General features: G+C 47.1%; 1 protein-coding gene across 6 annotated transcripts; it reads right to left on the reverse strand.

Moving 5' to 3' along the window:
• Nucleotides 1-2,655: 2,655 nt before the first annotated feature.
• LOC129696109 (DNA topoisomerase 1-like) lies at nt 2,656-72,435 on the reverse strand. Of its 6 annotated transcripts, none has more exons than XM_055633567.1 (24): nt 72,330-72,435; nt 63,183-63,315; nt 61,298-61,397; nt 60,576-60,625; nt 55,580-55,688; nt 53,071-53,123; nt 51,626-51,739; nt 49,274-49,384; nt 46,377-46,463; nt 39,064-39,127; nt 36,903-37,057; nt 29,604-29,719; nt 27,266-27,387; nt 24,460-24,582; nt 21,407-21,594; nt 17,871-18,015; nt 16,918-17,061; nt 12,487-12,672; nt 9,668-9,736; nt 9,354-9,468; nt 7,544-7,671; nt 6,445-6,539; nt 4,479-4,628; nt 2,656-2,974 (listed from the first exon to the last, which is right to left on the reverse strand). In XM_055633567.1, the coding sequence occupies exons 1-24, from the start codon at nt 72,418-72,420 to the stop codon at nt 2,872-2,874; spliced, it is 2,751 nt and encodes a 916-aa protein (XP_055489542.1). In that variant the 5' UTR covers nt 72,421-72,435; the 3' UTR covers nt 2,656-2,871. The 6 variants fall into 6 exon arrangements, with proteins under 6 accessions (XP_055489542.1, XP_055489541.1, XP_055489544.1 ...); XM_055633566.1 differs by having other exon boundaries at nt 51,626-51,742; XM_055633569.1 differs by lacking the exon at nt 72,330-72,435 and adding an exon at nt 72,017-72,047 and having other exon boundaries at nt 51,626-51,742.
• Between the last annotated feature and the right edge of the window lie 71,744 nt (nt 72,436-144,179).

Here is a 144,179-nt window from a genome sequence, read left to right on the forward strand (position 1 = left end):
GTTGCAGAGGGATGCGCAGAGGCCCAGTTCTGCGAGTTTGGTAACCAGTTTGGAGGGGATGATTGTGTTAAATGCCGAGCTGTAATCAATGAATAACAGCCTGACATATGAGTTTTTGTTGTCCAAGTGGTCCAGTACGGAGTGGAGGGCCAGCGAGATCGCATCCACCGTTGATCTGTTGTGGCGGTAAGCGAACTGCAGTGGGTCCAGGTTTTTGTCGAGGTAGGAGTTGATTTGCTCCATGATCAATCTCTCAAAGCACTTCATCACCACCGGCGTTAGTGCCACTGGTCGATAGTCATTGAGGCACGTCACCTTACTCTTCTTGGGCACTGGTATAATTGATGCCCTTTTAAAGCAGGTGGGGACCTCAGACCTCAGAAGTGAGAGGTTGAAAATGTCCGTAAAAACTCCCGCCAGTTGGTCCCCACAGGTTTTTAGAACACGGCCGGGTATACCATCAGGACCAGGTGCTTTTCGGGGGTTCACCCCTCTGAAGGATTTCCTGACATCGGCCTCTGTGACTGAGACTGAAATGCCATCACAGCGAATGGGGGATCGGGAAGGCACATCAGTATTCTCCCTGTCAAAGCGTGCGTAAAACACATTGAGCTCGTCAGGGAGTGATGTTACACCGACGTTCGAGCTGCCTCCTGGTTTTGCCTTGTAGGAGGTGATTGCATTCAGTCCCTGCCACAGCTGCCGACAGGACAGGACAGGTTTGGAGGGATATGGACTAAACGCAGGCTGGTGAGAACAGTGCAGCTGGGACATGTTTGCCGGTGTGGGCAAGTTGGGCCGAAGGGCCTGTTTCCACACTGTATCACACTCTATGTCGCCAAGTTAAACTGCTCTCCTTTACCAGCAAGTTATCTGACCAAGAGGTAAATGTGGTCAAAGGAGGCGAGGCCAACTCTAGATTTAGAGATGCCGCTCAGAAACAGGCCCTTTGGCCCACCGAGACGGCACACATCAGCGATCACCCTGCACACTAACACTATCCTACACACACTGGGGACAATTTACCGAAGCCAATTAACCTAAAGCTGAACCTCCTTGGAGTGTAGCAACTGGAGAAAACCCACGCAAGTCACGGGGAGAACGTGCAAACTCCTGACAGACAGCAACTCTACCGCTGCGGCACCCTGGGGTTTTCTATCCAAAAAATCAACTTTATGCAGAAAATATATGTACAATAAACTTACATTCCCAGTGTCTGTACGTACGTTCAATAGTTCATTAGAGTTTGCATCCATTTTTAAACAAAACACCCCTGCCTCCCCCGTGATCTCCCTTCCTCTGTTTGAGGGGTGTCCCCACCAGACTCTTCCCCCGCAAATGTCCAGCAGCGGAAGGACCCTAGTCGGTGGTCCTCCCCCACAGAGCCTTGGCGTTGGCTGCACCGAGCTTCAGAGCGTCCCTCAGCATGTACTCCTGCAGTCTGCAGCGGGACAGTCAGCAACATTCCCCGATGGACATCTCACTCTGCCGGTAGGTTGACAAAGTTCGGGCGGACCAAAGTGCGCATTTCATGGAATTAGCGTAGTTATGGTTAGTGTTACCTTAAGAATAAGGGGCAAGCCATTTAGGACTGAGATGAGGAATAACTTTCTCACCCAGAGAGTTGTGGAGGCCAATTCGCTGGATATTTTCATGAGTTAGATATAGCTCGGAAGGCTAACGGAATCAAGGGATATGGGGAGCAAGCAGGAACGGGGTACTAATTCTGGATGATCATCCTTGATCATATATTAATGGCTGACTCGATGGGCTGAATGGCCTACTCCTGCAATTAATTGTTTTCTATGCATGGATAAGGTGGGTTAAAAAGGCCACTTTCAGTTGCTGTGCAGTCACAAGTCGATTTATGCCGTTGAGCAAACGTATGTGTCCCTTATGAATGATTGTGTAGTGTGTATGGGATGAAATAAGGTTGGTCATCTTCAGCCCAATAAAAGGACTTACCTTTGAGATGAGGAGAAATTTCTTCAGTCACCTGGGGTGGTGAATCTGTGGAATTAATTGCCACAGACAGCAGTGGAGGCCAAGTCAGTGGATATTGGTTAGTACGGGTGTCAGGGGTTATGGGGAGAAGACAGGAGAATGGGTTTGGGAAGGAAAGATAGACCAGCTATGATTGAATGGCAGAGTAGACTTGATAGGCCGAATGGTCTATCACTTTGATCTTATGTAAGTCTTATGTATAGTATTGGCTGGGGATTGCTGCCTTGCAGTGTGCCTTCAAGGCTGGTGCTCTGTGGACACTGCAGAGTGCAGAGATGTGCAACGTCAGTGAAGGACTCAACCACAATGATGCTGCTCTTATGTTTGGGTGTAAACCACACCTGTGCTGCTTCATGACGATCAATATCTGGATTACACCTGGACTCAAGTACAAATCCCACATTAGCACCAATTTATAGGCAGGTTTTCATTTTACACTTCTCGTTTTATTGCACTTGCCGTCATTTGATTTGGAGCAATGACATTGCCCATAGTTTGGCCTGCACCAAGTTGTCTATACAGGCAGTGGTAGTGTACGTTACAGGTAACATAAGATGCTTACAATGAAGATTCTACTTTTTTTTTAAACAAGTCATTTCCTGCATGTGCTTATGGATGTACACTGCAGATAAAAGGAAACTTTCATTAGGCTTGTATTTATCATTAACTTTAATCTTAATTCTTTCCATGAATATTTCCTACCAAATGTGCACAAAGAAAACATATCAAAATATTACATACAAATTTATAACTAATACAAAATTAACAAAAACAGATTCAGAGGAGTGATGAAGCACATATCTTTATAATGTTATATGTTTTGACTGCCTGAGGTATTCAGTAATTGCTTTGAGGTGACCATTTGTTTTAGAATTTAAAATCCCGCTTTGTCATATCGATGGCCCAGGCAAATTTGTCTCTCTGCATCTTATTGTAGATCTTCTCAATCGGAATGCCCCATTTCTTGCACCTAGAGATAAGATGGATTGGTAATCACACAATTCACTTATGCTGGGAATTCTTTAGACTGCAAGTTAATAAATCACCATGACACTAACACTTCAGATAATCACATCCCAAATGGTCAGAAGAAAAAACAAAGGTTTCATAAGCGATGGGTAGAATTGGGCCATTCTGCCCATCAAGTCTTCTCTGCCATTCAATCATGGCTGATGTATCTTTCCCTCCTAACCCCATTCTCCTGCCTTCTCCCCATAAGCCCTGACTCCCGAACTAATCAATAATCTATCAATCTCCACCTTAAAAATATCCATTGACTTGGCCTCCAGAGCCTTCTGTGGCAATGAATTCCACATTCACCACCCTTTAACTAGAGAAATTCCTCCTTCCTAAAGGAACGTCCTTTCAAAAAGACATTAGAAATACAAAATAATGAAAGCCAAATAGAAAATAATTGCTGTAAATTGTATAGTAACTGTAAATGAAATAAGCTGAAGTCTTGAATGGAGAAAACCATTTATAGACAATAGGTGCAGGAGTAGGCCATTCGGCCTGTCGAACCAGCACCACCTTAGAACAGTAACTCATTGAACATCCGAGTTTGTGGGAGCGGATGCCACATATTTACTAATTACAAGCTGCTGCAAAAACTGCTTGACATCAACTCCCATCCCAACTACTATTTTTGTGTGCATCAGATTCCCATTCCTCACTGCAATGGCTAAAGCAGTTGTGTATGTTAGACCCATATAGCACAAAAACAGGCACTTCAAGTCAACTTATCCATGCCAACCACGACATCCCATCGAAGCTGTTCCCATTTGCTCATGTTTACCCTATAAACCTTTCATATCCACGAACCTTCCAAATGTCTTATAAAATGTTCAGATAGTTCTTGCTTTCCCTCCCTCCTTCCCCTCCCCAGTTCTCCCACAAGCCCATCTCCGCCTCTTCCTTTTTTTCCCCCACCCCCCCCGACATCAGTCTCGACCCGAAACATTGCCTATTCCTTTTCTCCTTCGATGCTGCCTCATCCGCTGAGTTTCTCCAGCATTTTTCCAGCACCTGCAGTTCTTTCTTAAACATAAAAGTTATTTTATCTGCACCATCTCCCTCCTATGGCAGTTCATTCCATTCTGTGTGAGAAGAATTCCTCTCAGATTCCTATTAAATCTTTCCCCTTTCACCGTAAACTCACACCCTGTAATTTTTGATTCCCCAATCCCAGGAAAAAGACTGTGTATTTACCCTATCTCTACTCCTCGTCATTTTGTACACTCTTGTTCATATTCTTAAATGACACTCATCCTCCTGCTCTCCAGGGAATAAAGTCCTAACCTGTCCAACCCTCAGGCCAAGTCCTGGCAACATCCTCATAAATCTTCTCCGCACCCTTTACAACTTAATGATATTTTTTTCCAATAGCACAAGAGAACACAATACTCCAACTGGAGCTACACCAACGTCTTGTACTACTGCAACAATAAGTTTTATTTTCTGTAATTCTTGCTCACCAAGCCACAGTGATCCTGGGGTCAAGGTAGTTCAGTTTGGACGTGCCCAACGCAATCTGCTTGTTCTCCTCTCTGTCTGTTGCCTGAACCTCCAGTTTTTTCAGTTGTTCTTCCAGCTTTTCGATAAGTTTCTTCTTCTTTTCCACCATCCTACACAAAGAAACTTCATGTAAATTCCTTTAGGAAATCATTTTGAGAATAACTAGTTTTCAATCAGGTCCCCCTTCCCACCGCTCACCAAGACCAATAAACTTTGGTCAAGATTTCATCTTTCTTCCACCCTCACTACTCTTCCTCCATATACATGTTTTAAACAATTAACTGCTGGAAGTCTATTGCTTCCTCCCCAAACATTTGGGTTAGTTTATTGTTATTGTCATGTGTTCCGAGTGACAGTGAAAAGCTTAGTCTGCGTGCTACCCATCGAATCATACTATACACAAGTACAATCAAGCCTGTCATAAGTCATGATGCATAAGTGATAGGAGCAGAATTAGGCCATTCGGCCCATCAAGTCTACTCCGCCATTCAATCATGGCTGATCTATCTCTCCCTCCTAACCCCATTCTCCAGCCTTCACCCCATAACCTCTGACACCCGTACTAATCAGGGATCTATCTATCTCTGCCTTAAATATATCCACTGACGGCCTCCACAGCCATCTGTGGCAAAGAGTTCCACAGATTCACCACCCTCTGTCAAAAGAAATTCCTCCTCATCTCCTTCCCAAAAGAGCATCCTTTAATTCTGAGGCTACGACCTCTGGTTCTAGACTCTCCCACTAGTGGAAACATCCTCTCCACATCTACTCTATCCAAGCCTTTCACTATTCTGTACGTTTCAGTGAGGTCCCCCCTCATTGTTCTAAACACCAGCGAGTACAGGCCCAGTGCCGTCAAACGCTCATCAGATGTTAACCCACTAATTCCTGGGATCATTCTTGTAAACCTCCTCTGGACCCTCTCCAGGGCCAGCACATCCTTCCTCAGATTCTGGGGCCCTAAATTGCCCACTATAGTCCAAAATGGCCTGACCAACGCCTTATAGAGCCACAGCTCTATACATAAGTACACCAGGTAGTGCAGAAAAAAAAATACCCAAGAGCATATAGTGCTACAGCATTCTAGTGTTATAGTTAGAGGAAAAGTCCAAGGGTGTAATGTTGGCAGATCAGGACTGCGCCCTAGCTTATGGAAGGACCATTCAGTAGTCTGATTACAGAGGGAAAGAAGAGCGAATGTGCTGGTCCTACATCGTGTCGATAATTAAACATTCACTAGATATTTTCACAAGATAACATGGCCTACAAACGGAAAACACCTAGTGTGGAACTAAAGTACAGAACTTTATCATTGACACATTGATGATACCATGAAATATCTTCAGACAAAGAAAAACATAAAAATGGAACTCTTCTCTGAAAAGCTGGTACGGCCAAGATTGATATTGGTTTAGTTTAGTTTAGAGATACAACGCGGAAACAGGAAAGAGATCCTACACACACTATGGACAATTTACACATACACCAAGTCAATTAACCTACATAGCTGCACGTCTTTGGAGTGTGGGAGGAAACTGAAGATCTTGGAGAAAACCCACGCAGTGACAGGGAGAACGTGCAAACTCCGTATAGACAGCACCCGTAGTCGAGATGGAACCCGGCACTGCAAGCACTGTGAGGCAGCAGCTCTACCGTTGTCCTTTGTTAGGGTAACATTAGGTGTTATACAACCCTGGCGGATCAATGGCGTAGCCTTGAACCAATTGAATGGCAATGAACCTTTATGGGAGTTCTGCCCTGGTGCTGGACTCTCAGTGCTGGGCTCAGTTTCATAAAGCATCATTTACCCAGAGTAAACAGTAGGAAAATACTTCAACACAAGATAAAAGTGAATTTGTATCAGCTGGGTGGTAAAAACGTTTCATTCTGTGGTAAGAAATGACTTACTGAGTATTCCGTACTTACTGTTCAGATTTTTCATCTTTCTTCTCTTTGCAATCCTTCTTGGCAATTTTCAGATCTTTCTGAGCTGCAGCAATTTGTTCTATTTTTGCATCAATCTGCCAATTGAAAAAGGAACTCTTAAATCACAGCCCGTTTGTTACTGCCACACTCACCTGCTCCCAGGTCAAGTATTAAACTGGACGAGTGTTCTTCCATTTAGACGTCGGAGTTCCGAATCATCCCGGCGAGAGGGCCTGAACACCGTAGCGTCGACTGCGGAGGGCTCAAAGATCCCGACCACGGGTGAACAATGAGGAATATGACTGAACTTTATTGCCTTCCCTCACAGTGGGAACGTTGATTCCTCTGTGGTGGATGTTTATGTTAAACTATCATGTATTGTGTTATTTTTATTTGTATGGCTGTATGGTAACTCACTGTATCAATTGGTGCATGTGACAATAAATGTAACTTGAACTTGAAACCATTTAACTATCACTCTTTCTTAGTTTAAATGCTGTTATACTACCTGCCTCAACTGCCCGACCGCATTGTTCCATACACCCACCACCCAGGAAAGGCCTGGAAACCAGAGGTAGATTTAGGTCTGTAGCCCAATTTAAAACAGCTCACAATATTGCAACGCACAACTGGCCATTAAAAAGGAATAGATTTACTTGCACAAGATGATTGGTTATGCTCTTTTACAGAACATTAGGGGTGGAAACAATGGCGCAGTGGTGGAGTTGCTTCCTCACAACGCCAGAGACCAGGGTTCGATCCCAACTGTCTGTGCAGAGTTTGCACGTTCTCCCCGTGACAGAGTGGGTTTTCTCTGAGATCTTCAGTTTCCTCCCACACTCTAAAGACCACTCCACAGTGCAGGTTTGTAGGTAAATTGGCTTGGTGTAAGTGTAAATTACCCCTAGTGTGGGTAGGACAGTGTTAATGTGCGGGGATCACTGCTAGGTACGGACTCGGTGGGCTGAAGGTACTGTAGCCACGCTGCATCACTAAACTAAGCTATCACATTGTGTGCTGGCCCAAACAATAACACTACCCAACAATCGTGTTGTGCTTCTTTCAGTTAATTTCTGCTTTAGTTGTCAAGACATTTTACCTTGGCCTGAATATTTTTCATCGATTTCTCAAAGGTTTTGGGTGGTGCCCTCTGGTGGTTGCAGAGAATGGCCACTGCTCTGTTCGCTCTGTTGTAGGACAGGATTTTTTCAGCAACACTGTCGTCAGCTACAAAGACAAATACAGACAAACCACATCACTGATTAAATAATTACAGCAACATCTACAAATTGTTTCGGCTGCATAAGGATGCAGTGTCAGAGGTTATGGGGAGAAGGTAGGAGAATGGAGTTAGGATAGATCAGCCATGATTAAATGGCAGAGTAGACTTGATGGGCCGAATGGCCTAATTCTACTCCTATCACATGATCTTGTGAAAATGATTCAGCACCAACTTGTTGTTACGGTAGTACAGTGGTGCAGGGTCTGAGGTATATGCCCATCGAGTCGGCACCGACCAGCGATCCCTGCACACTGACACTATCCTACACACAAGACAATTTTTACATTTACACCAAGCCAATTAACCTCCAAACCTCCTGTATTTGTCAAGGGTCAAACGCTATAAATTAAACTCAAACAAAGCGCTGTTTTCAGTGGGTATAGTTTGGGTCCAATTATTTTGGGGGGGCAGATTCAGTGGGAGACCTGGGACGGGGGGGTAGACTGGACAGGCTCTCAGCAGCTGCACGCACACAGAACCGCGCCTCATCCGCAGCCAGGATTGAACCTGGGTCCCCCGCGCCACAAGCGCTGCCGAACCACCACTGGACAGTCCCCACCCCCCCCCCCCCCCCCTTCACTCGAGTGTCCCATCTCCGCCGGGGGGGTGGCCGGAGACATCCGGACCGACGGGACACCGCCTCCCCTGCCGGGCCAACCGACAGCCCTGACCAACAGCGCCAGCGGCCCCAGGCCCACAGCCTGCGCGGAGAACCCACAGGCCCACAACCTGCACGGAGAACCAACAGCCAGCGCCAACTCCAGCCCAACCCCGCTCAACTCCAGAGGAATCCGCTCCCCGATAGGCCACTACGGTGATGTGCCAGTTCGCCCACGGCCTGGCCGAGCTGCTCTCCCTCAGCCGCTACCCCATGCACAGGATGGAGCTGTGCCCCATCTTGCACACCACCGGCTTCTGCCCCTACGGTACCTGCTGCCATTTCATCCACAACCACGAGGAGGAGCGGGGGCCCCGGCCTCGTCTGCGCCAGAGCGCCAGCCTGGGCTCAGCCTCTTCCAGCCCAGCGCTCGTCTGGGCCGCGCTCGTCTGGCCCGGACTCTGGGCTTGGGGCTGGGTATGGGAGGGGGAGGAGGTTGCAGCTGTCACCAGCGGCACCAGCAGCTCCAGCAGATGCCCGGCCTGCCCATGGCCGGCAGGAGCCCATCCGCAGATTCTCTCTCCGACTCCGACCAGGACGACTCCAGCAGCTACGAGTCGCTCCGAGTCTTATTTAACAGCTCAAGGAAATCTTGAGTTGTTACAGCGCTTGCAGCGCCAGAGACCCGGGTTCAATCCTGGCTACGGGCGCTTGTCTGTACAGAGTTTGTGCGTACTCCCTGTGACCGCGTGGGTTTTCTCCAAGACCTTCAGTTGAATTGAATTGAATAAATTTTATTAGACAAATATGTATACATACAAGAAATTTGCCTTGGTGATTCCCTCCACACTCGAAAGACATACAGGTTTGTAGGTTAATTAACTTGGTATAAATGTAAATTGTCCCCAGTGTAGGAGTGTCAGTGTGCGGGGATCGCTGGTCAGTGTGAACTCGATGGGGTGAATGGCCTATTTCCGCGCTGCATCTCTAATCTAAACTCAAACACACGACAGGACAGTAGTCACATACGGTTTGTCAAATCTTCCAACTGTTCTTGCAGTGTAATGGAGGCATTGTACGTTCGAAACACCTTGGCTGAAAGTCCCTCCATTAACTCTTGAAGGTGCTTGTTCAGATTTGAGGTCTGTGGTTAAAAAAAGAAAATAAACTTTAGTTCTCTCACTCACTTCCAGAAAGACACATATTTTATCCATAGTGAATGAAAGTTAGCAGATTTGAATGTATTAGTCTATCCATTATTTCAAAACAGGTTTTCAGAAGGGCAAAGTCCCCAGAACATTTGCTTAATCTACATCAGTTAAGGCCATACGGGACAAACGTACGTTCAATCTGTCAAACAGGCAATCTGTAGGATCCTTATTCTCCGTGAATAACTTTAGATTCTTGAATACCTTCAGAAAGAATTATAAATAGTTTATTCAGAAGTTGTGAAAGTTGCAATCATACAATTATTTTCATTATTTCAGGGCATCTCAATGCTCTTCACCATCTAAATGTCCTACGACTGTGTCGTCACCGAACCAGTCAAATTATGCACATGGTCCCATAAATAAAAACAAGTTCAGTTGTTTTTTGTCACTAAATGAATCACTAAAATACCAAATGCTAATGGACAACATACATGACCAAATAATCTGCTTTTTATTAAAATTAACAGAGGATGAACAGGGGCTAAGACGCTGAGCAGTGCTTCTTTTCTCCTCGTCAAATGATTCTGTGTATCCATCCAAGAATACAGATTGTTTATCTGATCAGTACTTCCCGGGAGAAGTAGATGCTCAAGTAATTTCACAAAGTATGCAGATTCCTGGAACAAAAATACAATATGTGGGTGTGGCTATGTCAGACGTCTGTAACCCAGGGAGGGCGGGTAATGGAGGCTTCACAATCACAGCCAGGGCTTCAGTATTTCAACATGCTGCACACAGCACAAAGGTCCAGGCTTGCAATTGTCACTCGGCTCAGGGAAACAAATGCAAGGATTCAATAATTAGCCATGGCGTCCTTACATTTGGTGCTCATCCTATAAGGCTTGCGGATGATGAAAGTGCTACAGTTACAGTCCTGACAATGCCATAGGATACAGCATCTGTGGAGAACATGGATGGGTGACGTTTCACAGAGTGCTGGAGTAACTCAGCGGGTCAGGCAGCATCTGTGGAGAACATGGATGGGTGACGTTTCACAGATTGCTGGAGTAACTCAGTGGGTCATGCAGCATCTGTGGAGAACATGGATAGGTGACGTTTCACAGAGTGCTGGAGTAACTCAGCGGGTCAGGCAGCATCTGTGGAGAACATGAATAGGTGATGTTTCACAGAGTGCTGGAGTAACTCAGCGGGTCAGGCAGCATCTGTGGAGAACATGGATAGGTGACGTTTCACAGTGCTGGAGTAACTCAGCGGGTCAGGCAGCATCTGTGGAGAACATGGATAGGTGACTTGCTGGGTTGAACCTTGATTGTTGTAAGAGGGAAAAAGCTAGTAATAGGTAGATAGGTGAGCCGAGGGGGGGAGGGGGGGGGGGGGGGGGGGGGGGGGGGGGGGGGGTGGGGGGTGAGGTGATCCTGGCCTCTGGTGCCCTCTATGTGATGTTTGCATCTTTACCAGGTAACCACATGTATTTCCTTTGGCTTTGGCAGTTACCTCCCAATCATGTACTAGTTGGCACTAAGGTTATAGCCTCAGAATTAAAGGACATTCTTTTAGGAAGGAGAGGAGGAATTTCTTTAGTCAGAGGGTGGTGAATCTGTCGAATTCATTGCCACAGACGGCTGTGGAGGGCGTCAATGGATATTTTAAGGCATAGATAGATACTTGATTAGTAAGGGTGTTGGAGTTTGAACACCCGTACTAATGAGCTTGATGGGCTGAAAGGCCTTATTCTGCTCCTATCACATGAACTAAATTGGCATTGCTATAAATGCGTGTAAATTAGTGGTATAATCTGGAGGGTGGAGGCATTCTTAATTCTTTACCAGGCAAATGCCATCCCTGGTAAATGGAAATGGAGATCCATTACATCCAAGATTCACATTTTCAGTAACAGCCACAATTGGGAAATGACTCCAATTTATCTGCAGTAACTCAAACATCAAGGCCATGTTAGCAATCTCATTGTTGCCTCTTAAATTAGCTGACTAGATCTCTGTGGGTCAGTTTGTGTAGATCTCTACGGGTCAGCGTGTGTAGATCTCTACGGGTCAGTGTGTGTAGAACTCTACGGGTCAGTGTGTGTAGATCTCTACGGGTCAGTGTGTCTAGATCTCTATGGGTCAGTGTGACTAGATCTCAACGGGTCAGCGTGAGTAGATCTCTACGGGTCAGTGTGACTAGATCTCAACGGGTCAGCGTGAGTAGCTCTCTACGGGTCAGTGTGACTAGATCTCAACGGGTCAGCGTGAGTAGCTCTCTACGGGTCAGTGTGACTAGATCTCTACGGGTCAGTGTGTGTAGATCTCTACGGGTCAGTGTGTGACTAGATCTCTGTGGGTCAGTGTGTGTAGATCTCTACGGGTCAGTGTGTGTGTAGATCTCTACGGGTCAGTGTGTGACTAGATCTCTACGGGTCAGTGTGTGACTAGATCTCTACGGGTCAGTGTGTGTCTAGATCTCTACGGGTCAGTGTGTGACTAGATCTCTACGGTCAGTGTGTAGATCTCTACGGGTCAGTGTGTGTGACTAGATCTCTACGGGTCAGTGTGTGACTAGATCTCTACGGGTCAGTGTGTGACTAGATCTCTACGGGTCAGTGTGTGACTAGATCTCTACGGGTCAGTTTGTGTAGATCTCTACGGGTCAGTGTGTGACTAGATCTCTGTGGGTCAGTGTGTGTAGATCTCTACGGGTCAGTGTGTGACTAGATCTCTGTGGGTCAGTGAGTGTAGATCTCTACGGGTCAGTGTGTGACTAGATCTCTGTGGGTCAGTGTGTGTAGATCTCTACGGGTCTGTGCGACTTATTAATCCGTACCATGACTCTCTCTCATCACTGAATGAATTAGTGGAGATTTTTGAATAGTGGCACTTCTGGTTGTAAACAGACATAGCTGGAATAATTGAAAGAGCTGCATTGACGCAGGTGAAGATGTTGCAGATATTTTGCAATGTATATGCATTCCTTACTGAAGTTACAATCGGTACCTGTTTTTCCACTGGAATTTTATTGTAGTATCGGATACAGTCTTTTCCCAGGAAGTCAAATTCTACCACACACTGCATGCCATCGATGTGATTGTGCAGCCTTATATGTTCCACACGGAGTGAGCAACAACCAACTGTATCGGCAGTCTCTCCTTCCTCCTTCTCATTCCCAGCTCTCAGAGCTAACTGTAGAGGCACAGACAAACAAGCTCATTACAGCCCTGTTATCAAGAAACATACAGAGTGAAATCTGACTATTCAATCAAAAGCCAAGTAAAGGACAAAGTACATTTATTGTCACATTCACCAATTGGTGCAGTGAAATGTGAGATTAACTTTGTTTCCCCCTCGTGACAGCCAAGTGTGCTCTACTCTCCTCGGGCAGATGTAAAACATGCATTCCTTAGTGTAATAATTTGAGCTGCTGTGGAAGTTTCCTTAAATTGAGTAACTTGAATACGATGGAAAATATCTTAAATTTATATATTTTCACAAATAAGATAAACACAACACTAGAACATAAAACAAAAAAACATCCCCCACAGCAGGATCAACGTTTCCCCACTGTGAGGGAAGGCACCAAAGTTCAGTACTCTTCCTCCTGTTCACCCATGGCCAGGGGCCTATTGAGGCCTCCTCAGTCGCCGCTAAGGACGGCCCGATGTTTCAGGCCCTCTTGCTGGATGATGTGTGGGAAGAACACTCTCAGCGGCTTGGAGTGTCCGAATTGGCCGCTTCCTACCGGAGACCGCGGCTCCCGGTAGGAAGTGCACGGATAGCACAGGTTTGGAGGGATATGGACCAAATTCTGGCAGGTGGGACTAATGTAGATGGGACATGTTGGCTGGTGTGGACAAGTTGGGCTGAGGGGCCCGTTTCCACACTGTATCACTCTATGAGTCGGTTGATGTTGCTGGAATTAATGCCAAAGAGAAGAGAGTTACAGTAGTCCAGTCGGGAAGAGATGAAGGCATGGATGAGTCTTTCAGCAGCGGGGGGGTGTGAGAGAGAGTCTGATTTTGGCAATGTTGCGGAGGTGAAAAAATGATGTTTTGACAACATGGTGAATCTGAGGCTCAAGGGAGAGAGTTGAGTCAAAGATCACGCCAAGGTTGCGGACCTGAGGAGGATTGGGAAGCATTTAAAGGTCAGCAAAAAATAACTAAGAGATTAATTAAGACGGGGAAAATAGACTATGAAAGGAATTTAGCGAACAACATAAAAACTAATAGTAAGAGTTTTTATAGCTATATAAAAATAAAAAGGGTGGCTAAGGTGAACGTTGGTCCATTGGAGGGTGAGACTGGAGAGTTGTTGGTGGGGAACATGGAAATGGCAAAGGCATTAAACGAGTATTTTGTATCAGTCTTCACCATAGAAGACACAAAAAATATTCCAACGCTGGATAAACAGGGGGCGGTAGGAATGGAGGAGCTAAATACTATTAAGATCACCAAGGAGGTGGTATTAGGGAAATTAATGAGACTGAAGGAGGATAAATCCCCTGGGCCTGATGGATTACATCCAAGGGTCTTGAGGGAGATAGCGGTGGGGATTGTGGATGCATTGGTGATAATTTTCCAAAACTCCCTGGAGGCAGGAACGGTCCCAGTGGATTGGAAAATGGCCAATGTAACATCTATATTTAAAAAAGGAAGTAAACAGAAGGCGGGTAACTATAGACCGGTTAGTCTAACATCGGTGGTGGGTAAAATGTTAGAGACAATTATTAAGGAAACACTAACGGGGCACTTGGATAAACATGACTTCATCGGACTGAACCAGCATGGTTTTGTGAAGGGGAAGTCCTGTTTAACGAATCTGCTCGAATTCTTTGAGGAAGTAACAACCCGGGTGGATAAAGGGGAACCGGTGGATGTGGTATACTTGGACTTCCAAAAGGCTTTTGACAAGGTGCCACATAAGAGACTATTGCTAAAAATAAAAAATTATGGGATTGGGGGTAATATATTAGCATGGGTAGAGGATTGGCTAACAAATAGGAAGCAGAGAGTGGGGATAAATGGTTCATACTCGGGATGGCAACCGGTAACTAGCGGGGTTCCGCAAGGGTCGGTGCTGGGACCCCAGTTGTTCACAATTTATATAAATGATTTGGAGGAGGGAACCAAGTGTAATATATCAAAATTTGCGGACGATACAAAAATGGGAAGAAAAGTAGGGGATGAGGAGGATAGGAAGAGTCTGCAAAAGGATATAGATAAGCTAGGTGAGTGGGCAACAACTTGGCAGATGAAATTTAATACTAATAAATGTGAAGTCATTCACTTTGGGAAAAAAAATGATAGGGCAAGTTATTTTCTAAATGAGGAGGAGCTGCGTTGTAATGCAACGCAAAGGGATCTAGGGGTATTAGTACATGAATCACTGAAAGTTAGTATGCAGGTGCAGCAAGCAATCAGGAAGGCCAATGGAGTTTTGGCCTTTATTGCTAGGGGGATTGAGTATAAAAACACGGAGGTCTTGCTGCAGCTGTACACAGTATTAGTGAGACCACATTTGGAATACTGTGTACAGTTCTGGGGTCCATACTTAAGAAAGGATGTACTAGCCCTGGAGGCAGTGCAGCAAAGGTTTACAAGATTAATTCCTGCAATGAGGGGATTGACATATGAGGAAAGGTTAAGTAGGCTGGAACTCTACTCTTTGGAGTTTAGAAGAATGAGAGGCGATCTCATTGAAACATATAAGATCGTGAGGGGCCTTGATCGGGTGGATGCACCGAGGATGTTCCCAATGATCGGGGAAACTAGAACTAGGGGACATAGTTGCAGAATAAGGGGGGGCTCTTTTAAAACTGAGATGAGGAAGAACTTCTTCACCCAGAGGGTGGTTAATTTATGGAATTCACTGCCCCAGGGAGCAGTGGAAGCAGAAACTTTAAATATATTTAAGACTAAAATAGATGGTTTTTTAGCTGCCAAGGGGATAAGGGGCTACGGGGAGAGGGCAGGGATATGGACCTAGGTATGGTTAGTATAGTAAGACCTGAGTGATCTCCTGGACAAGTGTCGATCGCCTAGATTGGGGTCGGAGAGGAATTTCCCGGATTTTTTTCCCGAATTGGACCTGGGTTTTTATCCGGTTTTTTGCCTCCCCCAGGAGATCACGAGGTTCTTGGGGTGGAGAGGGGTGATAGCGGTATAAAGGGGAGGGTAGTGTCTTGTGTTCTGTGTCTTGTGTCTACTGTTTGTGGGTAAGTGTGTCTGTTTAGTGTTCAGCCATGAGCGAATGGCGGTGCGGGCTCGATGGACCTGATGGTCTGCTCTCGCACCTACTTTCTATGTTTCTATGTTTCTATGTGGAGACAGTGGTGCCGTCAATAGTGAGAGTGGGGTTGTTAATTTTGGTAAGTGTTGATTTGGAGCCAATGAGGAGAAATTCTGTTTTGTTACTGTTTAATTTAAGGAAGTTGAGTTGCATCCAAGATTTGATGGCTGACAGGCAGGGGTTGATATGGGAGAGAGGGGGGTGGTGGGGGGACTTGGTGCTGAGATAGATCTGGGTGTCATCAGCATAGCAATGGAAGTCCAGTTTGAAGTGACGGAGTATATGACCAAGGGGGAAGGATGTAGATGATGAAGAGGAGGGGACCGAGAACAGAGCCTTGGGGAATGCCTTGAGTGACAGTGGCTGTGGCAGAGGTGTGGTTATGGAGAGAGGTGAAGTGGGATCGGTTGGAAAGGTAGGAACGGAGCGAGCTGAGTGCAGAACCTTCAATGCCAAGGTCATTAAGTCTGGTAAGCAGGATGTTATGGGTGACTGTGTCGAAACACTTCTTGACCCGAAACGTCACCCATTCCTTCTCTCGAGAGATGCTGCCTGTCCTGCTGAGTTACTCCAGCAATTTGTGGCTATCTTTGGTTTAAACAAGCAACTGCAGATCCTTACTACATATCCCAATGACAAAAATACCAACTGGAAAATTCAACATTATGAAGACTTTTGATTAACAATCAGGGAGAATGTTTGCTCCCACAAGTAGGTCATAAACGCATTTAAATAGAATATGGTATTTCATCATGATCGTGGAGAACTTGACAGCAATATTGATGGAAGCAGATCCCAAAATAGATTTGCATAGAGATTAGGCACATGAAGGAACAGAGGGGTTTTTTTTAGATTAAAGGGAGAAACACAAGTGAACTTGTGTTACTAATCCAAATTCTTAGAATCAAACTCACAACAGAGAAAACATTTTAAGCTTATCTTACATGTTTAATCAATAATGTTTTATTATTAATGTTTAATGTTTTATGTGTCATTCCTAACTGTCACTGTGTGTCATGTTGTCACTTGTGGGTGGAGCACCAAGGCAAATTCCTTGTATGTGAATACATGGCCAATAAACCTAAACTTAAAAAGGGGAAATATTGTAATGCATTGGTGCACAAACACCCAAAACTGTACTTTGTCGATGAAATAAAGAGCCACTGCTCGTTGTCGTGTCTTCATTTCCCTTGACTTCCAAGCTGCACGATAATCACGTTGGATCGCATTGATCCTGCCCTTCAAGCGCCGGGCAATCTCATACTTCTGCAAATCCTTCTCACCCTGTAGGTTTCAACAGAAAACATAACGTCACTTGTGTTTCTCAGTTACTTATTGGAGATAACAATTCACTTTTCTTTTGAGTTTAGCATTCAGCTAACTGGGACACAACACCTCAATGGCTGAAGATAGACACAAGATGTTTCAGGTTCATATCACTAGTCTCCCTCTCCCCTGACTCTCAATCTGAAGATGGGTCTTGACCCAAAACATCACCCATTCCTTCTCTTCACAGATGCTGCCTGTCCCGCTGAGTTGCTCCAGCATTTTGTGGCTATAAGATCATTAGTGATCTGAGTAGAATTAGGCCATTCGGCACATCAAGTCTACTCCGCCATTCAATCATGGCTGATCTATCTCTCCCTCCTAACCCCATTCTCCTGCCTTTTCCCCATAACCCCTGACACCCGCACTAATCAAGAATCTTCTATCTCTGCCTTAACAATATCCACTGACTTGGCCTCCACGGACGTCTGTGGCGAAATAATCCAGATTCATCACACTCATGAGAAATTTCTCCTCATCTCCTTCCTAAAAGAACCTCCTTTAATTCTGAGGCTATGACTCTCCTAGATTCTCCCACTAGTGGAAACATCTGTGGTTTAAACCAGCATCTGCAGTTGCTTCCTACACACCTCAATGGCTGATGTGGAACGGAATAGTATTTTCCCAATAGTATTCTCGGTTTCAATTACACAGTGAATGTAAATGTCTCCTCTTGTGTACGCTAGCATCTGCAGTTTCTTGTTTCTACTCAGAATATAGGATAGTGTAATCAATCTTGAGAAGGAAATGGCTAGAAATATACACACCTTAAGTTTGGAGCTGGGGTTTAGCATGACGTATTTATTTTGTCCCTGGACATTCTCCACCCAGGATGCCAGCCAGGTGACTTTATTATCAAAACGCACCTCCTTCCAATGATGCCCTGCTGGTGGCACTGGGATCTTTGCATCTCTGGATCAAATACGTTCAATTTAGAAAAATACAGTTAACAAAGAGGCAATACAGTTGAACAAACTATGTTTGTGCAAATTACATCTGGATCACTCATTAACAGACTGTGAGCAGGGAAGCTTCGTGTACTTTAGGAACTTAACAAGTCTCAGAAAGGGGCATCGACAGCAAAATATAGCCGAGAATACTTAGCAACAATCGCCCACTGTGAGGAGAGGGGGAAGGACAAAGGAGGACCTGGCCTGGGGGGAAGCGCTGTGAGGGAGGGAGAACAAAGAGGACCTGGCGTGGGATAATTTGGAACTTTGTCAGTGGCCTTTAGGTAGCGACTCTTTTCATACCTTGCAGATGCAAAACAAAGAATTCCACTGTGACTTGTCACATGTGACAATAACGTATTCATTCATACATTCATTCATTCATTCAGAAAATGCCTATTCAATAATACTATGATTTTTTTCCATCTATGTTTGAACTGGTGAGTGAAATCATCATTAAACAATGGGACAAAATGTGTAGGAAAGAACTGCAGGTGCTGGTTTAAATAAAGGTAGCTCAGCGGGACAGGCAGCATCTCTGGAAAGAACGAATTGGTGATGTTTCGGGTCGAGACCCTTCCTCAGTGATGTCAGGGGAGTGGGCGGTGCAGAGATAACACGTAGTTGGAGACAGTAAGAATGGTGGGGGGGAGGGGATGGCGAGAGGGGGAAAGTAAGTTTGAGAAGACAATGTTCATAGCGTTCATAACTCCTACATCAGGCTGCTGTTCATTGATTTCAGCTCTGCCTTTAACACCGTCATCCCAGCCAGCTTGATCACCAAACTCAGTGGACTTGGCATCTCCACCTCCCTCTGCAACTGGACATTGGACTTCCTCACTAACAGACCACAGTCTGTTAGGGTCAATAACCTCACCTCCTCCACTATAACACTGAACACCGGAGTGCCACAGGGCTGTGTGCTCAGCCCTCTCCTCTACTCCCTCTTCACCCACGACTGCATCCCAAAGTACGGATCCAACGCCATTATTAAGTTTGCTGACGATACCACGGTAGTAGGACTGATCAGCGACAACGATGAGTCAGCCTACAGGGATGAGATCCAGCACCTGACCACCTGGTGTGCCGACAATAACCTCATCCTCAACTCCAAAAAGACGAAGGAGATTATTGTCGACTTCAGGCAGACCAGAGGAGGCAGTCATACCGCCATCCATATCAACAGGACTGAGGTGGAGCGCGTCTCCAGCTATAAATTCCTCGGAGTGCATATCTCGGAGGACTTGTCCTGGTCCCTCAACACCTCCAAGCTGATCAAAAAGGCACAGCAGCGCCTTTACTTCCTTAGGAGGCTCAAGAAAGCCCACCTGTCCCCCCAGATCCTGACCAACTTTTACCGCTGTACCATAGAGAGTATCCTGACCACCTGCTTCACGGTATGGTACAGCAGCTGCACTGCTGCGGACAGGAAAGCACTACAACGGGTGGTGAAAACCGCGCAGCACATCATCGGTGCCCCGCTCCCTGCCATGGATGCCCTCCACCGAAAACGGTGTCTGAGACGGGCTGGGAAGATCATCAAAGACCCCTCACACCCCAACCATGGACTGTTTGCCCTCCTCCCATCAGGGAGGCGGTACAGGAGCCTCAGGTCACGTACCAGCAGGATGAGGAAAAGCTTCTATAACAACACAATCACACTGCTGAACTCGGAGTCCTGACGATAGATTTCTCTGGTCCCTCCGTCCCCATTGTTTAATTATTCTGTATTTCCTGATTATTCTGTATCTTCTCTCTTTCTATTTTTTTTCTTGTTTTTTTTTCTCTTTATGTACAACTACTACTACGGACTGACGCAAAACTGCATTTCGTTGTACTGATACTTGTATTTGTGCGATGACATTAAAGTTGAATTGAATTGAATTGAATTGAGACAGCATCTATGGAGGGAAGGAACAGGTTGCGTTTCGGGTCGATACCCTTCTTCAGACCACTGTTCATACCGCTGGGGTGTAAGCTACCCAAGCGAAATATGAGATGCTGGTTCTCCAATTTGCGCTGGGCCTCACTCTAACAATGGAGGAGGCCCGGGACAGAAAGGTCAGATCAGGAATAGGAGGGGGAGTTTAAGTGCTGAAAACCGGGTGATCGTGTAGGTTTAGGCAGACTGAGCGGAGGTGTTCAGCGAAACGATCGTCGAGCCTGCGCTTGGTCTCGCTTTGATATAGTCCTTGCTTTCCCTCTCCCTCCATCCCCTCCCCCTCCCCAGTTCTCCCACGTCTTATTGTCTCTGACTACATTCTTTCTCTGTCCCGCCCACTCCCCTGACATCAGTCTGAAGAAGTGTCTCGACCCGAAACATTACCCAATCATCCTCTCCAGAGATGCTGCCTGTCCCGCTGAGCTAATCCAGCATTCTGTGTCCATCTTCGAATTAAACAATGGGATCTGTGTCTCCGCTTCTACTTTGTAATTTAATCTACTTCATTACTTGGAATCAAGGGATATGGGGGAGAAAGCAGGAACGGGGTACTGATTTTGGATAATCCGCCATTCAATATGATCATGGCTGATCATCAAAAATTAGTGCAAGGTGCTTGTGTTTGGTCAGAGACCAGCTCAAAGCGATCAATGCCGCTGCTTGGGCTTGGGGTGGAGAGGGCCGCTGGAGCATGGCCTAGCGGCCTGCGGCTTTATGAGGAATGAGGAAGAATGTCCTGAGGAGGTTATATAAGGTGCAAGACCTCATAACTAAATCTTGGGCAGGCTGTAATGCTCGATAAACCTGGAGTATTTACAAAGGGCATTCACAGGCTCAGTTTGCAAAGAGAAGCAAATGTCATGGTCCTGAGCTAATGGGAGTGGCTGCTCCACAAGCTTGGACCTTATTCCATGGAGCACAGGAGGCTGAGGGATGATCTTATAGAGGTGTATAAAATCATGAGGGGAATAGAGAGGGTGAATCCGCAGTCCTTTACCCAGAGGTGGGGAATCGAGAACCAGACGACATACTGCAGGTTGAAGGTGAGAGGGAAAAGATTTACCAGGAACCTGAGGGGCAAACTTTTCACACAGAAGTTGGTGGGTGTATGGAACAAGCTGCTAGATGTGGGTGTAGAGGCATTTTCTTTTCAATCACAAATTCATTTGGACAGGTGAGTGGATAGGAAAAGTATAGAGGGATGTGGGGCCATAGCAGGCAAATGGGACTAGCGTAGATGGGATAGCTTGTATGATTCTACAGAAACGTTTAGCCGCATACATACTGCCAATATTGTTAAAGGAAACCAATTTGGGTGTTGATAATGCAAGGATTCAAAGGTGGAAAGATAAAAATGATATCTAGCACAGGACAGCGTTTATTTTTTGGATTGATCATTGAATCTGCTTACTTGCTACAATTGATGATGACGTCTTCTGGCATGATCCTTTTCTTCAGCTTTCCCATCTTTGGGTGGTCACCACGGCCACGGAAAAGCCCCGGTGGCTCAATTCTGAAGTTGGCAATTCTTTCCCGGTGCCCGTCCATTATACAGTAGCCATATTTCTCAGTCACTTTGGCTTCTTTCATCTTTAATTTCTGCAAGGAATAATGCCTGTATTCTCACTCCATACTTCACTTAGTTCCACCCATTTTACAATAGACAATAGGTGCAGGAGTAGGCCATTCGGCCCTTCGAGCCAGCACCGCCATTCAATGTGATCATGGCTGATCATCCCCAATCAGTAAGTACCCGTTCCTGCCTTCTCCCCATATCCCCTGACTCCGCTATCTTTAAGAGCCCTATCTAGCTCTCTCTTGAAAGTACCCGGAGAACTGACCTCCACTGCCCTCGAGGTAGAGAATTCCACAGACTCACCACTCTCTGTGAGAAAAAGTGTTTCCTCGTCTACGATCTAAATAGCTTACTCCTTATTCTTAAACTGTGGACCCTGGCTCTGGACTCCCCCAACATCGGGAACATGTTTCCTGCCTCTAGCGTGTCCAAACCCTCAACAATCTTATATGTTTCAATAAAATACCCACTCATCCTTCTAAACTCCAGAGTATACAAGCCCAGCCGCTCCATTCTCTCAGCATATGACAGTCGCGCCATCCCGGGAATTAACCTTGTAAGCCTACGCTGCACTCCCTCAATAGCAAGAATGTCCTTCCTCAAATTAGGGGACCAAAGCTGTACATAATACTCCAGGTGTGGTCTCACTACAGCCCTGTACAACTGCAGAAGGACCTCTTTGCTGCTATACTCGAATCCTCTTGTTATGAAGGGCAACATGCCATTCGCTTTCTTCACTGCCTGCTGTACCTGCATGCTTACTTTCATAGACTGATGAACAAGGACCCCCAGATCCCGTTGTACTTCACCTTTTCCCAACTTGACGCCAATTAGATAGTAATCTGCCTTCCTGTTTTTGGTACCAAAGTGGATAACCTCACATTTATCCACAGATCAGCCATGAATGGCGGAGTGGACTTGATGGGCCAAATGGCCTAATCTGCTCCTATAACGTGAACTTGTTTCCCCATAGCCCTCAATTCCCCAACCCTTCGGACATTTATCTCTACCTTGTATTTCTAATGATCTGGCCTCTACTCCCCTGACGTAGAGAATTCTAGAGATTCACTACTCTTTGGGAATCGTCTCAAATAGTTTGTTATCTGATCTTGTAACTCTGCCTCTTATGTGACTTTTCCAAAAGCAAATACAACTCAACATCTACCCTGCGCAGGTAGGAACTGCAGATGCTGGTTTACACTGAAGATAAGACACAAAATGTTAGTAGAACTCAGCAGGTCAGACAGCATCTCTGGAGGTGTCTGAAGAAGGGCCTCAGCCCAAAACGTCACCTATTCCTTTTCTCCAGAGATGCTGCCTGTCCTGCTGAGTTACTCCGGCACTCTGTGAAATGTCACCTATCCACGTTCTCCACAGATGCTGCCTGACCCGCTGAGTTACTCCAGCACTCTGTGAAACGTCACCTATCCACGTTCTCCACAGATGCTGCCTGACCCGCTGAGTTACTCCAGAATTTTGTGTCTATCTTCAACATCTATCCTGTCAAGCCTCCTTACTATCTTGTGTTTGAATAAGACCACCCACTATTCTTCTATTCTATTCTAAAATTCAGTTGGATAAAAGCATAAATGCCCTTGAACATTAGAAAGAATCCCCCCCAATTGGCTACTAAGGAATGGATTTTGTTTAGTAGGTAAAAGGCACACTCGATTTACCAGCCTTGTGTTTTTCAACAATCATTTTCAGACCACCACAAAACGGCATCAGGGTTTCTTATTACGGTTTTCTCATCTATCTTGAGCAAACTGAACAGCATGCCTCCTTATCACCTTCCCCTCAGCCAACAAGGAATCGTTCCTGTCTGAAGAAGGGTCTCGACCAGAAATGTCACCCATTTCTTCTCTCCAGAGATGCTGCCTGTCCCGCTGAGTTACTGCAGCATTTTGTGCCTATCTTTGTGTAAACCATCATCTGCAGTTCAGTTCCTTCCTACACATTTTTTCACCTCCAACTTCATGGCACAATTTGCATATTTATAGCCAACAGATTTAATTTAATCGATAAAACCTTAAGTTTGAAAAAGCTTGAAAAAGTAGGTTCCCCCTTGTTTCCTCTGGAGAACTGCAAATACTTAGATTGTACCTCAGCATCATTCATTGCCTTACAGTGGCAGAAGGGTAGAGCTGCTGCCTTACAGCGCCACAGACCGGCTTCCATCCTGACTATTGGTGCTGTCTGTACTGAGTTTGTACGTTCTCTCCGGGACTGTGGGCTTTCTCCGGGTTCCTCCCACAGCCCAAAAACATTTCTGTAAATTGTCCCTGGTCTGTGTCGGATAGAACTAACGTTTGGGTGACCATGGTCTCGACCTGAAACGTCACATATTCCTTCGCTCCATAGATACTGCCTCACCCGCTGAGTTTCTCCAGCATTTTTTCAAATCAAATCAAATCATCTTGCAAAGCAACAGTTGTACAGTGCAAAATGAGAAGACGTTTCCCAGGGAATATCGGAGCATCGCACATGAAACTTAAAACATTTCACACATAATAACAATAAAAAACAATCCAGTCCCTGATGAAACAGTATAAATAGTTAAAAGCAGGTAAAACAGCAACATTAAAATACAGTAAACCAATCATTAAAATGTCCAGGGCAGCTGATTTGAGTGGCCAGTGCCAGAGTTATTAAAATGTCAGTGCAAAGCCGCAGAATCAGGTGACGGTGAGAACAGAGTGACTGTTTAGCAGCCTCACAGCCCGCGGCATTTTTGTCTACCTATGGGTGACCATGTTCAGCGTGGACCCGGTGGGCCGAAGGGCCTGTTTCCATGCTGTATCTCTAAACAAGTACTAAATGAGCACTTCTAAGCGAGTGCTAACTGATTGAACAAGTGAAATATTTTCTACCTGACAAATATCTCTTACCTGTTTTTCCCCTTTGGATAACATTTTCCTGGCCTCTGTCTTTTCAGTGAAGTATTGATGAAGACGGCTAAAATCACATTTATTTATGTTGGTGATTATCGACTGCTCTGAGCCGCTCATTTCCTGTCCAGGAGCAAATCCATAAACAGTAAAGGAGGTACAATTATAATCGAGATCTAACACTCAAATCGGTTCAAAGTTGCACTTTTATAGCCTGTCTTTCAGGCCTGTAATGCAACTTAGTACTCGAGCACAAATCAGTTTATACATGTCATATAAACTTACGGAGCAGTGGCGTTGATTAACACTTTGCAGACACTTACTTATGTTGGAAATGCAGTGCCTAACAAGTGATCGGGAAAGATTAAAAGTAATGAAAAAGTGAGGGAGAGAAAGTGAAGGATTGCGCCTGGCCTAAGCTGCCATGCAACCCCCACTCCACAAACAAGATAGAAACTGGATTACAATCATCAGCATTGGACAAATACGACTAGTCCAGGAGTCTGCATCGGTCACGCTGATGTTAACTGGTATTCCATCTTCTAGAAAGAGGTCACCTGCAGGAATTGGTTTGGCTTTCCTCGATGGAGGTTAGCACCACTGTTTGAGGTTTTGAAGATAGGCACATGGCTATACAGGGGATGTGGGGATATGGATCACATGCAGGCAGAGATTAGTTTAACTGAGCATCATGTTTGCCATGGACATTGTGGGCTCAAGGGCCTGTTCCTGTGCTGTACACGTCTATGTCACCTTTGAATACTCTAATTGATATGCAAAATCCCCAACCTTTCTTGAAAACCTCAATGGTAAAATATTGTGCTGCTCCAAGAACACATAGTGGCCCTGCGAAAGTGTTGCTGCTGTACAGTGCCAGAGACCCCAGTTTGATCCAGACTACAGGTGCTGTCTGTATGGAGTTTGCACATTTTCCCTGAGACCGAGTGGGTTTTCTCCAGGTGCTCTGGTTTCCTTCCACTCTCCAAAGACAGGCAGGTGTGTAGATTAATTGGCTTCTGTAAATTGTACATTGCGTGTAGGATAGTGCTCGTGTACAGGGTGACTGGTCGCCCCGGGCTCGTGGGTCAATGGGCCGGTTTTCATTCTGTATCGCTAAATTCTAACAATTTATGCAACACATTTAAAATAGAAGGCATCCAAAAACAAGCCAAGCAGTGGGACAGACCTTCCACTGCCTGGAGATGAGTGGCTACCTTCCTTGACGTACTATTCTCCGATAATAGTCCGCATCTCAGAGCATTAACATTTCTTTGACATTCAACCTTTTGAAATCACTCAAGACTCCATCAGAGCAGAGTCCACCAATATTGCTTAATAAAAGCTGACAAATCTAAATCTCCTTCCAGGATAATGTTTTCCCCTTTGTCAGTCTGTGCACCACTGTACAATATGATCAAAGGAGAATGCCTGCTCTGAACAGACATTTAACCAGCCATCTCAATGAAATTGCTGCAACCTGAATACTTGATATGAATTCTTCACAACTGGTCAAATGCCTGTCCTTCACACTATCAATGTTAACAATGAACATTCATCTCCATACTGTGCCTGTACCTACCTTCAAGAGGCTGAATAATGTCTGAGCAAAACACGTCACTAGTGTTCCTACCACCTCCTCCTGCAACACACTCCGTTTGGCAAAGCCTTTTCCGTTTACGCTATTTCTCTCAATTAATTGGTGAGGCTGCATTTGTTCAATAGACAATAGGTGCAGGAGTAGACCATTCGGCCCTTCGAGCCAGCACCGCCATTCACTGTGATCATGGCTGATCATCCACAATCAGTTCCCCGTTCCTCCCTTCTCCCCATATCCCCTGACTCTGCTCTTTCTCCTGCTCCTTACTTTCCTTCGCTCCATAGATGCTGCTGCACCCGCTGGGTTTCTCCAGCAATTTTGTGTACCTTCCCCTGACTCTGCTATCTTTTAGAGCCTTATCCAGCTCTCTCTCGAAAGTATCCAGAGAACCTGCCTCCACCGCCCTCTGATGTAGAGAATTCCACAGACTCACAACTCTCTGTGTGAAAATGTGATTCCTCATCTCTGTTCTAAATGGCTTACCCCTTATTCTTAAACTGTGGCCCCTGGTTCTGGAGTCCCCCAACATCGGGACATGTTTCCTGCCTCTAGCGTGAGTCCAAACCTTAATAATCTTATATGTTTCAATAAAAACCCCTCTCATCCTTCTAAAGTCCAGAGTATACAAGCCCAGCCGCTCCAATCTCTCAGCATGTGCCAGTCCCGCCATCCCGGGAATTAATCTTGTGGCTTCAGTTCTGGGCACCATGTTATAGGAAAGCTGGAAAGGGTACAAGGAAAATTTACAAGGATGCTGCCAGGACTAGAGGGTCTGAGCTATAGGGAGAGGTTGAGTAGGCTGGGAGTGTAGGAGGATGAGGGGAGATCTTATAGAGGTGTATAAAATCATGAGGGGAATAGATCAGGTCAATGCAGAGTCTTTTGCCCAGAGTAGGTATATCGAGGACCGGAGGACATAGGTTTAAGGTGAAGGGGAAAAGATTTAATAGGAATCTGAGGGGTATCTTATTCACACAAAGGGTGATTTGTGCATGCCGACGGAGGTAGTTGAGGCAGGGACTATCCCAAGATTTAAGAAACCGATAGACAGGTACATGGATAAGACGGGTTTGGAGGGATATCGACCAAATGAGGGCAGGTGGGATTAGTGTAGCTGGGACATGTTGGCCGGTGTGGGCAAATTGGGCCTGTTTCCACGCTGTGATTTCACTCTATGATTCTATGACTCAAAAACAAAAGTAAACGCACCATCTGCCAGTCAAGAAAGAAGTTTTGTCTGAAGATTTTCTTTGTAGTGTACTCATGATCCAACATTTTGGCATAGAAGGTGGCCATTTCTTCTGTTGCACGAGTCAACCTCATTGGATGGCCTATTCAAAGAATGATTTACAAACAAGGCACCAACATTAGTGAACAAATGATAGCAATTGCAAACTGTAGTCACACAGCACAGAAGCCTCTCTAAGCTGCTCACATTTGCTTGTTTGACCCATATCCCTCCAAACTTTCTATCCATGCAGCTATCCAAATGTCCTTTAAATGCTGTTATGGTACCTGCCTGGGGTGAGAGATTGCAACCTTCACGTGGTCCGCCCTGTTTCGACGAATGCAATTAACCTGGCGTGCACAATCAAGTAAGACTAAATAGAACCAGTTGTCGTACAACTTTAGGCTGTTCACGCCACACGCAAGTAGAAGAAGAGGAAGAAGAAGAAGATGGTACCTGCCTCAAATACCTCCTCTGGCAGCTTCATGTACCCACCACCCCGTGCCAGAAAGACGCTACGACTCTTTGGGCGACTGAGGAGATGACTCACGACCATACAGGCGGACATGTCGCAGGGTGAAGCCTGTATGGTCGCGAGTAATCGCCCAAAGAGTCGTACCTCGTTCTGTTCAGCGCTGGATTTTCACCATGTTGAACATTTTTGGAGACCTGCTGCGACCATGACGGGCACTGGTAAGTCGCCGAAAAAAATGCGTAAGTGGGACAGGCCCATGATTCTCGTACCCGAGGTAAAAGACTCCATACATTAATCCTATCTCTTCCCCTCATGATTTTAAGATCATCCTCCAGCTTCCGGCGCTCCGAGGAATAATTTCCTAACTTTCCTTATGTAGGGACTTGGAGAGCAGAGGGATCGAGGAGCATAGAAACATAGTTCCCCACAGGTGGAATCACAGGTAGACAGGGTGGTGATGAAGGCTCTTGGTATATTGGCCTTGATCAATCAGCATACCGAGTACAGAAGTTGGGACCTCTCCCTAAAACTCAGGTCCTTGAGTCCTGACAAAATCCGTATAAATCTTCTCTGCACCTTTTTCAGCTTAACGGCATCTTTCATATAGTAGGGTGACCAAAACCGACCACAATATTCCTTCGCTCCATAGATGCTGCCTCACCCGCTGAGTTTCTCCAGCAGTTTTGTCTACCTTTGATTTTTCCAGCATCTGCAGTTCCTTCTTAAACAATACTCCAAGTGCAGTCGCACCAACTTCCTGTACAACTGTACACGACATCTGAACTTCTACACTCAATTCCCCAACTGATGAAGGCCAGTGGGTCAAAAGCCTTCACCACACTAGCTACTCTCATGGAACTGTACTCCTAGATCTCCCTACTCTAAACAGTGGAGAAAACAATGCAAGTCTGTCCAACCACTCCTCATAGCTAATACTATCTAATTCATTCATTATTCTAGTAATGCTCCTCTGCATCCTTTCCACATGCTTCCTGCAATGGGGCAACCAGAACGCCACCCAATACTCCACATGCAGCCTAACCACAGTGCTATTTTGCTGACTCTTATACTCAATGTCCCGATCGATCTATGAAGGCAAGATATCATACGCCTTCTTCACTGCTCGGTCTACTTGTGTTGCAACTTTCAGGGAGTTATGGACTTGGACCCCAAGATCCCTGTGTACATCAGATGCAGACTTACCCAATAACAACTAATCCCTCCTGAGCTCCTGCTTAATAATGTTCTATTTTGCCTTACTCCAATTTAGTACCTTCTCGCAAGGTCCAGCCTTCTCCCTACTCAAAATAATCTGAACACGGATGAAGTTTTGATCACTATTTCCAGATATTTGGGAATATCAAGTAGACGCACAGAGTCTTTTGCCCAGATTAGGGGAATCGAGGACCAGAGGACATAGGTTCAAGGTGAAGGGGAAAGGGTTTAATAGGAATGGAAGGTGTATGGAACGAGCTGCCTGAGGAGGTAGTTGAGGCTGGGACTATCCCAACGTTTAAGAAACAGTTAGACAGGTACATGGATGGGACAGGTTTGGAGGGATATGGACGAAGCGCTGGCAGGTGGGACTAGTGTAGATGGGGCATGTTGGGCAGTGTGGACAAGTTAGGTATCACTCTATGACTCTATTTGGAGGGGGGGGGGGGGACAGGTTTAATTTTAGGCTCTGCATAATAAGAGGAAAGTACCTTCCTCACTCATTATTTCATCCTGCACCCGAAACATCCTTGTTATGTTTAAATATTTGGCATGATAATAATGTAAAATACTGTTCCCAGACCATTGTTGTGCTCATGAATAGTTAGCTGTTCAACACCGTGACTCACCATTGTAACAGAATTCAACACTTGCAGGTAGGGGTTCATACACGGGTGCAAATAACGGGCCGTTGTGTTGCAGATGCTTCCATTTCACACCACCCTCATAGATTTCTTCTTCCCACCTGAAGACAGAATGTGGACATTTCATCAACTCTTAGAATAGACCAATGCCAATACTTTACAATGACGCGGGTTTGAGCGAAAAAAAGTCTACCAACGAGTCAGCATCTATCACGGAATTAAAGCCATCCTCGATAAAGTGTCAAAGGGTCATATCAACTTGGAAAGGACATAAAGGACAATTCCCTACTGTTTTCAAAGCCAAGATGACACTGTATCAGGTACATTCCTTATTTGACCCTTTTAAAATGTCGGATCACGCTTCCCAAGCCATTCTGAGACTTAGTCATATGGTTATACAGCGCGGAAACAGGTCCTTCAGCCCAACTTGCACACGTCGACCAACATGCCCCATCTACACGTCCCACCTGGCTGCATTTGGCCCAAATTCCTCTAAACCTATCCTATGCACGTACCTATCTACATGTTTCTTACACATCATGATTGTACATGCCTCAACTACCTCCTCCAGCAGCTTGTTTCATGCACCCACCATCCTGTGTGTGAAAAAATGACCCCTCGGGTTCCAATTAAATCTCCCCCCCCTCAACTTAAACCTACGAGCTTCACCTTCAACCTACAAGCCTCATGTCAAACCTACGACCCTCACCTTCAACCTACGAGCCTCACGTTAAACCTATGAGCCTCACGTTTAACTACCTACTCACAAGGTTTCCATTTTCCCGTCCAAAAATCTCACCCACAAGACAATAATTTTCCAATAAGTTGAGTACATTAATATAAGTTAATTCATGAATGGACAGAGAAAGTTTTAGGAGTAAATACTTCAACAAGTGTATTTTACTAGACAACCCGTTTTTGAAAACGTTCCTTATACGATCAATTTGCACCGAGCTGCAGAATTGAAAGCCGTAACTGACTGTGATGCTGACTGGTTAGCACGCAACAAAAGATTCTCACTGTACCTCCGTACACGTGATAATAATCTACACTGAACTGAACTTACCACTTGAATGCAAAGTGTACATTCCGAACAAGAGTAGCTGTGCTTGTTAAAGAGGTCAGAGACACACAAGTATGCTTAACGTTGAAGTTAATAGCGGGCGTTTTTGTCACGGAGGCCACAGCTCGTAACATCACGAAACACTGACCTGGCGATGAGATCCCCATGCTTAGCTTCCTTCAACAGGGAGCGTCCATCAAGCCCATCTCATTCTCTTGTCAACTTTCAACCCGGAAGCACTTCCTGTGGTTCTGCTCATTTCTTTCCCCACAACACAAAAATAACACTTTGCACAAGATAACTGATCCTGCAGACCATAACTCACCTCAACTTCAGTTCCTACTCACATTTGTTGTACAAGTAAACAGACAGTGAGATAAAGAAAAGTAGACGAGAGAGGAATAACAAGCTTATTAGTTTTGTGGTGGTTTCAAATACTTTGATTCACTTTGGACTATTGTTCTTTGCAAATTCTCATGCATTCAGGATATTGAATCCTCTCGACTCCATTCAAGGAATGCAACACCTGTCCCTTCACCTCCCCCCTCGACTCCATTCAAGGACCCAAGCAGTCGTTCCAGGTGCGACAAAGGTTCACCTGTATCTCCTCCAACCTCATCTACTGCATCCGCTGCTCTAGATGTCAGCTGATTTACATCGGGGAGACCAAGCGGAGGTTGGGCGATCGTTTCGCCGAACACCTCCGCTCAGTCCGCAATAACCAACCTGAACTCCCGGTGGCTCAGCACTTCAACTCCCCCTCCCATTCACAATCCGACCTCTTTGTCCTGGGTCTCCTCCATTGCCAGAGTGAGCAACACCGGAAATTGGAGGAACAGCACCTCATATTCCGCCTGGGTTGCTTGCGTCCGAATGGCATGAACATTGAATTCTCCCAATTTTGCTAGCCCTTGCTGTCTCCTCCCCTTCCTTAACCCTCGAGCTGTCTCCTCCCATCCCCCCGCCCTCAGGCTCCTCCTCCTCCCTTTTTCCTCACTTTTTCCTTCCTTCTCCCCCCCGACCCCCCCATCAGTCTGAAGAAGGGTTGCGGCCCGAAACGTCACCTATTTCCTTCGCTCCATAGATGCTGCTGCACCCGCTGAGTTTCTCCAGCATTTTTGTGTACACCCTATTGAACTTGCTATTCTGGGCCAGTTGCTTTTTGTGAATTTATCTTCATGAAGGCCGTTCTAACCTCTGCGACAGTGACCGTGGGAAGAAGCACCCTCGAGTCTGAAGGGCCAGGTGTCACCTCCCTGTTGGCCTTCTGCTCCAAGCGAGCATAGGAAGCATCCAGTTCATTGGTGATGGAGTTGCTCCATCACCAATGATGTTGCCTGATCTTACCTTGCAGCCACTTACAGTGCCCTCCATAGTGTTTGGGATCAAGACCCATCATTTATTTATTTGCCCCTGTACTCCACAATTTGAGATTTGTAATAGAAAAAAAATCACATGTGGTTAAAGTGCACATTGTCAGATTTTATTAAAGGGTATTTTAATACATTTTGTTTTCACCATGTAGAAAGTACAGCTGTGTTTACACATAGTTCCCTCATTTCAGGGCACCATAATGTTTGGGACACATGGCTTCACAGGCGTTTGTAATTCCTCAGGTGTGTTTAAATGCCTCCTTAATGCAGTTATGAGAGAGCTCTCAGCACCTAGTCTTTCCATCACCTTTGGAAGCTTTTATTGCTGTTTATCAACATGAGGACCAAAGTTGTGCCAATTAAAGTCAAATAAGCCATTATGGGACTGAGGAACAAGAATAAAACTGTTGGAGACATCAGCCAAACTTTAGGCTTACCAAGATCAACTGTTTGGAACATCATTAAGATGAAAGAGCTTACTAATCGCAATGGGACTGGCAGGCCAAGGAAGACCACCACAGCTGATGACAGAAGAATTCTCCCTATGAACAGGGCTGCCAACATTGCGTGAGAGTGGAGAGTGAGAAATTGTGAGGCAGTGTAGTGACCGAGGGGTGGAGGGTGAAGTTCCCCCTCCCACGGGAAGGAGCTTTTGCATTTTTCAGCTTGAAATTGTGCAATCTGGCGCATACTGTAGTGAATCTTCTAACTTACACTTGAATGCAACATTTATGCTTTAAATTGGATTAGGTTTGAAGTTAGGCTAAATGACATTCCTATATCGTTGGGGTCAGCAGCTCGTTAGTTTTTTCAACTTTTTTTTTTATTTAAAGCATGTTTTAAAGTATGTTTTTGATGTTCACGGGCCCGCCATGAACTTAACATCATCCCTGGAGGGGAGCTTCGACCGCCGGCCCTGCAGTCTACGGTGCTTCTGGCTGCGGCGGAGATTTTAAATCTCGACCGCCGGCCTGCGGCCTACACCAACTTAAAGCCGCGGTCTCCGGTGAGGAAGAGCCAATCCTGGACTGACTCTGGACTCAGGTCCTGTCCACGGGGGGGAAATGGAGGAGGACTGGCCAAATGTTTGTGCCTTCCACCACAGTGATGAATGCTGTGGTGGATGTTTCTGTTACATTTTTATTGTGGCTGTGTGTTCCTTATTATTGTATCGCTGCTGACAACCCAAATTCCACCGTCCCTGGTTGTGTGGCAAATAAATTCTATCTAATTCTATCTATCTATCAAATTACAACCATAGTAGAGCCAGGCTCTGATCAACAGGTGCAGCACATGAATGACCTTAGTATATTCATGTATGGAAATCAGATTATAATTCATACTATTATGCATATATAGAGAGAAACAAAAACATAGAAACAAGGCAAGAGGAGTCGGACTTCCATCACTGTTCATAACAAATAAATGAATCAACCTTACCCTTTGACTATAGAAACAAGACAAAAATAATGCCGCAATTCAACCGAGATATGGTTCAATGAAATTAAAATATATAGATATATATATATATATATATATATAGATATATAGATATATATATAGATATAGATATATATATATATATATATATATATATATATACAGATATAGATATATATATGCCAATTAACCTATAAACCTGCACTTCTTTTGGATGTGGGAGAAACTGGAATATCCAGAGAAAACCCATGTGGTCATAGGGAGAATGTACAAATTCTGTAGACAGCACCCATTAGTCAGGATCAAATCTGGATCTGTGGTGCTGTAAGGCAGCGACTCTACCACTGCGCCACCCCATTAAATTATTTTTTCTGTAATATATTTATTATGGTGTCACGCCAATAAAGATGAACACATGATTCTGATTTCTGCCCTTAGTTGAATAACACACATGTCCAGTCGTTGTGTTTTACATCTACATGGCTGGTTTTCAACCTCTTCAGTCTGAAGGTCTCAACCCGAAACATCACCCATTCTTTCTCTCCAGAGATGCTGCCTGTCCTTCTGAGTTATTCCAGCTTTTTGTGTCTATCTTCAGTTTAAACCACCATCTGCAGTTCCTTCCTACACTCTTTGTTAAGCGAAACAGGTCCTATTCTCATAATATTATTCACCTCAACTAAGTCTTTTCTTCACTTCCGTTGCTGCAGAGAATACAATCCCAGATATCAAATCTTACCTCAAAGTGAAAAAAAAATTCCAGCCCTACAAACATCTTTACAAATCGCCCCTGGATCCTCTCCAGAGTAATTGCATCCTTTCTACAGCGTGTCATAGTCTTACAGCATGGAAACAGGCCCTTCATACCAACTTGTTCATGCAGATCAAGATGCCCCATCTAAACTAGTCCCATTTATCCACATCTGGCCCATATCCCTTCAAACCTTGTGTGTGCCAGTGTAAGGGCGTGGGTCAGTGTGTGTCACGTTGCGTGTGACAGCGTGTGTCAGTGAAGCAATGACAACACCCGGAGTGAGGGGAAATTCAGAGACTTGGCGACATCCAGGGAGCGTTTCCATTTCTCCTCTCCCCCCCCCCCCCCCACTTCCCCCCCCCCCCCCCACCCCGGGAATGCGGGCCCGCCCAAGTGCTCTGTGTCCAGCTGGGGTTGGGGAAGGTGAGGGTCAGTGTCCCGGGGGTCGGGAGATTCATCCCGCGGCTCCGGAGGCGGCACCGACGCTCCCACTCACCCAGTCCGCTCCTGGCCGGAGTTAAAACTCCATGGGGTGTGCACAGAGCGGCCGACAGACACAGAGCCACCGGAGGTGAGGGTGGGAGGTGTGAGCATGCCTCAGGGGTCCGTGCTGGGACGACCGCTGTGTCTCACCTATCGCACCATCTGCATGGGAATTGTGTAGTTAGTTTAGACTATAAACTGCTTGAAGTTTGCGATTCATGGACATCACCAGTCTTTAGTTTAGACTCCAAACTAAACTTTTTTCCCCCCCAAATCATCCCGAGGACCGGTTTGGACCCGTTCGCGGGCCGGTAGTTTGACAGACCTGCTTTAAACCAATGCCCTATAGTTCTTGAATCACATATCCCGGGAAAAAGACTATGCATTCACTTTTTTATTCCCCTCATGGTTTTTACTCACCTCTAAAACAATTCTTGCTTTATTTTAAATTTCCAGCACCTGCAGATTTTGGTTCCATGAATGTCAAATGGAACCATTAGTACTGCAGTTACATTGTCATTTTAAATAGTGTGCAATGGGCTTAAGCCAATCAAATTGCTCTTTCTTTACGGGAAACCCGCTGACAGAAAACTATTTCTGTGTCCCAAACATTATGGTGCCCTGAAATGGGGCGACTACGTATAAACACTGCTGTAATTTCTACATGGTGAAACCAAAATAAAAATACCCTTTAATAAAATCTGACAATGTACACTTTAACCACATGTGATGTTTACTATTACAAATCTCAAATTGTGGAGTACAGAGGCAAATAAATAAATAATGGGTCTTTGTCCCAAACATTATGGAGGGCACTATATCTTATTCAGATCTTGCCACATTCTCCATGTGTCTGAGTGATTATACTGGGACTCAAGTTTGTCCCGGTAGTGTCTCTTGTCATCCTTGATGGCGTTGCAGAGATTATAGCGGGTCTTCCCGGGATTGTTTGACTTGTATGCAGCGGACCGGACCTTAATCTCAAGGTTCATCCTAGGTCTCTTTAACGCAACTATTGTGTCTGCTTCCACTGCCACCCTGACTGCATTCTAAGCCCACACCACTCTCTGTATAAAAAACCTGCCCCACATATCACCATTAAGCTTTGCCCCACTCTCCTTAAAGCAATGCACTCTAGTCTTTGACATTTTCACCCTGGGAAAAAGGTTCTGACCGTCTACCCAATCACTGCCTCTCATCATTTTGCCTATTTCCTTTGCTCCATAGATGCTGCTGCACCCGCTGAGTTTCTCCAGCATTTTTGTCTACCATTGATTTTCCAGCATCTGCAGTTCCTGCTTGATCATTTTATATACTTCTATCGTCTCCCCTAAACCTCCGACATTCCAGAGAAAACAATCCAATGTCTATCGAACCTCTCCCGATAACTAAAGCCCTCTAGTCCAGGCAGGATTCTAGTAAACCTTGTCTACACCCTCTCCGCATCTTTCCTGCAATAATCAAAACTGCACACAATACTCTAAATACCGCCTAACCAACGTGGCACAGAGCTGCATCTTGACTAACTGGCTTGTATTCAATGACCCTAACAATGATGGCAAGCATACCATACGCCTTCATTACCACCCTATCTACTTGTGCTGCTATCTTCAGTGACCTATGAATTTGGACTCCAAGATACCTTTGTACAAAAATGCCGTTAAGGGTCTTGCCATTAACTGTATACATTCCCCTTGTATTCAACCTCCCAAAGTGCGACACCTCACACTAATTCTAGTTAAACTCTATCTGCCATTTCTCTGCCCATTTCTGCATCTGATCCATATCCAGCTGCATCTTCTGACAGCCTTCCTCACTGTCTGCAACTCCTTCAATGCTGGTGTTGTCAGCAAACTTATTCACCAACCCATCCATATTTACCTCAAGGTCATCAGCTCTGATCTCTCTCTCTCTTTCGATTGACCTCTCTCTTATGATCTACCTCTCTCATTACCTTGAGTTGGAAGCTGCCGTCTCACCTGTTTAACTGCACATTATTTCCAAAACGTGGGGATGAAAGAAACTCCGTACAGACAGCACCCGTAGTCAGGATGGAACCCAGGTCTCTGGCGCTGTAAGGTAGCAACTCTACCGCTGCGCCACCGTGCCGTCATTATTTACAATGATACAAGTGATATATTACACAATAATCCTAAAGCTTTTAACCGTACCATTTCCATTTCGCTTCCTCTTTCTTATTCTTTTCCTCTTCTTTTTTTAGGTGCTTGGTTTTTTTCTCCCTTTTCCCTTTTGCTTTGCCTCTATTTTTCACATCCTTTCTTTGCTTCAAAGATTTTTTTCCTTGCCTTTTGCAACCATATGACGTCTGTTATACAAAAAATAGTATGTTGAAACAATTTTTATCTAGTAGAGCAGGGTTGAAACAAGGTTAATTACAAGAGTTTGATGTACATATGATGACAGTTTCACAGTTTTGGGCCTGTACTCGCTGGAGTTTAGTAGGATGACAGGTGATCTCATTAAAACATACAGAATAGTGTAAGGCCTGGATAGAGTAGACGTGGCGAGGATGCTTCCACTAGTGGGAACATTTAGGACCAGATGCTACAGCCTCATAATAAAAGAAACGTACCTTTAGAAAGGAGATGAAGAGCAATTTTGGCCGGTAAAGAGGGAATTCATTGCCACAGACGGCTGTGGAGGCCAAGTTATTGGGTATTTTTAAAGCGGAGATTGACATGTTCTTGATTAGTGCAGGTGTCAAAGGTTACAGGGAGAAGTCGGGAGAGTGGGGTTCAGAGGGAGAAATAGATCAGCCATGATAGAATGGTGGAGTAGACTTAATGGGCCAAATGGTCTAATTGTGTTCCTATGACTAATGAATGAATGCACTCAATTCTACTGATATTAATGATTTTTTAAATATAGTGCATATTTTTTGGCTGCTAAGGAAGAAGTAGTAAAGACTGTGTCAACCTGATCTCACTTTGTGCTCCAGTTATTTATAAATTCATTTTGAAATAATATTCTGATGAGGAGGATGATGAATTAATAAGAAAGTTAGAGCAGCTTTTCCCACACAAAGGGTGGTACTCGTATGGAATGAGCTGGTATAAAACCATGGCCTGGGATAGTCCTTTTCCCAGGGGAAGGAAAATCAAGAACTGTAGCGTATAGGTTTAAGGCAAGGTGGCAAAGATTTACTAGGAAACCAAGGAGTAACTTTTTTCAAGAATTTCATTGTTCTGTCTGGGACATCTGACAATAAAAGACTCTTGACCCTTAGCCCAGGAGCTGGTGGGTGTATGGAACGAGCTGCCCGAGGAAGTAGTTGTGGTAGGTACAATAACATTTAAAAGCATTTAGACAAGTAGAGTTAGGAAAGATTTAAGAGCGATATGGGGCAACCACAGGCAAAGGAGACTAGCTAAGATGGGGCATCTTGTTCAGCATGGATGAGTTGGGCCAAAGGGCTTGTTTCTGTGCTATATAACTATGAATTAGCCGATGATAGCTTGTGCGCTGGCAGAGACATCAAGGGTGAGGCAGGCAGAAATGAATCATCTGCCGGCCTCACTGAACATGGTTTGAAATGACTGCTTCATCTTTGGCACTCTCGGGAGACATTGCTGTTAAGGGTGATATTCTTGGAACCATCTCCTTTATTAGTTGTTTAAGACTCCACCAACATATGATGAGTGTTTGACGGCACTGGGCCTGTACTCACTGGAGATAAGAAGAATTAGGGGGGGGGGGGGGGGGGGGGGGGGGGGGGGGGGGACCTCATTGAAACTTACAGAATAGTGAAAGGCTTGTATAGAATGGATGTGGAGACCATGTTTCCACTAGTGGGAGAATCTAGGACTAGAGGACAGCAGAATTAAAGGACGTTCCTTTAGGAAGGAGATAGAGGCATTTCTTTAGTCAGAGGGTGGTGAATCTGTGGAATTCTTTGCCAGAGAAGGCTGTGGCGGCCAAGTCAGTGGATATATTTAAGGCAGAGATAGATAGGTTCTTGATTAGTATGGATGTTAGGGGTTATGGGAGAAGGCAGGGGAATGGGATTAGAAGGGAGAGATAGATCAGCCATGATTGAATGGCGGAGTAGACTTGATGGGATGAATGGCCTAGTTCTGCTCGTATCGCTTATGACCTCATTATCATTCACAAATGAGAATGGCAGGACTGTGGCACTTTGAGGTGATGTTTTGTTGCACAAATAATGTAGCCGTAGAATGCAGCCTTTGTTGCTCGTGACACCCTCGTCTCATCAAAATTGTGAGGGCAGGAAAAAGGATCCATTGGAAAAATTGTTGAATTGTTGAATTATAGTAGGATGATAAGTAACAAATATAAATTATAAATATATACCTCAGGAATTTCATCTTCCTCCTCAGCTTTCTCAATTTTGATCCGCTTGGCTCCATTCTTTCGTCTAAAGATACAGGAAAAAATATTGTTAAGTTATAAAATTTAAATAATACGGAACCACATTGAAGGAACACATTGTTACTGACATTTGATAAAGATCTGAGTTCGGGCACCAACTCTCAGACATCTCCTCCTACTTACCCTTGGACCATGAACCCCACAGACGAGCACCAGGCCACTATCTCTAGCACCATCACTGGCTTCATCGCTTCCGGCTCCCTGCCCTCCCAAGCCTCCGACCTCATCGTTCCCCAGCCCTGCACGGCCCGATTTTACCTTCTCCCTAAAATCCACAAACCTGACTGTCCCGGTAGACCCATTGTTTCTGCTTGTTCGTGTCCTACCGAACTTATTTCCACATACCTCGACTCCACCCTATCCCCCTTGGTCAAATCCCTCCCTACCTGTGTCCAAGACACCTGACAAGCTTTTCGCCTCCTCCATGACTTCCGTTTTCCAAGCCCCCATCCCCTCATCTTCACCATGGATGTCCAATCATTCCACACCTCCATCCCCTATCTGGGGGTTCGTAAAGCCCCCGTTTCTTCCTCGACCACAGAACCAACCAATCCCCGTCTACTGATACTCTCCTCCACCTTGCGGAGCTGCTCCTTACCCTAAACAACATTTCCTTTGAATCCTCCCATTTTCCCCAAATCCAAGGCGGAACTATGGGCACGCGCATGGGCCCCAGCTATGCCATTCCTCTTTGTAGAACAATCCTTGTTTGAGGTGTACCGTGGCCCTATCCCGAAACTCTACCTCTGCTACATCGACGACTGCATTGGTGCTACCTCCTGCGACTCTCCGTAATCTTCTCAGGAAGTAGAGGCGCTGATGTGCTTTCTTAATAATTGCATCAGTGTTCTCAGACCAGGAAAGATCTTCAGAGATGTGCACGCCCAGGAATTTGAAGATCTTGACCCTTTCAACCATCGACCTGTTGATATAAACGGGACTGTGGGTCCCCATCCTACTCCTTCCAAAGTCCACAATCAGTTCCTTGGTTTTGTTGGTGTTGAGTGCCAGGTTATTGTGCTGGCACAATATGGACAGTTGCTTGATCTCTCTTCTATACTCCGACTCATCCCCATCAGTGATACGTCCCACAACAGTGGTGTCGTCAGTGAACTTGATGATGGAGTTCGCACTATGACCGTCTACGCAGTCATGAGTATAGAGTGAGTACAGCAGGGGGCTGAGCACGCAACCTTGAGGTGCTCCCATGCTGATTGTTATCGAGGCTGACACATTTCCACCTATACGAACAGACTGTGGTCTGTGAATGAGGAAGTGGAGGATCCAATTGCAGAGGGATGCGCAGAGACCCAGTTCTGCGAGTTTGGTAACCAGCTTGGAGGGGATGATTGTGTTGAATGTCGAGCTGTAATCAATGAATAACAGCCTGACATATGAGTTTTTGTTGTCCAAGTGGTCCAGTGCGGAGTGGAGGGCCAGCGAGATCGCATGCACCGTTGATCTGTTGTGGCGGTAAGCGAACTGCAGTGGGTCCAGGTTTTTGTCACGGTAGGAGTTGATTTGCGCCATGATCAACCTCTCAAAGCACTTCATCACCACAGACGTTAGTGCCACTGGTCGATAATCATTGAGGCACGTCACCTTACTCTTCTTGGGCACTGGTATAATTGATGCCCTTTTAAAGCAGGTGGGAACCTCAGAAGTGAGAGGTTGAAAATGTCCGTAAAAACTCCAGCCAGTTGGTCTGCACAGGTTTTTAGAACACGACTGGATATACCATCAGGTCCAGGCGCTTTTCGGGGGTTCACCCCTCTGAACGATTTCCTGACGTCGGCCTTTGTGACTGAGACTGAAATACCATCACAGCAAATGGAGGCTCGGGAAGGCACATCAATGATCTCCCTATCAAAGCGTGCGTAAAACACATTGAACTCGTCAGGGAGTGATGTTTCGCTGACATTCGAGCTGCCTCCTGATTTTGCCTTGTAGGAGGTGATTGCATTCAGGCCCCGCCACAGCTGCCGAACATCTGTCTCCAGTTTGGAGCAGAAGTCCTTTTTGGCCTTTTTGATGGCCTTACCAAAGTCGTATCTGCACATCTTGTAGACCACTGTATCATCAGACATGAATGCCCGGTGTCTGGTCTTCTGAAGAGTGCGGATCTCAAAGTTCATCCAAGGTTTCTGATTGGGAAACACTCAAGTTCAAGTGAGTTTATTGTCATGTGTCCCTGTATAGGACAATGAAATTCTTGCTTTGCTTAAGCACACAGAAAATAGTAGGCATTTACTACAAAACAGATAAATGTGTCCATATACCATGATATATATACACACATGAATAATTAAACTGATAAAGTGCAAATAACAGAAAGTGGTTATTAATGATCAGAGTTTTGTCCGAGCCAGATTTAATAGCCTGATGGCTGTGGCGAAGTAGCAATTCCTGAACTTGGTTGTTGCAGTCTTCAGGCTCAGAAGGTTTTTGTAGGGATGCAGTCCTCCACACATTTCTTTACGAAGTCTGTAACGACTGTGGCGTATTTGTTCACGTCCGTTGCCGAGTCCTTGAACATTGCCCAGTCTACAGACTCCAAACAGTCCTGGCCAGTGTACGGTCCATACGGTGGATGGAGAACCCTTCAGGCTGGACCGCTGAGTCTGGGGAGCTGGGGGTGAGCCATGTCTCTGTGAAACAGAACACAGAGCATTCCCTCAGCTCCCTTTGATAAAGCAGCCTTGCCCTTAAGTCCTCCACTTTATTTTCAAGGGACTGTACATTTGCCAGTGGGATAGTAGGGAGAAGTCCTGCCCGTCGGCCACGTTTTCGGACACAATGGAGGCCTCCCCTTTGTTTCCAGGTACTGTGTTTACTGTACCTGCTGTTTCTGTAAACCTGCGCTGGACCGGGGATTCCTTCAGACGGCAGCTCCAGCTCCATTGTTCCTGGAAGATCCAGCTCGTCGGCTCTGGAGGTCATCCCAGAGTTTCCAGGTACAGTACCTGCGTTCCTCCGTCGGGTCGGGAGTTTTACAGCCAGCATGGGAAGGTTTAAAGTCCAGGGCTCCCGCAGCTGCGGGGGATCACAAATTTGTAAGAGCGTTCAGGTGCCAGAGCAGCTTGTCCGAAACAGCACCGATTTCTGCCAATTTAAGAAGCGGAAGGTTTGCGAGTAGATTTCTAGGTGACGGGTGGGATGATAATATAACCCCTTTATGAGCTGCTGCTATCACAACACAATGATATTTAATTGGAAAGGCTTCATTTTGTGATGAAATATAAGAGTCACCTCAATTGCGAGGTAATTGCAGCCAACCACTGCTTGTTCTCCCAAGTGAAGGTTTTAAATTGACATTGTATTGAAGGTTGACAACAAAAGAGGAAACCAACATTTCTTTTACCAAGTTTCAACAGACACCCAGACTGTTGTGCATATCCTCAAAGTCTTAGAAAAGCTTTGTCATAAGTTTAACACTGTGATATAAGAGAATTGTAATATAAAATTGCTGCCTATTGGATAATTATGATCAGTACAATATTCCATAACCCTTTATTGTTTTCCCTACATAAAGCAGGCTCCACCACATTGATCTCTAGACAACTTACACCAATCCAAGATCACAAATGAAAGATAGAAATGTACAGAATAGTGAAAGGCTTGGATAAATTGGATGTGGAGAGGGTGTTTCCACTAGTGGGAGAGTCTGGGATGAGAGGTAACAGCCTCAGAATGAAAGGACGGTCCTCTGGGAAGATGAGGAGGAATTTATTTAGTCAGAGGGTGGTGAATCTGTGGAATTTTTCTCCACAAAAACGGCCTTGGAGGCCAAGTCAGTGGATATTTGTAAGGCAGAGATAGACAGATACTTGATTAGGTCTTCAGGGGAGAAGGCAGGAGAATGGGGTTAGGAGGGAGAGATAGATCAGCCATGATTGAATGGCCTAATTTAGCTCCTATCACATATGACCTTATGACAAATGAACCATTGTAAGCACTGTTGCTAACAAAGACGCACCTCAACATTTGGATAGGTCAGCTGCTGAAAGTGTAGAATCTTTAATTTAGCAGTGGCTGAAACATGGGAAGTGTCTGACTCTGTTTGGAACACTACCAACGGAAACGGAATCCACATCATCACCAGTGTGACAACATCCAACGTCACAAAGCAGCAAGGATTCAATCACAAACATTTTCAGCACTTGCCTTCTTGAACCTTTCATAAATCTGGATTAGATATTTATCCATTGATGGGATTCAGATTTACTACATGCTATAGTGACATCTCAACTCTTGATCATGGCATATTTGTCCGAGTCACTTCATTTCCCATCAACTAATCCAGCTATTATGTTATGTTCTAAAGTTTGTAGGAGGCAAGGGTTGGAAGAATATAAAGTTTTTGGTAGGTAACAAGTTGAGGATGATTACAAAGATAAATGATGGACAAAACTACACAGGGTCTTCAAAGCAAGAATAAAACATTTAAAGTTAAGCAGGGTATTGACCAGTACACACTAAGTGATGGAAGATTAGGATTGAAAGCCATCCAGATATGCACGGCTAAATATTGTAGATGATTAAACAAACTTCCAGAAGAACAGTATAATGTGCCCGAAAGATTGGGCCCAAAGAGAGTTGTGAGTCTGTGGAATTCTCTGCCTCAGAAGGCGGTGGAGGCAGGTTTTCTGGATACTTTCAAGAGAGAGTGATAGGGTTCTTAAAGATAGCGGAGTTCGGGGTATGGGTAGATGGCAGGAACGGGGTACTGATTGGGAATCAGCAGCCAGGATCACGTTGAATGGTGGTGCTGGCTCAAAGGGCCGAATGGCCTACTCCTGTATCTATTGTCTATTGATGTGAAATTGAAATTCACAAAACTGAAGTGTAACTTGTAACGTTGATCTGTAATTGTTTAGGAGACACAAAATTAAAGAGTAATGAAACTACTCATTCTTTGATTCGAGCCAGGTTTCTGCAAGGGCCTATATGAAAGTCTAAGCTTATCAAAAAAAATGTTTTTTCTGTGCTGCATGGTATTTCTATACAGGTGCACAACCTTTTATCCGAAAGCCTTGGGACCAGACACTTTTCGTAATTCAGAATTTTTCGGCTTTCGGAATGGAAGATTTTTAGCGTAGATTTTAACGGCTGGCTCAGTGGTAGAGTGCTCGGCTCGTATCCGCAAGGTCGTGAGTTTGCGCCTCGATCCCGGCAGTTACTCGATCGCGAGTTTGAGTCTTCAATGTAGTTTTTTCTTGCAGAATAGGAGAGAATAGGGAGGGTTAGGCTGGGATCATTCTCTGCGAGATAATCTAAGTGCGGGAGACAAGTGTAGGAGAGGTGTACTGACTGTGTGGGCAGAACTTTGGAAGTGATTGCCCACCATTCTCAAAAGCCGCTGTGTCTCCCTGTCCCTCCAACTCCAGAGGAATCCGCTCCCCGATGGGCCGCTACGGCAACAAGTGGCAGTTCGCCCACAGCCCGAGCTGCGCCCCCTCATCCGCAACCCGAGTTCCTCTGGAGTTGGAGCGGGACTGGGCTAGAGTTGTTGCTGGCTGTGAGTCTCTGGGATCTCCTTGCTTGCAGTGGGCCTGGGGGTCGGTGTCCTGATGAGGGGGCGCAGCTCGGGCTGTGGGCGAACTGCCACTTGTCGCTGTAGCGGCCCATCGGGGAGCGGCTTCTGGTGGTCCTGGTCTCTCAGCTCCTGTCCAGGGGGGTGGCCGGAGACGTCAGGACCAACAAGAACCCGCTCCCCGCTGCGCCGCTACACCGACAAGTGGCAGTTCGCCCACAGCCCGAGCTGCGCCCCCTCATCCGCAACCCCGGGTTCCTCTGGAGTTGGAGCGGGGCTGGGCTAAAGTTGCTGCTGGCTGTGAGTCTCTGGGATCTCCGTGCTTGCAGTCGGTGTCCCGTTGGTCCTGACGTCTCCGGTCACCCCTCTGGACTGGAGCTGAGACTGGGAACTGTACCGCCCTTGCCCCCTCCCTCTGCAACTGCAAACAACTCCACAGTTCCCAGTCTCAGCTCCTGTACAGGGGGTGGCCGGAGACGTCACAGCCCGAGCTGCGCCCCCTCATCCGCAACCTCAAGACCAAGACGCACCTTGCACACCATCAGCTTCGGTCCCTACGGGGAGCGTGTTCCTCTGGAATTGGAACGGGGCTGGGCTGCTGCTGGCTGCGGGTCTCTGGGTTCTCCGTGCTTGCAGTGGGCCTGGGGGCCGGTGTCCCGTTGGTCCTGACGTCTCCGGTGACTGGCACTAGCTCCGACGTGAAGACAGTGCAAAGCCCCCGCGCCGGTGCAATGGGCGGGGAGCTGGAGAGGGGAGGGAGGGGGTCACACACATGGCCGGGAAGCAGAGGGATGTAGGTGGGGTGAAACTTAAGGGAGCGACAATTTGCTGCTGCCTGCCCGCTGAGTTAAAAAGTTCTCATGCAAGACTCACGATACACTGTGTATCGTGAGTCTACCTTGGGAACGTTTTAACGCAGCTGGCAGGTAGCAACAGATTGTCAATTATTAACCCTCCCGCGCAATATACCCTCACCTTCTCTTTTATGAATGGGGATTTAGTTCCCCTTTCTTCGAGGACCGACCGGAGGTTCCGCTGTCACCTCTGCGGGCCGCCCTCGGTGAACGTTTTCAAGGACCTTTCTTCAAGGACTGAAAAAATGTCGCTATTCGGAGGTTTTCGTTATTTGGATCGTCGGATAAAAGGTTGTGCACCTGTACTATGTGCAAGTGTATTTTATATGTGATAAATGGGAATGACTGGGCTCAATATGATTGTGCATTAGCAGCAAAGTTGGTTTTAATTCATCATGCATCCGATGTGTACATAAAAGACTAGAACCATTTTTGTACACCCAGACCCTGCTCTGAACAGACAACACAGACATTAGAAGGCAGCCACAGCTGATAATCAGAGGCAGCAGTAGAGTTGCTGCCTTACAGCGCTGGAGACCCGGCTTCAATCCTGACTACGGGTGCTGCCTGTACGGGGTTTGTATGTGCGACCCGTCACCACGTGGGTTTTCACTGAGATCTTCGGTTTCCTCCCACATTCCAAAGGCATACAAGTTTGTAGGTAAATTGCCTTGGTATAAATTGTCCCTAGTGTGTGTAGGATAGTGTTAATGTGCAGGGATCGCTGGTAGACATGGACTCAGTGGGCCAACGGGCCTGTCTCCATGCTGCGCCTCTAAACTAAACTAATTAAATGGCGTTGTCAGACCAAATGGTTAGCCATGTAGTCACTTGACAATGGCACTTACTGGTTAGAGTTGACATCACAATGAGCCCTTTTCGTAGCACATTCAACAGGAAATCCATCTTCATCCACATCTTGGTCCTCAACCAGCCTACAAATTATATGGACAAAAATAAGATTTCTATATAGCCACAACATGATATTTTCAAATCGCTGTTAATCAGATAACGTTTCTCTGATCTCTTTATTCTTAGAAACTATTCCTTTGACAGAAGAAGTTTTGTAAAATAAAAAGTAGAAGCAAAATCAGTGCAAACCTCACCTTTCACAACTTTACTTTGCAGCATCAGTTACAACTCTCGACTTCTAACTGTAGAACTCCTTTCAATAATATTGAAGCAGTCTAGTTGTATAAAACATTGGTGAGACTGCATTTAGAATATTGTGTTCAGTTCTGGGCACCATGTTATAGGAAAGATGTTGTCAAAGGTACAGAGAAGATTTATGAGGATGTTGCCAGGACTAGAGGGTGAGTAGGGATAGGGATACTTTGAGTAGGCTGGGTCTCTATTCCTTGGATCGCAGAGGGATGAGTGGTGATCTTTTAGAGGTGAATAAAATCATGAGAGGAATAGATCTGGTATACAGCCTCTCCATATAGCTCACACCCTCTAGTCCTGGCAACATCCTCATAAATCTTCTCTGAATCATTTCTAGCTTGACAACATCTTTCCTACAACATGGTGCCCAGAACTGAACACAATACTTTAAATACCGTCTCACCAATGTCTTATAAAACTGCAACATGACCTCTCAACTTTTATACTCAATACTCTGACTGATGAAGGCCAAAGTGCCAAAAGCCTTTTTGACCAACTTATCTACATGCGACTAGACCTTCAAGGAACCATGCACCTGTACTCCTAGATCCCTCTGCTCTACTACCCAGAGGCCGACCATTCACTGTGTAGGTCCTGCCCTTGTTCGACGTCCCAAAATGCAACACCTCACGTTTCTCCGTATTAAATTCCATCAACCATTCCTCCGCCCACCTGGCCAATCGATCCAGATCCTGCTGCAATCTTTCACAACCATCTTCACTATCTGTAAAACCACCCACTTTTGCGTAATAACACCAGGATAAGCACTCAACCAAGAAAACCAAGCCCAAAGCCAAAGTACTATCTACACTGCTTTTACACGCTTATGCTATAGGACAATAACTAACTCCATATGCAATAGTAAGTTATCTAGAAACAGAGAAAAATAGGTGCAGGAGTGGGCCATTCGGCCCTTCGAGCCAGCAGCACCATTCAATATGATCATGACCGATCATCTAAAATCAGTATCCCGTTCCTGCTTTTTCCCCTATCACTTATGAAATTAACTGGAAACCTATCAAGCTGACATACATGTGTATGTCTCCAAAGGTACAAACTGGAGAGGGTGGTTGAGGTACAGATATTAATTCCAAGAATCTTGTTATAGAGTCATACAGCGTAGAAACAGGCCTTTCGTCGCACCTACACCGGACATGTCCTAGCTACCATAGTCTCTCCTGCCTGTGTTTGGCCCATATCCCTCCAAACCTATCCTATCCATGTACCTTTTTCATAAACGTTTGGGATAGTCCAAGCCTCAACTACCTCCTCTGGCAGCTTGTTCCATACACCCACCAAGGAACACCCAGTAACAGGTAGTCAGGGGTCAGCCATATGTTATCAGGTAGCGGTCCCAACCCCCGGCACACACTGATATGAGAGGTGGCTGTACAGTGGAGGATCCTTACTTCAAACATTACCTCCGCTGTAGTTTGCAAGTTATCAGTATTCAGCTAGTGAAGATATAAATGGACAAGGGATCATCAGGACAGCAGCTCCTATTGTGCTGCATGAGGATTCTTATCCCCACTCCCACAGTCTCTGTTGGCTTGACAGAAAATGACCATCAATGTCTTACAGTTGAGAAAAGTATCCTCCCAGGCAACCAAAAACAGGATTGCTAGCAAACCCAACAACATGGGTATCAATATTTTAAAGTGCCGAAAGGATGAGATTGAGGTTAATTCCCGGGAATGGCGGGACTGTCATATGCTGAGAGAATGGAGCAGCTAGGCTTGTACACTCTGGAATTTAGAAGGATGAGTGGGTATCTCATTGAAACATATAAGATTGTTAAGGATTTGGACACGCTAGAGGCAAGAAACATGTTCCCGATGTTGGGGGAGTCCAGAACCAGGGACCACAGTTTAAGAATAATTTAGAATGGAAACGAGGAAACACTTTTTCTCACAGAGAGTGGTGAGTCTGTGGAGTTCTCTGCCTCAGCGGGTGGTGGAGGCCAGTTCTCTGGATACTTTCAATAGAGAGCTAGATAGGGCTCTTAAAGATAGCGGAGTCAGGGGATATGGGGAGAAAGCAGGAACGGAGTACTGATTGGGGATGATCAGCTACGATCACATTGAATGGCGGTGCTGGCTCAAAGGACTGAATGGCCTACTCCTGCACCTATTGTCTATTGATTGGTGAAGGATTGACCTGTGAAGGAAGATTCCAAAAACAAGTACTTTTCAGCTTTGAATGAAACCAACTCATTCTAAATTTCTAGAAAACATTCTATTTAGCGACATTCTCCTCAACAAAAAGCACACGTTATATACCAGCTTCTGAAGCACGATTCTTAGCTTTTGAAGCCTGATGATCAGACACACTTTTCCAGCTATCATTCCAATTAAAAAAAATAGAGAATTAGCTATTATTGCTAATTCATTTTCCATGTAGATGTAGCTTGCTAATACATTTTCTATGTAGATTGCTAGTACATTTTCTATGTTAGTATTAATTGCTCCATCTGAAAACTGGAGTTTCAATCTGAAGAAACATGTAGTGTAATTAACAGTGACCAGGCAATCGTAACACCATCACAAATTTGATGGAAGCTGAATTTATAATTCTGACTCACTTTGTAGAAGGATCCTCAGCATGTTCATCGTTCTTCTCTACTTGCTCGCTTTCTGGATTTTCACCATCTTCCTCAGAGCTGACTGGCTCTGTTTGCATATTCACATTAGGCCTTTAACCAATAAAAGGTAAACTATTGTTATTGAAAATGTTAGTCACATGCGGCGCGGTGGCACAGCGGTAGAGTTGCTACCTCACAGCGCCAGAGACCCAGGTTCCATCCCGACTATGGGTGCTGTCTGTACGGAGTTTGTACGTTATCCCTGTTACCTGCGTGGGTTTTCACCGAGACAATAGACAATAGAGCTTCGGTTTCCTCCCACACTCCAAAGACGTACAGGTTTGAGTGTTAATTGCCTTGGGTTTGTCTACTTGGTATAACTGTAAATTGTCCCTAGTGTGTGTCGGCTTGTGTTATTGTGCGGAGATGGCTGGTCGGTGTGAACTAGGTGGGCTGTATCCCTAAACTAAACATCAAGCATCAAATCTTTGCAAAGTAATCCGTTAAAACATACTATTTAATTGCAATATAGAACAGTACTACTGTACGGACAAGGCATAGGTGATGATGGCAAGGAAGATGGTGCAAAAATAAATCCACATGTACTTTTTGACTAAAACCGCAGCAGATTCTGCACAAAAGTAGTCTCACAAAACACAAAAATACATACCATCACATAGGCAGGATGTGAAGGTATAGAAAGATAAATTACAGGAACACACTCTTTAACCAAGTATTAGAAAGATCACAGCGAAAGCCAAAGGCTGGAACGCAGTGGTAAATGTAATATTATGGTAATGGTGCTCTGGAGAGATGAAGTGTAATTAAGTGTAACTACAGAGAGGATGGTACTGAATAGTTGGCAAAAGCCAACAATCAATAATTTTGTGTAGGAAGGAACTGCAGATACTGGTTTAAACCGAAGATAGATACAAAAAGCTGGAGTAACTCAGTGGGTCAGGCAGTATCATAAGATACTAAGTGATACAAGCAGAATTAAGCCATTCGGCCCATCAAGTCTACTCTGACATTCAATCATGTCTGAACTATCTCTCCATCCTAACCCCATTCTCCTGCCTTCTACCCATAACCTTGGACACTTGTACCAATCAAGAATCTATCTCTGCTCTAAAAATATCTACTGACTTGGCCTCCACAGCCAAATGTGGCAAATAATTCCAGATTCATCACTTTCTGCCAAAATAAATTCCTCCTAAAATACTTCCTAAAAGAACGTCCTTTAATTCTGAAGCTACGACCTCTAGTCCTAGATTCTTCCACTAGTGAAAACATCCTCTCCACATCCACTCTATCCAGTGGCGCAGCAGTAGAGTTGCTGCCTAATAGTGCTTACAGCGCCAGAGACCCGGGTTCGATCCTGACGACAGGTGCTATCTGTACGGAGTTTGTACATTCTCCCTGTGTCCGCGTGGGTTTTCTCCGAGATCTTCGGTTTCCTCCCACACTCCAACAAAAGTACAAGTTTGTAAGTTAATTGGCTTGGAAAATGTAAATTGTCTCTAGTGTGTGTAGGATAGTGGTGATATGCAGGGATTGCTGGTCGGTGCGGACTCGGTGAGCCAAAGGGCCTGTTTCCACGCTGCATCTCTAAACTAAACTCTGGTTAAAAAGTTGTGTATCATGTATAATCAGTCAACCGATTGTTAATTTAATAATAAACAATGAATTTGTAAATATAATATCCCCCTCAACCCCTCTCTATATCCTGTGCCCTTCCCCACCCAGGCCCCATTTCTCCCATTATCTCGCGCCTCGCAGCGGCGGCAATGCCCCGCGGAGTCGACCCGTGGATGACGAGAACGTGGGGGGACTGCCATGAGGGAGGGGGAAGGACAATGGACAGCAGGGAGGGAGGGAGAACAAAGGACACTGGGGACCCGGCATGGGGGAACCACAGTGGGAAGAGAGCAAAAGGAGGAGCCGGCATGGGGGAACCACAGTGGGAAGAGAGCAAAAGGAGGAGCCGGCATGGGGGAACCACAGTGGGAAGAGAGCAAAAGGAGGAGCCGGCGTGCTTTGTAACTTTGTCAGCCCTTTCCTGTCCTTCTTTCCCCCACAACCCTGTCCCATACCACCTATATGGAGGTCTTAGTGAAAAGATATCTACTGCGAGCTTCTTTGGACCTGCTTATTTCTCATTTGCTGCTGAAGAAAACATCCAGAGGTGGAAAAATGTCAATTGAGGAAATCACATAGGCCCTAAAATATGTGAGATTATTAAATATATTTTACTTTCACTGATGGAAATTTAGGATTACATTGCATCACTGAACGATAATTCCCACCTGTAACAAAAGGAGACTATGAAAGATCAAACATTTCTTATCTTACTCCTCCACAAGATGATCTCCCCTCTCTGGAGTTTCTTTGCTCGTTAGTTTTCCAGTTGTTATTTTTTCAGTTGCATCTTGATCACCAATGCCTGCTTCCAGTTCATTATCTGATCTACTGTTCAAAAGAAATACAATTGTCAGATCAGCTTGCCAAAAGTCTAAATTGAAGTTTATAAACAAAGAAAATAGGTGCAGATGGCCCTTCGAGCCAGCGCCGCGATTCAATATGATCATGGCTGATCGTCCAAATTCAGTACCCCGTTCCTGCTTTCTCCCCATATCCCCCGATTCCGTTAGCCCTATCTAACACTCTCTTGAAGACATCCAGTGAATTGGCCTCCACTGCCTTCTGAGGCAGAGAATTCCATAGATTCACAACTCTCTGGGTGGAAATGTGCTTCCTAATCTCAGTCATAAATGGCTTACCCCTTATTCTTAAACTGTGACCCCTAGTTCTGGACTCCCCCAACATGGGGAACATGTTTCCTGCATCTACCCTGTCCAAACTCTTAAGAATTTTATATGTTTCTATAAGATATCCTCCCATCCTTCTAAAGTCCAGTGAATATAAGCCTAGTCGACCCATTCTTTCATTATATGTCAGTCCCGCCATCCTGGGAATAAACCCGGTGAACCTACACTGCACTCCCTCAATGACAATAATATCCTTCCTCAAATTAGGACCAAAATTGCACACAATACTCCCAAGTGCGGTCTCACCAGGGCCCTGTACAACTGCAGTAGGACCTCCTTGCTCCTAAACTCAAATCCAACATGCCATTAGCTTTTTTCACTGCCTGCTGTACCTGACTGAAGAAGTTGTCTCGACCCGAAACGTCGCTCATTCCTTCTCAGACACCAAAATTAATACCATTGATTGGTATTAGAAATTGTTGGCAGAGTTCTCACATAATGCCCATTTAATTTAATTAAGACAAGCAATATTGATTAAAAAAAAATTAAAACAGGGATTATGGGTAAAGCAACTTAGTTTTGTAAATGAAAAAGGGGCAGATGAACAAATGAAAGAGAGGATAAGGAACTTCTTGAGATTGTTATCCAGAGTTGGTGGCTGAGCTAGTGACTGTCCATATTCAAGATTACTTTGGTGGAAAAGGGGATAAGGCAACATAAGTAATGTGGCAAAAAACAAATGTGATTGTGATTATTATGTACAAGTAGAAATTGAGGAAGATGTTTTCAACAGCTGAAAATAAGGCAATATTAATTATTTTGTAACTAAGCGCTGAGCCTGAATATGCAAGTACATGTGCACATGTACACTTCGTGGGCATTGGGGAAGGCCATTGCTTCACCTACTCTGGACTGGATTGCTGGGAACAGTGCCAAAAGTAATATTCCAAAAGATTAAGTTCACAAAGACTCAAACTATTTCCAGTTCAACTAGGCAATGTAAGTCACGTCAAGTCCAAAGATACATACCTATTGAGACTACTTTCTTTCTGGTCTTGTGGTTGATTGGAAGATATATTTTCCTGCAAAAACCACGTACAATGCTGAACACTTGCACTTAACACGGAAATATCAAAACTATTCACATGCAAACAGTACATCTTATCAACAGCAATTTGTTTTGGTTACTGACTCAACTTGATTCTAACTGCAATGGCAATTCTGGTTGCCTCTTGAACACATTCAGTCTGCTCAATGAGTGAATAAAAACTTGAAATAACTCAACAAGTCAAGATGATACTATAACATTGTGAAATGCTAAAGCATAAAAGCAGATTCAATCAATCAATGTCCATATGAAGAAAAAGATGGCGGACAGCGGGGGTGATGCGCCGTTGTGTATGGCCGCTCCTCCTGCTGTCCGTCCTTTCACCCTTATTTATTTTTATTTTTAGTCCTGTTCATATCAGGTGTTTATTGGAGGTCTTCTTTTATGTGGTGGGTGGGGGAGGGGAAGGGGGAAATTATTTTTAACCCCAGTCCTACCTGGTCGGAGATGCGGTTTTTCTCCGAACCGCATCTTCGTCCTCTCTGTGCGGCCTAGTCGAACTGGAGCAGCGCTGAGCGGCGTTTCCTGCGGGGACTGCAGCTTCGACGGCGGTGTAGATGCTGGGACATCTACAAGGAGCGGGCGATGCCTTACCGGGTCGCCTTGCGGTAATCTCCGGGGCACTGTGACCGTTGACGGCACCGCGGAGCCTGGGATCCGAGATCGCCAGTGTCGGGGGTTCGGCCGGCGCGGTTAGAAATTGAACTTTGGTCGGGTTGCAGTCTTCGGGGGGGGGCAAGCGGCCGCTTCAGTCCTGGCCGCTGATGGATGTTCACCGACGCCGATGATCCAGCTTCACGGCAAGAGGGCCTGAAGACACCGGGCTGGCTGAGGAGGCCAGATATAGGCCCCGACCTCGGGTGGACTATGAGGGGGAGAACTGGATATTTTTGGTGCCTTCCCTCACAGTGAATTCTGCTGTGGGGGGACGTTTCATGTTGATTTCTATAGTGTACTGTTTCTGTGTCTTTTTTCTTTTTCTCTTTTTTTGATTTGTATGGATTTATTGCATTGATCTGTTCAATTAATTTAATCAATCTCTGTAAAGCACTTTGGTTCAAATACTGGTTTTGTTGAAAAGTGCTATATAAATAAATATTATTATTATTATTATTATTATTATTATGTTATTTTTGTAAAGCATTCCAATCTGACCTATTCCTTCCCTTTTCCCATTTGCATGCAAACTATTTAATTTGTTCAACCCTTTGTTCAATGGTCCCAAGGAACCTACAGACTAAGTTTTAAATCAAATACAGGTAGTCACATTGCTTTTACTCACATTTATGCCATCAACACTAATTCATGTCCTTAGGCCATTATTTTAAAACATTGATTCCCTGGTTCTAGGAACCATATTCTAATTCTGCCATATATTGTTGTCATCATGTAGCAAACATCTTATGAGATCATCCTTCAATCACCAGCTTTTCCAGTCAAATCCTGTGCCCACAACCCATCACCCCCAAACTATTCGAGTAAATTTCTGCTGCCTAACACCATCACAACCTTCCTAACATGTGCTCTCCAGGATTAGACCATAGAAAAAGACCAACACAGTGGAGCAGTGGTAGAGTTGCTGCCTCACAGCGCCAGAAACCATGGTTCGATCCTGGCTATCGGTGCTTGTTTGTACGTTCTCCCCGTGACTGAGTGGGTTTTCTCCGAGAACTTTGCATTCTTCCCACATTCTAAAGACGTACAGGTTTGTTGGTTAATTAGCATATTAGGTATAAATGTAAACTTTGTACCTAGTGTAGGATAGTGTTAGTGTGCGGGGATCACTAGTCGGTGTGGACTCGGTGAGCCAAAGGGCCTGTTTCCATGCTGTATCTTTAAACTAAACAAAGACTTAATTCTTAACTCTGCTAAATATTTACATTTAATTTAGATAAGGCCTGATTCTCTTCCCCAAAACACACAAAAAATCCCTCATTTTAAGAAAAGAACAAATGGTCTTCAAGGGATACGAATATATCCGTCGGACCATTTTCAACAGGTCTTCGATTTGGTATGTTAGAAATGGGCAAGCAGTCAGTGACAACGGCAGACGTCATTCACACAACTTTTTCACACAAAGGGTTGTGGGTTCACACAAAGGGTTGTGGGTGTATGGAACGAGCTGCCAGAGGAGGTAGTTGAGGCAGGGACTATCCCAACATTTAAGAAACAGTTCGGCAGGTACATGGATTGGACAGGTTTGCAGGGATATGGACCAGTTGGGACTACTGTAGCTGGGGCATGTTGGCCAGTGTGGGCAAGTTGGGCCGACGGGCCTGTTTCCACACTGTATCACTCTATGACTTGATGAACAAGGGAAGGCAGTAATAGGAATGAAGGAAACAAGTCGTCAAGAGTCATATGGTTGCTGACTGGAACAAGCTTCTTGGAAAGATGGTCCTAACTTTGTTAATTAATGTGCATTATTACCCTTTTTTTGAATTTTTTATTCTTATTTTTTTGTTTTTTGGCACAGAATTCTTTGAGCTGTTCATCCATATCCAAGAGCATATCTTCAAATGATTCCTGACACGAGGATCTGTGGAAAATAAAACATCAGAAAATAAGCGAGTCACAGAATTAATGAAATGTTTGCCGAAATGATTCCCGACTTCTGAATTTCCAGAAGTCTGAAGAAGGGTTTTGGCCTGAAACGTTGCCTATTTCCTTCGCTCCATGGATGCTGCTGCATCCGCTGAGTTTCTCCAGCACTTTTGTCTACCTCTGAATTTCCAATATTGTTCTGGCAAATAGAACTAGAAGGAAAAGGAACTAATAATAACAGTGAAAGGCCTGGATAGAGTGGATGTGGAGAGGATGTCTCCACTAGTGGGAGAGTCTAGGATTATATGTCATAGCCTCAGAATTAAAATACATCCCTTCATGAAGACGAGAAGTAATTTCTTTAGCGGGTGGTGAATCTGTGGAATTCATTGCCACAGAAGGCTGTGGAGACCAAATTAATAGTAAGATTAAATGAGAATTTACCAGTTTGAAGTTTGATCTTTATTTTATGAGGAGTTACGATGAGGGATTACGTGAAGAAGGCCCGTTCAGCCGCACGTGCGTCAATCCTCAACGGTGTGAAAACACAAATAATAACAGTGACTGAAGTATGATAGTAAGATGAAAGAAGACTAGAACTACCAGATGATCTTAATGAGGGCTGGGAGCGGAGGGCACGTAATCCCTCATCGTAACTCCTCATAAAATAAAGATTAAACTTCAAACTGGGAAGTTCTCGTTTAATCTTACTATTTTACTTCGGAGTCACGTGAGTGACTACATGAAGATTTCAAAGCTCTGTGATTTCATGCCGTGAGGAAACAAGTCTACACAACCACAACTGCCTCATTGACAAATGAGGGAAAATATTCATAATTCATACAGTCATGACATAGATTTAAACATGCTGCTGTTAAATAAGCAATAACAATAATCACATCTCTCATCCGGATGGAACCTATAACAGAACATAAAATAAATTGAGAAATACTCCTGGTCTGGCAACGGGTTATTATAACACGCTTGAAAATTTTGTTTGTTTGACCACGCTACAGCCGTTAGGATGTGGTCCAGCGGAGCATAATTAACCCTTGCTGCTGCTGTTATGACAGCCCTGGTGGAGTGAGATCCGGATCAGTATCTACTCCTGCATAACTCAACTCAGTTTTAACACCTGGCAAGATCTGAGCAGACAGGTTTTTATAACGTCTAATCGTAGTTAGCTCAGAGTCTCAAATGCTCTTGGTGACCTTGACGTATTGTTGTAAATGTGTGTCCCCACATCACAAAAAGTCCCTGTGTATGTCTTGAACTATCTTGAGATCTGACACCCCTACTGCTCTGCTTAAATTAATTATAGCATAAAATCTTATGCATATATTCGCAGATATACCATCCTCTCCTGTCACAATAATGTAACGAGTGACCTGTTGTGCTAACCAGTGCCAGGAGGATAACTACCGAATGAGGTCCGATCAAAGCTAAGAATGTAGCTAAGAACCCCCTGGTGAAATAGTGTTAACACAATGTCAATCTCCCATACTGCATTGTACTTGTCCTGGGAAACTTGTGTAACAGATATCCTTTACTTAACTCGATATCCGAAGTGAACCCAACAACTTGGACCTTGTTAGCTGTAGTAAGTCTGATGGAAAGCACCTTGGCACAGTTAATGATCCTATAACTCAATATTGTCAAATACCATTTAAATGAACTGCAATAGCTCAGGATCTGTATCATATTAAATGTAACATGAGCATTAAACAAACGCTTCCCATCTGAAACAGCAAAGTACCGCTTTTTTGGTACCATTCCAGCGCTGTGAATACATACAAAAATAGGCGTGACAACCCAAGCCATAAGCAGTCTATAATTTTATCATGCAACAGCTGATCTCTCAAGCCACATGCTGAACCAGCAAGTTACGTTTAAAATAACCATATAATGTTGCATTATTATTATTCCCGACAAATCAGGGATCAAACTGCATAGGCCAATTCCACAGCTGGAACCTAAAGCGACTCTTGATGACTATTTTAAGACCCGACTCATAAAACAAATTGGAGGAAGACATAAAAGACCATTCCTCATGCTTGAAACGAGAATGTATCTTTTGCCATTCTTATGCCACACATTTTTGCAACCTTTAATTAGCATGAAACAATATATCTATATTCGGTGTTGCATTCAATCAGAATTTCATAAATACTGCGTGGTCCAACACCCATTCTGTGTTGTCATTGATCTGTACTTAATAATACTCCAGTGGCAAATTAGATGATGTACCTTTTACAGGATCTTTCCCCTGATTGCACCCTTGTGTTTATCATATGCCACATCTTAGTGTATCAACATGAAGTTGAGCATGCACCTATGCATATTCACTCAATCACTCTTTAACCCATAAATGCACTTAGGGCCTATAGATGCACAAAAAAGCTGGAGAAACTCAGCGGGTGCAGCAGCATCTATGGAGCAAAGGAAATAGGCAGGCAACGTTTCGGGCCGAAACCCTTCTTCAGGCTGATCGGGGATGGGGGGGACAAGAAGTCTATAGATAGTTGATACCAATATTGAGGAGTTAATAACTCATTGCAAATCTCCTGCACCTCTAACTAGAGATGACATTTGCATGTTCCCACCTTAAGCCATAGCATCTTTTTTGCAATATAATGACATATTTATTGATCAACTACTGGAGCAATGCTGAATACTGTTTGTCCATCATAGTGGCTTATTAGCTTCAGCTGACAATAGCAAGTTGTATTATCCATGACCTTTATGACCCTTATTGTTTGTCATTAAGCATGCTGTCAGTTCTCCCACTTGCACAGCTGCATCACATCTATTACATTGCCAGTTAGTCTAATGAATAGGAACTCCTTTATAACCACAACTGTTCCAGGTTTCTATTAATTACAATCTGTGGCCCAGGGGGGAGTCACAGGCCAACTATCCATTTGGTAACAACCTAATTTACTGGATAGGAGAGAACAATTCCTCAATTAGCTTGAGACTGAGTGGATTTTAGCTAATACAGCATCAAAATATAATCCAGACAATACATCACAAGTTTTTTTGAACACCGAGTAGTCCTTTGAATTTTATTGTTATCATACTGTTAAATTGCCTCATCATAGCAATGCCTTCAAATATCTCTGATGATCATTGTACATGGAAAAAACCATATGAAATTAGTGTGATCACCCTTCTTTCAAAATGAACAGGCCACACCTGACATCATTTCGAGTCTGCCCTGACGGCAACTCTGACCCGGTTCCGATAATTCTCACATGTCCCAAGACAACTCTTGCCATAATTCTGACCTTGCCTTGAAAAACAATTCCCCATATCTCCGAGCCTGTCTCGAAGGCAACCTGGCTAAAATACTGGACCTGGCTCAACACTCTTCTGGCCAAATTCCAACCTTCTTGGAATACTAGTATTGTCCAGTTTACCTGGTTAAAATGCCTCTGAGTAGATGACAATGTCTCAACCATTAGTGTATTGCACAACCAATTGTAAATCTTACCAACTTGTTCGTGGTCACTTAGTTGTAGAGTAACTCTGGTCAGCTTTAATGCTGCTACCAGCTTCAGTGAACCGCTTCCTGCCGATGAAGCCATGGGGTGCGTTTTCCCCTAAACTATGAATCCTTACTCGTCGTTGGCCTAATTGGCCAACAGTTTATGCTTCGCCCTTCAGGTTTTGCTCGTGGAATATGTCTTACCTGAATAGAATATTCGGCGGGTGGCTCTAACTCCCCTGATAGCGGTGTTCACTGCATTGTGTTGTGATGGCAACCTTGCTGCCAGAAATCATACCTCTGACATGTGCCCTTCATCCCTTGAGGTATGCTCCACGCTATACCCTCAGCCTCGGCATCAGATTACACTGACCCGGCATGTTCTCCTCTTCCATAAGGGAGACATTAAGCAGCCCTACTACAAGGCGCTGCTGGTGCAGCCCCTCCAACAGGCCCACCCTTCAGGGTCAGAAAATGCCCCGGTAAGCTCACCTCCTCCATGAGGGAGACATCATTGCAGCTCTTCTACAGTTGCTGCTGCCATATATTTAAGCAGCCCTATACAAGGCGCTGCTGACACGGCCTAGAGCAATAGGCCGGCACTGCCATAGATTTGGCATCCCCATTATACAGCCCTGTTACAAGGCGCTGCTGGCAAGGGCTCTCCCATCTGCCCAACACTGCCATATCTCCTGATGTTAGGGTGTATCTATCTTGAGCCTCCTCTCAATAAGGCTCCATCCTGGCCAACTTCCACATTATTTATTTTTACCGGAAGGGAACCCTCCCGGCACCAGGACTGACCACTTGGGTCGATTTACCCCATATCTTGGGGACCTCTGCGGTCTGGGCACCGCATAGCTGGTAGATTTCCCCTCCCCCGGGAATCCCAGCACCCTTATATATTACCGGAGGGAAACCCCTACCGGCCCCAGGGCTGACCGTTCCGGTCCGTTTAACCCCTTACCTGGGGACCCCTGCGGTCTGCAAGCCGCATAATTACTGGATTCCCCTACCCGGGAACCCCAGCCTCTATATGTCTATCGGGGAAAACCTCCCGACACCCGGCATATATATTTATATCGGGGGGAAAAAAACCCTCCCGACACCTGGTCTCCTGGAGGTCCCCTCCACGGGAACCCCAGCATAAATATTTATCTTGGAGGGAAAACCCCTATCGTCGGAGGGAAAACCACTCCCGGTACCCGGTCTGCTGGCGGTCCCCTCCACAGGAAGGAGGAATATCTGTTGTATGTGACGGCTGGTAGGGTGGAAGGTGAGGACAAGGGGGACTCTGTCCTTACCTTCCACCCTACCAGCCCCCTTGTCCTCACCTTCCAACCCTACCAGCCAAGGACAGAGTCCCCCAACACATGAATACATACATATCTTTACCTCTTCAACATGTTTCCTTGAATTTTCTTTTCATTCTTGTCACAGATCTCCTGTAAAACAAAGCTATTGGTTATTGTACAAGGATAGATACATTCAATGCAGGGAAATGTCTTATCTGGATAACTGTTGAATGACAACTGTTTTTAACATGGTGTGAAAGGCAATAGGTTCCAGGTACCCACCACCCTCTTTGTAAGAAACCTGCCCCGAACATTAAGCTTTGCCCTCCTCACCTTAAAGCTATGGCCACCAGTGTTTGTTTCTTCCATCCTGGGATAAAGGATCCGACTGTCGACCTTACCCTGTCTACTTGATCTCTGCCAATGTATGTTTGTTGAACTGTCTTCTTCAGTCTGAAGAAGGGTCTCGACCCGAAACGTCACATATTCTTTCACTCCATAGATGCTGCCTTACCCACTGAGTTTCTCCAGCATCTTTTATGTTTGTTGAAGATGTTTACCATTAAATTGCAAGACAGTTTTGATCCGCGGGGTACCAAGCTGGCCGATCTTGGTCACTGAACATTTTGTAAACTACAGGTGGCATGGCACAACAATAAAAGTTTGCCTCTGAGAATATGGAATGGTTGATAACTTCTATTATTAGGGTCTCAGGTCAAGCGAGAAAACAAAGTTAGCAAAAAAATAGTAACCTCTTTGGAATGGAAAATACCAAGAAAGTTACAGGAGAAGCGGGAGCATCATTTTGTTTTTAAAACTTACATTTTTTTCAACTTTTATTTCTTTGTTTACTTGCATCTTTAAATCGTCCTCCTTGTTCATCTTGTTCAGGTTATTTTCTGCAATGTTATTTTTTGGTTTCCTGCAAATATAGTTTAATACAATACAATACAATTTTATTTGTCATTTGAACCTCGTTAAGGTCCAAATGAAATGTTGTTTCTGTAGTCATATATACAAAAAGAAAAAGACCCAAGACACAACACAATTTACACAGACATCCATCACAGCGCATCTCCTCCTCGCTGTGATGGAAGGCAAAAACGTATCTCTCCACTGCACTCCCCTCTCCCCCCCCGATGTCAGAGTCAAAGCGACCGGTGGGCGATGGTAATTGTCCCGCGGCCATTAAAGCCATGCCGGGTGATGCAAGGCCGCGCTCCGGGTCTTGGTGTTGGAGCCCCTAGCGGGCGCTAGCAAAGTCCCGCGGCCATTCCAAGCCGCGCGGGGCGGTGATGTAAGGCCCCGCGCCAGGTAATCTTCAACCCCGCCTGGAAAGCGCAATCCAAGTCTTGGTTGAATCTTCCAGAGCACATTGTTTGTTGGCGTGCACAAAGTGAATGACCCGAAGGCTGTAGTATGAAAATATAACCATGGAAGTGGAATATTAGTCAATTAGTCATAAAGTGGAAACAGGTCCTTCGCCCAACATGTCCCAGCTACACGAGTCCCACCTGCCTGCATTCGGTCCATATCCCTCCAAACCTGTCCTATTCATGTACCTGACCAACTGTATCTTAAACGTTTGGATAGTCCCAGCCTCAACTACCTCCTGACATATACCCACCACATTTTGTGTGAGGAATAGAGACCCAGCCTATTTAACCTCTCCCTATAGCTCAAATCCTCTAATCCTGGCCAATCCTCGTAAATCTTAAACGTTTGGGGGGGCATTTGATTTTTAAGGGTCCCGACTGTCTCAAATTTTCGATTTTTATTTTTTTGGACCTCCATCAGGTGACATATGAGGCATGTCATTCTCCACATTTATGTTTCAGATGTTATTTTGAGTAAATATTTTTTTTTTGGGTAAAAGAGACGCAGCCTATTTTGAACCTCTCCCGTATAGCTCAAATCCTCACTAATCCTGGCAATCACACATCCATCAGGATAATTAGGTCTTTGGGAACCACTCTCTACCCTGTCCAGCTTGACACCATCTTTCCTATAACATGGTGCCCAGAACTGAACACAACTGTATATCCGGTCCCTCAGAATACTCTCTAGAATCTTTCCGACTACAGATGTTAAGCTCACTGGTCTACAGTTCCCAGCATTTCCCCTGCAGCCCTTCTTGAAAAGTGGCACAACATTTGCCACCCTTCAGCCTTCTAGCACCTCTCCTGTGTTTAAAGATCTCATAATTTTCAACCAGGGCTCCTGCAATTTTTTCCCTAGTTTCCCACAATGTCCTCGGATATATCAGTTATCAATTGTGATTGTACCAATATAATCAGTAGTATCAACAATGCACAATTTAAAAACTCAGCTCAGAAAACCTGTTAGTGTGTGGCACGTTAGTATTATGCCAAGCAATTAGCTACACAGTACGTAAAGTCAGATGTAATTTTATTAATTTTTAGGAACATATTGGCAATTTATTGAACATTTTTCACTGCTTACTCAAAGAGTTGGAGATGTAGTGCCTGTGTAGTTCTTCCAACATTTACATTGGAACATTATGGGCAGTAAGCAGTTAACAAAATTAGCATTATGCAATTGAATACTTTTCCGACTAATTCGAGTGAGATCTGAAAGGAAACTATACATCGAGGTTACACCCATTCAACCCTATTGTGGAAAGGGGTGGTGGGGACGGAGAAGAAGAGGAAAGCAAATGCAAGAACAAATGTCATTAGATTGTTACCTGCTCCTCAATTGTCTCTCTGACTTGTGCTGAGGTGATGAAACATTCTTTAAAGTTTTACTTTCCTCATCCCTGCTATCCATCTTGAGTGTTTTGTCTTTAACCTCGTCCTTTGACATTGCACCTTTCAATTCTGGAAAAAGTATGAGCAAGAAATGTCAAAGCAAAATACTGCAGGTGCTGAAAGATTGGAAGCACCAGAAACAGTCTAAGCAACTACTTTAAAAAAAAGCTAACCAGGGTCAATTTGATTCTAATATTTCACATGCACATTATGCGAATCAAATCTATTCCAACGCAAATTCCAAAAGGTTTAACATAGAAAAAATATCCCAAAGTTCTTCAAAAATGTTAAAAAACCAAACACCAAGCAAAATGAAGCAATCAACTAAAGTTAGGGCATACCAAGGTGGATGGATAGAATGAAGCAGTGGAATTAGAGCAACATTGGACTGAGGCATGTCATTGTGTGTGTTGGAAACTGGTGCAATGCCAAGCTGCATCAATTTGGAAGTGGACAATTAAGGTATCTAAATGGTATGATGAAAATGTAAACACACAAAGCATTGGAGATCTTGGAAGAATTAACAGTTGGCCAATAGGTAGCTGGAGACAAGTTACTGGATTAAAGAAGGGGGAAAGAGGGAAAGCATGAGCTAACATCCTTCTACAGATGTTGCCTGACTTACCAAGCATTCCTCCATATGGAACACCTCTCATGCCATCCATCATTTTGACATTTTTCAAGTCCCTGGCCCCCACTGCCACATCTTCACCATGGATGCCTCGTCGTTGTACACTCTGCCCCCCCCCCCCCCCCCCCCATACAGGAAGGCCTTAAAGCCCTTTCCTTTCGGCAACAAAGAGCCAGCCAGGTCCCCTCCACCACCACTCTCATCTGCCTGGTAGAACTTGCTCGTACCTGAATAACTTAAGAGTTAAACTTGTTTCATTTCTCTTTTACTTCCTAACACTTCCCACAAAACAAAAGGTGTAGCTGTGGGCCTCAGGTACACCTGTTTTTTCATTGGCGACACTGAACAGTCTTTGTTCCAAACCTTCTATGGTACCATTCCCCAACTCTTTCTCCATTACATCAATGACTGCATTGGTGCTACTGCTTGCACCTCCTCCAGCTACCGCCGCCCTCATCTCAACAGCTTTGGACCATTTCCCACACTTTTCTCCTCCTTTTATGTAGCTCTGTCTCCATTTCAGGACATAAACTATCCACTGACATTTACAATAAACCCAATGACCCATGCTAGCTAGTTTGCGACTCTCCCTTCCTTGTCTCTTATAAAGACGTCCATCCCATTCTCCTAGTCTGACCCTCTCTGCCGCATATGCTCTCATGCTAAGACCTTCCATTCTAGTACATGTGCAATGTCTGCTTTTCCCCCCCATGAAATAAGGCTTCCCTCTGCAGTGGTTGATGAAGCCCACTCTCACATTTTCTGTTACACAGACCTTCTCTCACCCCGCCCCTCCCTTCAAACAGAATAGAGATCTTCCCTTTGTGCTCATCTGCAACCCTACCAGTCTCCACATCAACCACATAATTTTACTGGACGTTGATTCTGTTATAATTTCCTGAAAAATAATTGTCATAGAATCAGGCCATGCTGACCAAGATTCCCCATCTAAGCTGAGCCCATTTGTCTGCATTTGGCCAATATCCCTCTGGCCTTTCCTATCCATGTATCTGTCCTACTGTATTTTAAATGTTGTTATAGCACCTCCCACAACTACCTCCTCTGGCAGCTCCTTCCGTAGGCCCACCACTGCGTGGAAAAGGTTGCCCATCAGCTTCCTATTAAATCTTTCCCCCACTCACCTTAAACATATGTCCTCTGGTTCTTGATTTCTCTACCCTAGGTAAAAAACTGTGCATTCTCTCAATTCCAGTCTGCATATCAATCATATAATTTTACTGGACGTTGATTTTGTTATTATTTCCGTAAAAATAACTGTCATGGAGTCATTTCGCTCTGAAACAGGCCCACCAGTCCAACTCATCCATGCCGACCAGGATTCTCCATCTGAACTGTTTTCCCTCAATTCCCCTTATGATCTTATACACTTCTATAAAAACACGTCTCTTGCTGCTACGCTCCTAGGAGAAATGTCCTAGCCTGCCCAATCTCACCGGATAGCCCAGACCCTCGAGTCTTGACAACATCCTCGTAAATCTACTCTGTGCTCTTTCCAGCTTAATGACATCCTTCATATAGCAGGGTGACCAAAACTGAGCACAATACTCCGAACACGGCCTCTCCAAGGTCTTGTACAAATGTAACAACTTCTATATTCAATACCTCGACTGATAAAGGCCAATGTACCGATAGCCTTCTTCACCACCTTATCTAACTATCACACACATTCAGAGAAATTGTGTACCTGCACTCATAAGATTGTGGATGATTAGCCTTGATCACATTGAATGGCGGTGCTGGCACGAAGGCTGGAATGGCTTACTCCTGCACCTATTGTCTATCTCTCTGCTCCACAACACTCCCCAGGGCCCTGCCATTCACTGTGAAGTTCCTGCCCTGGTTTGACTTCTCAAATTACAACACCTCACACTTATCTGTATTAAACTCAATTGGCCATTCTTCACCCCATTTGCCCAGCTAATAAAGATCTTGCTATATACCACCTCCTTGTGTGGCATTTGCAAACGGACTAATCATGACTTGCACATTGACAAATAAATGTATCATTTTATCTCGTTCGTTGGCATAAGCCACAAACAGCAATGGGCCTGGCACTGATTCCTGAGGCCTCCAGTCCGAAAATCAAGCTTCCACGATCACCCTCTGCTTCCTTCCATGAAGCCAGGCAGCTAGCTCTCCCTTGATGCCATGCAATCTAACTTTACAGAGCAGCCTGCCATGTGGAGGGAACCTTAGCAAATATAAGGTATTCATAAAGTTAATGATGATTTACTGTTGGCTTAGCAAGGCTCCTGTATACATAAATAGCTTGATTCAGAACAATTTTACTTTGTTGCAATATTTTCACAACATGCGAGTTGTACTAAATAATATAGGACATCCTACAGAAAGTATAAAGGAGATGTGATTAAGTTGCATAGTGTTGAAAGGAAAAGGTTAATGTTTTTCTTTCACATCTGCCAATTTCCTTTATGTTTGAAGGTGATTCATGGAAACAGCATGAGCATATCCAGTGTATCATACTGTGTATCGGTTAGAAGTGCAGAATTAGGCCATTCAGCCCATCAAGTCTGCACCGCCATTCAATCATGGCTGATCTATCTTTCCCTCTCAACCCCATTCACCTACCTTCTCCCCATAACCCCTGACACGGTGGCACAGCGGTAGAGTCGATGCCTTACAGCAAATCCAGCGGTGGAGACCTGGGTTCGATCCTGACTACGGGTGCTGTCTGTACGGAGTTTGTACCTTCTCCCTGTGACCTGCGTGGGTTTTCTCAGAGGTCTTCAGTTTCCTCCCATACTCCAAAGACGTACAGGTTTGTAGGTTAATTGGCTTGGTGTAAATGTAAAAATTGTCCCTAGCAGGTGTAGGATAGTGTTAGTGTGCGGGGATCGCTGGTCGGCACGGACCCGGTGCGCCTGTTTCCGCACTGTATCTCTAAACTAAACTGACAAAACTAAACCTGCACTAGTCAAGAAACAGATGATAACTGTTGGCAGGCTTTATTCTTTCTGCTTCCACCAATCCACCAACTCTATCTATCTCCAAATCTGCAATTAATTGAACTAGAATTGATCAACGATATGCAATGCCACGGGAGATCAGCCAACTAGCGGTGGCGGTGTAAGTGGCAACCTCGCCAACAGCCTGCCTCGTCCTTTTATTCTATTGTTGTATTTAGTCTGTTTTATGTGTATTTTTTAGTGTATCTTTAGTTTTGTATTATTTGGGATGGGGGGGGGGGGTTGGGGGAAACTTTCCTCGACGGAGATGCGACATTTCGGTATCGTATCTCCGTCCGCACTGCAGCCTAGCATCATGGACCTGGCGGTCCCTTAGTTAGGGATTGACTTTGGGACTTCTAACCGCAGGAGCATCGACTGCCCCGATGGCAGGAGCCTTGATCGCCCCGTTGAAGTGGGCTTCGATCGCCCCGACTGCCGATGTTTCGATCGCTCCGACCGCGGGAGAAAAGGAGGAAGAAAGTAAAATTATTCACCTTCCATCACAGTGGGGAATGTAACCTCGCCAAAAAACAAGATGGACGTGCTGCCTGTGCTGATGGGGACTCAGAGGGATTGCCGTGACCTCGGTGTTTGCGGGGACATCGCCCCATGGGAACATCCTAGAATCTGGTGCGAGTGTGGACGCTTTCCGACTGTTCGGGTGGACAGGGACTGCAGAGAGAGTGGCAGCGGTCGGCACAACTCTGGCACACACGATGTGTGTGTCCCGGACATTGAACTGATGGGTGTGGGTCTCCACTTATGCTGTGTGCCCTAGGAATTCTCACACACAGCTGTAGTGGCTGTTTATCTTTAATCTTTATGTAGTTTTTTATCTTGTTGCTTTTTTGGTATGACTGTATGGTAAATCAAATTTCACTGTACCTCGGTACACGTGACAATAAAGGACCACTGAACTACATAGATAAATGGGTAGGAAGGAACTGCAGATGCTGAAATAGACTGAAGATAGACACAAAAAGCTGGAGTAACTCAGCGAGACAGGCAGCATATCTGGAGAGAAGGAATGTTTCGGGTCAAGGCCCTTCTTCAGCCCAAAACATCACCCATTCCTTCTCTCCAGAGATGCTGCCTGTCTCTCCAGAGATGCTGAGTTACTCCAGCTTTTTGTGTCTATCTACATAGATAAATCCCTTGTTGCTCTCTCCTGCTCATCAAGTCAAGTTTATTCGTCACATACACATACGAGATGTGCAGTGAAATGAAAAGTGGCTCTAGTCTCTCAATACCCTTAACTGCGTAGCCACAGTTCCAAGCAATCTATAAATTCGCTGATGGACAAATACGGGTAATGTTGAGTCAGAGCAGAGGAGGGAAAGTGAGAATCTGATTGTGTTCTGGCACCGTTCAATCTTGTTTTTTATGTCAGCAAGACCGAGTGATCGTTGACTTCAGGAGGGGAAAAGCTGAGGGTCCATTAACCTATCTTCATTGACGGGGCAACGGTGGAATGTTAACAGCAACTTGAATGCCCAGGAACAAATGAGATTTCAGAGTGGTGCAGGCTGCCTGGTCCATCACAGGCACTGACCTCCCCACCATCAGAGATCTACAGTAAGTGCCGTCTCAAACAGGAAGGAAATATCATAAAAAACCCACAACATCCTGGCCACACTCTCATTTCACTCCCACCATCAAGGTGGTGGTACAGGAGACTGAAAATCAAAACCACAAGGTTGAAGAATAGCATCTTCCCAGCAATCATCAGGGTCTTGAATACTACATAACACTACACAACACTATCTTCAGAATTTCTAAATAAGAATTGTTCTTGGTACACATAATAAGTAAATATTCTTCACTTGAGTCCTCTACCGCCACATGTATGCCTTACCAAATGACAAATATCCCATTTTGTTCAAACGTTGCAAGTTTCAAGGAAATTCTGGCAATTATGGCTTTGGTCCGAGACTATTAGATTTCACCTTGCACCATTTGAGGATGTTAGAAGGTGCACCTTAATAAAAATGTTCAAGACACGTTTTTTTCACAAGTAAAATGGATTTGCACACATTTAAAGGCCTTCAATCCAAATCATTAATTCTTTAACACTTTCCACAAATGCTGACCCAATGCATGTTTCCAGAGTTCCAGCATTTGCAATTTTTGATTTGCAAATATCAAAGCAGCTGACATTGCCCTATACAAGATCAGCCCGATATGCTGAAGTAGAGCTTGCAAACAACAAAGTGGATTGGTAAAGTTCTCAATTACTACCGCACATAATCGGCGTTTCAATGCCAGATAGACTTCTTGAAAAATATCATTGTGAAATCCATATTTTGCAGGAGATCAAAGATACTTGCCCAGATTTTTCTTCATAGTGTGCTATGACCAATCATTCTTAGTATAGCTCGAACCATTTCAGTAATACTGTTCAGTGAATTTATAAAGATCTACATTTCTCCTGTGCACAACTTGGATTGCAGATATTTTCTGTGGCTGTGCAATTTATCTATTAGATTTATTTACAGGAATGAACGGCAATTACACGGTACTTTTCACGACCTCAACCATCCCCAACCATCTTTAAGCAAACAAAATTAGTTTAAGTGCTGTTGCAGTTCTTTGTATAATTTGGGATTTTCTAAACTCATGTTTTCAAAGTCCAAATACAACAAAAATAAAATTATATATTCATAACGGATAAATGAACAGGTTTGTTTTATTTAACACAACCTCAAATTCCCCAATGCAAGGTCACAAATTGCATTTTGAACAAGGACCTTTTACACCCCAGTCATTCCCTCAGTTCCCTGTTTCCATCAGACAGAAGATATAAAAATCTGGAAAGCGCGTACTACCACGCTCAGGAATAGCCTCCCCTCAGCTATCAGACGACTGAAGGGGTAGTCACACAGAACAGAAGCAGGCCCTTTAGCCCAACTCATAAGATCATGTGACTGGAGCAGAATTAGGCCATTCGGCCCATCAAGTCTACTCCGCCATTCAATAACTTGTCATGTCAACCAAAATGCTACATCAACACTGGTCCCACCTGGCCCACATCCTTCAATTTTTTTCCTATCCACATATTGGTCCAAATATATTTTAATTGTTGTTAGAGTATCTGCCTCAATAACTCCTTTAGACTTTAGAGATACTGCGCGGAAACAGGCCCTTCAGCTCACCGAGTCCACGCCAACCAGCGATCATCCCGTACACTAACATGATCCTACACAATAGGGACAATTTCCAATTTCAGCAAAGCCAATTACAAACCTGTACGTCTTTGGAGCGTGGGAGGAAACTGGAGCATCCGAAAAAAACTAGGGAGAACGTAAAAACTCTCCACATCACCTGTAGTCAGGATCAAAATCAAGCCTCTGGCACTGTAAGGCAGCAGCTCCACCACACCCCTCAGCTCCTATGCTCCAAAAAATAAAGTCATAGCCTTACCAACATCTCCCTATAGCTCAGACCCTCGAGTCCTGGCAAAATCCCTGTAAATCTTCTCTCCACTTTCCAGTTTAACATCCATCCTATAATAAGGTGATCCAAACTGATCACAATACTCTAAACGCAGCTTCACCAACGTGACAACAATGCTAAGGTAGTCCTGATCTTGGAAACTACTTAATTACCGACATTGGACTTTTTTTCTGTAACTGTAACACCATAACAGTAACTCTATATTCAGCATGCCAGTATTTTCTCTTTGCATTACCTGTTCTACGTGTTTGTCTGGTCTGCTGGATAGCAGGCAAATAAATGTTTTTCACTTTCATTGAGATATCGGTGTACTGGTTTTCAATACAAAGTGTTACAACAGGTAAAAGAAATTAGGTATAACAACAGCAGAGACACTGTGCCAAGTTGACAGACACCAGATATTTCCCATCCCAAAACACAAAGTGCCGGAATAGGCTAAGGTAGCATCTGTGGAGGTAAACACAAAATGCTGGAGTAACTCAGTGGCACAGGCAGCATCTCTGGAGCGAAGAAATGGGTGATGTTTCGGGTTGAGACCCTTCTTTAGACTAGTCAGGGGAAAGGGAAACAATTCATATAGACAGTGTGTGGAGGGACATTATAAAATTAGCTAAAATTACTGACCACTGTATTTTAATTACCATGATATTCTGAACCTTATTTTAAATTGAACATAATCTTAAAATACTTGTCAAACAAATTTCCAACAGTTGGTATGTAGTAAAAGGGAACTGCAGATGCTGGTTGACTAACACAAGACACAGAGTGCTGGAGTAACTCAGCGGGTCAGGCAGTATCTGTGGAGGAAAGACATTCTTGCCATAGAGGGAGTACTGAGAAGGTTCACCAGACTGATTCCTGGGATGTCAGGACTTTCATATGAAGAAAGACTGGATAGACTCGGCTTGTACTCGGCTTAGAAGATTGAGGGGGGATTTTATAGAAACTCACAAAATTCTTAAGCGGTTGGACAGGCTAGATGCAGGAAGATTATTCCCGATGTTGGGGAAGTCCAGAACTAGGGGTCACAGTTTAAGGATAAGGGGGAAGTCTTTTAGGACCGAGATGAGAAAATCATTTTTCACACAGAGAGTGGTGAATCTGTGGAATTCTCTGCCACAGGAGGTAGTTGAGGCCACAGTTCATTGGCTATATTTAAGAGGGAGTTATATGTGGCCCTTGTGGCTAAAGGGATCAGGGGGTATGGAGAGAAGGCAGGTACAGGATACTGAGTTGGATGATCAGCCACGATCATATTGAATGGGAGTGCAGGCTCGAAGGGCCGAATGGCCTCTACTCCTGCACCTATTGTCTATGAGAACATGGTATAGATGTATAGGTAGAGATTCTATCCATGTTCTCCACAGTTGCTGTTTGACCCGCTGAGCGGCGGGGAGCGGGAGCGCGCACACTGAGCCCCCGGCCGCGCGCCTGGGCCGGTCGGTCTAGGCGGGAGCGCGCCCCGGGCGGGCGCGGAGAGGGGGTTGACGAGGCGGGAGCGCGCACAATGCGCGGGCACGAAGGAGGGCGAGGCCGGGAGCTCGGGTAGCGGCCGTGTGCCGGCGGGCGGGGCCGGGCCGAGCTCAACCAGGCGCCCCGGGATGGAGGAGGGAGGGTCCGTGTCCGTGTCGTCGACGCCCGCCCTCCCTCCCTCCCTCAGCAGCCACCGTGTGCGGGGAGTCGTCGCCACCGTTACCGCCATCGACGGCCATGTCGTGAGGTAAACTCGGCTCCTCCACCCGCCCGTCGAGCTGACGGGGAGCCGGGGAGTGACCAGGCCGCAGTAGCCGCTCTGTGACCGGGAGTGACCAGGCCGCAGTAGCCGCTCTGTGACCGTGAGTGACCAGGCCGCAGTAGCCGCTCTGCGACCGGGATCCCAGGGGGGGAGACGCCACCACCATCACGACGACGCCGCCGCCGTCCCCTCAGCGTCGACTCAACAGCGGGCGGCGCCGTTACCGCCCGAATCCTGAGGTAAACTCTCCTCCCTGTCGCCGGGTAACGGGTACCTGTGGTGGGTGGAGGTGTGGGGCTGCGCTGGGGCGGTGCCGGGGACGGTGCGGGGCCCGGGCCGGGGTTGGGGTGGGCGGCGCTGGTCATGGTGCGGTGCTGTCCTCTCCCCGCCGCCAACCGACAACAGGCCTGCGGACTGCCGCCTTCCCGCCTCCCCACCGCGCATGTGCAGCAGGGAACTGCAGCTGCAGGTTGACGACAACAACAACAACACACAGAGTGCTGGAGTAACTCAGCGGGTCAGGCAGCATCTGTGGAGAACATGGATAGGAGAACATGGATAGGTTTGGGACCTTGCCAGGGACCATTGTGTCTTTTTTTGTTTGCAAACCAGCATCTGCAGTTCCTCATGACTCCAAATATCTTACTTAGGAAAATAAGGACACTTTCAAACTTAAACACCCTTTATCTTGCAGTTCATAAGTGATAGGAGCAGAATTAGGTCATTCGGCCCATCAAGTCTACTCTGCCATTCAATTGTGGCTGATCATGTCTGAAGAAGAGTCTCGACCCAAAACGTCCAGCTCCAAAGATGCTGCCTCACCCGCTGAGTTTCGCCAGCATTTTTGTCCACCTTCGAATTTTCCAGCATCTGCAGTTCTTTCTTAACCATGGCTGATCTATCTCTGCCTCCTAACCCCATTCTCCTGCCTTCTCCCCATAACCCCTGAAACCCATACTAATTAAGAATCTATCTATCTCTGCCTTAAAAAAATATCCATTGACTTGGCCTCGACAACCTTCTGTGGCAAAGATTTCCACAGATTCACCACCTTCTGACTTAAGAAATTCCTCCTCATCTCCTTCCTAAACGAACGTCCTTTCATTCTGAGGCTGTGACCTCTGGTCCGAGACTCTCCCACTAGTGGAAACATCCTCAACACATCCATTCTATCCAAGCCTTTCACTATTCTGTATGTTTCACAGAGTGCTGGAGTGACTTGACGAGTTTGGTTTTTGCTGTGTAAGTTAGTGGAAAATTACAGCGTTGAGTGGAAAAATGTTGGGTTCTGTTGCAGCTGTGGTGACAAACTTAGTCACTCATTTTGAGGAACCTGATCATTGGTGATAATATGCGAGGCAATTGTTTGAGTCATTTAACCTGATCATTGGTGATAATACATTGATGACCACATTGGTGCTACCTCCTGCACCCATGCAGAACTCACTGACTTCATCCAATTCACCATTAACTACCAACCGGCACTCAAATTCACCTGGACCAATTCCGACATCTCCCAACCGTTTCTAGACCTCACTATCTCCATCGCAGGTGACAGACTACTGACCAACATCTACTACAAACCCACACACTTCCACAGCTATCTTGACTACACTTCTTCCCACCCTGCTTCCTGTAAGGACTCCATCCCCTACTCCCAATTCCTCCTTCTACGCTGCAACTGCTCCCAGGATGAGGTGTTTCAGACCAGGGCATCGGAGATGTCCTCATTCTTTAGGAAACATGGGTTCCCCTCTTCTATTAGATGCAGCTCTCACCAAGGTCTCTATATCCCGCAGCTCCGCTTACTCCGCATCCCCCTACTCGTAACAAGGACAAAGTCCTTCTTGTCCTCACCTTCCGCCCCATCAGTCGGCGCATACAACATATAATCCTCCGACACTTTCGCTACCTCCAGCAAGATCCTACCACTGGCCACATCTTCCCATCTCCTCCCTTTTCTGCTTTCCGTAGAGACCATTCCTTCCGTACCTCCCTGGTCAATTCGTTCCTTCCCACCCCCTCCCCTGGCACTTTACCCTGCAACTGCAGAAAATGCTACACTTGTCGCTTTACCTACTCCGTCGACTCCATCCAAGGACCCAAGCAGTCTTTCCAGGTGAGGCAGTGGTTCACCTGCACCTCCTCCAACCTCATCTGCTGGATCCGCTGTCGTAGGGGCTGAGGCGGCGGCGGTCCGACTCGGAGCTGAGGCTGTGTTCTGGTGGCGGCCCGACTTGGGGCTGAGGCATTGGTGGCCCGATCCGGAGCTGAGGCATCGGCGGCCCGACTCGGAGCTGAGGCGGCAGCGGTCCGACTCGGAGCTGAGGCGGCGGCGGTCCGACTCGGAGGCGGCGGCGGTCCGACTCGGAGCTGAGGCGGCGGCGGCCCGACTGTGAGGCGAGGCGGCGGAGGCCCGACTGTGAGGCGAGGCGGCGGCGGTCCGACTCGGGGCTGAAGTGGCGGTGGCCCGACTGGGAGGCGAGGCCGCGGCGGTCCTGACTCGGGGCTGATGTGGTGGTGGTCCGACTCGGAGGCGAGGCGGCGGCGGTCCGACTCGGGGCTGAGGCGGCGGCGGTCCGACTGGGAGCTGAGGCTGCGGCGGTCCGTCTCGGAGCTGAGGCTGCGGCGGCCCGACTGAGAGGTGAGGCGGCGGCGGCCCGACTCGGGGCTGAGGCAGCAACGGTCCGACTCGGAGCTGAGGCCGGCGGCGGCCCGACTGGGAGGCGAGGCAGCGGCGGTGCCCGACTCGGGGCTGAGGCAACGGCGGTCCGACTCGGAGGCTAGCCGGCGGCGGTCAGACTCGAAGCTGAGGCTGCGCGGCGGCCCCCGACTGGGAGGCGAGGTCGCGGCGGTCCGACTCGGGGCTGATGCGGCAGCGGTCCGACTCGGGGCTGATGCGGCAGCGGTCCGACTCGGGGCTGATATACGGCGGCGGTCCGACTCGGAGCTGAAGCCGCGGCGGCCGACTCGGGGCTGTGGCCACGGCGGCCCGACTGGGAGGCGAAGCGGCGGCGGCCTGACTCGGGGCTGAGACGGCGGACGTCCGAATCGGAGGCGAGGCGCAGGCGGTCCGACTCGGAGCTGAGGCGGCCGCTGTCCGACTCGGAGTTGAGGCGGCGGCGGCCCGACTGGGAGGCAATGCGGCGGCGGCGGTCTAACGCGGTGCTGAGGTGGCGACGGTCCGACTTGGAGCTGAGGCTGTGGTAGACCGGCTCGGAGCTGAGGGGGCGGTGGTCCGACTCGGAGGCGAGGCCGTGGTGGCCCGACTGGGAGGCGAGGCGGCAGCGGCCCGACTGGGAGGCGAGGCGGCGGCGGTCCGACTCGGGGCTGATGCGGTGGCGGTCCGACTCGGAGGCGAGGCGGCGGCGGTCCGACTCGGGGTTGAGGCGGCGGCGGCGGTCCGACTCGGAGGCGATGCGGCGGTGGTCCCGATTCGGAGCTGAGGCTGCGGCGGCCCGACTGGGAGGCGAGGCGGGCGGCGGCCCGACTGGGAGGCGATGCGGCGACAGCCCGACTGGGAGGCGAGGCGGAGGCGGCCCTACTCGGGGCTGAGGCGACGGCGGTCCGACTCGGAAGATAGCCGCTGGCGGTCCGACTCGGATTTGAGGCGGCGGCGGCCCGACTGGGATGCGAGGCGGCGGTGGCCCGACGGTGGGAGCCCGACGAGGCGGCGGCGGTCCGACTCGGAGCTGAGGCCGCGGCGGCCCGACTGGGAGGCGCAGTGGCCCGACTCGGGGCTGAGGCCACGGCGGCCCGACTGGGAGGCGATGCCGCAGCGGCCCGACTCGGGGCTGTCCGACTGTGTCACCTTCTCTACATCGGCGAGACCAAGCGTAGGCTCGGCGACCACTTCGCCCAACACCTCTGCTCAGTCCGTAATAACCAACCTGATCTCCCGGTTGCCCAGCACCAGTTCCCACTCCCATTCTGAATCTGACCTTTCTGTCCTGGGCCTCCTCCGTTTCCAGAGTGAGGACCAGTGGAAATTGGAGAAACCACACCTTATATTTTGCTTGGGTAGCTTACTCCCCAGCTGTATGAACATTGACTTCTCTAATTTTCAGGTAGTCCTTGCTTACTCCCTCATTCCCCTTCCCAGCTCTCCCACATAGCCTACTGTCTCCGCCCCTTCCTTTCATTTTCCCGCCACACCCCCCCCCCCCACCCCCGACATCAGTCTGAAGAAGGGTCTCGACCCGAAATGTCGCCTACTGCTTTTCTCCAGAGATGCTGCCTCACCCGCTGAGTTTCTCCAGCATTTTCTGTCTACTATTGGTGATAATGTGATCATGCGCTTGCGAGTCACTTGTCTTGAGGAACCTGACCTTTGCCTTTACACACATACAATGTCATGATATGATTGGAGGGCCAAGAAAGCTCGCCAAATTCCTTCTGCTTGCTACTGCTTATATCCTTGTACTATGCCTATTGTAAATCACTTGCTCTTGGGAACACTTGGAACTCCAAGAGGGTGACAGGTCGTGAACCAGAGTAAGTCCCCCGGGGTGACGAATTAACTTGTTGAAGCAAGAATGGTGTGTTGATTCAGTATATTTACTGAAGAAAGATCGAGGGGAAAATAATCCAGTTTAACAAACTCAGCGGGTCAGGCAGCATCTCTGGAGAACATGGATAGGTGACGTTTTACACAATACTGGAGTAACTCAGCGGGTCAGGCATCATCTGTGGAGAATATGGATATCGAACGAGCCACAGTATTTTCCGTCATCGACGCAAAAAGCATGTTTTGGCAGATACCGCTAGATGACGAGTCAACAAACCTGACCACATTTGCCACTCCGTTTGGCAGATTTAAATTTCTCAGAATGCCATTCGCATTAACTCAGCCAGCGAAGTCTTCCAGAGAAACATGGAAATACTGTTCCAGGGACTCCCATGTGCCATCATCATAGACAAAATCCTGGTATATGGCAAAGACACAGCGGAGCATGACAACAACCTAAAGCTTATCATGGACCGTGCACGTCAAATCAACCTGAAATTCAACCCTAACAAGTGCAAGTTCAGGGTTCCAGACGTCACATATGTTGGACATGTTTTCACTCCTGACGGTCTTAAACCTGATCTGAAGAAGACTGCTGCCATCACAAAGATGCCAGCCCCCACCAACGTGTTCAGCCTGCAGAGATTCCTGGGTATGGTGAACTATCTGGGAAAGTTCATACCGAACCTCAGTGAACTGAGTTCGCCTCTGAGACAACTCACTCGGAAGGATGCAGCCTGGTACTGGTTCCAGCAACATCAACAAGCATTTGACTCTTTAAAATCGAGGCTGACCAGCGCTCCCACCTTAACGTTCTTCGACCTGAGGCGTCCTGTCACGGTAACCTGCGATGGCTCACGATACGGGCTCGGTGCCGCCTGCCTACAAACATCTGCCGGTGGGACTTTACATCCTGTCCCCTTTGCCTCCCACACCATGACGGACCCCGAACAGCGCTACGCGCAGATTAAGAAAGAGCTGCTGGCTGTGGTCTTCCCTTCTTCTAAATTAAAGGACTTCATTTTTGGGAATGTTTTCACGGTCGAGACAGACCACCAACCTCTTGTGACCATCCTCAATAAACCTATCCACCCAGCACCTGCATGTCTGCAGCGTATGATGATGCAGCTCCAGCCATTCGACTTCAAAATCGTTTACAAAAAGGGTAAAGACATGCTCGTTGCTGACACCCTCTCTCGCGCACCACGGGCATCCAGCGAACGACACCCCTATGAACGGGACGAGTTTACAGTTCTCAGCATTGACTTCATTCCCACAGAACGATTTTGCCGTCTAGCCGAACACACAGCTGGCGCCGACACTCTCCAGCTACTCTCATCCATAATCAAGAAAGGCTGGACAGACAGGCAATCCAGCACACCGCTGGAGGTGCAGCCGTTCTTCTTAGTCCGTGATCAACTGGTAATACAGGACAGTGTCATAGTTAGCGCCGCCACCGGTTGTGGCAGCGCTGCCTTAGCAGCTGCGGCTCGCCTGCAGTCCGTCTGTTCTTTCTTTTTTTGTTGTTTTCTTGTCCTGTTTTAGTTAGTTAATTTGAGTTATTAGGTTGTGTATGTTTGGGGGGGGGGGGTGGGAGAAACTTGTTTTAGTCTCTTCCTTCGGGGGATGTGGCCTTTTTTTGTCGTATCCCCCGCCTCCAGGCTGAGGCCTAATGGCGGAGTTGGCGGCCTCCAACTGGAACCGACCTCGAGGCTCCAGAGGCAGAGCCAGCCAGGACTTACCAACGCTAGGCTGGCCGACTTCGGGGCTGAGGCGCCGGTGGCCCAACTCGGGGCTAAGGCTGCGTTCCGGTGGCGGCCCGACTTGGGGCTGAGGCTGGCGGCGGCCCGACTCGGAGCTGAGGCTGTGTTCTGGCAGCGGCCCGACTTGGGGCTGAGGCATCGGCGGCCCGACTCGAGAGCTGAGGCTGTGTTCTGGCGGCGGCGGTCCGACTTGGGGCTGAGGCATCGGCGGCCCGACTCGGAGCTGAGGCTGTGTTCCAGGGCGGGGGCGAGCGGCGCGGTCCGACTTGGGGCTGAGGCATCGGTGGCCCGACTCGGCTGAGGCTGAGGCTGGGAGTTCTGGCGGCGGCCCGACTCGGGGACTGAGGCTGCGGTGGTCCGACTCGGGGCTGAGGCGGCGGCGGTCCGACTTGGAGGCGGCGGCGGCCCGACTGGGAGGCGAGGCGGCGGCGGCCCGACTGGGAGGCGCGGCTGCGGTGGGCCGACTCGGGGCTGAGGCTGTGGCGGTCCGACTCGGGGCTGAGGTGGCGACGGTCCGACTCGGAGCTGAGGCGGCGGCGGTCGGACTCGGAGCTGAGGCGGCGGTGGTCCGACTCGGGGCTGAGGCGGCGGTGGTCCGACACGGGGCTGAGGCGGCGGCGGTCCGACTCGGAGCTGAAGCAGCGGCGGTCCGACCGAGGCGGCGGTGGTCCGACTCGCAGCTGAGGCGGCGGCAAGTGGTGACATCATCGGGAGCTCGCAGGTCACAGGTTGGTGACCTGTTTTTCCCGGAGCTCCCACAACAACAGCTTCGTCCGCTAGACTGGAGGGTGCAGCTTCAGCAGCTTCGATCACCCTGGGTCGCGGAGTTTCAACCGGCCCGTTCGCGGAGCATGGTTGAGCCGTGGCACTTGGCGGTCCGACTGGGAGGCGAGGTGGCGGCGGACCGACTGGGAGGTGAGGCGGCGGCGGTCCGACTGGGAGGTGAGGGCGGCGGCGGTCCGACTCGGTGCTGAAGCGGCGGCGGCCCGACTGGGGGCTGAGGCGGCGGCGGTCCGACTCTGGGCTGAGGCGGGCGGCGGTCCGACTCGGAGGCGAAGCGGCGGCGGCCCCCACTGGGAGGCGAGGCGGCGGCGGCGTCCCGACTGGGGGGCGACGTGGCGGCGGACTGACTCGGAGGTGAGGCGGCGGCGGACTGACTCGGAGGTGAGGCGGCGGCGGACTGACTCGGAGGCGAGGCGGCGGTGTTCCGACTCGGAGGCGAGGCGGCGGCGGTTTCGACTGGGAGGCTGAGGCCTTCTAGGCGGCGGCGGCGGCCCGACTGGGAGGCGAGGCGGCGGAGGTCCGACTCGGAGCTGAAGCGGCGGCGCCCCGACTGGGAGGTGAGGTGGCGGTGGCACGACTGGGAGGCGTGGCGGCGGCCCGACTGGGAGGCGAGGCTGCGCGGCGGTCCGACTCGGGGCTGAGGTGGCGGCACAGCCCGACTGGGAGGTGAGGTGGCGGTGGCACGACGACTGGGAGGCGTGGCGGCGGCCCGACTGGGAGGCGAGGCTGCGGCGGTCCGACTCGGGGCTGAGGCGGCGGCGGCGGTCCGACTCGGAGGCGGCGGCGGCGGCGGTCCGACTGGGAGGCGAGGCTGCGGCGGTCCGACTCGGGGCTTAGGCTGCGGCGGCGGTCCTACTCGGGGCTGAGGCGGCAGCGGTCCGACTCGGAGGCGGCGGCGGCCCGACTGGGAGGCGAGGCGTTGGTGGACCGACTGGGAGGCGAGGCGGCAGCGGCCCGACTAGGAGGCGAGGCTGCGGCGGTCCGACTCGGGGCTGAGGCTGCGGTGGTCCGACTCGGGGCTGAGGTGGCGACGGTCCGACTCGGAGCTGAGGCGGCGGCGGCGGCGACTGGGAGGCGATGCGGCGGCGGCCCGACTGGGAGGTGAGGGCGGCAGCGGTCCGCCTCGGAGCTGAGGCCGCGCGCGGTCCGACTCGGAGCTGATGCGGCGGTGGTCCGACTCGCAGCTGAGGCGGCGGCAAGTGGATGACATCGTCGAGAGCTCGCAGGTCACAGGTTGGTGACCTGTTTTTTTCCGGAGCTCCCGCAACAACAGCTTCGTCCGCTAGACTGGAGGGTGCAGCTTCAGCAGCTTCGATCACCCTGGGTCGCGGAGTTTCAACCGGCCCGTTCGCGGAGCATGGTTGAGCCGTGGCACTTGGCGGTCCGACTGGGAGGCGAGGTGCGGGCGGCGGACCGACTCGGAGGCAAGGCGGCGGCGGCGGTCCGATTCGGGGCTGAGCCGGCGGCGGTCCCGACTGGGAGGTGAGGCGGCGACGGCCCGACTGGGAGGTGAGGCGGCGGCGGGTCCGACTCGGTGCTGAAGCGGCGGCGGCCCGACTGGGGGCTGAGGCGGCGACGGTCCGACTCGGAGGCGAAGCGGCGGCGGCGGCCCGACTGGGAGGCGAGGCGGCGGCGGCGGTCCCGACTGGGGGGCGACGTGGCGGCGGACTGACTCGGAGGTGAGGCGGCGGCGGACCGACTCGGAGGCGAGGCGGCGGCGGTCGGTCGACTCGGGGCTGAGTCCGCGGCGGTCCGACTCGGAGGCGAAGCGGCGGCGGCGGCGTCCCGACTGGGGGACGACGTGGCGGCGGCCCGACTGGGAGGCGAGGCGGCGGCGGACCGACTCAGAGCTGAAGCGGCGGCGCCCCGACTGGGAGGCGAGGCGGCGGCGGCGTCCCGACTGGAGGACGATGTGGCGGTGGCCCGACTGGGAGGCGAGGCGGCGGCGGCGGACTGACTCGGAGGCGAGGCGGCGGCGGACCGACTGACTCGGAGGCGAGGCGGCGGCGGCGGACCGACTCGGGGCTGAGGCGGCGGCGGCCCGACAGGGAGGCGAGGCGGCGGCGCGACTGACTCGGAGGCGAGGCGGCGGTGTTCCGACTCGGGGCTGAGGCGGCGGCGGACCGACTGGGAGGCGAGGCGGCGGCGGCGGTCCGACAGGGAGGCGAGGCGGCGGCGGCGGCCCGACTGGGAGGCGAGGCGGCGGAGGTCCGACTCGGGGCTTAGGCTGCGGCGGTCCGACTCGGGGCTGAGGCGGCAGCGGTCCGACTCGGAGGCGGCGGCGACCCGACTGGGAGGCGAGGCGTTGGTGGACCGACTGGGAGGCGAGGCGGCAGCGGCCGGACTCGGGGCTGAGGCTGCGGTGGTCCGACTCGGGGCTGAGGTGGCGACGGTCCGACTCGGAGCTGAGGCGGCAGCGGCCCGACTGGGAGGCGATGCGGCGGCGGCCCGACTGGGAGGTGAGGCGGCAGCGGTCCGCCTCGGAGCTGATGCGGCGGTGGTCAGACTCGCGGCTGAGGCGGCGGCAAGTGGATGACATCGTCGGGAGCTCGCAGGTCACAGGTTGGTGACCTGTTTTTCCGGAGCTCCCGCAACAACAGCTTCGTCCGTTAGACTGGAGGGTGCAGCTTCGACCACCCTGGGCCGCGGAGTTTCAACCGGCCCTTTCGCGGAGCATGGTTGAGCCGTGGCACTTACCATCACCCGGTGGGGTCACAACAACAGAAGCCTGGATCGCCTCAGCGTCCATGGAACAGCCAGGAGGGAAGAGACAAAGACTAAGATTTTTGCCTTCCATCACAGTGAGGAGGTGTCTGGTGAACTCACTGTGGTGGATGTTAAATTTGTGTTTATTGCGTGTGTTGTTATTTTATTATATGTATGACTGCAAGGCAACAAAATTTTGTTGCCTTGCAGTCGTACATATACTAAATATGCCTTGCAGTCATACGTATAACCGAAAGGTCTGAATGACAATAAAGGATACTTTGACTTAAGGGCCACAAAGTCGTGATCCCTTCATCATTACGTGACGAATACTACAAAGAGGCACACAGCGGCCACCCAGGCACCGAAGCCACGCTGGCCAACGCACAGAATATGTTTTACTGGCCTGGCATGCCAAGTACATACGGGCCAAGACAGCCTCCTGCCCCATCTGCAACAGCCTGGCGCCGCACCAACAGAGACAGCCCCTGCTACAACAACCTCCACCAGCACTGCCCTGGACGTTGCTGGCATTTTCGAATGGCACGGTAAACAATATCTAGGCCTGGTCGACTCCTACTCTTAACTGGTTCGAACTTGATTTGCTGCCTTCTATCACATCTGAAATGGTCATTCAAAAGCTACAGAGACACTTCTCCACATTCGGCGCACCTGTCCGCTTGCAGACCGACAACGGAAGACAGTTTACCAGCCACGCCTTCAAATACTCCGAGTCGAGCAGCCCTGAATACCCACAAAGTAATGGGCTCGCTGAACGGGCCGTCAGAAGCGCAAAACAGCTAATGGGACGTGCCCACCTAGCCAAGTCAGATGTGTACCTCGACCTTTTAAATCTCAGAAACATCGCTAGATGCGGGGTCCTGCACTGCCCTGGACGTGGCTGGCATTTTCGAATGGCACGGTAAACAATATCTAGGCCTGGTCGACTCCTACTCTAACTGGTTCGCGGCGGCGGCGGTCCGACTCGGAGCTGAGGCGGCGGCGGCCCGACTCGGGGCTGAGGTGGCGACGGTCCGACTCGGAGCTGAGGCTGCGGTGGACCGACTGGGGCTGAGGCGATGCGGCGGGCGGCCCGACTGGGAGGCGATGCGGCGGCGGTCCGACTCGGGGCTGAGGTGGCGACGGTCCGACTCGGAGCTGAGGTGGCGGCGGTCCGACTCGGAGCTGATGCGGAGGTGGTCCGACTCGCAGCTGAGGCGGCGGCAAGTTGATGACATCGTCGGGAGCTCGCAGGTCACAGGTTGGTGACCTGTTTTTCCGGAGCTCCCGCAACAACAGCTTCGTCCGCTAGACTGGAAGGTGCAGCTTCGGCAGCTTCGACCACCCTGGGCCGCGGAGTTTCAACCGGCCCGTTCGCGGAGCATGGTTGAGCCGTGGCACTTACCATCACCCGGTGGGGTCACAACATCAGAAGCCTGGATCGCCTCAGCGTCCATGGAACAGCCAGGAGGGAAGAGACAAAGACTAAGATTTTTGCCTTCCATCACAGTGAGGAGTTGTCTGGTGAACTCACTGTGGTGGATGTTAAATTTGTGTTTATTGTGTGTTTTGTTATTTTATTATATGTATGACTGCAAGGCAACAAAATTTCGTGCAAACCGAAAGGTCTGAATGACAATAAAGGATACTTTGACTTAAGGGCCACAAAGTCGTGATCCCTTCATCATTACGTGACGAATACTACAAAGAGGCACACAGCGGCCACCCAGGCACCGAAGCCACGCTGGCCTACACACAGAATATGTTTTACTGGCCTGGCATGCCAAGTACATATGGGACAAGACAGCCTCCTGCCCCATCTGCAACAGCCTGGCGCCGCACCAACAGAGACAGCCCCTGCTACAACAACCTCCACCAGCACTGCCCTGGACGTTGCTGGCATTTTCGAATGGCACGGTAAACAATATCTAGGCCTGGTCGACTCCTACTCTAACTGGTTAGAACTTGATTTGCTGCCTTCTATCACATCTGAAATGGTCATTCAAAAGCTACAGAGACACTTCTCCACATTCGGCGCACTTGTCCGCTTGCAGACCGACAACGGAAGACAGTTTACCAGCCACGCCTTCAAATACTTTGCTGACTGATGGAATTTTCACCATGTCACGAGCAGCCCCGAATACCCACAAAGTAACGGGCTCGCTGAACGGGCCGTCAGAAGCGCAAAACAGCTAATGGGACGCGCCCACCTAGCCAAGTCAGATGTGTACCTCGACCTTTTAAATCTCAGAAACATTGCTAGATGCGGGGTCCTGCACTGCCCTGGACATTGCTGGCATTTTCGAATGGCACGGTAAACAATATCTAAGCCTGGTCGACTCACTCTAACTGGTTCGAGGCGGAGGCGGTCCGACTCGGAGACGAGGCGGCGGCGGTCCGACTCTGAGCTGAAGCGGCGGCGCCCCGATTTGGAGGCGGCGGCGGCCCCACTCAGAGGCGAGGCGGCGGCGGTCCAACTCGGGGCTGAGGCGGCGGTCCGAGTCGGAGGCGGCGGCGGCCCGACTGGGAGGTGAGGCTGCGGCGGCCCGACTCGGGGCTGAGGCGGCGGTGGTCCGACACGGGGCTGAGGCGGCGGCGGTCCGACTCGGAGCTGAGGCGGCGGCGGTCTGACTCGGGGCTGAGGTGGCGCCGGTCCGACTCGGAGCTGAGGCTGCGGCGGACTGACTGGGAGCGGAGATGGCGGTGGTCGGACTCGGAGCTGAGGCGGCGGTGGACCGACTCAGAGGCGAGGCGGCGGCGGCCCGACTGGGAGGCAATGCGGCGGCGGCGGTCCAACTGGGAGCTGAGGTGGCGACGGTCCGACTCGGAGCTGAGGCTGTGGTAGACCGACTCGGAGCTGAGGCGGCGGTGGTCCGACTCGGAGCTGAGGCAGCGGCGGTCCGACTCGGAGCTGATGCGGTGGTGGTCCGACTCGCAGCTGAGGCGGCGGCCAGTGGATGACATCGTCGGGAGCTCGCAGGTCACAGGTTGGTGACCTGTTTTTCCGGAGCTCCCACAACAACAGCTTCGTCCGCTAGACTGGAGGGTGCAGCTTCGGCAGCTTCGACCACCCTGGGCCGCAGAGTTTCAACCGGCCCGTTCGCGGAGCATGGTTGAGCCGTGGCACTTACCATCACCCGGTGGGGTCACAACATCAGAAACCTGGATCGCCTCAGCGTCGATGGAACAGCCAGGAGGGAAGAGACAGACTGTGAGATTTTTGCCTTCCATCACAGTGAGGAGGTGTCTGGTGAACTCACTGTGGTGGATGTTAAATTTGTGTTTATTGTGTGTTTTGTTATTTTATTATATGTATGACTGCAAGGGAACAAAATTTCGTTCAAACCGAAAGGTCTGAATGACAATAAAGGATACTTTGACTTAAGGGCCACAAAGTCGTGATCCCTTCATCATTACGTGACGAATACTACAAAGAGGCACACAGCGGCCACCCAGGCACCGAAGCCACGCTGGCCTACACACAGAATATGTTTTACTGGCCTGGCATGCCAAGTACATATGGGACAAGACAGCCTCCTGCCCCATCTGCAACAGCCTGGCGCCGCACCAACAGAGACAGCCCCTGCTACAACAACCTCCACCAGCACTGCCCTGGACGTTGCTGGCATTTTCGAATGGCACGGTAAACAATATCTAGGCCTGGTCGACTCCTACTCTAACTGGTTCGAACTTGATTTGCTGCCTTCTATCACATCTGAAATGGTCATTCAAAAGCTACAGAGACACTTCTCCACATTCGGCGCACCTGTCCGCTTGCAGACCGACAACGGAAGACAGTTTACCAGCCACGCCTTCAAATACTTTGCTGACTGATGGAATTTCCACCATGTCACAAGCAGCCCCGAATACCCACAAAGTAACGAGCTCACTGAACGGGCCGTCAGAAGCGTAAAACAGCTAATGGGATGCGCCCACCTAGCCAAGTCAGATGTGTACCTCGACCTTTTAAATCTCAGAAACATCGCTAGATGCGGGGTCCTGGGCTCACCGGCCCAACGCCTGATGTCCAGAACAACAAGACCTCCGATACCAATTGCCCAGCAGAAGCTGGTGCCACTTGTGCTGAAGCCAGCCATGATCCAGAAGCGCATCCAGGAGAAACACGCCATCCAGAAATTATCACATGACAAGTTCGGCAAACCACTTAAACCACTACTACCGGGCCAAGTCGTCCGTTTGCAAACTACTATGGGACATTCCCGTCTAGCTTGCGTTGTTGACCCGTCCGAAGAACCCCGATCCTACCTTGTTGACATCGATGGCGCCTTGTACCGTTGCAGCCGCCAACACTTGCTGGCTGTGAAGGAACCACGTCCACGACCAGCCGAACCTTTTGCTCCACCTCTACTGTTCCAGCCGTCTGCTGCTGTGTCCACCACCAGTCCCAGCGTGTCCCTTACTCCACCACGGCTGGCGGCAATGGCACTACCTCTTCCGCATGCTCCCCCTGTCGGTCACCACGGGTGTCCCTTGCTGCTTTCTCACTTTCGGGTTCACCACCTCCTTTTAATCTTTCTGGCGAAGGGGGAGAGGGCTTGGCCCGTACACATTCGGGCCGTATTAGTGGACCGCCTGACAGATATGGCGAGTGTGTTTGAATTCTAAGCTGCATGTGTATTTAACCATATTCACTCTTTACGGGGAAGAATTAGATTGGTTTATGCATGAGAGCCAATCATAGTAGAATAGCATCACTAACCCTACCTTACTGTATGATTCATACTAACACCCACTTCCTACACTACCGTTATAATATGGGTACTGATTAAAGATGATCTTGAACTTCAGATTGTGGAAATTACTTATTTACACATTCCTCAGCCCCCCTGGCCAATCGATCTAGATCTTGCAGACTACCCTTGTAAATCATGCAGGAGGACTACCAGAAACCACTGCAATTCACAGTTCTGTAATCTCTTAGCATTTAGAGAAAATTATTTATCCTTTTTTCTGCCAAAGTAGAAAATGTAACAATAATACAAAATTGCTGAAGGCAGTGAATTCATTATTGATTTTAAAAGATATTTAACAAAATTCCATATTAAAAGGCTGTTTGAGAATATTTGGGTCCATGGAATAAAAACAGTGAATGGCAAGGATGAGAAAAAGATTAAAGGGCCTGTCCCACTTAGGCGATTTTTTCAGGCGACTGCCAGCAACTGAAGTCGCCAGCAGTCGCCTGAGAAACCGGCGACTGTCAGAGTGGGACACACACACACACACACACACATCGCTTCCTTCACCAGCCCGTTATGCAGGCTGGGGACGGGGCAAGTGGGGGGAGCACTTGAGTGACAATAAAGGATACTTTGACTTAAGGGCATTGTCTCAAGAATTGTCTGAGTGAAATTCACATGGTGCAACGCCAATGTGATACAGACACACACCGCGACGAACAGGAAGGGTGGCGCTGTAATTTAGACAGTGAAAGCACAGTGTATGGGAAGGGTGACATAAGTCCTTTAAAAGGGGGGTGAGAAGGAGTGGAGACAACTTTTAAGAAGCCAAAGATACACGGCTGTGAAGCTCGGCGGACATTAATATTATCAGTCGGTTATCCTTGGTTCTGAAAACTACTGCTTACATTTTTTTTTCCCAATGAGTCAACGAAATTCACCGGTCAGCACTGGCTACAACCTAAGAGAACCTTGGACCTCCTGGCAATCCACTAGGACCTCCTGGCGACCCACCTATGGCACAAGAATTCTCACTACTCTCCATGATGGCTTCATTCTAGTCGCCGCTAATGTTTCAACATGTTGAAAAATTCACAGCTACCATGATGATGTTGCGACGATTTCCCAGAATGCGGGAACTCCTCACGACCATGAAGGCGATTACCCGGCAACCACCTGTGAACATGTGGCAACCGTAGAATATAGTTCCCAGCCTTGTAGTGCCACCAAGTCCAATGTCCACAATGAGATAGAGGTGAATCGAACAGTACCATAGTTTATGGAAGGACTGTTCAGAAGCCTGGTAACAGAGGAGAAGGAGCTGTGGATGACCCAAAATGCTGGAGTAACTCAGCGGGACGGACAGCATTTCTGGGGAGAGGGAATGGGTGACGTTTCGGGACGAGGCCCTTCTTCAGGTGGTACGCACTTCCAAGATTCTGTACCTTCTGCAGGAGCAGGGAGAAGAAATGACTGGGTTGGGACAATTAACCTACAAACCTGCATGTCTTTGGGATATGGGAGGAAACTGGAGCACCTGGAGGAAACCCCCAAGCGGGTTACAGGGAGAACGTGCCAACTCCATACAGACAGTACCCTAGGCAACTCTACCACTGCACCACCTTGCCGCCCCATGGTTTAGGTTATAGAAACATAGAAAATAGGTGCAGGAGTAGGCCATTCGGCCCTTCGAGCCTGCACCGCCATTCAATATGATCATGGCTGATCAACCATCTCAGTTTCCTGTACCTGCCTTCTCTCCATACCCCCTGAAAAGCGTGACCTCCAGGATCAAGAACAGCTTCTTCCAGCAACCATCACTGCACAACACCAGCCCCAGCATCTATGATCACAGGAGAATGCATCATCAAGGACCCACGCTACCTTGGCCATGTTCTCATCTCACCATTGGGAAGAAGGTACAGGAGTTTGAAAATTGTAATGTCCAGGTTCAAGAACAGCTTCTTCCCAACAACCATCAGACTATTGAACACTATGAACTCCAACTAACCTCCAAACTACGAAAGGCCTTGATTGCAAAGGACTTTATTTTTGTATTACGAAAGGACTTTATTCTTGTATTAATTGTTATTGTTATTTAATTCTTTTTGCTGTTTATTATGGTATCTACTGTGTACTATTTTATAGTTCTGTTTCGGGACATTATGACAATAAATATACTCTTGACGGACCACTGAATGCTGTCAAGTAGAGAATGTTATGTGAAATATTCCATTTTGCCTATAGGGGGCAGTGAAAGATTATACTGTGGTTATCTGCCTGGCATACAACTGTGTTAATGAAACATTCTGCTGCTATTGGAAATAGCGGTAAACTATTATTATCCGGGCGGGCTATATTTTGTTTCATGCTGCTTGTGTGCCAAGCTGTAGAGGGCAACAGTGTTCCACTCTTGATTTCCATTGTGATGCATCCAACGAAAAGTTAATTGTGAAGAGCGAGGAAATAAAGAATGAGCTGAAATGAAGTCATATTGATAGCAATAGGTGATGAAAGTGAAGTGATAAAGGCAGACCGTATAACAGAGAGAAAGACTTTGTGTAAGAAACTGGTGTGCTGCAATGCTGAGATCTATATTCTGCAATCTGTAACTTCCCCCTTTGTTGTATCCGTTGGTCTTGAGTTTGAACTGATTGTATCTGTGTACGGTATATCTGATCTGTTTGGCCAACATTCAAAGCAAAGCTTTTCACTAATTCAGTACTGGTGACAATAATAAACCTTAACACAGTTTGTCTGTCATTTCATCCTTTTTGTTATTTTTAGTTGTGTCAAAAGTATGGTCTTGGAAGTTTCTTATGTGGGGGGCGGGGGGGGGGGGGAAGGGGGGAAACTGTTTTCTCAGTCACTTCCTGGTCGAGGATGCTGCTTCTCTCCGAGTCGCATCTTCGCCCCCCCCCTCGCTGCCTACCATCTGGATTGGCATGGCCTTTCCTGCCGGAGACCGGCCAGAGCTTCAGTAGCAGCACAGCACTGGATTCCATCGCGGAGCGGGACGATGCTTTATCAGGGATCGCCAGAGCTCCGGAGTGTTGGAACTGCTGTTTAACACCATGGAGCTGTGGTTTGCGGAGCTTCTAGCCGTGGGCGGCGGTGACTTTAACATTCGCGGAGACTGGGATCTTTTGCCGAGGGTCGCCAGCGTTGAATCGCCGTCCAGCTCGGCCTGTGGACTTCGGGAGCCGTGGTCTCTGGTAGGAAGTGGCCGATTCGGAAACTCCAAGCTGCTGAGAGTGTTCTCCGTTCCAACACCGGAGCTCCGATCATCCCGGCGAGAGGGCCGTAGAGGTGACTGCGGAGGGCTCATAGGCCCCGACCACGGGTGAACAAAGAGGAAGATGACTGAACTCTATTGCCTTCCCTCACAGTGGAAAACGTTGAATATGCTATGGTGGATGTTTATGTTAAATTCTATTGTGTATTGTGTTGTTTTTATTCATATAGCTGTATGGTAACTCAAATATCACTGTACCAATTGGTGCATGTGATAATAAATGTAACTTAAACTTGAACATAAGAGGTAGCAAGAGAGGGAAATAGGACAAACAGAAGCAGCAAACAGCTGAGAAATTGGAGCAAATGAGCACAGAGAGAGAGAGAGAGAGAGAACATATATGGGAGAGATGAGAGAGAAGCAGTGGTATCGGAATAGCAGCAGATTGTGAGACAGAGACGGTTTGTATCAGAAATGGAGAGAGACCTAAGTAGCTATTGCGCAGAATGGGAATCAAACAAACAGATCAACAGGCAGATGAAGAGATAACAGCACTGGAAAAAAAGAGGGAGGAACCGACACGGCTAAGTCCCTGTTGAAAATCCTATGAGGAAGAGAATAATATATTTTTCTAATGTTGACAAAATGGATGTGTGGGCTTTAACCCAGATACCTGTACAACTACTCTTCCTGGAGTTTCAGGTAACACTCGCTGCCTCACAGCACCAAAGATCCAGGTTTGACCCTGACTACAGGTGTGTAAGCTCCAGTTTGCACGCTCTCCCTGTGACCGCATGGGTTTTCTCCGGGTGCTCGGGTTTCTTGATTAAGGTTAATTGGCTTCTATAAATTGTTCCTAGTTTGCAAGATAGCTAGTGTACAGGTGATTGTGTGTCGGTGCAGACTCGGTGGGCCAAAGGGCCTGTTTGCATGCTGTATCTCTAAACTAAACTTGACAACACCCTTGATTCAGTGGGAGGCAAGGTGCTGACAATTATGAAGTAAACTCTTCTCGCATTTTCTACTGATTTTTTCAGAGATGAGTAAAAGAAGATGTGAACGTTTTGTGGAAATATAAATGTTTAATTGAAAATGAACACGAAGGTAGGGGTAAATTTCCAATGATGCTACCGGTTTCCCAGTACCTTACTCAGATAGATGTTCCTTACCTGTAAACACAGGCTGGCACCCATGGAGAATGAAAAAAGTCATCACAATTGACCTTAATCCTGACACCACCTTGGGTGGGAACGAGAAGTAGTTTGTGTTTATCAATTAGACCATCAAACACTAATTTTTACACTAATCCTGCTGTAACCCAATTTCTTTATTCTCACCACATTCCCATTAACCTTCACCCTCTCTCCCACCACCACCTCTTGGAATCCCCCACAAATCTATATCAGTTTAGTTTATTGTCACATTTACTGAGTACTTGTTGCATGTTAACAAGCTAGCAGAAAGACAATACATGATTACAATCTACTTCTTGCGAATGATAACATAAACCAAAGAAATAGTTAGATCTCAAGCCGAGTGTTGAGCAGCAGGTTGTTGTCTCTGCGTCAATGTCTGCCAGGTCTTGAGCTCTATTTCGTGGGTGGTAGAGCGGGCACCCAGAGATGACATGGTTGGCTGTCTGTTGTTCTGTTACAATCGATGCATTTACGGTGTATAGATACATGATAAGGGAATAACGTTTAATGCAAGGTAAAGCCAGCAAAGTCCAATCAAGGATAGTCTCAGGGTGACATATGAGGTAGAAAGTAGTTCAGCACTGCTCTGGTTGTGGTGGGATGATTCAGTTGCCTGATAACAGCTGGGAAGAAACTGGGAATATACTAGCGGAAATTTGTAGTGGACAATTAATCTACCATTAACAACTCCTGCATTTGTACAGAGCCCTAGTGAGATCACACCTGGAGTATTGTGTGCAGTTTTGGTCCCCTAATTTGAGGAAGGACATTCTTGCTATTGAGGGAGTGCAGCATAGGTTTACAAGGTTAATTCCCGGGATGGCGGGACTCATGCTGAGAGAATGGAGCAGATGGGCTTGTACACTCTGGAGTTTAGAAGGATGAGAGGATATCTCATTGAAACATATAAGATTATTAATGCCTTGGACACACTAGAGGCAGGAAACATGTTCCCGATGTTGGGGGAGTCCAGAACCAGGGGCCACAGTTTAAGAATAAGGAGTAAGCCATTTAGAACGGAGACGAGGAAACACTTTTTCTCACGGAGAGTGGTGAGTCTGTGAAATTCTCTGCCTCAGAGGGCGGTGGAGGCAGGTTCTCTGGATGCTTTCAAGAGAGAGCTAGATAGGGCTCTTAAAAATAGCAGTCGGGACATGGGGAGAAGGCAGGAATGGGGTACTGATTGGGGATGATCAGCCATGATCACATTGAATGGCTGTGCTGGCTCGAAGGGCCAAATGGACTACTCCTGCACCTATTGTCATTCTGAACAATGTCAGAATATGGGAGGAAATCGGAGCACTAATGAAAACCCACGCTGATGCAGGGTGAACGTGCACACTCCACATAGACAGCACAGGAGGTCAGGATTGAAAGTGAATCACTAGATGTGTGATGCAACAGCTCTACCCGCTGCATCTCGTAGCAGTTCTTCAGTGCTGACACGCATTTTTCCACCAATAGATTTCTTGTGAATCACAGTGAGTTATGTAGCCAAATTTTGTAAGTAATTTCTCATTTATTCTTTCACCAACATAAAATTAATGTCTCATTCCTTTTTAGTAAGAATATGCCATGCATAAACTTTTTTATTCTGTATTAGAGCATAAGAGAAATAAATCAATAAATGGCCTGTCAATGTTTTTGCTATTTTTTTCAAAGAAAGCACTAGAGAAGTTGGAAAAAATCTCTCTATTTAATCTATCTAATCTATGTAAGAAAAGCAAAAAGACTTGCATTGACTTTCCATCTGATGGATGACCTTTCTGATAAAACCATTTTCTATGGTTAAAACAATGAATTGTCGGCTTAGATAGGGGTGGAAACCTCAAACCTGATACCTGGCCCAAATATATACGATAGTCAAATATTTAATTTGTTTGCAAAATAATGTGTTCATTGTCTTGAATCTAGCAGTGTAGGAGTAGATAGGGTAAATTGGTGTTGTTTTGCTCTACATTTTATTATTTCTGGCACATTTAGTCATCAATAGCAACTTTGGGACTTCTATATCTCCAAGAGTGCAACCGGTTGGAAACAAAATAGGATCAGTAGCTCATTATACAACAAAATCATTTATAATTGCAAGACAGCTTCATGTTGCCAAGGTGCCCATTAGGTAAATATTGAACATCTGACCCTGAGCTGTCATGTAAACTGAATTTTGTAAACAGTTCAACAGAATGGCTTCAACTGATGGCCGCTATTGCCATTGCCTGGAAATTAATGTAGAAAACACACAGAGTGCTGGAGTAACTCAGCGGGTCAGGCAGCATCTCTGGAGAACATGGATAGGTGATGTCTCGGGTTGGAATCCTTCAGATCTCTTGGGTCTGAAGAAGGGTCCCGACCCGAAACATTACCTATCCATTTTCTCCAGCGACGCTGCCTGACCCGTTGAGTTACTCCAGCACTTTGTGCCTATCATTGGCATAAATCAGAATCTGCAGTTCTTTGTTTCTACGAAGCGATAGATGGAGACAGATTCACCTTTTCCTTGTGTTTCCAATCAGAGCACCCCCCACACTGGTTGCCATCTATTACTGACTAGAATTTGTCCCACCCCATCTCTTTTACAACTTTCTCCCCCCCCCCCCCCCCCCCCCCCCCCAGTCCGAAAAAGGGCGCTGACCCGACACATCGCCTATCCATGTTCTCCAGGGATGCAGTATGACCTGCTGAGTTACTCCAGCACTTTACATCTTTTATAAACCAGTATCTGTAGTAGTCATGCCAGTTCCATTGTCCGCATTCCCTGTATCGCTTCATTATAACCTCTTCCCCAGCCAATAATGGGGCCCATCCTTCCTTAGTCATCTGTTGCCGGCTCTGTTTTGTTCTAGCCTTTCCCTATTCCAGCTCTCCCCCCCCCCCCCCCCCCCCCCCCCTCCCAATTTCAGTCTGTAGAGGGATCCCAATCGGAACATCGCCTATCTATGTTCTCCATAGATGCTGCCTGATCTGCTGAGTTTCTCCAGCACTCTGAAACGTCACCTATCCATGTTCTCCACAGACGTTGCCTGACCCGCTGAGTTACTCCAGCACTTTGAAAAGCGCTTTGGATGTCCTTTGCCCTGAGGACATTAATACTCCAGAGAGGAAAACAAAATTGAGACCTGTTGAGTTTGAAGAAGGGTCTCAACCCGAAATGTCACCTATTCATTTTCTCCAGAATTGCTGTCTGACCCACTGAGTTACTCCAGCATTTTGTGTCTATGTTCAGTTGAGGCTTGATACATCAGCTCTAAACGTTGATTGCTTTGGCCCAGAATCTCAGTGGTTTTTTTCCCAATGATTCGGTCTGCACAGTGAAGCTTGCTCGATGTTATTCGCAACGTTCAACAGGCTTCACTGAAGCTAATGGTGGGAACGTAACATAGAAAACAGACACAAAGTGCTGGAATACCTTAGCGGGAACTTAATAACAACACTCTAAGCACATTTCCGACTTTACCTAGGAGAATAAGGAATAGGAATAGAATTAGGAATTATCTTGGTACCCTTCCATATCTCTAGACTTTCCCCTGACTCTGTTTGAAGAAGGGTCTCGACTCGAAATGTCACCCATTCCTTCTCTCCAGAAATGCTGCCTGTACCGTTGAGTTACTCCAGCATTTTGTGTCTATCTTCAGTGTAAACCAGCATCAGCAATTCCTTCCTACAGATAAGAATGAGCTATTTGGCTCTGAGTCTTTTGCCATTTAACTAAACATTGGCTAATCTATACATCCAGTTTACACATTTAATACATATGTAATGGGAATAACTGGCCTGATTTTTTTTTCTCTTCCTACAACACGGCATGTGGGTTTTGAGAATGGCCAGTCCATAGTCACTCAAATTGGCCCTATATATTATTAACAAATGGATCCAAAGAAATAGCCTTTATTTGACATGAAGAATTGCATATTTTACTCAAATTAACGATTGCACCTTTAATCAAATTAAGGCTTGTTCATTCAAAAATTCAATCCGCAGGAGGTTCCCAACCTGAAATGTGTTTTACTTGAGTATTTTGTCAAGCTATGCTTTGATGTGCACTATCACCAACTCCACATTGCAAGTAAAAATTCTGGACATGATAATTGTAAAGGAATCGGAGCAAAGAATCTGATCTATCTATGTTCTCTAGAGATGCTGCCTGACTTGCTGAGTTACTCCAGCACTCTGGAAAACGTCACCTATCCATGTTCTCCACAGATGTTGCCTGACCCGCTGAGTTACTCCAGCACTCTGTGAAACGTCACCTATCCTTGTTCTCCAGAGATGCTGCCTGACCCGCTGAGTTACTCCAACACTCTGTGAAACGTCATCTATCCATGTTCTCCAGAGATGCTGCCTGACCTGCTGAGTTACTCCAGCACTTTCTGTCTTCTGAGCAAAGAATAATTGCGTCACAGATATGTCGCTCCAGATAAAAAGTCAGCAATGGTGTTGTGAGAGAACTTGGATTGGGCCAGCTATTCTCAATGGCAGAGATCTGTGCAGGAAATCAAAAACAGGCGATAGTCAGCATTTAATGACCATTCTTCAATTCACTGGTCTTGGGCTGACAGTAAAGATGGAGGATGATTTAACAAATAAAATTATTGATCTCTGAACTCCCCCCCACTTCTACAAAAGTGCACAGGAATATGATTCCTAAGTGCACTTTAAAACTGTCCCTAATTGTTACTGTAAACATGTACCAGCACCTTGAGACTTACCCAGCGGTGGATCAATGCTAACGGATTTAATCTATCCGCTGCAGCCTTTATGTGAATGAAACCAAGAAATCAATGAAGATCAGGCAGCAACATTAAAGAATAAGAGTTTTCATCAGGACCTCCTTTGAAGACCAAGCAAACTAATCTGTTGCAACATTTTTGTTCCAAGTGTGGACTCTTATACATCGTCGAGACCATACATAGACTGGGCGCTCATTTCACTGAACGCCTCCGCTCTGTCCGCCTGGACCTACGTGATGTCCCAGTTGCCATACGCTTTAACTCCCCATTCCCATGCTGACATTCTGGCCTGGGCCTCCTCCATTGTCAATGAGGCCAAATGCAAATTGGAGGAACAGCACCTCATATTTTGCTTATACCCAGTGGTATGAATATTGATTTCTATAACTTCAAGTAACCCCTGCATCCCCTCTCCATCCCTCCCTCACCCTGGTTGTTGTACTCACTATCATCCTGATGAATTTAATTGATTTTATAACTCGTTGTCACCTACCCCATAGCTAACAGTGGATGTTTCCTTGATCATTGTTACTTTTATGCATATCTTTCTTTTCTTTGTTCTATATCTCTCTATATTACCGTCTCTATCTCTCGTCTCACTTTCCCCTGACTCAGTTTGAAGAAAGGTCTCGACACGAAACGTTACCCATTCCTTCTCTCCAGAGATGCTGCCTGTCCCGCTGAGTTACTCCAGCTTTTTGTGTCCACGTTGTAAACCAGCATCTGCATTTCCTTCCTGCAACATTTTTTTTGTTGGTTAGTATCTATTTTTGTCAAAGGTTTTGATATCTAACACTTTTGGAAGGGCAGTTAACACTAAAATAGGAAGTGCCACTCCCTGCTAGGACATTACAAGGGAATTGAAATTAAGGAACAAATTTCTAAATGATTACAGTGATTGTATGAATGCAACACCCAATTTCACATCGAGCAAGATTCAGGAATATTATAAGTAACCATATGGACTTCAGCCCAAGACCTGCTAGTTCAAAGTAAAAATGCCTCTAACTGAGCCAAGCTGAAGTATAATAATTCTGAGGTTAGGTAATGGTGAATTTGTGTGCCCAGTAAATCAACCCTACTTTAATGCCACAGTATGTCTTAGTATAACTTGAAAAGAGCACCCTCTGGTACAGTAGTTTGACATTTCCATTTCACGTGCCGTCCTGTAATCGATGTATGTATAATTGCCACTGTCCTCACATTGTTTCACCTCATGATCTTTGAGCAGTATACAACATTCTCTCCGTTTGCTGAGGATGCATAATTTGAGAAGCATTGGACATAGGAAACTTATAAAAAACCAATGCCAATATGTAATGCGGACTGAGTTTCTGTCACAAACATTGAATCAAAATATCGACAAGCTGGTGGACCATAGATTTTCTTAGACCAGTAATATATTGCTCTTACTCATATACATACTTTCAGTGTAAAATAACATTTATTACTGGACTTAATTCATTATTGATCTCTTTGTGAGATTAATCACTTTTTGGAAAGTTTTAACAACTAGTTGTTATACTTTTCCCTCTTTATTCTTATCCCTTTTGTAATGCTTGGGAAGCATCTCAGCAGACTCTGTGGGCCGAATGGCCTGTTTCCATGCTGTATCTTTCAATCAACCTATCAATTACTCCATTTCTGGTAATATGCTAATATTTTGAGCTAAGTTTCAAGCTGGATAGACTGGACGTGGAGAGGATGTTTCCATTAGTGGGAGTGTCCAGGACCAGAGGTCATAGGCTCTGAATAATAGGACGTCCCTTAGGAAGGAAATGAGAAGGAATTTCTTTAGTCAGAGCATGGTGAATCTATGGAATCATTGCCACAGAAGGCTGTGGAGGCCGTCAATTGATATATTTAAGGCAGAGATGGATAGAATCTTGATTAGTACGGGTTATCAGAGGTTATGGAGAGAAGGCAGGAGAATGGGGTTTGGAAGGAGAGATAGATCAGCCATGATTGAAGACTTGAGGGGCTGATTGGCCTAATTTGGCCCCTATCACTTATGAACTTATGAAGCTGCAGATGATAATCTATATTACTAAAAGTCTGATCTTGACCACTTCCTGTTGTTCTGTATATTAACTTTAGAAAAAGCGCTGCCACTTATTACTGTGATTTTTGGCCATCTTACTCAGAGTCCCCCTCCGCTGAGCAGGACAAGAGGATTTTTCCCATTGATGAAAAATAAAAGAGTTATTAGTGTTTAAAAAATGTTGAGATTCTCTCTCCTGAAGGCCACGTCCCTTCCAGAGGGACTATAAAACCCGGAAGTGTTGAATGCCTCAGTCAGTCTCTGCAAGATGGGGGAGCAAAAGGGTCATGTCTCTCAGTCTCAGCTGTGAATAACACTAAACTGTGAGTGGTTTTACTGACCTGGCAGTGCCCTTAATGTGGTTTGAAAATATGGTTTGGAAATGCTAAAGCTGTGTTGCCTTTGGTTTGGAAATGCTAAAGCTGTGTTGCCTTTGGTTTGGGAAATGCTGAAGCTGTGTTGCCTTTGGTTTGGAAATGCTAAAGCTGTGTTGCCTTTGATTTGGAAATGCTAAAGCTGTGTTGCCTAATTAAAGTTACCTTGCCAAATTAAAGTTGCCTTGCCTAATTAAAGTTGCCTTGCCTAATTAAAGTTGCCTTGCCTTCTATATAATTAAAAGTCTAATCTTGACCGCTTCCTGTTTGCCCTTTATGTTGATTTTAGAAAAAACGCTACCATGTACGGCTGTGATTTTTGGCCATCTTACTAAGAGTCCCCCTCCACTCATCTGGTGCCGAGGATTTTCCCATCGATGAAAAATAAAAGTTATTAGTGTTTAAAAAATGTTGAGATTCTCTCTCCTATCAAGGCCACGCCCCTTCTGGTGGGAGGGAGGAGGAACTATAAAACCCAGAGGCGTGGGTGTGGCTCAGTCTCTGCAAGATGGAGAAGGGAGAGGTCACGACTCGCTATCTTTGCACCCTGCTTGAAATGGTATGAAACTGCACTTGAATTTGGTGGCCTTGCACCCTGCTTGAAATGGAATTTCAAGGAATAGCCGTGAGTCAACTGCCAGCCCATCAGCCGTGAGAGAGTGAGCTGCCAGCACAACAGGCTTGAGTGACTGAGCCGCCAGCCCAAGAATCCATTCCGCCCACAATGTCCATATTAGCCTTCTGGAAACCAGACCCTTCAGCCCACAACATCCATACTAGGGCTCCAGAAAGATCCCCCCCCCCTCCCACTGGCCACCAATATTGGAATTGGTGGAGAGGTGGAATATTGCGTTGGGGGACCAGCCCTTCCGTGTGATGCTCGGACCCAACGGTCCCACTTAGTCTAGTGATTTAATAAATATTACAGTGGATTATCAGAAGTTAGATGAATTTAAACAAGATGAAAACGTGCAATTAATCACAAACAAGACAGCTGGACTGAGCACACCAGATCCCAGACATCCATTTTGTTTCTTTTGTCAGACTTAGAATAAAGCCCTGACCACTTCTGGTTCAAATTCACTCATGTGCTTAATTCCCTTGATGGCATCACCCGGTCCTCTGTTTGTGGCTGCCTCTTGCTCTATAATAACCATGAACATTCCCCCCCACGTCCCAACCCTTTGGCTCAAGCCCACTGTGCAAATTCTGTTGCCACCACCCAGCTACTTTAAAGGAGTGAAATCATTAAAACATTAGACAGTGAAGATGTGTAAGAAAGAATTACAGATGCTGGTTTAAATTGAAGGTAGACACAAAATGCTGCAGTAACTCAACGGGTGAGGCAGCATCACTGGAGAGAAGGAATAAGCGATGTTTCGGGTCAAGACCCTTCTTCAGACTGATCTTCTAAGTAAGGATAGACAGGTAGGTAAAAATGCTGGAGAAACTAAGCGGGTGAGGCAGCATCTATGGAGCAAACCCACCCAAACCACCCCCTCTCCTGGTACTTTCCCTTGCAACCGCAGGAAATGCTACACTTATTGCTTTACCTCCCCCATTGACTCCATCCAAGGACCCAAGCAGTCTTTCCAGGTGCTGTAAAGATTCACCTGCATCTTCTCCGACCTCATCTATTGCATCCGCAACTCTAGGTGTCAGCTGCTCTACATCGGTGAGACCTAGCGCAGAATGTATTATGAATCAATGCACCAATGGATGTATTATGAATTACTTGGTTAAGTTATTGTGAAAATATAATTGTGATAGAAACAAAGTTTAATAAAGAACTCCTGTTGCAAATAACACATCAGACCAACCTGATGGACTAAACAATTTTGACAAATTCTTTGGTTCCTGTAACATATCGTCATTATAATTTTTTTAATCTAGCAATTATTGCCCAGGACAAAACAAGTTGCTTGGCATTTCTGGTCATCATTTGATTCAGGCTCTGCTCGATTTGTTAATACCAAGTAGTAAGATTCCTGCTTAATGGGAAAACCATTCTTGCTTGACTGAAACTGATGTGAATAGTTCTGTCTTTCTGCACAGTCACAGAGATGGATGATGCACATCGAAGCTCCGAGCTGGCCTCTTTACGCTTTGGTTTTGTGGCCTGATGTCATTTGAGTTTCACAGCTGAATCTTTCAGCATGGGTCGTCACCCTCACCTCCTCACATACCACCAACAACCTATCATTGTCCTCTTGCTGATGCTAAAGTCCTCGGTGAGTAATAGCAGAAAATGTAAGGAGAGATAAGAAAATCTACAGATTGACTGTCTGAAACATAATAGATTTATATTTGTTACATTGAATTTCTAAATCTTTTGCAGAACAAGTTCGACACCAACACATTTCTCATCAGGAACTCTGTTCCTTTAAAAACGATTGCATAAGATTTCTATTTTAACCTGAAGAAATTAAACGCACTTAAACCATAATTTTCACTGGAGTTGCATTATTCTTTGGATAAATGCTGACACTTCACTGCAGTTTGATATTTTATAGCCTGTGTATATCTCAGTCACCACTCTTTTATAGATACCCAGTATAGTGGGTAGAATGGGATAATTCATTCTGCTCTAGTAGTTTATGTTAGTTCCAATCACAGGCTCTTTAGTATAAGCTGGAAAAAGAACAATTCACTTTTGTTAAATGCTCATGTTGATATCTGTGTCACTCCCCTGAATATTTGCACATACAGTGGATAAAAGGCAAAATAAGCAATTAGTTCCTGTACTGTGGCATACAGGATCCTATACTATAAGGACGGCACAGTTGGTGCAATGCTAGAGTTGCTGCCTTACAGTGCAAAGGGTGGTAGGTGTAAGGAATGAGTTGCCGGAGGAGGTAGTTGAGGCAGGTTCTATCACAACATTTAAGAAGCATTTAGGCAGGTACATGAATAGGACACGTTTGGAGGGATATGGGCCAAATACAGACATCGGACTAGTATAGATGGGACATGTTGGCCGGTGTGGTCAAGTTGGGCCAAAGGGCCATGGGATTAGTTCTTGATTCATCTATTTCTGATCTGCATTAATAACCTGTAGCAGAGGGCAGTGTATAACGTATCTAAGTGTGCCATTGACACAAAATGAAGTGGGATGAGGATATGAGGGCTCTGCCGTGTGTTTTCCCTGCTTCCTCCACTGGTGCTGGTTAATGTGTTGAATAAATCATTGCCACATGGTTTTGAGATGTGCTTGATGCTGGAAGATTTGTGTTTAAGTAGAGTCATTCTCTCACCAGGCTCAAGACCCAGGTTCACTTACATACAAACACTCCATGACTGACCAAGTTGATCAATCCTGGACCAAGTTCCCAACTTCCACCCAGAACCCTAAAGTGTCAGCTTTCCATAACATCTTTGACACACTCCATTACCCAGTTCCAATCCCTGCCCTAGACTTATCTCACACCTTCTGTTGCACGTTCCATAGTACTTGGGTAAACAAAGGAAGGTATCTAAAGGCGATTTAGTTGTCCTGAACATCTTAGAGCTTGGATGCTTCTGAATTTTGCGCAGTCAGTCCATGGCCCCTTTATTGGGCTGTTCTCAGCAACAGTGGACGGCACGGTGGTGCAGTGGTAGAGTTGCTGCCTCACAGCGCCAGAGATGCGGGTTCGATCCTGACGCCAGTGCTGTCTGTACAGAATTTGTACGTTCTCCCCGTTACATGCGTGGGTTTTCTCCAGGAGCTCCGGTTTCCTCCCGCACTCCAAAAATTTACAGGTTTGTGGGCTAATTAGCTTGGAAAATTGTAAATTGTCTCCAGTGTGCTAATGTGTGGGGAGTGCTGGTCGGCGCTGACTCGAAGTGCCGAAGTGCCTGTTTCCTCGCTGTATCTCTAAACTAAACTAAGAATGAATTTAGTTTAAGTTCAAGTTCGTGTTTATTGTCACTAAACCAATTATGGTACCGTGAAAGGTACAGTGAAATTTGATTTACCAAATTTAAAATACAAAACACAAAGTGCTGGAGGAACACATGGGTCAGGCAGCATCTGTGAAAGGAATGTCAGTTTTAGGTTGGGGCCCTTCTTCAGACAATCTCTTGTGTCTCCCATGAATTTCCAGTCCAGTAGATTACACTCATGTAGAGCATACACATTATTGAGCGAGCCTATAATATTTGGTTGTGGGTGAAAGAGAACTTCCCAGAGCAATACATGCAATTAACTTTATAATAACTTCTGACTATTTCTTTAATGGCTGTTTCTGAAATAAACTTGTACGAATATGCAAGAATGTCATATTGTTTGCAGCCAGTCTGAGCTTTACACTAAAGCTCCAGGTTCAAAAGTAACATGGTTATGCCCATTAACTTTGCAGGGCTGACACACAGCAACAAAGCCTCACATCCATGAGCAAGAGTCAAGAGTGTTTAATTGCCATGTGTACCGAAAACAGAGCTATGATGTTCTTACTTGCAGCAGCATAACAGATCTGTTAATACAGTACTCATAGATAATATAATAAAGATACAGGTTTGTAGGTTAACTGGCTTGATATAAATGTAAATTGTAAATTGTCCCTAGTGTGTAGGATAGACTGAGGATCTCTGGTCGGTGTGGACTCGGTGGGCCGAAGGAACTGTTTCTGCGTTGTATCTCTGAACAGTTCAGTTTAGTTTATTGTCATGTGTACCGAGGTACAGAGAAAAGCTTTTGTTGCGTGCTAACCTAACTGAACTAAACGAAACAAGACTAATAAATTAAAAATAAATCAAGACAAACAACAGCACAGTGAAAGTCCTGAATCCTGAGCGTTAAATTGCCTGGCATTCCTCCAAAGGTGTAAAGATTTGTTGACCTATGATGAACATGAGAAGATCAATCACAGTGCTCACATATAAACCGATGTAAGACATCAGCCTTCTATGATGAAGAAATTCTCCTGTCCTTAGAGAGATTTCACTTACTTATCCATCGGGTGGCACCACCGCAGTGGCTGCCTCGCCAGCAGCACGACAGTCCTTTTGTCTTTTTTGTTATTTTTGCCAGCTGGATTGGTGCAGCCTTTCCGACCAGAGACCGACCCAGAGCTTCAGCAGCGGCGCAGCGCGGAATGATCATTTGCGGAGCTTGGGATCCTTGGCGTGGATCGCCTGTGTTGGAGCTCCATCCAGCAAGACCTGCTGACTTTCACACCGTAGAGCTGTGGTCTGCGGTGCTTCTAGCGGTGGGCATGGGAGCTGACTTTAACATCGTGGAGGCCTGGGATCTTTTGCCGAGGATCGCCAGTGTTGGAGCTCCGCCCAGCATGGCCTGTGGACTTCGGAAGCCGCGGTCTCCGGTAAGAGGTGGCTGATTCAGGAACTCCAAGCCGCAGAGTGTGTTCCGGTCCCGATGCCGGAGTTTGGATCATCCCGGCGAGAGGATCTGTACATCGGGCCGTCCGTAGCGGCGACTGCGGAGGGTTCATGACCCCGAATCACGGGTGAACAAAGAGGAAGATGACGGAACTTTATTGCCTTCCATCACAGTGAGAAACGTCGATTCCGTTGTGGTGGATGTTTATGTTAAACTCTATTGTGTATTGTGTTCTTTTTAATCGTATAACTGTATGGTGACTTACATTTCACTGTACCAATAGGTGCATGTGACAATAAATGTGAACTTGAACTTATTGAGTATTGTATATTCTAGTTTTATTGAGTATTATATATTCTGTGGAATTCTCTGCCACAGAAGGCAGTGGAGGCTAATTCACTGGATGTTTTCAAGAGAGAGTTAGATTTAGCTCTTAGGGCCAAAGGAATCAAGGGATATGGGGAAAAAGCAGGAACGGGGTACTGATTTTAGATGATCATATTGAATGGCGGTGCTGGTTCGAAGGGCCGAATGGTCTACTCCTGCACCTATGTTTCTATGTTACTACTATTGTCATATTATTTTCTTTATTTCTAGTACAGCGTCCAGAAATAATATTTGTCATTGCAGAAGATGCGTAAGTGCTATAATTTTGCCAATTTTGTAATACCAGCCAATTTATCAAACTTTCATTTCAGCTTGGTTTTGTATAAACACTAGGTTTTTTAAATATAAGGATTTAAAAACCGTTCATTCTTCAACACAATCAAGCTTCCAAATGCTATTTTATTTGTGTGCAATTATTACATTGCTGTAGTGACCACGTTTTGCATGCATTGCGATATTTTTTATTACCATCGCTTTTAAAATATTCCCCAGCTTTGATGAAAAAGATGAACTCAGAAAGGTTAAAGTCGGTTTGCACTTTTCCTTAAGTCAGCATGCGAATGTACTGAGCAAGACATATTAGTCAGGGTACCTTTATAAGCTGTGCCTCACAGGGGACCATGTTACGCACATATGCCATCTTCTCCAATTCAACTTACTAAAAACATGACAGCCTAGGAATTAAGAGCTGGGGTCGAAAACCCATGCCTATTCCCTCAAGCCCACTCTACTACTCAGCAAGATTGTGTTGGTAACACTTTCTTTATGGGTGACACGGTGGAGCAGCGGTAGAGTTGCTGCCTTACAGCACGGGAGACCCATATTCGATCCTTACTACAAGTGCTGTCTGTCCAGAGTTAGTATGTTCTCCCTGTGACAGCGTAGGTGTTGCGGGCTTGTAGATTGTCCCTAGTGTGTAGGTTAGTGTTAGTGTGCGGTGATGGCCGGTCGTTGTCGACTCGGTGGGCCGAAGGGCATGTTTCCGCGCATTATCTCTAAACTAAAATTAATTTAATTCCCATGTAGTTCAAAATGTCAAAACTTATGATAGACTCAGCAATCATTTTGCTGAATACTTACGTCGGTCCGCCAAGGCCTTCTGGATCTCCTGGTTGCGAACCATTTTAACTCCCCTTCTCATTCCCACATTGATCTTTCTGTCCTGGGCCCCCTCCATTGTCCGAGTGAGGCCCAGCACAAACTGGAGGAACAGCACCTCATATTCCGCACTTACATCCCGACGGTATAAACGTTGAATTCTCCAATTTCAAGTAATGTTCCCTAGTCCCTTCTCTTCTCCCATCCTCTCGATGTGCACACATATTTCCCACCACCCCAGTCACCCTGCTCCTTTCCCCTCTTCGTATGTTCATCTTCCATGCCCAAATTGCCAATTTCCTTTTTAATCCCCTGCCTTTCCCCATTCCCCTGTTCCTTTCCACCCATATTCCTCCCCGTGGTCTTACATTTCATTCCTCTTTCCTTGTCTCTCTTTTATCCTTTGACTCTTTTTCACTCTGTGTTTGTCACTTCACCCATCTGCTTATCAGACCCTCTCACCTATCCACTTATCACTTGCCATGATCTACCCCATCCCTAACACTCTTTTCCAGCTTTCTCTCCCCTACTCCATCAATCGGAAAAAGGGTCAGTCCCTCCATTAAAACCAGCACAGTTTTCCGGAACTGGCGGCGCTGGTGAATGGCTGCGGCTCGCCTGCAGTCCGTTTGTTTTTACTTTTCTGTGTTGTTTTTTTCGTCTTGTTTAATTAAGTTTTTGGTTTTTTTGTGTTATGTGTTATGTGTGTGGGGGGGGGGGGGGGGGGGGGGTTGAAACGGGGCTTTCTGTCTCTCCCTTCGGGGGAATGCGACTTTCATGTCGTATCCCCCTTCTCTGCCTCCGTCTGTGCTGAGGCCTAATGGCTGAGCTGGCGACCTCGAGGCTCCGGAGGCAGAGCCTATCAGGACTCGCCCTGGGCTCGCTCCCGTGAGGGCGGCCCGGCTCGGGGCTGGAACGGCGCTCCCGTGAGGGGCTGAGACGCTCCCGTGAGGGCGGCCCGGCTCGAGGGTAACGGCGCTCCCGTGAGGGCGGCCCGGCTCGAGGGTAACGGCGCTCCCGTGAGGGCGGCCCGGCTCGAGGGTAACGGCGCTCCCGTGAGGGCGGCCCAGCTCGAGGGTAACGGCGCTCCCGTGAGGGCGGCCTGGCTCGAGGGTAACGGCGCTCCCGTGAGGGCGGCCCGGCTCGAGGGTAACGGCGCTCCCGTGAGGGCGGCCTGGCTCGAGGGTAACGGCGCTCCCGTGAGGGCGGCCTGGCGCGGGGCTGAGACGTTCCCGTGAGGGCGGCCTGGCTCGAGGGTGGAACGGCGCTCACGTGAGGGCGACCCGGCTCGGGGCTGGAACGGTGCTCCGGTGGCTGAGACGACGTTCTGGCGGCGGCGGCCTGTGTCCAGGGTTCGGCCACGGGCCAGTGGACGACATCGTCAACAGCTGCGTCCACTGGACTGGAGGGCGGCAGCTTCGACCAGCCCCAGGCCGCGGAGTTTGAACCGGCCCGTTCGCGGAGCTCGGTGAGCCGCGGGACTGACTTACCAACGCCCGGTGGGGTATCGCCTCAGCGCAGAGGGAGAAGAGACAACAGCCCTAAGATTTTTGCCTCCATCACAGTGAGGAGGTGTTTGGTGGACTCACTGTGGTGGATGTTAATTTGTGTTTACTGTCTGTTCTGTTGTTTATTATTGTATGTATGGCTGCAGGTAACGACACTTCTTTCAGACCGTAAGGTCTGAATGACAAATAAAGGATCTAATTCTAATTCTAATGGGCCAAACAACCTTGTTCACAGTCATAATGATGCTAGGAATAGCCTACAATAAGCCAAAGAGGAGTCTTAGGCAGAGAATTGGAGGAGGTAAACTGCACCAAAGGAGGAATAAATGAATAAAATAAATGATGTACCATAAAGAGGAATAATGCACTGGTCAGTCATTGAGAATTATTCATTTAAGATCTTAATCTGGTCCCATATAATTCGTTTTAACCTATTTACCTGCATGAAGTAGTTCAATAAATCTATTTTGAACAGATGCCTTAAGATTATGCCCGAAAGCGATTTCACCTCCAACTAGACACAAAAAGCTGGAGTAACTCAGCGGGACAGGCAGCATCTCTGGAGAGAAGGAATGGGTGACATTTCGGGTCGAGACCCTTCTTCAGACCCAGTTCATCTCCAGCTAACAACTACAGTGTCCTCCATAATGTTTGGGACAAAGACCCATCATTTATTTATTTGTCTTTGTACTCCACAATTTAAGATTTGTAATAGAAAAAAATCACACATGGTTAAAGTGCACATTGTCAGATTTTATTAAAGGTCATTTTTGTTTCACCGTGTATAAATTACAGCTGTGAAATGATCACGGTTCTTCTCCTGCATGATCAAATAGACCCTCATCTAAAGATGGCACCGTGGTGCAGTGGTAGAGTTGATGCCTTACAGTGCTAGAGACCCAGGTTCAATCCTGACTACGGGTACTGTCTGTATGGTGTTTGTACGTTCTCCCCGTGACCTGTGTGGGTTTTCTCTGGGTGCTCCGGTTTCCTCCCACACTCCAAAGTCGTACAGGTTTGCAGGTTAATTGGCTTCAGTAAAAATTGTAAATTGTCCCTAGTGTGTAGAATAGTACGAGTGTATGGAGTTTGCTGATCGGCGCAGACTCGGTGGGCCAAAGGACCTGGATCTCTAAACTAAACTAAAATGGATTAGAATTGAATTGAATTTACTTTATTGTCACATGTGACAAATCACAGTGAAATTCTTTGCCTTTGTGCCCAAGGTATGCAAATAGTCGGGATAATTTCCCTCCTATTACAGTTTTTATTTGGTATGTTTACAAGGGCAGCCTGCAGGGACCTGGGTCAATTATTCATGAACCTCTCTGGTACCTTGTCGGACTGTGTCAGCAAAGACCAGAGAGCCAGGGGAGGAGCAGGTCTGTGCCTGCTTGCCTGCCAACCAGGGACTTCATGTTACATGGCAGATTACATTCAAGCAATTAGAGCTTGCACACGCTCCATTAATAAGAACCAAGAAGAAAAAAACTCTTTGAATTGCTGGCTCCTTTACCCATTCTCCTCCTCCCCACGTTGCAGCTTCACAACTTGAAACCCAGTGCATTTTGCAACCTGCTACCTTCCAGCTCCCATCCCCAAATTGTATCTCAGGATACAACTGTTTAAACAAAGGAGAGGGGTGGGAGATTGCAACCTTCACGTGGTCCGCCCTGTTTTGACGAAAGCAATCAACCCGGCATGCACAATCAAATAAGATCGAATAGAACAAGTTGTCGTACAACTTTAGGCTGTCCACGCTATACACAAGAAGAAGACTAAAGGAGGCTCATCACATATTAAGCAGGTACTATCGCAACCTCTCAGAAACATTACACTGGTACGTGGATCAGACAGGTTTAAAGCGATATGAAACAAATGCAGGCAGGTGGGACTAGAGTAGATGGGGCATGTTGTTTGGTGTGGGTAAGTTGTGCAGAAGGGCCTGTTTCCACACTGTGTCACTCTATGACTATGTAATCCAGTACTTCCCAGGAGTAGGCTACACAATTTGCTGCAGGAAGAATGTCAATGGTCCGATGACGGCAGGAATTGGTGCCATGAAATTAGAAGTTTTGAACTCCCTTCTGACAAATATATCAGAGTGGTGTGGCGGCGCCTATCGACAGTGGCTCATCTACAGTCCATCGGTCTTTTTAAAAACTTTTTGTCTCATTAAATGTATGTCTTGACCCTAGTTTTAATTATTTTTCTTTAGCTGTGTATATGTGGGGGAAACCGGTAATCTCTTCCCCCGTTCGGGGACCCGACTTTTTCCCTGTCGGGTCTCCGGTGTCGTTGGGCCTAACATCGTGGAGCCGGCGGCAGCTTCCTGCCGGGACCAACCTGAGGTCTCCAGTCGCGGAGCCTGTGGACCTGACATCGCGGAGCTGGCCGTCTTCGGAGCGGGAGGAGTTGTGGTGGCGCACGGCTGTAACCCGCCTTCGGAGTTTCAGAGGCTCCGGCTGCAGGCCCGGTGGACAGGAACATCGGGAGCTCGCAGGTCCCTGGTGGGAGGCCGCTTTTCAGAGCTCCCGCAACGGCAACTTCTCCCGCTGGAATCGTGGGGTTTAAAGGACTCGGAGCAGGGCCTAACATCGCCAGCACGGCTTAAACGGCCACAAGACTTACCTTCGCCCGCCAGGGGCTTTAACATCGGGAACCCGAGTCACCTTGACGTTGCAGTTGGACTGCTGGACCATGGGAGAAGAACAAAGACTTTGCCTTTCATCACAGTGAGGAGGTGTGGAGATCCACTGTGATGGATGTTTATGTAAACTGTGTTAAGTGTGGGTCTTGGTTTTTTTTGTAATGTAAGACTGTAGAAAATGCAATTCAATTATTCTGTAACAGTGTCCACTGCTAAAGAAGAGGCATGATTGAGACATGTAACATGATGGATAGTATGGATACAGCGCGGAAAAAGGCCCTTCGGCCCACAAAGTCCGCGCCGACCAGCGATCCCCGCACTAGGAACAAGTTACCATGTTTACCGAAGCCAATTAACCTACAAACCTGTACGTCTTTGGAGTGTGCGAAGAAATTAGAGCATTCGGATTAAACCCACGCGGTCACAGGAGAACGTACAAACTCCGTAAAGAGAGCACCCATAGTCAAGATGGAACCCAGGTCTCTGGTGCTGTAAGGCAGCAACTCTACCGCTGTGTCACCGTGCCGCCTAAACTTGGTGCAGGTTGAGATCCATGTGTTTTCCTATTGTTGATTTTCATAGTCACTACATGGATGGTAATCTGCTGCAGTAGTTAAATGAAAGCTGTGCAGACTCTTACCCAGGTGGACAATAACCCCTTGGGCAGTAAAGTTGAAATATTACCCCACTATTTGAATTGAGTACAGGGAGATTATTTCTATTTGTATGAAGAAATGTAAGTACTTTAAATGCAGGCATAAATTGGAAAATAATAGACAACAGGTGCAGGAGTAGGCCATTCGGCCCTTCGAGCCAGCACCGCCATTCAATGTGATCATGGCTGATCATCCCCAATCAGTACTCCGTTCCTGCCTTCTCCCCATATCCCCTGACTCCGCTATCTTTAAGAGCCCTATCTAGTTCTCTCTTGAAAGTATCCAGAGAACCGCCTTCTGAGGCAGAGAATTCCACAGACTCACAACTCTCTGTGAGAAAAAGTGTCTCAGTTCTAAATGGCTTACCCATTATTCTTAAACTGTGGCCCCTGGTTTTGGCCTCCCCCAACATCGGGAACATGTTTTCTGCCTCTAGCGTGTCCAAACCCTTAATAATCTTATATGTTTCAATAAGATATCCTCTCATCCTTCTAAATTCCAGAGTGTACAAGCACAGCCGCTCCATTCTCTCTATATTCCGAATCTTTGAGCAGGAAGAGTTGTACCCGGTCAGTGATGGAAGGCTCTGCTCTTTAATCCTCATTCTGGCGAGCAGTCTTTTGTTTGTTTTCAGCAGCCACGGGGACTATTGTTTTTATCTGTGGTGATTTCCCGTTTTCTGCCAACACCGCATTAGTAAGTGATTTGATATAACTTGATGTGTCTTGGCATCCTTCCCATTGCCACCTAATCCTTATTGAATGGCTTGCCATGAGGCATGAATCCATTCTCCTGTTTTGTTTTCCAGCAATAAGCAGGTTTTATATTTTGATTGGCTTTTTATTACTATTTTGTATCCTGTAATTTAATTCTGTTTCTTAGTTGAGATAGAAAAACAGTGATGATCTATGTTTCCCGCCAGTCAACATAGAGACTAACCCCGGAGACACAAGGAACTGCAGATGCTGGAATCTTGTGCAGAATACAGAGTGCTGGAGTAACTCAGCGGGTCAGGCAACATCTGTGGAGAACATGGATAGGTGACGTTTCACAGAGTGCTGGAGTAACTCAGCGGGTCAGGCAGCATCTGTGGAGAACATGGATAGGTGACGTTTCACAGAGTGCTGGAGTCACTCAGCGGGTCAGGCAGATCTGCGGAGGGAAATGAACATTATGGGTCGGGACCCTTCCTAGACTCATTGTTGACCCTTTGACAATATCAGCAGGTAACAAGAAAACATTTCACTTTACCCATTCTGCAAATAGACCCTTCTTGAGGTATAGTACTAAAGATAGGAAGTATGGAAATGATGAGAAAAGCAATGGTTGGGGAATTGAGAACCAGAGGACAGATTTCAGGTGAGGAGGGGAAAGATTTAATAGAAATCCGAGGGGTAACCTTTTCGCACAAAGGATGGTGGGTGTATGGAATGTGCTGCCAGAGGTGGTAGTTGAGGCAGGAACTGTTACAACGTTTAAGAAACATTTAGACAGGTACATGGGCTGGTTTGAGCTTCACTTGTTGCACTCTGAGCTCATCATCGTTGTGTTAGTGCCAAGTGTTGGTTCGTTCACCCCAAACCTGAGCTGGAAATTTGGATCCATTATCCCGGCAGCCCCTCCCAAAATCAAATCAAAGTGCAGATGCTGATAATCTGAAGCAAAACACACAGCAGGTCACCCAGTGAAGAGATATAGTCGAATTAATCAAATACAGTGCTGGAGGAACTCACAGGGTCAGGTAGCTTCTGTGGAGAGAAAGGCCAGTGTGATTTCAGATGTGTTAGGGTTAGGGTTAGGGTTAGGGTTTCAGATGCTGCCAGTCCCACCGACTTCCTCAAGCAGTTTGGGTTTTCCTCACGATTCCTGCATTTGCAGTTCCTTGTGACTCCAGAGGAATGGATCAATTTTACAGCCCTTTATCTGTAAAGACACAGAGTGCTGGAGTAACTCAGCGGGTCAGGCAGCATCTGTGGAGAACATGGATAGGTGACGTTTCACAGAGTGCTGGAGTAACTCAGCGGGTCAGGCAGCATCTGTGGAGAACAGGGATAGGTGACGTTTCACAGAGTGCTGGAGTAACTCAGCGGGTCAGGCAGCATCTGTGGAGAACATGGATAGGTGACGTTTCACAGAGTGCTGGAGTCACTCAGCTGGTCAGGCAGATCTGCGGAGGGAAATGAACATTATGGGTCGGGACCCTTCCTAGACTCATTGTTGACCCTTTGACAATATCAGCAGGTAACAAGAAAACATTTCACTTTACCCATTCTGCAAATAGACCCTTCTTGAGGTATAGTACTAAAGATAGGAAGTATGGAAATGATGAGAAAAGCAATGGTTGGGGAATTGAGAACCAGAGGACAGATTTCAGGTGAGGAGGGGAAAGATTTAATAGAAATCCGAGGGGTAACCTTTTCGCACAAAGGATGGTGGGTGTATGGAATGTGCTGCCAGAGGTGGTAGTTGAGGCAGGAACTGTTACAACGTTTAAGAAACATTTAGACAGGTACATGGGCTGATAGGTTTTGAGGGATATGGGCCAAACGCAGGCAGGTGGGATTAGTGCAGTTGGGACATGTACGACTCGAGGACTCTGTGAGTTAGGGGTGGAAAGTTGATAACTCATAGAGTTGTCACAGTTATCGGCTTTATCACTCTGAGGAATAGGATTAACTCCATGCCTGAGTATGTCGCTGCAGGCCTCACATGTATGCTGATGGGGAGCCAGCACTATCTGTTTTATTCAATGGCATGCATGCAGCTGCAGGTGTTTATGCAATTGGGAGTTTACATTTTAAAGTGAGGAACATTATTGAAAAGTGAACTAGGCGTGGGGCACCTGGAAGAATGGGTGGCTATGTGGCAAGGTGGGCACTGAGGTAACCTGCAAATGCACTGCCCACCTTGTTACTAGGCACGAGGAGAGGAGGAGATACTTTAAATTCACACAGATGGTGGCATTGGCTAATTAATGCACAAGACCCTCCAAAGATGTTTTAGGAGGCAGTGGAAAATAGCCAAAACATGAATGCAGTTGATTATTCATCCCACAGCCATTGAATAAAACAGATAGTGCTGGCTACACGTCATGTGCGGCTTGCATCAATATGCTCAGGCATGGAGTCAATCCTATTCCTCAGTATGATAAATCGATAACTATGATAACATGTTTAAGAAAGAACTGCAGATGCTGGAAAAATCGAAGGTAGACAAACATGCTGGAAAAACTCAGCGGATGAGGCAGCATCTATGGAGAGAAGGAATAAGCTACGTTCGGGTCGAGACCAAGGGTGAGGCAGCATCTATGGGGAGAAGGAATAGGCGGTGTCACCTATTCCTTCTCTTCATCGATGCTGCCTCACCTACTGTGATAACATAGTAGGTTAGTAGGTCTAACTGTGATAACTTTGTAGGTTATCAACCTTCTATCCCTCACCAACAGACCGCAGTCTGTTAGGATCAACAACCTCACCTCCTCCACTCTAACACTGAACACCGGCGTGCCACAGGGCTGTGTGCTCAGCCCTCTCCTCTACTCCCTCTTCACCCATGACTGAGTCCCTAAGTATGGCTCCAACGCCATCATAAAATTTGCTGATGACACCACGGTGGTAGGACTGATCAGGGACAACAACGAATCAGCCTATAGGGAGGAGGTCCAGAACCTGGCACCCTGGTGTACCAACAATAACCTCATCCTCAACTCTAAGAAGACGAAGGAGATCATCGTTGACTTCAGGAAGACCAGAGGTGGCAGACATACCCCCATCCACATAAACGGGACTGAGGTGGAGCGCGTCTCCAACTACAAATTCCTCGGGGTGCACATCTCAGAGGATCTGTCCTGGTCCCTCAATACCACCAAACTGATCAAAAAGGTGCAGCAGCGCCTTTACTTTCTGAGCAGGCTTAAGAAAGTGCACCTGTCCCCCCAGATCCTGTCCAACTTCTACCGCTGTACCATCGAAAGCATCCTGACCACCTGCTTCACGGTATGGTACAGCAGCTGCACCGCAGCGGACAGGAAGGCACTGCAACGGGTGGTGAAAACCGCTCATCACATCATCGGTGCCACGCTCCCTGCCATGGATGCCCTCCACCACAAACGAGAAAATCATCAATGACCCCTCTCACCCTAACCATGGACTGTTTGCTCTCCTCCCATCAGGGAGGTGGTACAGGAGCCTCAGGTCTCGCACAAGCAGGCTGAGGAACAGCTTTTTCACAAACACCATTACACTGCTGAACTCAGAGTCCCGTCGCTAGCTATCTTTAGACTCTCCTATTTGTATACATTTGTATACATTTATTGCCTATGTACCAGTTTAATTGATCCACAGTCCACATATTGTTAACCATATTTTTATTTGTATTTGTATTTTTATTTTGTATTTTTATTTTTATTTCTACTATCTTGCACTATGACCAGACGCTAAACTGCATTCCGTTGTACCTGTACTCGTATTTGTGCAATGTCAATAAAGTTGAATTGAATCCCGAACTCCACTGACTAGATAGCATGCAACAAAATCTTCTCACTGTATCTCGGTACATGTGACTATAAAGTAAACTCAACTTAGAGCACAAGACGCAATGCTAGAGAAATGTGCCATGGTGATTCAATGTATTACACTTTGATTGAATTTATGAAATTCATCTGGAGAGTCAACTTTCAGGTGTTCTTATATTGTTGGAAAGAAAATAGTTTCATGGTTAGTCAGAGGCTCATGGTAGGTGTGCAATGCCGCTGGTAAATGAGAGGTTGTGGCTGACATGATTGGTACGGCTCCTGAATGAAAGCAGCAGCTGTAAACGCCTGTAAACACAGTACTCATAGATAACACAATAAACAAGAAAAAAAGAAAAGTTGAAAAAACTATGTTGAAAAGCCCAAAGTCTAAAGAAGACAGTTTGTAGTTCATGGTTTAGTTAGTGGTTGGGGTGTTCAAAAGCCTGCTGGTTGTTGGGAAGAAGCTGTGTGGAACCTGCAAGGCATGGTATTTATAGATTAACCTGTATTAATCCATTCCATTTCTAATTAATATGATGATGGAACTACCAAGGTATGACATCAAACTAACCTACAAACGCAGTAAGGACATGTACCTAGCTGACACCATTTTTCATTGTTAGAGGGGAAGTGCCTCTCCTCCTGGGCATCGATGCATGCCATGATATGAGCCTAGTCACCTTCGGCAAAACTGTTTACCTACTATCCATCTCTCAAAGTCCCACCCAACAACTACTCGCTCAATACAAATACTTTTTTGACAACCAGCTGGGTGAGCTCCCCACAGAATACAGCATTGTAACCGACAAGGAAGTCATACCTGTCGTTCGTTCTCCTCACCGAATCCCGCACGCAATGAAGGACCGCGTCAAAACTGAACTAGACAGAATGGAAACACTGGGTGTGATGGCCCCTGTCACATCCACCATGGTCGCAGCAGTCAAGAAAAACAAAGACGAAATAAGGGTTTGCATCAACCCTAAAGACTTAAACACTGCCATCAAACGACCACACCACTTGATGCGGATGGTGGAAGAGGTCGTAGCTAAGGTGGGTAAAGCCACAGTCTTCTCTGTCCTAGATGCAAAGAACTCATTTTGGCAAATACCACTGGACCATGCATCCTCCATGCTAACCACATTCACGACGCCCTTCGGACTCTACCGATTCTTACGAATGCCATTTGGCATCAATTCGGCCAGTGAGGTCTTCCAACGTACTATGGAACAACTCTTTACTGGCTACCCGTGCACCATAATCATGGATGACATCCTGATTGCCGGGCGCAACGTCCGAGAACATGACTCCAACCTGAAGCGGGTCCTGGATTTTGCCAAGGAGGTAAACCTTAAACTCAATCCCTTCAAGTGCAGGTTTCGAGTCGACGAAGTAATTTATGTGGGCCACATATTCACCAACAACGACCTCAGGCCACACCCATCTAAAACCATTGCCATCTATGAAATGCCAGCACCTACAGGTGGGATGTGACGGCTCTACAATAATTCTTAGGCATGGTAAACCACCTGGGAAAATTCATCCCAAACTTCAGCGAGCTATCAGTCCCGCTGCGACAACTGACCCACAAGGATACACACTGGTCCTGGCACCAGCAGAGGGCATTTGAAACCCACAAACAACTAATGTATTGCGCCCCAACCCTCCCATACTTTGATGCAGAGTTAACTGTCACCCTCACCAGTGATGCCTCCCAGTGTAGACTGGGCGGCACTTGCCTACAAGACGACAGGAAGGGTCACAGACCAGTTGCCTATGTCTCCCGCACCATGACCGACACGGAACAGCGCTACGCTCAAACTGGGAAGGTGCTACTCGCAGTAACTTTTGCCTGCAAGAAATTCAAGGACTTTATCTTTGGCAACCCGATCACGGTTGAAACCGACCACCAGCCCCTGGTCAGTATCCTCAGTAAACTGATCCACACGGCAGCAGCGCGTTTACAATGCATGATGATGGAACTACAGAGGTATGACATCAGACTAACCTACAAACGCGGTAAGGACAAGAACTTAGCTGACACCCTCGCACGGGCACCTCACCCAACCTACGAAAAACACCTATCAGATGACGAGGGGTACACGGTTATGATGGACTCCTGCCGTCCATCCGCGGGCTTAGACATCCTCGTGGCACAAACAGCTGCAGACGAAACGCTACAATCGCTTGCCACTGTCATCCGCTGTGGCTGACCAGACAATCAGCACCACCTGCTGCCCCCTATCCGCCCATTCTACCCTGTCCGCGACAAACTGGTCATTCAAGATGGCATTATAATGAAAGGACATGAGGCAGTTATCCCAAAGTCTCTTCGCAACAAGTACTTTGATATTGTCCATGGGGGCCATCCTGCCACAGAAACAACCCTCCAACATGAAAAAGGCATGCTGTTCTGGCCTGACATGGCTGACTACATTCGCGAGAAAGTCACTGCCTGCCCGATTTGTAACAGCCTGACCCCGCACCAACAGAAGCAATCACTTCTTGACTGGCACACGAAAGCATGATCATGTTTCACACCTTTTGGCCTCTCTCCACTGGCTGCCTGTTCAGTATAGGACTCGTTTTAAAATTATTTTATTTACTTTAAAATCCCTAAGTGGTCTTGCCCCGTCCTACCTATCTGAGCTTCTTCACCCTTATACACCCTCCCGCTCTCTCAGGTCAGATGATCAGCTGCTGCTGATTGAGCCAAAAACTAAGCGGAAGCTCAGAGGGGACCGTGCCTTTGCTGTGTCGGCTCCGAGATTGTGGAATGAATTGCCTCTGCACGTTAAACAGGCCCCTTCTCTAGCTGTTTTTAAGTCGCTCCTGAAGACATATCTATTCTCCGTGGCCTTTGTAGACCAGTGAGGTATTGAATTGTTTATTTACTTTATTTGCTTGGTTTTGCTGCGTGGTTCGTACTCGTGTTTTATGTATTTTAATTTATTGTTTGGATTTTTGTATGTAATTTATGCGCTTCGTGTTAGCTGTATGTTCTGTTGTTCTGCCTGTTTTATGATGTCTTGCTTGTTTTCTTTTTTCTGTACAGCACTTTGGTCAGCTTTGGTTGTTTTTTAAGGTGCTTAACAAATAAAGTTATTATTATTATTATTATTCTTCCGCACCCCACATCGGACTTACCCTGGTCCACAGTAGCAGCCGACATCTTTGAGTAGCACGGCAAACAATACCTGGTTCTAGTCGATTCCTACTCAGGACGGTTCAAAATCAACCTGCTCAGTACCCCGACCACAGCCATGGTCATTCAAAAACTGACTAGTCACTTCTCTGTCCACAGAGCACCCCTAAAGCTACTTTCAGACGATGGAACTCAATTCTCCAGTCAGCTCTTTAAGGATTTTGCGACCCGCTGGGAATTTCACCACACCACCAGCAGCCCTGAGTACCCGCAGTCCAACAGCCTGGCCGAACGAACTGGTAAGAAGAGCAAACGAACTAATGGAACACTCACACAGGGCCGGCTCTGATGTCTATCTCGACTTACTCAAACTACGAAACATCGTCCTCGACCCTCTCCTGGGATCTTCGGCCGAACGACTCATGTGACGGCGAATCCGCTCCACCCTGCCTATGGCCAAGCAACTGTTAGAACCACAAGTTTGTGCACCGTCGGTGATCCAATCCCAGCTCCAACACCATCGAGACACACAAAGAAAATACTCTGATAATACCAGCTCTCCCCTTCAACCACTCAACAAGGGACAGGTTGTCCGCTAACAGTTGTTCAGAGGCAACCGCGGAGCCACGCTCATACACGGTCAATATTAACGACGGCATCTACCGACGTACCCGCCAACACCTCCTCCCGGTTAATGAACCGGCATCTTCCCGTCCTTACCCTGACCAGCCGGTCGGCTTTACCCCACGTTCCGCGAACGTCACTCCAGAGACTCCTCTACTGGTGCCAGCACCATCCCTGCCTTCTCCGGTTCCCCCATCTCCACCGGTGTCTACTCCGCGTCCACCTAATGAGGGGCTCGCTTCTTCAGAGAAAGATGAGGTGCACGAGGGATACTACTGCAAGCCAAACCCGCTGATTGGATAGTTCACCAGCTATACTTGAGCTGTGCATGACCCGAATTGTTTTATGTGCTCACATAATGTACAAGTGAAAAATGCACACACCCTGTACTGGTGTTTACAATATACTCTACTAACCACTCTGTATATGCATTACTTCTTTAAGAGGAAGGATGTAGATGAACCTATATTAATCATGACATTTATAATCTCCACTACACATATAATGCATGCCACCCTTTACATGGTATTACAGTACTACACTAATGCTGACAGCCAGCTGGCAGAACATATGCTGAGCTTCATGCACACGGCTGTGCAACTTAAATACTCTATATTTCTGAATGGAATAAAGACCTATGTTTTACCATGTATGTTGTAGTGAAATTCACAAACAATATTCAAACTTCTATACTTTCTTCCTGATGGCCGGAGTGAAATGAGAGCGTGGTCAGGGTGTTGTGGGTCCTTGATGCTGGTTGCCTTTGTGAAGCAGCGCCTCCTATACACCTTTTCGATGATGGGGGGGTCAGTACCCATGATGGACCGAGTAATGTCCATCACTTTTTGTAATCTCCTTCAATCCTGGGTTTTGTGTTGCTGAGCCAGGCCGGGATGCAACCAGAACACCTGTAGAAGATCAGTTGAGCCTGAAGAAGGGTCTCGACCTGAAACATCACCCATTCCTTCTATCTAGAGATGCTACCTGTCCCGCGGAGTTACTCCAGCATTTTGTGTCTATCTTCGGTTTAAACCAGCATCTGCAGTTCCTTCCTACAACAGTTGAGTATTTACGATTTACGTTGGCCCCGGTGACTGAAATTGCATATAGATATAGTTGTTGTGATATTGTGCTCATTCCACCAGGCTTCTCGATGCTCACGGTACATGGACCTGCGGTTCTCAACATCATTGTAAATACTCCTTCTTCACTTTGAGTAATATAGTGCCAGAGATTTGAAGAATCAGTGGGGATGTCGCAGGTTTTCAGCAAGGTTTAGACATTATCTTTGCTGAAAACTTACCTTCACTGTTAACCTGGTAATCCCTTCCTGAAATGGAGATTGGAAGTATACACTTAGGTTTAAGGTGAAGGTAAAAAAATTCAATAGGAATCTGACGGGTAACGTGGGTGTATGGAACAGAGAAGATTTACGAGGATGTTGCCAGGACTCGAGGGTCTGAGCTATTGGGAGAGGTTGAGTAGGCTGGGACTCTATTCTTGGAGTGCAGGAGATCGATGAGTGATTTTATAGAGGTGTATAAATCATGAGAGGAATAGATCGGGTAGATGCACAGAGTCGCTTGCCCAGAGTAGGGGAATCAAGGACCATAGGACATTTTAAGGTGAATGGGTGAAAGATTTAATAGGAACCTGAGGGGTAACTTTTTCACACAAAGGGTGGTGGGTGTATGGAACGAGCTGCCGGAGGAGGTAGTTGAGGCTGGGACTATCACAACATTCAAAAGACATATGGATAGGACAGGTTTGGAGGGATACGGGCCAAACGCGGGCAGGTGGGAATAGTGTAGCTGGGACATGTTGGCCAGTGTGGGCAAGTTGGGCCGAAGGGCCTGTTTCCATGCTGTATTACTCTATGACTGTATGATGTTTCAGGAGTTGGTTATCAGGCATACCTATTGAAGATGACTAAATGGTACTACTGGGAGAGGAACTTTGCTGGTGAATTTGGAGCATTTTACAGTGACAACATTGGAGGTATTATCCAGTGTTTTAAGTTGCCTGGTCTAGTACAATCCAATAGACTTAGAGGCGTATTGGAAGGCAGAGATTACAGCTGCCCTGTAGATCATAAATAATGAATGCAGATCTGAGGGGTTTACTTAAATTAAGGCCCAAGTCCATGCCGGCACATTGAAGGCGATGGGAAAGCTCACCCCTGTCAATGTAGGGTGGCTCTTCACTTCTGGTAGAGGATCCATGCTCCCCACGGTCTCAATGTGAACCTTAATTGTTATCAGAATCAGAATAGTACTTTATTTGCCAAGTATGTTTTGCAACATTCCAGGAATTTCATTTGCCAATTTATCCCTATTTATCAATAGGGGAATGTAGATAATCTTTGTTTTACAGATGTTGCATGTAAGAACAATTCTCTTTATGTTTTAGTTTATTTGATATAGAGATACAGCAGGAAAACAGGCCCTTCAGCCCAACGATTCCGTGCCTCGCACACTAGCTCTATCCTACACGCACTGGGGACAATTTTCAATTTTACCAAGCCAATTAACCTACCAACCTGTACGTCTTTGGAGTGTGGGAGGAGCCCAGAGCAACCGGAGAAAACCCAATGTAGACAAAAGTGCTGGAGAAACTCAGCGGGTGCAGCAGCATCTATGGAGCGAAGGAAATGGAACGTTTCGGGCCGAAACCCTTCTTCAGACTGAGAACAGGAGAAAACCCATGCAGTCAAAGGGAGAACGTACAAACTCCATACAGACATCACCCGGGGTCAGGATCGACCCGGGTCTCTGGTGCTGTAAGGCAGCAACTCTACCGCTGTGCCACCGTGCCACCCTACTGAAACTGAAAATGAGAAACCTGAAATAAAATGGGAAATTCTACAAAATCTCTGTGGGTCAGGCAGCATCATGGAAAGAGACAGTGTTAATCATTCAGATCCTGGTCCCTTTGTCCATGCCATTGATCACCCATGCACAGTAGTTCCATGTTATCCTATGTGGAGTGGTCGGTGGGGGCGCTGCAAGCCGGCGCACTGTCAGCAGCGTGTCTGTTGTTTTCAACTTTTATTGTTTTTTTAGTATGTTTTAAAGTATGTTTTTTGTGTTTCTTTGAGTGTATTGTATGGGGGGTGGTGTGGGGGGGTGAGGGGGAAACCGTTTTGGTCGCCTCCTCCACGGAGAGGCGACTTTTTCCAGGTCGCCTCCCCCGTGGCCTAACAAGGAGGATTGGGCAGCCTTTCCTGGAGTCGTGCCCGGGGCTTCAGCGGCGGGCGCAGTGCGGACTGGGCGTGGAGTGGGCGAGCCCTCGCTGGGGCTTGCCGGAGGGGAGCGCTCCGTTTCGCTGGCCCGCGGCAGCCGGCAGCCTGAAGCCGCGGCCTGCAGAGCTCCAGCTGGCGCGGCGTCTACAGCCCGGGATCCCTCGTGGGGGACCCGGGAGAACAAGAAGCTTCCACCGCCGGCCCACGGCCAACTTCTACCGCTGACCCGGCGTGGACTTACCATCACCCCTGGAGGGGAGCTTCGACCGCCGGCCCTGCGGTCTGCGGTGCTTCTGGCTGCAGCGGGGACTAAATCTTCGACCGCCGGCCTGCGGCCTACACCAACCTAAAGCCGCGGTCTCCGGTGAGGAAGAGCCGATCCTGGACTGACTCTGGACTCTGGTCCCGACCACGGGGGAAAATGGAGGAGGACTGGCCAATTTTTGTGCCTTCCACCACAGTGATGAATGCAATGGTCGATGTTTGTGTTACATTTTTATTGTGTATTGTGTGTTCTATATCATTGTACCGCTGCTGACATATTCATTTCACTTGCACTTTATGCGCAATGTATTATCCCACTTTCACATTAACTCCCTACACACTAGAGGCAAATTAACCTACAGATCTTATTGAAGCATATAAGATTATTAAAGGTTTGGACACACTAGAGGCAGGCAACATGTTCCCAATGTTAGGGGAGTCCAGAACCAGGGGCCACAGTTTAAGAATAAGGGGTAAGCCATTTTGAATGGAGATGAGGAAAAACTTTTTCACACAGAAAGTTGTGAATCTATGGAATTCTTAGAGGGCGGTGGAGGCCGGTTCTCTGGATGGTTTCAAGAGAGAGCTAGACAGAGCTCTTAAAGATAGCAGTCAGGGGATATGGGGAGAAGGCAGGAACGGGGTACTGATTGTGGATGAACAGCCATGATCACATTGAATGGAGGTGCAGACTCGAGGGGCCGAATGGCCTACTCCTGCACCTATTGTCTATTGTCTAATCTGCATGTCTTTGGGATGTGGGAAGAAACCGGAGCTTGAAAGGGTCAATTGATCCAGTGTCAAAATTAGTCGCACATGACTCTCAGTGAAGGATTTCTCATTGTCACTCAGTGAGGACTTAATTGACTTAATGTCTCAGTCCCTGAATGTATTTTCACATTCATTGCAATGCCAATCGGCTCAATTGTGATGTATTGGCTCCATCGGTGAAAATCCACCACTGATGTTGAGTAGCAATCTAAAGTGTTCAACGACTCTACCACTTGTTCACATCTGCAGAGTAAAGATCATTGGAGGAAAGTCTATTAAATGCAGAGCTCAGAATTCATCAGGGTATAAAGAGTGTCGGCACCAAGCCATTGAACTCATTGGGTTACGGGTGACGTTATCGATGTGTAGTACAAAGTGAGGGAAGATTGCGTGTGATCTAGGTAATTGTGCAGATGGCTATGTGTAGGAAGGAACTGCAGATGCGGGTTTATGCCGAAGATAATCACAAAATGCTGGAGTAACTGAGCAGGACGGGCAGCATCTCTGGAGAGAAGGAATGGGTAATGTTTTGGGTTGAGACATGTCAAGGTATTCCAGCATTTTGTGTCTATCTTCTATGTAGATGGTTGCGTTCGGTGTGTGAAGAGAATCACTTGATTAACAGGGGTGTCAGGGGTTATGGGGAAAAGGCAGGGGAATAGGATTAGGAGGGAGAAATAGATCATCCATGATTAGACTTCCTGGGCTGAATGTCCTAATTCTGCTCCTATCACTTATGACCCTATGGCTTGGTTTTCACTGGGGTCTGATTTTACAGGTTGCTCAAAAGAACCTTTTCTCTATTGAGGAGTCCAACCTTGCTCATGTGGATAATGACTCCTTCCTCCTCTGCTTGACTGCTATGTTAGATAGGAACAGCCCCCTGTAGCGTTTATGCTCCTCTTGCTATTGTTGGTCTTCAGGATTTGCTCCTTGCTTCTTGGGTTCCATCTCCTGGCTGCTCTTCCTTTCAGATTCAGATTCAGATTCAGATTCAACTTTAATTTTCATTGTCAGTGTACAGTACAGAGACAACGAAAGTTTCATGCAGTCTGTCCTTTTCCTGTTGGCCTGAAGGATACTACAATGGACACCACACCTGCATTAAAACTACACTTGGACAGACACATGGATAGCAAATGTTGAGTGGGATATGGCTCAAACATGAATAACTAGCACCAGTTTATCGGCATGGATGAGTTGGGCTAAAGGGCTATTTCTGTGCTGAATGAGTGTGACTTTATCATCTCTTAACCTTATTTTGGTATTGAATCCTTTATTTGTCATTCAGACCTTTCGGTCTGAACGAAATGTTGTTGCCTGCAGCCATACATGTAATAATAAACAACACACAATAAACACAAATTAACATCCACCACAGTGAGTTCACCAAGCACCTCCTCACTGTGATGGAGGCAAAAGTCTTAGGGTTGCTGTCTCTTCCCTCCTCTTCTCCCTCTGCGCTGATGCGATACCCCACCGGGCGATGGTAAGTCAGTCCCGCGGTTCAAGCTCCGAGGTCCGGGGTGGTCGAAGCTGCCGCCCTCCAGTCCAACAGACGCTGCTGTTGCCACGGGAGCTCCGGAAAACAGGCACCAGCCTGTGACCTGCGAGCTCCCGACGATGTCATCCACTGGCCCGCGGCCGGCCCCGGATTCAGGTCGCTGCCGCCAGAACGCCGCCTCAGCCACCGGAGCACCGTCTCAGCCCCGCACCGGGCCGCCCACACGGGAGCGTCTCAGCCCCGCACTGAATAACAATGCCATTCAGTGCTAGCCTGACCTTGGAGAAAACATAAACCATATGAATCCGCATAGCAGTGCCTTTTCGAATCGTGTGATTGGTGCAAGGTCAACAGAGTTGTGAGTCTGTGGAATTCTCTGCCTCAGAGGGCGGTGGAGGCCGGTTCTCTGGATACTTTCAAGAGAGAGCTAGATAGTGCTCTTAAAGATAGCAGAGTCAGGGGATATGGGGAGAAGGGAGGAACAGGGTACTGATTGGGGATGATCAGCCTTGATCACATTGAATGGAGGTGCTGGCTCGATGGGCCGAATGGCCTACTCCTGCACCTATTGTCTATTGAGAAAGGACTCCAGTATAGTCTACTCTAGCTGGTTGAAATAGTACTGTGTACTTCCCCCAAAATGGATGCTGTGTGATCCAATTTCTAAGTTGTATTGTGTTATGTTCCTTGTTTGATCTCATCTTTGATAGTCTGTGGGAGGACAGAAAGTTGCCACAAGTCATCTCATTTTTCTTGCCGTACACATAAAATATTCTTATGATGTTTTGTCGAGCTGAAAGCTAATTTTAGTATTTTAACTGGTGCTGTATCTGAAACCAGAAGACAACATCTAATGGGATAAACTCTGTGTCAGAAGACCAAAGCACCCGTCAGGCACATAACCAAGCTTCTTTTCTCGTGCATCGAAATGCAAGAACATATAATGACAGGAAAAGAGAATTATAGATAAACGTTTGAACGAAAGAATAAGAGAACGTTACATGTGCATTAAATGTAATGAATTCAGACTCCATAGTTCATGTCCTGGAGGAGGAGCCATCTTGGGGAACGGCTGCTAACCAGCAGCCGTCCGTTTAATTCACTTTTTTTTTAAAGTTTTAGTAAGTCCTGTGCTTTGTCTGTTGGAGAAAGTGACTTTTTAATGTGGGGGGAAGGGGGTAAATATACTTCTAGGTCCCTACCTGGTCGGTGAGGCAGCTTTTTCTCCGGGCTGCCCCGTCGACCCGTCCTCGTGGCCTACCAGCGGGCGTGGAGCGCCGTTTCCTGGCGGGGACCGCCCAGCACCTCGGCTTCGGTGGCGGCACAGCGCTGGAGCGCTATCGAGGAGCGGAGCGTGCGATGCCTTGCCTGGGTCGCCGCGCTGGATCGAAGCGCTGGAGCTCCGGTGAGCAGTGACCGCCGAGTTCAACACCTCCGGGCTGCGGGTCTGCGGGCGGCGCCGACTTTAACATCGGGAGCCTGGGAGCTCCAAACCGGCGCGGCCTTGTCGGCTTCGGAAGCCGCGGTCCCCAGTTAGGAAGCGGCCGTTCCAGGTGGCCCAGCTGCTGAGAGGACTCTCCCGACGCCGGGGCAACAGCACCCGGCCAGAACGGCCAGGAACATCGGGCCTCCGTAGAGGCAATAGCGGAGGCCTCAATAGGCCTGACTTTGGGTGAACTGGGGATGGGGACTGGACATTGTGCCTTCCACCACAGTGGTATCCATTGTGTGGGGATGATTTTTTGTGTGTAAGTAAATATGTTCTGTGTCCAAGATGGCTGTCGGAAGGGAGAGTGGACGCTGGCGCGGTTTGGCTGCTGCTGCTCTCTCTTCACATTGTGTTTTTGATTTTTTGTCTTTGGATCGAATTCTGTTTTTAATTTGTGTATTGGTGATGTTGTTATTATTTATTTTATTCCGATTATATGTTTTATTATTCTTGTTAATCTCTGTAAGGTGTCCTTGAGACTTTTGAAAGGCGCCCACAAATAAAATGTATTATTATTATTATTATTATTATTATTATTATTATTATTATTATTATTATTATTATTATTATTATTATTATTATTATGTCAATGAAAACAGTAGAGACTTTTCTCAGGTGAGTGTACAAGTGCAGGTTTATCGTGGGCCATCTTATTTGTTAGGTACATTGTCAATAATAACTCATTATCAATATCAATAATGGAGTATACATCTGACACTTGTGCATTGCAAGACCCTACAAACAGCAATATGAAAATGGCTAGGTATTTTTAAGTAAGTTGGGCGACACAGTGTCGCAGCGGCAGAGTTGCTGTCCAACTGCGCCAGAGACCCTGGTTCAATCCTGACTATGGCCGCTTATCTGTACGGAGTTTGTACATTCTCCCCGTGACCTGCATGGGTTTTCTCCAAGAACTTTGGTTTCGTCCCACACTCCAAAGACGTACAGGTCTTGTAGGTTAATTGGCTTGGTATTAATGAAAAAAGTATCCCTGGTGTGGGCAGGATCGTGTTAATGTGGGGGGATCGTTGGTCGGTGCAGGTTCGGTTGGCAGAAGGGCTTGTTTCTGCGCTGTATTTCTAAAATAAACCAAACTATATCAATAACATACGAAACATCTGACATTTTTGCATAGCAAGTTCCGACAAACATCAATAATTGAGGGAGTGCAGCGTAGGTTTACAAGATTAATTCACGGGATGGCGGGACTGTCATATGCTGAGAGAATGGAGCGACTGGGCTTGTATACTCTGTTTAGAAGGATGAAATGGAATCTTATTGACATTTATAAGATTATTAAGGGTTTGGACACGCTAGAGGCAGGAAACATGTCCCCGATGTTGGGGGAGTTGTTTAAGAATAAGGGGTAAACCATTTGGAAAGGAGATGAGGAAACACTTTTTCACACAGAGAGTTGTGAGTCTGTTGAATTCTCTGCCTCAGAGGTCGGTGGAGGCCGGTTCTCTGGATACTTTCAAGAGAGAGCTAGATAGGGTTCTTAAAGATAGCGGAGTCAGGGGATATGGGGAGAAGGCAGGAACGGGGTACTGATTGTGGATGATCAGCCATGATCACATTGAATGGCAGTGCTGGCTTGAAGGGCTAAATGGCCTACTCCTGCACCTATTGTCTACTGTCTATAATATGAAAATGCATAGATAACCTTTTTGTTGTGATGTTTGTTACGGGCCAAATACTGGCCAGGGCTTTGGAGATAGCTCCAGTCTTCCAAAGAAGATTCTGTACTCCTGTAAGAGAACAGATGTGTCTTTGCATTGACACCTCCTATGAGAGGCAACTCATCCAACAGAGCAGCGCTCCCTCAGTACCACTCTGGAGCGCAGTATTTCGTGCTGAAGTCTCCAAAGTGGGACGTGAACCCCACAAGGAATGAAAATCAAATCATGACTGAGCTCTAAAAAATTAATTAAAATATTGTAGAAATAACAAGCTACACTCGGGAAGCTAAAATGGTCGTCTCTATCCAATTTAGTGATGTTTTGTCTGGTTAATGACTGAGTGATCTTTTGCTGGTTAAATCGGCCTTCCCTCCATTGTAATGATCCAGGCTCACTTTGCTGAATTGTGCTGAGAGGGGACTTTACACTTGCGTTTGTTAACACTATCTGAGCTATGGAGCAGTATTGCATGCATGCACATTAGGGAGGCATGGTGGTGCATGGTCGAGCTGCTGCCTCAATGCACCAGAGACCCCGGCTTTAATCCTGACCGTTTGGAGTGCTGTCTGTCTGGAGTTTGCACGTTCTCTCTATAACTGCATGGGTTTCCTCCTACATCCCAAAGACGTGCGGGTTTGTAGATTAATTGGCCCTCTGTAAATTGCCCAATGTAGATGAGAAAGTGGGGCACCATGGACAATTTACATTTTTTTATTGAAGCCAATTAACCTACAAACCTGCACGTCTTTGGAGTGTGGGAGGAAACCGGAGCACCCGGAGAAAACCCATGCAGGTCACGGGGAGAACGTACAAACTCCGTACAGCAGAAGCCGTAGTCAGGATTGAACCGGGTCTCTGGCAGCAACTCTACCGCTGCGCCACCGTGCTGGTATTTACTTAAATTTGACTTTTGTTGATTTTTGGACAGTAACAGCCTAATATATTTTAGGAGAATTGAGCTAGCTGAAGTTATTGAGCTGGACAATGTGAATGAACTCAATTGACCTCATTAAAGATTGACACAAAGCTGCGAAGGGTATGTCGTTGGTGCTGTGCATTAATGTAGCTGCCTCTGTGTTGAAATCTGTGCTACGCTCTCTTATTGCCCCAGGTGAACGACCGACCGCCATTGACTGATTGATTGTTAAGAACAAAATCTTTGTCGTATTACCTGTTCAAAGACCCAGCTCTTCAACGTGACAATTAAGTCTTCAGCGACATGATAGGTTCTGACCCTTAATTGTTCTCATGTTGGGTAGTTTTAGCAATAGCTGCACAGAAGAGTACGGTTCAGGATCAAGTCCTATGGCCCACAATGTCTGTGCCGAACATACTGCCTGTAGATTAGTGTGTCAATATTATATACATGTTACCATACAGATTATGCTTGCTGCGCATTCCTTATGTCACTCATAATACTGGTTGGCCCACAGGCTTCTTAGTGAGCTCCCTCTCCCTCTCCCTCTCCCTCTCCCCTTCCCCTTCCCCCTCTCCCTCTCCCTCTCTCTCCCTGGGTGGGACTGCAGCTATTTACAATATACATCAATGATTTGGATGAAGGGATTCAAAGTAACATTAGCAAATTTGCAGATGACACAAAGCTGGGTGGCAGTGTGAACTGTGAGGAGGATGCTATGAGAATACAGGGTGACTTGGTCAGGTTGGGGGAGTGGGCAGATGCACGGCAGATGAAGTTTAATGCAGATGAATGTGAGGTTATCCACTTTGGTAGCAAAAACAGGAAGGCAGATTATTATCTAAATGGTGTCACGTTAGGAAAAGGGGAAGTACAACGGGATCTGGGGGTCCTTGTACATCAGTCTATGAAAGTAAGCATGCAGGTACAGCAGGCAGTGAAGAAAGCGAATGGCATGTTGGCCTTTATAGCAAGAGGAATCGAATATAGGAGCAAAGAGGTCCTTCTGCAGTTGTACAGAGCCCTAGTGAGACCACACCTGGAGTATTGTGTGCAGTTTCGGTCCCCTAATTTGAAGAGGGACATTTTTGCTATTGAGGGAGTGCAGTGTAGGTTTACAAGGTTAATTCCCGGGATGGCGGGACTGTCATATGCTGAGAGAATGGAGCAGCTGTGCTTGTACACTTTAGAAGGATGAGAGGGTATCTCATTGAAACATATAAGATTGTTAAGGTTTTGGACACGCGAGAGGCAGGAAACATGTTCCCAATGTTGGGGGAGTCCAGAACCAGGGGCCACAGTTTAATAATAAGGAGTAAGCCATTTAGAACCGAGGAAACACTTTTTCACACAGAGAGTGGCGAGTCTGTGGAATTCTCTGCCTCAGAGGGCGGTGGAGGCAAGTTCTCTGGACGCTTTCAAGAGAGAGCTAGATAGGGCTCTTAAAGATAGCGGAGTCAGGGGATATGGGGAGAAGGCAGGAACGGGGTACTGATAGGGGATGATCAGCCACGATCACATTGAATGGCGGTGCTGGCTCGAAGGGCCGAATGGCCTACTCCTGCATCTATTGTCTATTGTCTAAGATGGAGGCATCTGAAGCCTCCACCGAAAATGTAATTTTCCAAACAGAATGTCTTTAATTGAATTATTATTGTAATGCACGTCCTAGCCTTCTCTTGGCAGCAATCACACGAGTCAGCATACTGGGGACAATCTTTAACAATAATCTAAAATGGGCTAAATTACTTACCACGCCTGATACTCTTTTCCACAGAGGTTAATGAGAAAGAAAATGAGGCACGATGTCTAAGGGAAGTTTATGAAATGGTGAGCAGCATAGATAGGGTAGTCAGAACCTTTTTCCCAGGTGGAATTCTCAAAGACTGAAGGGCACAGGTTTAAGGTGAGAGGGGCAAAGTTTACAGGAGATGTGCGGGGCAAATCTTTTTTACCCAGAAGGTGGTGGGTGCCTGGAATGTGTTGCCAGGGGTGGTGGTGGAGGCAGGTATGATAGTGGTGTTTATCAGGCTTTTGGATAGGCACATGGATATGCAGGGAATTGAAGGAAATGGAACATGTGCAGACTGAAGAGATTGGTTTAACTTGGCAGTATGTTCGGCATGGACATTGTGGGCTGAAGGGCCTGTTCCTGAACCGTACTGTTCTGTGTTCTATGAAGGGTAAGTTACTATGCAGCTATTGTTAAAACTACCCAACATGAGAGCTATTGTGCGTCAGAACCTATCATGTCTGTTGCCTGGGTTTCAGCAACTAAGTTACAGAGAAAGGTTGAACAAGTTAGGGCTTTATTCTTTGGAGTGCAGAAGGTTAAGGGGGGACTTGATAGAGGTCTTTAAAATGATGAGAGGGATAGACAGAGTTGACGTGGATAAGCTTTTCCCACTGAGAGGAGGGAAGATTCAAACAAGGAGACATGACTTGAGAATTAAGGGACAGAAGTTTAGGGGTAACATCAGATTCAGATTCAATTTTAATTGTCATTGTCAGTGTACAGTACAGAGACATGAGGGGGGACTTCTTTACTCAGAGAGTGGTAGCTGTGTGGAATTAGCTTCCAGTGAAGGTGGTGGAGGCAGGTTTGATTTTATCATTTAAAAATAAATTGGATAGGTATATGGACGGGAAAGGAATGGAGGATTATGGTCTGAACGCAGGTAGATGGGACTAGGGGAGAATACGTGTTTGGCACGGACTAGAATGGCCGAGATGGCCTGTTTCCGTGCTGTAATTGTTATATGGTTATATATGTCACTGAAAACTTAATAGCAGTCACAAAATTGCTGGAGAAACTCAGCGGGTGCAGCAGCATCTATGGAGCGAAGGAAATAGGCAACGTTTCGTCCCGAAACGTTGCCTATTTCCTTCGCTCCATAGATGCTGCTGCACCCGCTGAGTTTCTCCAGCAATTTTGTGTACCTTCGATTTTCCAGCATCTGCAGTTCCTTCTTGAACAATCAATAGCAGTCACCTGGGCAACAAGAGATTGTGGCACAGGCAGTGAATTGGCCTCCACTGCCTTCTGTGGCAGAGAATTCCACATGTGGGCTACTCTGGTCGACTAGCGTAGACTCGATGGGCCGAAGAGCCTGTTTCCGTGATGTTACAATACAATACAATACAATACAATACAATACAATACAATACAATACAATACCACTTATTGTCATTTGAGCCTCAGTGAGGCTCAAACAAAATTCCGTTTCCACAGCCATACAAACAAAGACAATTTCCTACAGACATACACACAATTTAATTCACACAAACATCCATCACAGTGAACCCACTGTGATGGAAGGCAAAGTCTTAGTCCTCTAAAGTCTAGTGCAACAATGGTAGTGCTGATTGAACCACCTTCAAGACCATCATGTTTTGATTCTCATTACACAGGATGACAAAGCAGGGAATTACAACTGAATGGTTCTTTATTATCACCTATACACAACACAGTGACATTCTTTTGCACAACCACAAATGCACAATCTCCATATTTTGGTGCTGTTTACAAATGAAAGAAATGCACATCCAAGTCATGTTCACAAGGTCATAAGTGATAGGAGCAGTATTAGGCCATTCGGCCCATCAAGTCTACTCTGCCATTCAATCATGGCTGATCTATCCTTCTAACCCCATTCTCCTGCCTCCTCCCCATAACCTCTGACACCCGTACTAATCTTTACCTTGCACTAAACGTTATTCCCTTATCATGTATCATGTACGCCGTAATTGGCTCAATTGTAATCATGTTTTGTCTTTCTGCTGACTGGTTAGCACGCAACAAAAGCTTTTCACTGTACCTCGGTACACGTGACAGTAAACTAAACTGTAAACTGTAATCAATAAAATCCAAGGCACACACAAAATGCTGGAGTAACTCAGCGGGACAGGCAGCATCTCTGGAGAGAAGAAATGGGTGATGTTTTGGGTTGTGATCCTTCTTCAGACCCTATCAATAAAGTCTACATGTTGGAAGTGTTTAAGAAGGAACTGCAGATGCTGGAAAATTGAAGATAGACAAAAGTGCTGGAGAAACTCAGCGGGTGCAGCAGCACCTAAGGAGCGAAGGAAATAGGCAAAGTTTCGGGCCGAAACCCTTCTTCAGTCTGAAAAAGGGTTTCGGCCCGAAATGTTATTTCCTTCACTCCATAGATACTGCTGCACCCGCTGAGTTTCTCCAGCATTTTTGTCTACCTACATGTTGAAGTACTGGAGCCTCCCTATTTCTTGAAGGGTTATATGATTACAGTGCTCTATCCCTGTGGAACCAGCATGGGAACACAAGCGTGGCAGATTGCAGCAGGCCACACAACTACTTGTACGTGAAGTAGCTGCAGAACCCCCTCTCTCCCCCGACCCCCACACCCATGCACACGCGCAAACACTTTCATTACAGTTTAATTAATTTTTATCAATAGGCACTTTCATTTCATGCTGCAAACAAATCCTGTTTTACTGCCTGTTTTCAAATTTGACTCTCATCAGCATGTTTCCCCACCAGCTTTTATTAAGCTGATTAATAAAAATGTTAGTTTGTGAGGTAATTACTAGGTAATTGGCGATGACAAGGAGTGCACCGCAGCGGAATCGTTTGCCCTCTTGCATGCTGCACTCTGGATTTGCATTAATTAAACATCTCTGGACGTTGACTGGGCTCTGCTGATAGAGTCGTACGTAAATCACGCGACTGGCAGCCTGCAAGTGCGCGCACGCAAGCAAAGAAACAAGCAAGAGACAAAATAACTGATTTCTCAGCCCATTAAGTGCAAATTGAAGCAGATTGCTGTGTTTATGGTTGAACCCACAGATTTGTATCATGTGAAACTTCAAGGTGCAGAGCAGTTAGTGATACAGCGTGGAAACAGGCCCTTCAGCTCAAATTGCCCACAGCGACCAACATGTCCCATCTACACAAATTCCACCTGCTGCTTTTCACTTCATAAGTGACGGGAGTGGAATTAGGCCATTCGGCCCATCACGTCTACTCTGCCATTCAATCATGGCTGATCTATCTTTCCCTCTTAGCCCCATTAATAATAAAGTTTTATTTCAGACACAGGTCCATATAACACATCATACAGTATAAGGAAATACAAAAAATACATTAAAAATTGCATATTAGCCTATAAGATATACAAGCTATTGCACCAATGCCATCTTAGCCTAGAAGTGAATCTATAGCAGCTTTTCAGAGGGCTGACTAGGGCTTCAATTATGTGGTTCTCTGACTTGTCCAGGCGACACATAAAACTAAACATCAGCTGTCTTAAGAGTGCCTCACAGGTTGGCACTCTAGTGAACACAAACAATTGACTGGCACTATGCCACCTAGGGACACGAAGTAGCAACCTCATTGCATCATTGGATGCTACCTTCAGCCTCTGCATACTCTTTTTCTTCTACTTAGACCACAATTGAGCAGTATATAACGGTGTGATGTGGTTCTGAACAAGGGAACACTTCACAGAGTCAGAGCACATAGAAAACTTCCTTATAAGTATGTTAGCTTGAAAATAAATTTTACAGCGCTGTCGGTAGAGGTCCTTTTCTCACAGTCATCCATCCAGTCATCGGATATGACATGACTTAGGTATTTAATTTCCTCACACACAGCAAGAGGACTGTCTGACAAATAAAAGGTCGGAAAAGTTGATTTCCTGTCCTCAGCGCTTCTAACTATCATTATGCGGCTTTTCTTAGCGTTATACTTTATGTCATAATCAAGGCCATACTGAGAGCACACCTTCAACATCTGCTGCAGCCCAGCACTATATGGACAGAGCAGGACCAGGTCGTCTGCATACATAAGATGATTAACAATAGTGTTGCCCACAAGACAGCCAGTTTTTAACCTATTTAACTGATTTGATAATTCATCCATATAAACATTAAATAAAATAGGAGACAAAATTCCTCCTTGCCGCACTCCGTTACTAACACAGAATGGAGCAGATACAACATTGTCCCATTTAACCTGAAACGTTTGATGGGCATACCAAAACACTAAAATTCTCACTAAAAATTTAGGGGCACCTCTATCTAGCAATTTTACAAACAATTGTTCATGATTAATTCTATCAAATGCCTTGGACGCATCAATAAAACATAGGAATACAGATGAATTCAGGCTTGTGTACCTGAACACAATCTCTTTAAGAGCATAGATACACTGGTCAGTTCCATGTTTTCTTTTGAACCCAAACTGATTGTCAGTAGTAAGGACATCCATTTCTAGCTTTGTTAGCAGTATTCTCTCCAGTACTTTAGACAAGATACTGGCTAATGCAATAGGTCGATAATTGTCAATACTGTTGAGCTCACCAGCCTTGTCTTTAAGTCATTCTCCTGCCTTCTCCCTATAACCCCTGACACCCATACTAATCAAGAAAATCACATCCTCTCCACATTCACTCTTTCCAGGCCTCTCACTATTCGGTATCCTTCTAAACTCCAGTACGTACAGGCCCAGTGCCGCTCTAAACCTGCCCTATACATGTACCTGTTTGTGCAATAGTCTGGCTCCTGTATTGGAAATGAGGGTTGGGGTATTTCTTGAAGGCAGGCAAACCTGACAAGGAATTGATAGGCTAAGCATCCCCCTCCTCTGTAATAACAAGTCACCGATTGTCTGAAAACCAGCTCGTCTGGGATTCAATGTTTATGGACACTCCACGATAAGGGGTATCCAAATACGATGCCCTTCGAACTCTGTCCAGCGTTTGGTATATGAGAAGCAACTGATCTTCTTGTAAAAGCCGCCGTTCTCCAGAAAGGATATTTTGACACTCAGAGAAAGATCACTTCAGATATTCATGACAAAGGATTCCTGGCAATACCAGTCCCATGATAGCACAAAATGGAGGAGGCCCACTCAGGATGGATTTTTTTGTTTTAGTTTTGGAGATACACCGTGGAAACAGGCTCTTCAGCCCACCGACCAGCGATCCCCGCACACCAACATCATCCTACACACACAAGGGACAACTTTACATAATGCGCCAAGCCAATTAACGTACAAACCTGTACATCTTTGCAGTGTGGGAGCAAAGCGAAGAACTCAGAGAAAACCCACGCAGGTCACGGGAGAACGTGCAAACTCCGTACAGACAGCACCCGTAGTCGGGATGGAACCCGGGTCTCTGGCGCTGTGAGGCAGCAACTACCGCTGCAGCACCCTCCCTCTTTTCTCCTCTTTTCTTCAGAAAGGATACTTTGACACTCACAGAGAAAGATCACTTCAGGTATGCATTACAAAGGTTTCCTGGGAATACCAGGCCCATGACTGTACAAAGGAGAGGAGGACCACTCGGGATGGTGTTGAGTACGTTTGGGGGAACGTGGCAGAAGTAGAACCTGGCTTCACAAAGTATCCGTTCAGCCATCTGCTGCTTCCACACGAGCTTCATCAACCAGAACAGAAACTAGTCATCCTCAATCCTGACTGATGGCCCAGCAAGAAGAAGGATGTTTACTCTGATCCTCTCGTTGGCTGTTCTAATGGTGACAGGATCAGGCAACTACACCGTCCTCTCACCAGCTAGAGTGTGGCCCTGACATCCCATCTCCCTCATTGAAGAGCTTTGAATGATCTTTCATTGGATTTTATCGGACTTCAATGTTACACCTTTACACTATCCGGAAGTGGCGGCGCTGCCCTGGCAGCAGCGGCTCGCCTGCAGTCCGTTTATTTTTACTTTTTTGTGTTGTTTTTTTTTTGTTTTGTCTAGTTAAGTTTTTGGTTTTTAGGTTGTGTTTATGTGGGGGGGGGGGTTGAAACGGGGCTGTTTCTCTCTTCGGGGGAATGCGACTTTTTTGTCGTATCTCCCTTCTCTGCCTCTGTCTGCGCTGAGGCCTAATGGCGGAGCTGGCGACCTCGAGGCTCCGGAGGCAGCCAGTCAGGACTTGCCCTGGGCTCGCTCCCGTGAGGGCGGTTCGGCTCGGGGCTGGAACGGCGCTCCCGTGAGGGGCTGTGATGCTCCCGTGAGGGGCTGTGGCGCTCCCATCGGGGCGGCCCAGCCCGAGGGAGGAACGGCACTCACGTGAGGGCGATCCGGCTACGGGCTGGAACGGTGCTCCGGTGGCTGGGAACGGTGCTCCGGTGGCTGGGACGGCGTTCTGGTGGCTATGACCTGAGTCCGGGGTTCAGCCGCGGGCCAGCGGCTGCGTCCGCTGGACTGGAGGGCGGCAGCTTCGACCACCCCAGGCCGCGGTGTTTGCGCCGGCCCGTTTGCGGGGTTCGGTGAGCCGCGGGACTGTTTGTACCATCGCCCGGTGGGGTATCGCCTCAGTGCAGAGGGAGAAGAGGAGGGAAGAGACTGCAGCCCTAAGATTTTTGCCTCCACCACAGTGAGGAGGTGCTTGGAGGATACACTGTGGTGGATGTTAATTTGTGTTTATTGTTGTTTATTATTGTATTATTGTATGTATGACTGCAGGCACGAAATTTCGTTCAGACCGTAAGGTCTGAATGACAATAAAGGTAATTCTAATTCTAATTCTAATTTCTCCATTATCTGTGCACAATGAATGGCTTGATTATGTTGTGTTTAAGAAAGAACTGCAGATGCTGGAAAATCGAAAGTACACAAAAAAGCTGGAGAAACTCAGCGGGTGCAGCAGCATCTATGGAGCGAAGAAAATAGGCAATGTTTCGGGCTGAAACCCTTCTTCAGACTGATCGAGGGTGGGGGGGGGCGGGTACAAGAAAGGAAAAAGGAGGAGGAGCCCGAAGGCTGCGGGATGGGAGGAGACAGCAGGGGGACTGAGGAAGGGGAGGAGACAGCAAGGACTAACAAAATTGGGAGAATTCGATGTTCATGCTCCCAGGATGCAGACTCCCCAAGCGGAATATGAGGTGCTGTTCCTCCAATTTCCGGTGCTGCTTGCTGTGGCCATGGAGGAGACCCAGGACAGAGAGGTCGGAGATGGAGTGGAAGGGGGAATTGAAGTGCTGAGCCACCAGGAGGTTAGCTTGGTTATTGCGGACCGAACGGAGGTGTTCGGCGAAACGATCGCCCAACCTCCGCTTGGTCTCACCGATATAGATCTGTTGACATCTAGAGCAGCGGATGCAGTAGATGAGGTTGGAGGAGATGCAGGTAAACCTCTGTCGCACCTGGAACGACTGCTTGGGTCCTTGAACGGAGTCGAGGAGGGAGGTAAAGGGACAAGTGTTGCATCTCTTGCGGTTGCAAGGGAAAGTGCCACGGGGAGGGGGTGGTACGAGAGGGAAGGAAAGAATTGACAAGGGAGTTATGGAGGAAGCGGTCTTTGCGGAAGGCAGATATGGGGGGAAATGGGAAGATGTGGCAAGTGGTGGGGTCACGTTGGAGGTGGCGAAACTGACGGAGGATTACTTGTTGTATGTGACGGCTGGTGGGGTGAAAGGTGAGGACTAGGGGGACTCTGCCCTTGTTGAGAGTGGGGGGATGGGGAGAGAGACCAGTGTTGCGGGGTATGGAAGAGACCCTGGTGCAAGCCTCAGGGGTTCCCTGAATAATGAGGACATTTCAGATGTCCTGGTGTGGAACGCCTCATCCGTGGTGCAGATGAGGCACAGACGGAAGAATTGGGAGTAGGGGATGGAGTCCTTACAGGAAGCAGGGTGGGAAGAAGTGTATTCCAGATAGCCATGGGAGTCAGTGGGTTTATAGTGGATGTCGGTCAGAAGTCTATCACCTGCAATGGAGATAGTGAGGTCAAGGAATGGTAGGGAAGTGTCGGAAATGGTCCAGGTGTATTTGAGTGCCGGATGGAAGATAGTGGTGAAGTGGATGAAGTTAGTCAGTTGTGTGTGGGTGCAGGAGGTGGCACCAAAGCAGTCGTCAATGTAGCAGAGGTAGAGGTCGGGGATGGGGCCCTGGTATTGAACAAGTTCAACGTACCCGACAAAGAGGCAGGCGTAGCTGGGGCCCATGCGTGTGCCCATAGCTACGCCTTGTATTTGGAGGAAATGGGAGGAGTCGAACGTGAAGTTATTGGGGGTAAGGACCAACTCCGCTAGGCGGAGGAGAGTGTCGGTGGCTGGGTATAGGTTGCTTCTCTGGTCAAGGAAGAACAGGAGGGCTTTGAGACCATCCTGGTTGGGGATGGAGGTGTAGAGTGACTGGATGTCCATGGTGAAGATGAGGGGGTGAGGGCCTAGAGAGTGGAATGCGCGGAGGCGGCGGAGAGTGTCTGAGGTGTCTTGAACACAAGTAGGGAGGGATTTAACCAAGGGGGATAGGATGGAGTCAAGGTATGTGGAAATAAGTTTGGTGGGGCATGAACAGGCAGAGACAATGGGTCTTCCGGGACAGTCAGGTTTGTGGATTTTGGGGAGAAGGTAAAATCGGACCGTGCGGGGCTGGGGAACGATGAGGTTGGAGGCTCGGTCGGGCAGGGCATTGGAGTTGATGAAGTCGGTGATGGTGCTGGAGATGGTGGCCTGGTGCTCGTCAGTGGGGTCATGATCCAGGGGTAAGTAGGAGGAGGTGTCCGAGAGTTGGCGCGTGGCCTCAGCTTTGTAGAGATGATTATGTTCATCATTTGACTTTTCTTTTACTGGATAGCATGCAAACAAAAGCTTTTCACTGTACCTCAGTACAGGTGGCAATAATAAATGAAACCAAACCAAACTTACTTCTGTTGGATTATTAATAATCACAAATGAATGCTGGAGTAACTCAGCGGGACAGGCAGCATCTCTGGAGCGAAGGAATGGGTGACGTTTCAGGTCGAGACCCTTCTTCAAACTCGATCTGAAACGTCACCCATTCCTTCTCTCCAGAGATGCTGCCTGAGTTACTCCAGCATTTTGTGTCCATCTACAGTTCTTTCCTAAACATGGCAAATGTGTCAGCTTGGTCAAGTACCACAGCGAGGCTATAAATGCCCTCATCAGATGTTAACACAGATACTTCCTGCAGGGTCAAGTCAAGTCAAGTTTATTTGTCACATACACATACAAGATGTGCAGTGAAATGAACGTGGCAATGCCTGCGGATTGTGCAAAAACAACAGAACAGAACCAGTATTTACATTTTAGAAAGAAAAAGACACAACAGTAGATGAGTCCCTGGTGAGATCAGAGTTGACAGTCCTGTGGGAAGCAACTCCATATCATCCTCTCTGTTTTCACAGCATGACAGTGGAGGCGTTTGCCTGACTGTAGCAGCTGGAACAGTCCGTTGCTGGGGTGGTAGGGGTCCCCCATAATGTTGCTGGCTCTGGATCTGCACCTCCTGGTGTATAGGTCCTGCAGGGGGGCGAGTGTAGTTCCCATAGTGCGTTCGGCCGAACGAACTACTCTCTGCAGAGCCTTCCTGTCCTGGGCAGAGCTGTTCACAAACCAGTTTGTGATGTTGCCGGTCAAGATGCTTTCTACAGCCCCAGAGTAGAAGCACTGAAGGATCCTCTGAGACACTCTGAATTTCCTCAGCTACCTGAGGTGGTAAAGGTGCTGCCTTGCCGTTCTCACCAGTGTGGCATTGAAAACCAAGTGCAGGAGGGAGAATTTCTCTCCAAGACGCTGAGACCAATTGGTAGATCCACACTAGTGTTTATATAATTGAGAATTAGTTTAGTTTAGATTTACAGCGTGGAGACACTGTGGTCAAACTACAGAAAAGCAAGTAACCGTATTGTCGGACCACACGGTTAGGTGTGGTCCATTAGGACACCTAACCGAGTCCACGCCGACCAGCGATCCCCGTATGCTAACATTATCCTACACACTAGGGACAATTTACATTTATACCATGCCAATTAACCTCCTAACCTGTATGTCTTTGGAGTGTGGGAGGAAACCGGAGCACCCAGAGAAAACGGGGAGAATGGAGAAATTAGCAGGACCCGGGTAAATAAACTAAACGCATTGCGAGCGAGAGAGAGAGAGAGAGAGAGAGAGAGCGAGCAGCGGGAGAGAAAATACTGTCCGGCATTAATAATCAAGGGCGTGATTGGTGATAACTATCCACACTAATCAGGCAGCTGGAGTAAAAAAAACGTCACGTCAGCATTGTGTGAATGAAATGCAACCATTGCCACTGCCTGTGAGGTAGTTGGCGAGCGGGGACCCGTGTATAAACATCAGATCCCAGCTTTCTGCTCAGACAGAAGCCATCCATCTTAGTCAGCAGGTGCTTCGTGTTAGCAGTAATTGTTCAGATTCATCCCACTGCCTTCAGGATTTTACAATTTAATCTTTTACTCTGTGTGGAACAGCCAATCCACTGGACCTGCTTTGTCATCTGTAGTTTGCCAGTTGTGCCGTGTGTTCTGTTGCTATCCGTGTTGACAGAGAGAGTGTGTACAAGTGATGAATGCACTCGCGGTGTCCGAGCAAAGACACGTTGAAAGAAAATATCCTCTGTTACAAATGACAGGCATGGGGGCCGTGGAAGAGCTCCATTTAGACCCTGATACTGTGATGTATGTGAAGCCAAGCTGTTAGCAATTTGTTCTCCACAAGTAAGTCATTTGTCAAGGCAAAGCAGAGGTGTCGTGAAGCAATGGTGTTGAGGAATCCAGGAACTTAAAAGCTCATGTTGTCACCTGCGGCTGCCTGCCTGCCTGCCTGCCTGCCTCATGGTAGATTTTAAATGGTGTGGGTTTTCAAACTATAAATATTGTTACCAGCTTACACTTAAACATCCCGCTGAGTTACACCAGCTTTTTGTATCTATTTACACTTAAACTTCACCATGTTCAGCATAAACGTTGTGGGCTGAAGGGCCCTTCCTGTGTTGTACTAGCACTGCGCCACTGTGGCGGTAGACAAGGACAAGGGGTCACAGCTTAAGGATAAGGGGGAAATCCTTTAAAACCAAGATGAGGAGAACTTTTTTCACACAGAGAATGGTGAATCTCTGGAACTCTCTGCCACAGAGGGTAGTTGAGGCCAGTTCATTGGCTATATTTAAGAGGGAGTTAGATGTGGCCCTTGTGGCCAAGGGGATCAGAGGGTATGGAGAGAAGGCAGGTACGGGATACTGAGTTGGATGATCAGCCATGATCATATTGAATGGCGGTGCAGGCTCGAAGGGCCGAATGGCCTACTCCTGCACCTAATTTCTATGTTTCTATGTATGGGTCTATGTTTCTTAGAGTTGCTGCCTCGTTCAGCGCCGGAGACCCGGGTTTCAATCCTGACTACGGGTGCTGTCTGTATGGAGTTTGCACGTTCTCCCCGTGACCGCGAGGGTTTTTCCCGGGTGCTCCAGTTTCTTCCCGCACTCCAAAGACGTGCAGGTTTGTAGGTAAAATTGTCCCTAGTGTATGTAGGATAGCTTTAGTGTGTGGGGATCGCTGGTCGGTGTGGACTTTGTGGGCCGAAGGGCTTGTTTCCACACTGTATCTGTAAACTAAACTACTGTTCTATGTGTAGGAAGGAACTGCAGATACTGGTTTACACCAAGGATAGACACAAAATGAAGGAGTAACTCAGTGGGTCCAAGCAGCATGATCCACTGAGCTACTCCAGCATTTTGTGTCTATCACTTCTATGTTCTATGTTTCCATCCTGGTCTGGTCGGGACTAGTGTAGATGGGACATGTTGGTTGGTGTGGGCAAGTTGGGCCGAAGGGTTTGTTTCCATGCTCTATCACTCTATGACTACGAAACTACTCCACCATTCGATCAGACCATGGCTGACTTATTTTCCCCTCTCAACCCCATTCTTCTGCCTCGTCCCCATAACCTATGATGCTAATCAAGAACCTATCAACCTCCGCTTTCAAAATACCTAATATATAAGACCATAAGATGCACCAGCAGAATTAGGCCACAACTACCTCCTCCGGCAGCTCGCTCCACATACCCACCACCCTTTGTGTAAAAAAGTTACCCTTCATGTTCCTAATAAATCTCCGTCCCCCCCCCCCAACTCCCCCTCACCTTAAACCTTTGCCCTTTGGTTATCGATTCCCCTCCTCTGGGCAAGAGACTACCGGATCTATTCCTCTCATGATTTTGTACACCTCTATAAGATCACCCCTCATCCTCCTGCACTCCAAGAAATAAAGTCCTAGCCTATTCAACCTCTCCCAATAGGTCAGGCCCTCGAGGCCTGGCAACATCCTCGTAAATCCCTATGGGCCGAATGGCCTAATTCTGCCCCTGTGTCTTGTTGTCTTCTGGGCCCAGCAATTTGTGTCTATGCTGGCAGAAGCCTCGGCTGGTATCAGGAGACCTGATGGGGCAGTTTCACAGCTCATTGCAGATTGCTGAAAAACATTCCAGAGTTCACAGATTCTGCTTAAGATAATAGCGAGTGCTGTTCCCCCAAGTATTTATCTGCTGCGATGTGAGGCTCAGTGATAGCATTGCTGACAGCAGGCTTTCCAGCTGAAGTGTGGTGAGGCTTGTAGTAATCCCAGCAGCAAACATGTCAGCAGCATCTTTCCCTACACAATGGGACGCATGTTATAGAAACATAGACAATAGGTGCAGGAGTAGGCCATTCGGCCCTTCGAGCAAGCACCGCTATTTAATATGATCATGGACGATTATCGTCTCTGGGGATTGTCACCATGTCGTGGTGGAGAAGCTTGTGTGATCCTGAGAGCGATGCCGTCTGGAGCTTTGCTCCTGGTAGGGCCACCCATGGCGGTAAGGTCGAGGGGCAGGTCTCTGACAAAGAGCGATCCAACCAAGACCTCAACGGTGGAACAGGCGGAGGACGATGGCTGACCTTAGTGGAGCGTCACAACGGCTGGGAAGGCGGATGAAGGCTGCAGCAGAAAAGGGTCTCCGGTCGTCTTGGACTCCATGCCACTGGATCCTGACCCAAACCTGTCAAGGACCGTGGGGTGGCTGTCTGTGCATCAGTCTCCCCACGTTAAACAAAGTCACGCACAGGCGTCCTCCATATAGGGAATATCACCCTGGAGACACCCATGGCCAGCCATGACCGAAGGGTAATCAGTATCCCGTTCCTGCTTTTTCCACATATCTCTTGATTCCTTTAGCCTTAAGAGCACTAAGAGCAATGTCAAAACGCTCAGGCGTTTCATTTTTAGTTTACTTTTAGAGCGCAGTGCAGAAACAGGCCCATCAGCCCGCCGAGTCCCCGACGACCAGCGATCCCCACACATTGGTTAGCACGTAACTAAAAGCTTTTCACTGTACCTCAGTACACGTGACAATGAACTGAACTGAACACTGTCCTACACAATTTACATTTATATCGAGCCAATTAATCTACAAACCTGTACGTCTTTGGAGTGTGGGAACAAATCGAACATCTCGGGGAAAATCTACGGAGGTCACAGGGAGAACATGCAATCCCCATACAGACAGTACCCGCAGTCAGGTTCGAACCCGGGTCTCTGGTGCTGCAAGCGCTGTAAGGCAGCAACTCTACCGCTGCGCCACCGTGCCACCCCGTTGCAGTAATCCCAGTGGCAGACACATCAGTCGCACCTTTCCCCGCTCAATGGGAAGCACGTCAACTGTGCAATTGTGCTCAGGCTCATCTGTAGGATGACGAAAATCAAATAACGCTAACATCAAAGATAATAAAATGTCTCCGAAAAATACACACCATAATACCTTTCCCATTTCACAACTTTACATGTGGGCTTTGTAGCGGCAGATTTACATATCTTTCAGGAAATTAGCACCCTAGCCGCTAAATGGATGAGAATGGTTGAAGGGGGTGTCTTCCAAACGCATGCGAGCTCACTCACAGAGACCTTCAGAGCTTCATCACAGATATGGCTTCAAAACACAGTCTTTTGATGAATAAATGCTTTATTGTTGATAGAACACAGTAAGATACATCCAAATTTCTTACGTCTCGTTACTACAATCTTCATCGAACTCCAGCTTATTACTTTAAACATTAGAAAACTCCTCGTGTCTCCGTAACAATAGCATGATCTCCTTTAGATCTCGCATGGACCCCGCATGGTCGAAGGGTTAACCTTCCTCATGGTCTCTCCAAACGAATCTAAAAACTAAACTTCTGCGCAAGCATCTAAGCTCCAAACACGCCCAAAAACACGTCATAAATCCCACCCACAATATAACGGGCAGTCTAAAATTCAAAGGCACATGCCATCATCAATGACATGCAAAACAGGCCGAATGGCCACTACAGCCTTAGTTTATCTATATCTTCTGCACGTGGCTGCTGCTTTTCTGGCTGGTAATCTGTGACTAATGTTGTTCCACAAGGACCTTTGTTTGCAATGTGGATTAATGATATGGCACAGTGGCGCAGCGGGTAGAGCCACTGCCTCACAACGCCAGAGACCCAGGTTTGATGCTGACCTCGGGTGCTGTCTGTGTGGGGTTTGCACGTTCTCTATGTGTGGGTTTTCTCCGGATGCT

The sequence above is a fragment of the Leucoraja erinacea genome, chromosome 4 (assembly GCF_028641065.1).
Source record: "Leucoraja erinacea ecotype New England chromosome 4, Leri_hhj_1, whole genome shotgun sequence".
Lineage (NCBI taxonomy): Eukaryota > Metazoa > Chordata > Chondrichthyes > Rajiformes > Rajidae > Leucoraja > Leucoraja erinaceus.

What these genes read in the sequence shown, in the direction of transcription:
- LOC129696109 (XM_055633566.1), bottom strand. Translation starts at nt 72,420, where the DNA reads ATGACCAGCGCCGCCCACCCCAACCCCGGCCCGGGCCCCGCACCGTCC. An exon ending in GCCTGTTTGACAGATTGAAC is followed by an intron (nt 9,469 to 9,667) that starts GTACGTTTGTCC and finishes TTTTAACCACAG; the next exon opens with ACCTCAAATCTGAACAAGCA. An exon ending in CCCAGGATCACTGTGGCTTG is followed by an intron (nt 2,975 to 4,478) that starts GTGAGCAAGAAT and finishes TCTTATCTCTAG; the next exon opens with GTGCAAGAAATGGGGCATTC.